The 144,179-nt window shown below is 32.1% G+C and overlaps 10 protein-coding genes across 17 annotated transcripts; 5 read left to right on the top strand and 5 right to left on the bottom strand.

The window, feature by feature from the left end:
• Nucleotides 1-2,782: 2,782 nt before the first annotated feature.
• On the bottom strand, nucleotides 2,783-12,356 carry LOC105779903 (DExH-box ATP-dependent RNA helicase DExH6). Its single transcript, XM_012603899.2, has 14 exons — nucleotides 12,079-12,356; nucleotides 11,448-11,538; nucleotides 10,945-11,254; nucleotides 10,732-10,806; nucleotides 10,437-10,481; nucleotides 9,389-9,479; nucleotides 9,228-9,286; nucleotides 8,684-8,815; nucleotides 7,015-7,067; nucleotides 6,388-6,421; nucleotides 6,195-6,284; nucleotides 5,113-6,114; nucleotides 3,682-4,815; nucleotides 2,783-3,526 (listed from the first exon to the last, which is right to left on the bottom strand). The coding sequence occupies exons 1-14, from the start codon at nucleotides 12,161-12,163 to the stop codon at nucleotides 3,062-3,064; spliced, it is 3,666 nt and encodes a 1,221-aa protein (XP_012459353.1). The 5' UTR covers nucleotides 12,164-12,356; the 3' UTR covers nucleotides 2,783-3,061.
• Nucleotides 12,357-13,622: 1,266 nt separating this feature from the next.
• Nucleotides 13,623-15,102, bottom strand: LOC105780389 (oxygen-evolving enhancer protein 2, chloroplastic). 2 transcript variants are annotated; one of them, XM_052629722.1, is made up of 5 exons: nucleotides 14,761-15,102; nucleotides 14,397-14,629; nucleotides 14,263-14,313; nucleotides 13,814-14,105; nucleotides 13,623-13,707 (listed from the first exon to the last, which is right to left on the bottom strand). In XM_052629722.1, the coding sequence occupies exons 1-4, from the start codon at nucleotides 15,002-15,004 to the stop codon at nucleotides 13,845-13,847; spliced, it is 789 nt and encodes a 262-aa protein (XP_052485682.1). In that variant the 5' UTR covers nucleotides 15,005-15,102; the 3' UTR covers nucleotides 13,623-13,707; nucleotides 13,814-13,844. The 2 variants fall into 2 exon arrangements, with proteins under 2 accessions (XP_052485682.1, XP_012460137.1); XM_012604683.2 differs by lacking the exon at nucleotides 13,623-13,707 and having other exon boundaries at nucleotides 13,731-14,105; nucleotides 14,761-15,101.
• Nucleotides 15,103-31,007: 15,905 nt separating this feature from the next.
• On the top strand, nucleotides 31,008-35,277 carry LOC105780391 (uncharacterized oxidoreductase At1g06690, chloroplastic). The gene is given in 12 exon segments (XM_052629721.1): nucleotides 31,008-31,091; nucleotides 31,755-32,025; nucleotides 32,494-32,585; nucleotides 32,665-32,705; nucleotides 32,829-32,993; nucleotides 33,076-33,098; nucleotides 33,227-33,298; nucleotides 33,392-33,564; nucleotides 33,889-33,937; nucleotides 33,940-33,968; nucleotides 34,042-34,104; nucleotides 34,774-35,277. Coding segments are annotated over 12 exon segments (1,233 nt in total). The 5' UTR covers nucleotides 31,008-31,022; the 3' UTR covers nucleotides 34,960-35,277.
• A 2,919-nt stretch (nucleotides 35,278-38,196) lies between these two features.
• On the top strand, nucleotides 38,197-44,810 carry LOC105780263 (uncharacterized). Of its 2 annotated transcripts, XM_012604488.2 has the most exons (8): nucleotides 38,197-38,353; nucleotides 38,436-38,665; nucleotides 39,162-39,309; nucleotides 39,839-40,030; nucleotides 40,881-41,009; nucleotides 42,411-42,580; nucleotides 43,427-43,557; nucleotides 44,377-44,810. In XM_012604488.2, exons 2-8 carry the CDS (start codon nucleotides 38,455-38,457, stop codon nucleotides 44,455-44,457), a joined length of 1,062 nt encoding a protein of 353 aa, XP_012459942.1. In that variant the 5' UTR covers nucleotides 38,197-38,353; nucleotides 38,436-38,454; the 3' UTR covers nucleotides 44,458-44,810. The 2 variants fall into 2 exon arrangements, with proteins under 2 accessions (XP_012459942.1, XP_012459941.1); XM_012604487.2 differs by having other exon boundaries at nucleotides 38,232-38,665.
• Nucleotides 44,811-47,143: 2,333 nt separating this feature from the next.
• Nucleotides 47,144-53,512, bottom strand: LOC105780299 (pentatricopeptide repeat-containing protein At3g59040). The gene is made up of 7 exons (XM_012604541.2): nucleotides 53,065-53,512; nucleotides 52,650-52,938; nucleotides 51,561-51,851; nucleotides 51,099-51,347; nucleotides 49,123-49,247; nucleotides 48,138-48,236; nucleotides 47,144-47,830 (listed from the first exon to the last, which is right to left on the bottom strand). The coding sequence occupies exons 1-7, from the start codon at nucleotides 53,262-53,264 to the stop codon at nucleotides 47,323-47,325; spliced, it is 1,761 nt and encodes a 586-aa protein (XP_012459995.1). The 5' UTR covers nucleotides 53,265-53,512; the 3' UTR covers nucleotides 47,144-47,322.
• A 938-nt stretch (nucleotides 53,513-54,450) lies between these two features.
• Nucleotides 54,451-62,021, bottom strand: LOC105780651 (uncharacterized). Of its 6 annotated transcripts, none has more exons than XM_012605101.2 (12): nucleotides 61,840-62,021; nucleotides 61,496-61,607; nucleotides 61,281-61,363; nucleotides 60,181-60,256; nucleotides 60,004-60,071; nucleotides 59,745-59,829; nucleotides 58,467-58,585; nucleotides 58,236-58,319; nucleotides 56,799-56,945; nucleotides 55,622-55,730; nucleotides 55,417-55,536; nucleotides 54,451-55,055 (listed from the first exon to the last, which is right to left on the bottom strand). In XM_012605101.2, the coding sequence occupies exons 1-12, from the start codon at nucleotides 61,927-61,929 to the stop codon at nucleotides 55,006-55,008; spliced, it is 1,143 nt and encodes a 380-aa protein (XP_012460555.1). In that variant the 5' UTR covers nucleotides 61,930-62,021; the 3' UTR covers nucleotides 54,451-55,005. The 6 variants fall into 6 exon arrangements, with proteins under 6 accessions (XP_012460555.1, XP_012460554.1, XP_012460557.1 ...); XM_012605100.2 differs by having other exon boundaries at nucleotides 54,451-55,030; nucleotides 61,840-62,015; XM_012605103.2 differs by lacking the exon at nucleotides 61,840-62,021 and adding an exon at nucleotides 61,691-61,819 and having other exon boundaries at nucleotides 54,451-55,030.
• Nucleotides 62,022-64,318: 2,297 nt separating this feature from the next.
• On the bottom strand, nucleotides 64,319-70,455 carry LOC105780093 (DEAD-box ATP-dependent RNA helicase 53, mitochondrial). Its single transcript, XM_012604210.2, has 8 exons — nucleotides 69,965-70,455; nucleotides 69,742-69,869; nucleotides 68,937-69,348; nucleotides 68,597-68,695; nucleotides 68,218-68,442; nucleotides 67,287-67,448; nucleotides 65,710-66,253; nucleotides 64,319-64,656 (listed from the first exon to the last, which is right to left on the bottom strand). Exons 1-7 carry the CDS (start codon nucleotides 70,334-70,336, stop codon nucleotides 65,720-65,722), a joined length of 1,932 nt encoding a protein of 643 aa, XP_012459664.1. The 5' UTR covers nucleotides 70,337-70,455; the 3' UTR covers nucleotides 64,319-64,656; nucleotides 65,710-65,719.
• A 13,979-nt stretch (nucleotides 70,456-84,434) lies between these two features.
• On the top strand, nucleotides 84,435-108,585 carry LOC105780243 (callose synthase 7). The gene is made up of 42 exons (XM_012604454.2): nucleotides 84,435-85,075; nucleotides 85,274-85,374; nucleotides 86,208-86,320; nucleotides 86,399-86,486; nucleotides 86,582-86,692; nucleotides 86,802-86,939; nucleotides 87,848-87,940; nucleotides 88,056-88,147; nucleotides 88,243-88,366; nucleotides 89,507-89,641; nucleotides 89,731-89,807; nucleotides 89,880-89,967; nucleotides 92,170-92,292; nucleotides 92,379-92,493; nucleotides 92,718-93,049; nucleotides 93,183-93,235; nucleotides 93,473-93,533; nucleotides 94,435-94,516; nucleotides 94,651-94,703; nucleotides 94,819-94,905; nucleotides 95,082-95,186; nucleotides 95,380-95,474; nucleotides 95,576-95,657; nucleotides 95,739-95,902; nucleotides 96,049-96,172; nucleotides 96,271-96,374; nucleotides 96,462-96,567; nucleotides 96,670-96,821; nucleotides 101,456-101,565; nucleotides 101,649-101,774; nucleotides 101,861-101,929; nucleotides 102,046-102,223; nucleotides 102,308-102,419; nucleotides 103,501-103,623; nucleotides 103,813-103,931; nucleotides 104,080-104,163; nucleotides 105,631-105,743; nucleotides 105,814-106,043; nucleotides 106,398-107,195; nucleotides 107,329-107,379; nucleotides 107,579-107,764; nucleotides 108,080-108,585. Exons 1-42 carry the CDS (start codon nucleotides 84,880-84,882, stop codon nucleotides 108,332-108,334), a joined length of 5,748 nt encoding a protein of 1,915 aa, XP_012459908.1. The 5' UTR covers nucleotides 84,435-84,879; the 3' UTR covers nucleotides 108,335-108,585.
• Nucleotides 108,586-109,800: 1,215 nt separating this feature from the next.
• LOC105780324 (uncharacterized) lies at nucleotides 109,801-112,621 on the top strand. Its single transcript, XM_012604583.2, has 4 exons — nucleotides 109,801-110,002; nucleotides 110,092-110,159; nucleotides 110,457-110,551; nucleotides 111,859-112,621. Exons 1-4 carry the CDS (start codon nucleotides 109,888-109,890, stop codon nucleotides 112,397-112,399), a joined length of 819 nt encoding a protein of 272 aa, XP_012460037.1. The 5' UTR covers nucleotides 109,801-109,887; the 3' UTR covers nucleotides 112,400-112,621.
• Nucleotides 112,622-125,907: 13,286 nt separating this feature from the next.
• Nucleotides 125,908-130,523, top strand: LOC105780061 (probable receptor-like protein kinase At2g42960). Its single transcript, XM_012604169.2, has 8 exons — nucleotides 125,908-126,414; nucleotides 126,986-127,730; nucleotides 127,823-127,927; nucleotides 128,111-128,233; nucleotides 128,329-128,499; nucleotides 128,599-128,728; nucleotides 128,856-129,065; nucleotides 129,890-130,523. The coding sequence occupies exons 2-8, from the start codon at nucleotides 127,066-127,068 to the stop codon at nucleotides 130,010-130,012; spliced, it is 1,527 nt and encodes a 508-aa protein (XP_012459623.1). The 5' UTR covers nucleotides 125,908-126,414; nucleotides 126,986-127,065; the 3' UTR covers nucleotides 130,013-130,523.
• The last annotated feature ends 13,656 nt before the right edge of the window (nucleotides 130,524-144,179 follow it).

Raw genomic sequence — 144,179 nt, 5'->3', positions numbered from 1 at the left:
TTTCTTAAGAAACACATTTAAAGTCCTTTTTTTGGTGAGTCTTTAAAGGTTCATTTAGTATATGTAGTCAATGAAGCTTTGAAAAAATTTAGTATACGTTTTCTCCATTTTCTGCTCGTAATAAATTTCATTTAATTTCTTTCACTCTATTATCTTGTTTCACTCAGTTCTACTTTTTTTTTTTTTTTGGGGGGTCTGCCCTTTATATTTCTCTCCTCCCATAAGATTTTGGCCAAGTTTGTTCTATTAATTGCAAAAATTAATTTTATTTCAAATTTTTTTTAGAACCATTCTAACATTCTTCTCAATTTTTATTTATGAATTGAGGTTTGGATGGACGATTGGGTGTGGTGCGATGCATTTAGCTTACTTTTTGTCTCACGCTATAATATCGTTACAGTATTTAATCTCACCGCCACCGCTGTTTTTACACTAACAGCAAGTAAACGCACCGCCCATCTAAACTACCCTAAATAGTGTTGTATGTGACTGAAAATAACTAAATATAATTTCTTTTACTCGATATCAATTGAAGACTTATGTATAATTTTTTTACCACTTCATCTACAGTTTAATTAACTTGAAACATAATTTAAATAAAAATAATTATTATTTCCTGAGAAACCTTATTCGTAAATAGACTTAATCATAGGTCGGGTCAGACCAATGCAGAATTTTAGGTTCCCTTTCTAATTGCTCAAGCCTGACCCATATTAAAAATGCTTAACTCGAGTCTGACCGTAATAAAAAATTTTAGATTTTTTTATACAAAAATAAATTTAAAAAATATAATACATCAATATAATAAAAATATTAAAATAAATTATTAAACTAAGTTTTATTTGATAAATTATTTTAATATAACAAATTAGAAAATGTTTTTGAATAAAAATAGTTTTTGTATTGATACTTGTAATTAAGTATCGAAACCTATCAAAAAATTATCGATACTTTTAATCAAGCATCATAAATCTCTCCAGATATTGATGTGAAAAAGGGTCAACGATCACTAAATTAAACATTAAATGCTTTAAGTATTGATACTCATCAAAAGGTATCGATACATGTTGTTGTAGGTGACATTAATGTCAAATAAGTTATTACGCCTTATTTATTTAGTTGGGTGAGGCATTGGGGGAAAGAAGAGAAGGGATTGGTTTTGGTCCTTTTACTATATTTAGATATGAAATTTAGTCTCTATAATTTAATTTGACGTAATCTTCTCATCTACTTTTATAATATCAAATTGTGATTTTGGTCCTTTTATTATACTCGAATTTGAGATTTAGTCGTTACAATTTAATATGAAATAATTTTGTATCTACTTTTATAATACAATTAGTTAGTCTAACTAATTGACATGGTAATAATTTTAGTTGAAAAGTTGAAGTGAATTTTTCTTTAAATATGCTTATTCTATATATATATATATATATATATATATATTAGTATCATTAATTAGATTAATAGACTTGATAAATTCAATTAAAATGTTGAGGTGGACTTTTTACTTTTAACATATTCATTCTAAAAAGAAAAATATGTTTTGGTATGATTAGTTAGAAGGTGATTAAGTCGTGAATTAGTTAGAAGGAATGAATTTAAGAAAAAAACACTCATAGTTAAAATTGTTAACTTTTGGAATAATTAATGACATTATAAAAGTAAATTGACCAAATTATGTCAAAAATAAAGTATAAGGTTTGAATCTTAAATTTGGGTATAATAAAGGGACTAGCACCAAGTAATTATAATTTATTAAAACTTATATTAAATTAATTAAATAAAATTATCAAAATAAAACCTCCTGTGTAGCAAGGTTACAATTCTAATTTCGATTAAAAATCTCTGTCTATTTTAAGTTATATAAAAGTACGGAGACTAAATTCTTAATTTATGAAGACAAATTTATATTCGAACAATAAAGAATGCGATGCAATGTATCAAAATCTTGTTTATAAAGATCTATATTGCCATCAATGAATTTTTCTGGAGAGAACTCTTCAACATTATTGGACCAAGCATTAGGATCTCTCCTGATTGCCCAAATGTCCACTAAAACCTTTAAATTTATCGGTATGTAATAGCAATTAATAACTATGTCCTCAATTGACTCGCGAGAAAAAATATGATGATTAGGAGATCACAACAAATTTCTCGACTTGAAGATTATTAAAGTAGTTCAATTAGCATGATGCTAAAAAAAAACCTAACTTCGGTAACCTAAAACCTGAATTATCTCAACACTAGATAGGGAAGAAAAGAAAAGAAAATTGATTAAACAAAATTTTATTGCTCAAATAAAAAACCCAACTCTTTTAATATTTTTCTCTTCACCAGATAGTTGCCGCAGACGTCGGATTCCAGAGGAATACCATTTTTCCATCCGGGCGAGATGCTTGTCGCACAACCCTTTGATGATGGTAAACTCAACTAAGGAATCAATTTTACCCACCGTAAATACGAAAAGATGCCGTGCATATTAAAGCCTCCATTCAAAGTGCAGTAAAAAAAATTTTAAAAAATTCGAGAATTAAAAATATATATATATTTAAACCATGCTTGTGGAATTAAAATACTCCACTTGCAATGTAGCAAATACAAAAAATAAAAAAATAACATTAACTGTTAATGATGAAACTCAAACTTAATCCAAAAGTTTCATATTATATCTGTTAAAAGAATCTAACAAATCTAAATTTTGAATATTAACATCTGCAATTTTTCCTCATCTCTCAAACTACAACCTCTTTAAAAATAGTAACAACAACAACAACAACAATAATAATAAAGATCTTTTCCATTAATTTAGCAGAGGAAAATATTAATTATGCAAAAAAAAGGTCACATAAAACAGCTAAGTGGCTGCCATAGGTTAGTAGTATAATATTCCCTAGTTCATGTAAGTATCGACTCTTATATGTCAGCCTGTAGCATAGATAATGATTCTCAACCCTCTAGGTTACTTCAATGGAAATGCAAAACCTTCAAAACTATGAGCATAATCCACCATCCACTTCCTCTTCTAGTTGATAAAATATGTTTTATACTACCTTCACGGTCAAGATATAGACCTCTTCCCGCGTTGTCGCTTGCAAGAATCGTCTCCAGAACCCTGTGATTTAGACGCACCTGAACCGGAAGCAACTGACGTAGGGTCCTGCAACGCAGCTTGATCTAAGCTCATTCCAGCTGACATTACAGGTGCCTGTTGGTTGTAACTCATGGACTCAACTCCATTTGTTACAGCCCCTACTGCAGGGCCCTTAACACCTTTCTGGAAACTTGAACAGCTGAATGGGCTTCGGTTCAAAAGTGACAAAAGGAACCTACTTGGATTGGGACTTGTATCTTTCATCACTGGCATAGATTTGTTGATATCAGTAGAACGCACCCTCGAAGTCAGTGAATCTACAGATTCTGCTGGCGTTGGGATGCCTGATAACCCATCATAAGATAGAATCCAAGCTATTGCATATACAGACGCCCCGAGAACAGGAGGAAGAACTTCGTGTGGATGCATTACCTGGAAAAGTCGAGAAGAATATAACAAGAAAATGAGCACGTTTTATGGCTGAACAAGTTAAAATGATACTATTGATCAAAGAAAACAGGGACGGGGAAGGTGGGCAATGTGTATTTTAGCTCTTATGTATGTACGCAGTCAATGGAAATGCCTACCTTGAATAAGATTGCTGCCAATAATCGTTCTCTCAAGCAGTAAATTTGAGCAACATCAAGGGCTGTTGATCTGAATGATAGCCAGCGATCAACAACCACCATAACAGAATTATCGGGAGAGGACATGACCTTATCTTCTTTTCCACCTGACTTACTAACAGCCAACTTTTCATCTCCATCAGTGTTGCATGCATCACCATCACCATCATCACTTCCATCATCATCATCATCATCACCATCACCATCAGCCCCATCATCATCTTCATCTTCATCATAAACAATGCCTTTTATAGGAGCCACTGCAATCTCTGTTGCAAGAAATAACAATGGAAATGGCCCAACAACAGTACAGTTCCTTATGAACATACCCCCATCCCCACGTGTTATTTCATCATACATAATCAAGGGGCAATCTTCGGGTTTCTTGGGTACTAACTTTGAATTAACAGAGCGAGTGTGTAACCGAACTTTACTGCCATTGGCAGCCTCTATAATTAATCGTTTACCCTGTTTTACAGGGAGTATCCTCCCCACCATTGGATACAAACCAGCCACAAGGACTGCATGGAGTATTCCAGGGTGATTTGCATTTAGACTACAACTTGAGACATCATCTGGAATAAACCCATGCCGTATTAGTTCACCCTGGAGCTGCTTACGCATGCCAAACAGCAAGTTCATGGTGCTTGATGAGACAAAGTATTGTGAACAAAAACGTCGCTCTAGACCCTTTCTTTTAGCATTCTTCCAGCACTCAAACGCAGCTATGAGTGCCAGCTGATCACTTTGCCCACCATACAGAGACGCAAGCTCATGCCTGGCAGCGGCAGCCTTCTGCTTTTCATTTGGTCGCATGGGAAGGACAAATGGATCCTTGAAGTCTGATGCACATGCTAGTGTCAATGCCGGATCAAGGCAATTCATCAATATGGCAAAGAAAAGCATCCTGCATGTCAATGGATGAACAGGAAGATAACCAAGCTTCTCTCCAAGTTCTGTCAGTTCCTCATCTTGCGTGAAAGCCCCAATATCTTGAAGGACTCTAAGTGCATTATGTACAGTTTCAGAAACAGGAGGGTCCAATGTCTTTCGCAAGAAATCCTCTACTTTGCAAGCTGGGTCAAGCAATTTCACCTGCCAGTGCAAATAGAATCATGCACAAACTGTTACATTTCAATTCTTTTTCAAAGAAAGTAACACCTCTTCCCCCATCCCTGCAAAGCCCTTTTTGTAAAATAAGCAAAACCACACTTGGGAGAGAAAAAAGAGGCACAGCCTACTACATTGACGGTATCACAATATTAGTAAATAAATGTAAAAGAAAGGAGATGAACATGGTTTATGACAGGAAAACTTCTGTAGCAGATATCCCCCCATCTTCAGTGAGAGAGACAGAGAGACCTAACAAGCACAAAGCAGAACATACATTACCTGTAAACAGAGCTCTTCAATTGGCATTCTCTTAATTTCTGGAACTTGAAAGTCAAGCATAGAAGCTGCTCGAAGTTTTGAATAAAGATGATAACAAATTCCAGGTTGACATCGACCAGCTCGCCCCTCTCTCTGCTTAGCATTTGCTTTGGAGACCCATGAAGACTGAAGGGTTGATACATTATTATATGGATCATAGTTTTTCTCTTTCATTCTACCACTATCTATAACATAGACAACATCATCGATTGTAACGGAACTTTCGGCAACATTGGTTGAAAGAACGATTTTGCGGCAGCCCAAAGGTGGACGATTAAAGACCTTCTTTTGATCAGCAGATGGAACCATTGAATGCAAAGGTATTATAATAAATCTGGAAGAATCTTTAAAAAAGGGGTTGGCGAGCAATTTCTCTTTCATTCTATTTATATCCTCCCACCCAGGAAGGAAAACAAGGATGGCTCCTTCATTTGAACCAATACATATCTTTCTTAGTAATTGTTCAATAAGAACAACATCAATGATTTCTGGATTACCTGATGCTATATACTTTTCGAGTAAGTGCTGTCCCCCAATATTTTTTTGGGAACTTTCAATATGATTTTTAATTATTTCAGCAGCTTCCTGCTGGTTTTCCTGCTCAGCCCAATCCAAAGCACTCTTCCCGTCCTTGGAGATTAGACTGCAGTCTACACCAAACGAGAGGAGCATGCAAACTTCCTCCACTCTACCCTTTCCAGCAAACACCATTAGTGGCGTTAGTCCAGTCAAAGAATGCTGGTAATTATGAACCTTTGACCCTCCTTCAACAGAAATCAAATCTAAAAGTGGATCAAAGTCATCACTTGACCAAGCCAAATTAATAGCTTCATCTAATGCGATCTTATCTTCTTCAGTTAATTCTGGGTCTTCATCCTGGTCACTTGCATTAGCTGCAATAAGATGATTATCGTCTGTGGATTTCAGGATAGAAAGCACATCCTCCAAATAGAAACTTCTTACCTGAATTAAGAATATCAAGAAAATTATGATGTGATCCAAACAAAAATATAAATGACAAAAAATCAGTGATAGAATTTTACAGGATATGTAAACCCAGGAACACGGATAATTGGGCAACCACCAAAATATTGTGAAAACCGTTCAGAATCAAGAGTAGCACTCATCAGTACCTATTATATCATACAACAAAAGAGGAAATACTAACTAATTTTCCATCAAGATTTTAAAATAAAATTGGAGCAATATTATGAACGCATGAGGTGAAGAACTAACCACCCGTAGATGAGGGTACGAAGGAAGTATATCCCTGCAAATTGACAAAGAGAAAATTAAAATGTCAAACATTCTATTCAACTATTATCTTCCATAGCTCCATCTTCAAAGACAACATGCCCCTAGGGAAGAAAATAATTAACACGAGGGTATAAATTGAATTTGACTCGACCAATAACTTTAGCTGCTGGAGCTCGATATTGGCTCAATAATGACCGAACCAAATTTGGAGTTTTTTTCAAACCTAACTCGAGTAGGTTGCGAGTATAATTGTCTCACTTTCTCTTTACCATATTAGATATTCTCAAGAATTTATGGAGTCTATACGACCATCCCTTGGGATATATTGCCAAGGGGATAACCTACGATTTTCAGGGTTGTTCTGACTCAAAACAGGCAGCTATGTGACTAGTGGTGAGGCCCAGAGAGTATGGATATGACTGCCACACCATATACAATATACCAAATTGCTTAAAGAAACATTGCAAAAATGGTAAACCCTAAACCATTTTAAGCCTTAAATTTAGACTCATATGATATAAAACTTGATGTTAGTAAAAGCAAGCAAACAAGGTTGGCCAAAAATGCAAACAAAGAAGGTGAAATTTTGAATCACAGTACATGTACCTGATAATTGCCAACATGAAATCACAGAAGCAGTCCCTTTCATGAATTTCATCCTACAAATTTCAGAAATTATCAACTACAACTGTAGGCCATAATAAACATAAACAAATGTGCATGCACAAATGAGAAAAATAATATATATGTATATACAGCTTTGAGAAGAAAATAAATATGGATTTAGATTTATCTGAAAAACAAGAGTTCCCCAAGAAAATTACAAGCACAAGAACCCCATCACCCATCTAAACCAAATAAAAATATTCCAAGGTTTTCGGACTGAACCAGTCCAAGGAACTAATTGCCAAATAAATCTTTCTTGCCTGAAAGGGCCAGTATATGCCCAGCATCCACCTTATTATTAAATTCTCCTGGTATTGCTGGCTTAGTAATCAATTTTCAAACTGGTCATCCTAGCTAGTCAGATGCAGAAATAGAGAACCTTTTCCAGTTCTCAAACTCAAACACTAATCTGTCCTTTTTCTGCGGAACACTCCTGGGAGAAGAAAATCTTAGGTTGGGAGTCAAGAACCAAAGGGAAAATAGCAACAACAAGCCAACCAACATGGTGCCTATCATGATCCATAAAATTCCTAGGAGTAGATAAAAGGAGGGTAGGATACAATTTTTAAACAAGTACATATGGCAAGCAAAGACCCAAAAGCCTTTATATCTTAATTAACATCACGGAGAGAACAAAAGGAGAAAACAATGGCACAGTTCTTCACTGACATTGGACTAAAGCCAAAAGCTGAGAGGAGCTAGTGCAGCCTCTAAAAATTTCAAGAGGAAAGAACAGTAATCCATAGAGGGGTTCAGAACTTCGGATCAGTGGAGGTAAATAGACTTGTTAGAAAATGTTTTAGTTTCAGTTTTATAGAACAACAAATACTTCTTGTGGTATCACCATAAGAAAATTGTTTTCATATAGAAACACCTATACTTGGAACTGCCTTTCCTCTCTCTTTTCTTCTCTTTCTTCAGATTTCCATGCAAATGTAATTGAACCACACTTAAAATGGAAAAACCACTAACAGCCCATTCCATTCATTTTCAGTCTTTTACCCAATAACCACTTAGCTTTTTCTAGATAAACCCTTCTACAAGTAAATACTGAAGGAGGGCAACAATTATATTTCATTAGCATATAGAGTGAGAAATAGAAGTCAGATTTTTGTGGAAACAGTAAGCATTTTATAGATAAACCCAAGAAGTTTCCAGGATTTTAGCAGGGGCAATTGGTCCTACTACTCTACATCCCTATTCTAGTATAAGTCCATTCCTAGCCAAGGATGCAAGCAATATAAGTGGGGAAGTTAGTCTCAGTATCCTATATCCCTATCCCAACATGCATCATCCCTATCAAATGATGTTGGCAATACAACTTTAAAACAGTCAGTCCTAATATGAAATGTGGAATGAAACAATGTCAATGTAGAATCTGGTAAGCACCTCGGCCACATTAATATGAACAGCTATTAAATCTAAGCATGTTAATAAATAGGTTCAAGAAAAATCCTGAGTTTATGTTGAAGTATATAATCTCCCCAGGCCATATTAACATATTCCCCCTAATTTTTTCTGAATTTTACCAAAGAAAGAAAGCTGTTTTTAATCATCTGAATATGAAATTTAAGAAAATTTACAAGCAAAACAAGAGTAAATTAAATACCATAATAATGTGAGTCATGTCAGAGATGTCTTCTCTCTTTGATCTACTGTTTGCAACCAGCACTCTCAATAATACCCCATTCGTGCAGAAGACGATTGATGAGTGTCGACCGCCTTTACTTTCCAAGCGAATCTTCATAAAAGATCATAACCTTTAGCAAGGTGGTATAAACTTAAAGCTTTTCCATTAAAAAGCCAAGAAAAATCAAACACTCATTAGCATGTTAGCTAAATGCAGCATTTCCACCTAACCGAGAAAACAATAAACTGCTGGATAAATGGCAAGGAGCCACACTGAAAAATATACATAGTAGCAAGAACTGCAGATACTTTTTAATTCCTTCAGTAGTTAAAGAACTGTGAAAGTTCGAACAAATGGTTCTAGTTCTATGCCTTTGGTAAGACTACCTCTAATACATTACCCATCCTCATGTGGTTAAAATGCAGTGAGAAGAAAGCAGTAATTTCTCTTAAAATGCCATTTATTTTAACAAGTAAGATTCGCATCACACTTGCATATTTAAAAAAAAGTTTAGTAACAGTACCTTGTATCCAACATTTTCTCCAACACTTTCCCCTCTTTCATTAGCAATTCTCTCAGCCACTAGTAAATAAAGAAAAGAGCAACCATATGAAGTTTTGCAAACCATAAAAGCAGGGGAAAAAAAAGTAGAACAAGGAATACACAGGCCTAACTTATCCACACCTGATGTAGCTGATATACGCCGAGGCTGAGTACACAGTATTTTACAGGCCTCACCTTTCCCCCACATATAGTCCAAAAGAAATTGTGGAACCTGGCCCAGATGCACTGGCAATATAAGTCACAAACCCGAAAACAAAAGAATCCTTACATCATGAACTTCAAGGAACAGTGAACTAAGTTCCTCAGCCTTGGGTATAATTTGAATCGTACACTAATAATTCTGATAAATTTTGAGGTAGCAGTACTTCTATAAAAGCAACTGGTTCTTGATATTATTCTTTTAAGAAAATAATTGTCATACCTGACTTCTGGCTTGATTTAATTATATATGTTTAATCATTTATAATATAAATTCATTTTTTTAAATATTGTATATGCTCTCTCTTAGACACAATTATAATATAAATTCAGTTCATCAGCTTTAAGCAGAACTTCACTTATCTTGGTATTCATGAACTCTACTTTCAATTGATTGTATCCATAGAGAGAAAGCCAGAATTAGATTCTGATTCTTAAAAGAAGGTATTATTTGAAGTACTAACATAAGATCAGAAGAAGACAACTAAAGAAAAGCCTTCACAGATCCCAGCTACCAACTTTCTACTAAGAATCCTATAAGTAACATAACACAAAATGCAGTAAATTAGCATCCATTCCCGACTTAGAGTTTGAGAAGCTGCACATAGATGAGAATTTAAGAGTCATTTCGGAAACAAGATAAAGAGCCTCTGAGTTAGACAACCAAAAACTTGCAGATTCAGTTTGCAGCAATAGCAACCCTTTATTGTTGCATAAAGGATTAGAATATTTCAAGGACAGTTTCAGCTGCATCAAAAGCCTTAAAACCTGCTCATTTTAATTTCATAGGATTAAATAGGATTTCATTAGAATTATCAATTATAGCCCATCAAGCATCATGTGATATACATTTCTTCTCTGTCCGTGTAGACTAATCAAGAAGGGAAAATGATGGGCAGGGGCACTTCGAAAACAGATAGTTCAAAAAGTTCTATTAAATATACCCAAAAAAGAAAAGATAAAAGAATACCTGTGTTGTCTTGCCACACCCAGTCTCGCCAGAAATGAGGATAATCTACATTGGAATTTGGAAGAAAAAATAAGTATAACAATATGAAATAATCCCAACCATCCAACTGTAACTCAAAGAGAACAGGAAAATATGGACTTCTCATTGGGAAATAACAACCCATTGAATTGAGACAAAGCAGAAATAATTGAGAATACCAATATAAATAACTCTGTATTACTACTATATTCTGAATCTGTGCACCAGGCACAGACACACATCTTAAAAAAAAAATACGTAGAAGACAAAAGGCAACCTGGTGACATTCTACTGCAGATGTAATGGCATCCCTAAACCCAGAAATTGGAAGCTTTGACCTCTCTTCATCAATCTGCATTCATGATGTCAGAAAACCTTCTCTCATAAACTAATTTAGAGAAACTACAAAATCCCCCCTTATGCATAAGAATTGAGTGAAAAAATAAGTAGCATCCAGCCAAAGTTTCTAAGCCAGCTTGTAAGGAAGAACCTGTCTCATGTTTGGATGCTTCTCTCTCTTAGATGCAAGTGTTTTAACCTTCTTTGCAATCTCCGCAGCATTCATCAATGGCTTCGAGAAAATATCATCTTTCTTTCTTCGTATTTTAGCAGATTTTCCGCTATATTTTCCAATTACCTTCTCTTCAAGCTCTCCATCATCTGGTGGATAATATGCAAATAAGTCCTGCAAAACCAATTTTGTCCCCTCCGAAAATGACACGTTAGTTGGATTCTTCTCTGTCATACTGCTGGCTTTCTCTTTGATTTTATAGACAGAGACACATCTCTGGCTCCCACGCCTGAAAACAAAATTCAGGCTCTTAAGAAACCAAACTGGAAAACTCAATTGCTAAACCACATAAAAGAAAATAAAGCAGTGAGTATCTATTCCACAATTAAGAAGGAATACATCAAAATAGTAACATTATTTAACATTTTCTAACTTAATATTATTAATATCAGTGAAGCATGAAACCAGCAATTAACACTTACCCTTTACTTTTGGATTTCATACCCATTTTCCGGCATGCCTTGTGCACCACTGCGCGTTCTTTGTTAGTAAGGTTGGATTCAAAGGTATACACTACATACAGCATCGAAAATTCAATAAGCTAATATAAAAACTTAACCACAAGAAAAATACTAAAATGAATGTTTAATGCATAAGAAGCAAATAGCATTCTTCAATATCATTCTAGCCATTGTAATCCAATTAATCACCAAAACATCATTTTTTTTTTTTAAAAAACGAGAATTGTCGGATTCAGTAAATATATCAACACAAACATGCAAACAAGGCAGAACTTTCTCCAATTCTCAACATTGAGACAAAATTCGGTTTGCTAGCATTAAATTACAGCATTCCCAAAAACAAGTAAATTTTATTGCAGTAGCAACAAACCACGTCTTGCAATTTTGAAGAACACATTTTCAAAGAGATGAACAACCTATCACATTAGCTTGAAAAACAACCAACCTCCCCCCCCCCTCCCACGCACACACACTCAATAACTATAGTATTAAGAAGCCCTAAATAAAACTATGATAAAAAAATCCAGTATTCCCAATGCATTTAATCTTCAAAATAGAAAATTTAAACGAGATTTTAATAATAATAAAAAACCTTCATCTTCTGATTCACGAAATTTCTCAAGTATGTTGTTTAATCGGATAACGGCGATTTCAGCTAAGGGGTTCTTCTTTCCCATTGATTGGGGTTTGTATTTGGTTTTCCAAATGCAGAGTAAAAGAAAAGCAGGGTAAAACAAAAACCAGAAAAGAAGGAAAGCAGGAAAAGAAAGAGACGTAGGGGAAGAGGCGCCTATCCTGTCTCTTAATTGCTGCTTTCGGGTTTAGGTTTCACTCCTTTAACTTCAAACCTTCTATTACATTACCACCGCTTTACTCCCTCCCAATTATTATTTTAATATTTTTATATCTTCCTTGATAATTAAATCGAGTCTTAGCTCTATTATTATGGGTATTTCTATTAAGGTAAGAAGACGTGTATTTGAATGCGGTAAAAATTTATGAGTTAAAGAAGAAATTATAAATATTTGTAAGTATTATCTTAAAATAACACAAAAAATATAAATAAGTAAATATTAAATGTACTCCAATTAGTTTTCGATGTAGATATTGTTTTATAGTAAGTTTAAATGTGACGTTTCATTAAACATGTTAATAAGACATTATTTTGGCAAAAGAAAATTTCAATTATCAATCAAGCTGGTGTATTTAAGATGTTTAAGGTTTTAGGTTCAATCTCATCATATACATGTTTTATTTCTATTTAAATTTTTATAAAGATAAGTTAGTTTCATTACACATCATCAAATTATGACCGTCATTTTAAATTAGCCTCCAAACTTTAAAATGTTCTAATTACATCCTAAATTATTAATATTCTATCAATTAGGTCATCTCATTCTTAAAATTGATAAAATGATACATGAAATCTTATATAGCTAAATTTAAAATGAATAAATAGAACATTATCGTGTAACTTTTAAAAATAAAACTAAAAATAAAGTAAAACTGAAAAAATAGTGAACGATAAAACTTATGTAAAAGTTTCAAAATCTTAAAATTACGATTTTTAAAATATCTATTTTACAATATTCATTTTCTTAAACTTTTCATTTTAAATTATGTCACATAAGCTCTAACGTGCCATTTAACAATTAAATTAATAATTTTAATAACAAAATAACCTAACGATATAGCATCGATAGTTTAAGGATGTAATTAGAATGTTTTGAAGTTTAGGGACCAATTTGGAACGAGGGTCATAAATTAGGGATGTTTGATGCAATTAACTCTATATATGAAAATAAAAAATACCCTTAATAATATTTCTTAATTGCATAAAGTTGGATTTTTTTGGTATTTTCACCGATAGAATTTGATATTGAATTAGTTATAATATTTTTTAATTATATCTTATAAAATAATTTATAAATAACGCTTATAATTATTCATAGCCTCTTTTCAACCCATAAATAAGAGGATAATATGCTTCAGTGCACTCAAATCCACATACTCCCATTAACAACAATGTCTATACCAATCAAATTAAAATCGCAACCATATATTTTTAAACCGAAGTTGCCTTCAATCAATTTATGTAATTACTTTTTTTCTAGTAAACAAAAAAAAACCTTAATATTAATAATTAAAATCAAAACATGAGGCATTATTTTGAGAATGATTGGTCCGACCAGAAGTTAATATTCAACATCCACAAGTTTCCCTGTTAAAGACAAAAAGAAGAAATAAAGACGAGAAGGTTTGGACGATAAAATAGCCAGCAAATTCAAATCCAACAAAATCATAACTCGTAAATTAATAAGATTTACATAAAATCCCTCTTCCATGTTTAAGCTTTGTTTAAGCAACACTGAAGGAACTAGCAGCACTCTCCACAAACTTTCTAGCTCCCTTGAACCACCTCTTGTCCCCAGCTTGTGCCTTGCAAATGTAAAGCTTGCCGTTGTTGACGGTGGCTGTTATTAGCTGGTGCTTCCCACCTTCGTCTCCGTCGGCGGTTCTTGTCAACACTGACAAGAAGTAGTACGGCTTCCCGCCGACTGTTGAACTTGAACTCTCCAATATGTTTGCGGTCGCCACCGCACCGGAGTCAAAACCACCCTGCATATGCGCGCGCGCACACACATGTATGTACTCAAACCACGTATGTAAATGGTTGCTTTAAATTCGAAAAACAAGGGAATGGGAGGTACCAAAAATGAAGTCTATGATAGCTATTACATATGTTATATATTATATGCATCTGTTAGTGAATCACCTCAGAATCGGTTTTACCAAAGTAAGCTTGTTTTCCAAGAAGATAATCCACCTGCAAAGATTCAATGAGAAGCAAATGGATGAGCAAAGATTAAATATTGATAAAATATTTAAGCTGGTGGGAAAATGGAATACCGAAGAGAGGAACTCCTCAGGGGAACCGTAGTCGGTGATGGACTTCTTGTCGGTGGGAGTGATCATGACGCTCAAATTGCTGGTGGTGTCGAAGTTGTCCTCATACCTCAGCACTTGACCTGGGAACTCCACCTCTTTGCTTGGGTTCCATTTCGATGGTATCGACAGCTTGAATCCATCCCCATTGTATGGCATGAATTCTGTGTCTGTTTTTGGCTTTCCAAATACATTTGCTGCATCCAAATCAACCCATTCATTTTCATTCACTTAATTAATATCATTATCTCTTCATGCTAGCTAGGGTTCATGAGGCCTAAACGTACGGCTGATAAAGAACAAGAAAAAGAAAAAGGAAGATAATTACCAGCTTCACCATAGGCAGCATCAGCAGGAGAAACCTTAGAGCCAACAGCGGCAGCACCAATGAGTACAGTGAGAGCCAACCTACGGGACACAAGGCTTCCATCATCTTCCTGCTTCTGAGCCTTGCACACCACCTGCTGGTTAGGCTTCATGTTTGAAACCTGGCGCAGCGACGGCGATAATGATGATGATCTGCCATTGGTGGTGAGTGCGTGGTGGTGCAAGAAACATGCGGCGGAAGCCATGGTTGCGACTAGTGCTAGTGCTAATGCTAATGCTCTCTAGGCTGGTTGGAAAAAATAAAATGAGTGTGAGAGGATTTGGATGTTTTAGATATGTGAAGGGAATTGGGGGTAGTGTGTGTCTGGATATTGGATGAGGAAGGAGGATTGGATCATGGATGTCGGGATAAGGCTGTTGAGGCTCTTATTCGTGCCACGTCACCTTTCTAACTCTTCCCTATGTCCACGTCAGATTTCATTTTGAATGGTTATGAACCAACACATACGACTATAATAATTTATATATATGTTTTATTTTTTTATTTAATAAAATATTTTTATTTCATGTTAACGCAAGTAATTACTACCTAAATTAGTCTTATATGTCGGGGAAAAGTGGTTAAATAGTTTGGATTTTTAAATATTTAGGGAAATATGTTATTTTTAGAAAGTGTCCTGAAACTTCGTCTAATTGGGTGAGCTTTTTGTTGACATGTCAGAGGAAGCGCGTCCATTGAACTCATTTTCTTTGGAATTTTCAAAAAACATTTCCAGTTAGGTGTACTTTCCTTGACATGTCAGCAAAAGCTAGACGCGCTTTCACATACTTTCTCCAAAAACAACTAATTTCTCAAAATTTTCAAAAAAATCAACCTATATGGCCAATTAACAAACTTTACTAACACTTTTAGCTAATTTAACCATAATTACTATTAAAAATAACTAAAATATACTAAATACTAAATATTAAGAAGAGTTGCGCTTAGTAGTAGACGCATTACATTTTCAATAAAAGACGTAGGTTTGAAAAAGACTGCTTCAAACATGAAATATCTGAAAAACAAAAACTAGAAAAAATATATCGTAAATTAAACTTTTCACTATTAATTTTTATTTTTAATAGTCAATAAATTTATCTTAATACTTATTATTTATAATCAAGTAATTTTAGACGAAACATCTTAGTAAAATTAAATTTTTATTTAAAATGTAATAACAACTATTTAAAATGGCAAATTCAATAATATACTGAATAAAAAAGTTTATATTGGTTAGTTCAAAAGTTTCTTCAAACTCATGTTTTATATATACTAATTTTAATGTCACTTGCATTTCACATAATTTTATATATTTAGTTTTTAATTAAAGATTTTATAATAATAATATTTTTATTAAATAAATAATAATATTTTAAATCATAATTAAAGCATTTAAACTCCCTACTCCATGGTTGCACCGTTAAATATTGCTTGTAAACTATCCAAGGTCTTTGGCATAGCACCTTCTCAAAATCTTTAGGGTTTTGAAATTTTGTTAGGTAATAGTCGTTTTCGATATCCATTAATCGAAACGTCTGAGATGGTCTCCATAACAAATAAATTTTGTTTTGGAGTGCGGAGTATCCGATGTTTCTTCCTAGAAGTTTAATTACTACTGTATACTCTATGTCCTTAATGAGTATTTGATTTACCTGTTCAGAAAAATCGATTGACGGGATGCCGTGATGTAATACCCCGAAAATTTTTACAGTAAGATATTATATTTGATATAGTAAGGAAATAAAGTGACAAAAAGGAGAATTTTGAGTTATGAAAACATTGGGAAGTATATTATGACATATTAATTAAAGAAAGGATTAAATTGCAAAAGTGAGAAAATTTTGTTATCCAAGAGTAAATACTCAAAATTGAGGGGTTAAAGTGTAAATATGAAAAGTTGAAGGACCAATAGTGTAAATATTTTAAGGATGGAATTTTAAATGATCTAAAGGGTAAAATAGTCAATTAGAAGAAAGAGAAATCTAGAAAATAATGATGATGTTGGAGATATTTTATATCAAATAAATAAATAAATATTAGTTTATTAATATTTTAATTTGATTTTTAAATGACATTTTATCATTTTATTATTTTATTTAGTATATATATATGTGGAAAAAAGATGAAGAATCATCTTCCTTTCCCATGCATTTCACGTTAGAAGAGAAGAGAAGAAAGAAAGTTTTACTTTCTTTACAATTTGGTCCTTCCACCAAAAATTTATTATTTTCACCTAGAAATCAAAAGAATTTTCATAGCTACCAAGAGATAAAAATGTTAAGGAGACTATGGAGAGCTAGAATATCAAGTTAGATTCGAGAAATAGAAGCTGGAGGAGAGAGAAAATCAAGTTAAACATTGAAATCAATAGAGCAAGGTAAGAACATCAAGATTTTAATATATTTTTGAGTTTGATATTATTGAAAAAGTAGGGAATTGATGTTAATGTAGGGATTTATTATATAAGGTTCTATGTTCTTGATATGTTAGTGAAGGGAAACAAGAGGAATTGATAGAAAATATTGTAGAGAAAGGAAAGGAGGGTGTTATAAATTTGATTATCAACATCTTGCACTAAAACAGTTTTGGACAGCAACAGTAGGTTAACTTTGAAAAATACCATAAATCGTGGAAATCTAATTAGAGGATGAAAAAAATATAGAATTAAATCTTATTGAGTCTAGTTTCTCATAGAAGAAACGGTGTAAGTAATGGAATTGTAAATCATGAGATATAATGAATTTTGTTAGATAAGGTCAGAATGAATTTGGGTTCCCCTGTTCTGACTGGGAAAAATCATTAAAAATTGTATAAAAATAATTATGGGTTATAGTTTATATATTTAAAATCCTTAATGAGTCTATTTTCAATAGAAACAAACAAGGACATCATCCGAATTCTATACAAAGAGATAATTAATTTTTAGTGAAGAGGGGTCAAAACTGTCGAACAGTGAAACAGGGGAAACTTTAAAGAATAAACTGTACTTATTGGCTAAACCAAAAATTCTGAAATTTTTATGGTAAGAATATATGTGAGTCTAGTTTTAGGGAAAATTAACGATATTAATTTGGAGCTCTCTAGCTCAAGATATAAATAAATTAGTGACTCTGACTCAGATAGATAGCTTGAATTTACATACAGGAAAATAGTGATAGTATGAATAATGTTGTTTAAATGTGTTGTACACATTAAGGATGTGGAATGGAGAGGAGGAGGAGGAAAATTGGGAAATACATGAATGATTTGTGTATAATTGGTCATATGATTGATTATAATTGATAAACGATGAAATAGAAATGATGCTTATATTTTTGCATTATTGGTCATGGTTTAAGCTCATGTGTGAAAATAAGGTTTCATAGTATGTGTATATGGTATATTCGGTATATGATTTGGCATGAAATAATGTCATGAATGGTTTATGAATTAACACATGTTGGTAAGCGTGATACATGAATAAATGTTGTGCTCATCCATGCTTATAATGCTTATGCTATATGTGTATTTGGCTAACATGTTTGGTGTACATGCTTAGGCTTTGGCCAAGTAGTGGTTGGATTATGCCACGTTAATTTATAAGTTATGCATTGAAATGGTAAGTGCCTAATTGGAAATATGCTTGTGATCATGAAAAGGGTGGTAAGGTTTAAATTATGTAATCTTTAGTGAAATAGTTTATCATGTGGTTAGTTTCAAAAAGAGTTATGTTTAAATACACTAGCTTGCGACTATGGTTGAATGATATGTTTATATCTTGTGTGATGTGCATAGGAAACGAGTGTGGAAAGATAATGAAATAGTAAGTTCATATGGCTGAAATTTAATGATTAAATGTTAATTTTATGAATTATATAATGTATGATAAGATATATTTGTTGATGATTTGAGAATAAAATAACAATGCGAAAACCGAATAAATGATCAAATTGAGTGAAACGTCAGATTTGAGTACTTCTAATCAGTGACAAGTGATAAGTGGTAGCTTTAGCTACACTTATTTGATCAGTGACAAGTGATAAGTGAGAGCTTTAGCTACACTTATCTAATCAGTGACAAGTGACAAGTGATGAGTGGTAACTTTAGCTACACTTATCTGATCAGTGACAAGTGATGAGTGGTAGCTTTAGCTACACTTATCTGATCTGGGACAAGTGACAAGTGATAAATGTGATCCGTGTAAGACCATGGCAGAGCTATGGCTTCGGAAAGTGCTAAGTGATCATACGCAAGACCATATTTATACTATGGCAAAGTGGAAGTGAAGTACTCAATTTTCCATAACCATTCCCTAATTTGATTAAGGATGGTAAGTGACAAATAGGCCCAAAAGAATTATAGTAAATGGATAAGTGGTAGTGAATTTATACCAGGATGATGAGTTGAGTTGATATTGTTATTTAAGCTAAAGTGATATTTTCATTGCAAACTTGAGAATTTCATAAATGTGTTAATGAATGGTATAATCAGTAAACGTTGAGTTAAATGATAAATACGTATTAGTATTGAACTTAATGATTTGAATTGTGAACATAAGAAATTTGTGAATTGAATGAAATGGAAATGAAGCATTGAATTATTAAGACTTGTGAATTGCATGAATATGTATCGGGTCTCGTAGGTCCTATTTATTATGAATATAATATTTTGAGCATATATTATGAAGAATTATAAAATCATGTTAATAATGTGAAAGTTTTAATTTAGATGAAGTTTTATAACTCGGTTAAATACGTTTACAAGTGTATGCGTTCTGGTAATGCCTCGTACCCTATTTTGGTGTCGAATACGGGTAAGAGGTGTTACACATTAACCGAAGACCACACGTCGTCCACATCCAGTAACTCAAAATCTTCATCATCATCAAAACTGTCCATTGCCGCTGCTTTCCTTTCGACCCGAAGTCTCGTCCCCACCAGACATTCCTTCCAGGATCGAGGATTCGCTGAAGTCAAAATCACCTCCATGACGACATCCTTATCACCCTTTGTATCCTTGATTCTTACTTTCTTAGTCGATCGATTATCAACTCCTATTCCTTCGCTATTCTCTTGCTCCGTAGACTCCATACCATACGTAATTTTAGATGAAACATTTTAGTAAATTAAAATTCTTATTTAAAAATGTAATAACAACTATTTAAAATGGTGAATTCAATAATATACTGAACAAAAAATAATTATATTGGTCAGTTCAAAAGTTTCTCCAAACTCATTGTTTATATATACTAATTTTTAATGTCACTTGAATTGATTTTTAACTTTTATTCAATTTGTTGAATATAATCAAAATATATAAATTTATTTATTAAATAAATAATAATATTTTAAATTATAAGTAAAGTATTTATACCTTATTCAATATAGAATATAATTTAGTCACCCTTATTAGATAAGTTGTCAATTTTAGTCACCTCGTTAGATAAGTTGTCCAATTTAGTCACTCTACTGTTAAATGCCTTTGGTCACTAAACAAAATTCTGACGTGGCAATCTTTTGATTGGTATAATAACAAATTTAGCCTTCAACACTTTGCACATTCTATCAAATTTGTTCTAGTTCTAAAAATTCAATAAATTTAACCTTCAATATTTGCACATTTTTATTAATTTAGTCAAAATTTTAAAATTAAAAGAATATAAATTTAAAAACTTGAAAATATAAACTATCAACAAATAACCATTTTTATTAACCATTTCATCCATGAAAACATTTAACAAATAACCAAAGCAACCATCAAGCTATCAACAAAGTGACCATTGCCATTATGCTATACTTATTTACATAACCTACAAAACCAACAAGATCCAAAATACCATCAACTGCAAAATCAACATTTCAAACATAAGACTTCCTAGGTACATGCCAAAACCAAAATAAGAGCATCACCAACACTTGAGTTCAGGATTGTTGCTAGATGTTGAACCGACATACAAAATGAATAGTACCTAACCTGCGCACGGACAAACGAAAACATATGCTTAGTATAACTCAATGGTATTTCTATAATCCGAACGATAAGTATAATATGAAACATAAAATAGCATAAACTTAAAATGAAATATCATGCAAATCATCAAGCCAAATATGCTATTTCACATAATCATGTACTCAAAACCATCTTATTTCTCTTATATAAACTTAAGCCTATCTCATTTTGCAAGTTAATAACCATATAATTCATGTAAGATACATTTCATCTCAAAATCCAACTTCATGATTTCATGGAACATAACATATTAATGATCCCAATTCAATCCACAATCCACAATCCACAATTCACATTTCATTTTCCATTTCTAATTTTATTTCTTATTATTTTTGCCATATCAAAATAATATAAACCATTTTGTTCTTTTATATCCCTATTAACACGATTCGGACTCGAACTGATACACGGATCCAACCAATATACCAGTTTGGCACCTAGTGCCTCATCGGATAAATTCGAAGCAAATAGTTGCTCTCAACGCTATCAAATATATTGACACTCAATGTCCCATCGATTAAACATAAGCAAATTGGCACCCAATGCCTTATCAACTCGTAGTCAAAGAAATCCTTAAACTCTTCTTATCATATGGCATGCCAACTATATTTGACTCTACCTGTAATACCCTAAAATTTTTTATCGTAAGATATTATTTTTGATATAATAAAATAAGGAAATAAAGCGACAAAAAGGGGAAATTTTGGAGTTATGTCAATATTGGGAAGTATATTATGACATATTAGTTCAAGAAAGGATTAAATCGCAAAAGTGAGAAAAGTTTTGTTGCCCAAGAGTAAATACTCAAAATTTGAAGGGTTAAAGTGTAAATAAGAAAAATTTAAAGGACCAATGGTGTAAATATTTTAAGGGTGGAATGATCTAGAAACTAAGAAAAATGGATGAATTAGGACCAAATTGAAAAAGGTGAAGAATTTTGAGGGACTAAATCGTAATTTTACCAAATTAAGTGATGACTCAAGGATGAAATTTTAAAAGACCATAAAGGGAAAAATGGTCAATTAGAAGAGAGAGAACTCTAGAAGATAATGATGATGTTGGAGATATTTTAGATTAATTAAATAAATATTAGTTTATTAATATTTTAATTTAATTTTAAATAATATTTTATTATTTTATTATTATTTTATTTAGTATATATATAAGAAAAGGAAGATGAAGAATCATCCAACCCACTATTTTTCACATGCACCAATGTAAGAAAAATAGAGAAAGAAAGAAAGTTTTGCTTTCTTTACAATTTGGTCCTTCCACAAAAAATTCACCATTTCATCTAGAAATCAAAAGAATTTCCATATTCATCAAGAGAGAAAGATAACAAGGAGACTATGGGATGCTAGAATATCAAGTTAGATTCAAGAAATAGAAGATGGAGGAGAGAGAAAATCAAGTTAAAGATTGAAATCAATATGGCAAGGTAAGAACATCAAGATTTTAATATATTTTAAGTTTGATATTATTGAAAAGTATGGAAATGATGCTAATGTAAAGTTTTCAGATATATGGAACTATGTTCTTGATATGTTAGTGAAAAGAAAATAAGAGAAAGTGATGAGAAATAGTGTAGAGAAAGAAAATAAGGGTGTTATAAACATGGTAATAAACATCTTGCACTAAAACAGTTTTGGACAAAGAACAATAGGATAACTTTGAAAAATCACCATAAATTATGGAAATTTAATTAGAGGATGAAAAATATTTAATTAAATCTTATTAAGTCTAGTTTCTCATAGAAGAAACGTGTAAGTAATGAAATTGTAAATAATGAGATATAATAAATTTTGTGAGACAAGGTCGAATGAATTTGGGTTACCCTATTCGATTTTGGAAAATCATAAAAATTTAATAAAAATAATTAGAGGTTTAAATTTTATTTTAAAATCCTGAATGAGTCTATTTTCAATAAAAACAAACGGGAACATCATCCGAATTCTGTACAAAGAGATAATTAATTTTTAGTGAAGAGGGTTTGAAACTATCAAACAGTGAAATAGGGAAAACTTTAAAGAATAAACTATACATATTGGCTAAACTAAAAATTCTGAAAATTTTATGGTAAGAAGATCTGTGAGTCTAGTTTCAGAGAAAACTTGCGGATCTCAATTCGGAGTTCTGTAGCTTAAGATATAATTAATTTAGTGACTATGACTCAAGTGAACAGCTTGTTATGAGTAAACAAGTAAATAGTGGTATTATGTATATATCAAGGATGCGGTATGGAGTGGAGGAGGAGGAAAAATATATGTGAATATTCAGCTAATATGAGTTTATTTTAAAATAGCTAATTTATATGTTTTAGATTCAAGGACTAAATTAAATAAAAGTAAAATTTAATGGTAATTTTATAAAATGTCAAAAATAACCGAATTGCATGAAATGAATTGTTTTATTATTTAAATTAATAAATTGAATGAAATATTAATTTAGATCAAGATTGGATAAAATTCGAGGAAAATGAAAAATTACTAAAATGTCCCAGAATTTTGGTATTTCTGCAATTTAGCTCGGTAAGTTCGTGTAACTTGAATTATATTCTTAAATGCTTGAAATGTATGTTATTGATGTGAATATGATTTGAATGTTCATTGTATGAAAATTGATGAAACATTGATATATTTGATTAAAAAAGGGGAAGAAATCCCGGTTGAATGGAAGGAAAATTTGATGGATCTCTGAAAAGGAATTGACGGTAAAAAGGATCTAGCCCAGACAGGTGATCCTATCCTGATATAGCCCTCCCGAAGAATATGTGAAAAACGGATTTAGCCCGGATGGGTAATCCGAATTAGGGTCTGAATTTAGCCTGGACTGGTAATTTAGATCCAAGCTCATTAAAGTAATTGTCATTGCAGGGGATTTAGCCTGGACTAGTAATCCCGACAATACTCTATGAGTTTATATTACAGGGAATTTAGCCTGGACTGGCAATCCCGCTGTAAGGATGAGGTTCGCGGGAGTGTGCTCCCTGAAATGGAAATGTGCGCACATGAATATGAATTGACAGACCCGGATTTGTACACTAAAAGTGTACCTTTAAAAATCCATCGAAATTTTCGAGAAATTCAACGGGATAAATATGGAAAATAATAAGGGTAATAGAAAACATGGAATTGAATTATTATTGGAAATATATTATTGAATTTAATACCCAGTTTGGATTGAACGCGGGATTGAGTACAATCGTTCTGTGCCAAAGGATGAATTGACGGCAAATTTCCCAAGTAAACTGAGGTTCAGCATTTGTTGCGGACTTTCGTGTTTACTATCTGTTTAGCTCTCATGAGCTTAAGTTCAGCCTTTGAGCTTCTGAAAACGATGTACTCATATCCGTAAGTTGTTCTTCGAAAGGTAAAATATCGGGAGTTGTCTTGAATGGTAATATAATTATTTATATGATGCATTGAATTGGTAAGTATTTAAGTGAAAATATGCTACTGCTCATGAAAAAGTATTAAGGTTTAAATTAAGCAATTTTCTTATGAAATGACTTATCATGTGATCAGTTCGGGAAAGGCTTTGGGTAAATGCACTAGCTTGTGACCATGGTTGAATGATATGTTTATGACTTGTGTGACATGCATATGGAACAAGCGTGGAAAGTAAAGAAATGCAAATGAAAATAAAGAAATTATCAAGAGTTAAAGTTATATAAAATCCTACTAAGCTTGGGATAATATGTTTAAGTGATACTGTGGATTTATTCACCTTGTAAGTTGATGAATATAGCTTCATGGGTATTGTGGTATCAATATTGGGTTATCCTTGATATGTATAGATTTCATATTTTAAAAGAACTAATATGATTAAAGACTACACGAGCTTACTAAGCATTCATTGCTTACGTATTTGTTTTTTTTATTTACCCTACAGATTATCGAAAGCTCGATTGGGTTGGAAACTTGTCGGAGATATATCACACTATCCATTGGTTTTATCGGTAATTTTGGATGATTTGATTCTAGTTATAATGGCATGTATAAGTTAATTTAGCCAACGTTGGCTCATTAATATTTTGATTTTGGTTGGTTTCAAATATGAATTCTAGATGAAATGAAATGTCTGAAAATTAACTTGTAAATTTCGGTAATGCTCTGTAACCCTGTTTCGGCTACGAATTCGGTTTAGGGGTGTTACACTACCTAAACAATTAATAGGGGTTTTCATTTCATAACCAACCAATGTCTCAATTCCACAGTTATTTTAATCAAGAAAACATTTATTCAACATATATAGTAGCCATAATTATCTTAATTCATGCTCAATTTTCATAGTTAATAAAAATACACACATTTATCAAACATATTCATTTCAATCCTCATAATCGTTATTCGATTCAAATCATCCAAGTGAGCAAGAATTCTCACCTCATATCTTACCATGCATGAACAAATCAATATACATCAATTTATAATTAGTTCAGATTATAGAAACACAAATCGTAAACTCCAAGCTATTTGTCGACGACTTTATCTTTTCCTTTCTTTTTTGAGGAATATGGGTCGATGTTAGCTATGGGATAAAACAAACAACACAATTCATCAATACACAAAAAATTTCACATTCAATTGCTAATATATGAAACTTTTGCATTTTATTCAATTTAGTCCATAAACTGGGACTAACATAACTTCCACATTTAACCTCAAATTTTTATAAAAATTTCACTCTAAGCCAAATTTAACTCCCTATTTCTCATTTATACCTTAAAAATTTTAAAATTTTTCAATATGGTCCCTATTGCACAAAATCAACAATTGACTTTACAATTTAATCCTTTTTCACTTCTAACCTAAAAATCTATCAAATTGGTCCCTAAAACTTTAACTATTGAACAATAGTAGCACCTTCAATCTTTAATAGTATTGAAAAATAGGACATGGGTCAGCTAGCTTATAGTATCGGGATTCCGAAAATATAAAAATTATGAGAAAATGACTAAATTGCACTAACTAATTTAAGCTTAGAAAAATTAAGCCCTAAGATTCAATTCAATTCTCTTCTAATTATAATTTATTAAATATTTACAAGTCCAATTTACAGCATTGGGGTTCAGGAACTATATTTTTCGACATTACAGACTTTCGGGTCGTTACACTTCTCTTGACTCCCACACAACTTTCACGCCGACAACACTACAACTTTCACTGCCTTCCCCCATTACACTAACCACACAAACCTCTAAGCACCACTCCATTCCCATAACCACCACTGTAGTTCCCCAACCTATTATCTGACTCTATCTTCAAGCTCCAATATTGGCAAAGCCTCACCTAAAACCAATACTAAGAACACAATCAAAATTCAACCAATAAATTCAGTAACAACAACCAATCTTCAAAAAGAAAGAGGGGGGACTCCAAATCTAGTGATTTTAGACTTGCAAAATTGGGAAGAAAAAATTAAAAAGAAAAAAGAAAAGAAAGAAAGAGAAATAAAAAAATAAATGGAGAAGTTTTATCCTTATAAGGCGAGACTTGAGTGTTATGATTTGTATAAAAAACTTAGTACTTGTTATATAATATGTTTGATTTTTTATAAGTTGGTGCGAAAGATTGGAAAAGTGAAATCTATAACCCTTGGCCACATTGAAGGTGTTGAAGTGAAATCATATCACTCAACTTTACAAATGCAAAAAAAAAAAAAACTTTGTATCCCTCTAGGTATTGTGTTTGCGTTTAGTCAACAATGGAGCATGGATGGATGGAGTTAAGGTTTCCACCACCATATTAGTAAAAAGAGGGAGAAGAAAATTTGTATTTATAGTTTTTAATATTTTTTTACCGAAAAAAAAGGAAAGGGAAAACTTTTTTCAAGTCCTTTGCTGATTATTTAACTTTTTTCGTTCTTTTAATGGGTTACGTGTTCTCCAATGTTAGAAATTAGTACCATTTGATTAGAGTACCATAATGATAGACAAAAAAAAAGTACAAGTACTACATTGAAAGATTTGATAAAGTATAAAGGTAATTTATGCCATCATCCCTTCTAAAACAATTTTAAAGTTCGGATTTTTATTCGATATTTAAAAGAAAATAAGAAAAAATTTATTTTGAAAAAATAGTACTTGAGTTTTGAATCAAGAATTACACAAAATCAAAATCAAGTTTTAAAAATGTAAAAATGGCCTGTCAAAATTTAGGATTTGATGTCGAAATCTGAAAAATTATATACTTCCCAATGAAAATATGAAGTTCTCATCTGAAACAAAGGAACAATAGAGGCAAAATTTAATTATTTTGCTAAAGGTCATTTCTCCAATGGTAAAAATTCAAACGTGCCAACGATAAAATTTTGAAATAGCCCAACGATAACTTTAATTTCCTATAAATACCTAGGCCATTTTCCATTCTTTTCACTCAAATCCAACTTTCTCCATTCTTTCTAAACCCTCAATTCTTTCAAGATTTGTTCGAAATTTTCCAATAAATTTGTATAAAAATATTATAGTTTTATTTTATTATTTCGTAGATTATTAATTTCGATTAATTTTTCATGAATGGCAAGTTCTTTTATTCGTTTCAACAGTAAGCACATTTCCGTCGCTCAATCGATAATGGTAAGGAAAAAATTTAAATTTTATTATTTTCAATTAAGTTAATTTTAAAGTTTTTATTTTTTAAAAAAAATATTTTGTTGATATAAATAGGTAGATGATCATGTTTTGGGGAGGTTCATACACAATTTATCAAAAAGCGCACCAAATGAAATTCATGGTTATTTGCAAGATGTGAGATTCTTACATGCGTCTCGTATGCTCAGAGGCTGTAAATTGGACCCTATACTTATCAACGTGTTGGTGGAAAAATAAAGACTCGAGACACACACATTTCATCTTCCATGACGTAAGTGTACAATCACACTTGAGGACGTAACTTTACAACTCCGTTTACCTGTGGATGGGCTAGTCGTTACGAGGGCAGTGATCGTTCCCAGTAAATAGGACCTTTGTGAGGCATTTTAAGGGAAGGTGTCGAACAAGTTTTAAGGTAGTCGGATAGAGATGAGATGGTTTCCTCCTAACGTGATTGACGTTGTCAATGAACAATATACTTGAGAATTCATCTTGAGGTTAATTGAGGGCATTCTAATTCCCGATAAATCTCAAAATTTGGTACACATAAGGTGGATACTACACTTGGTTGACTACAAAGAATGCGGTCAACTGAGTTGTGGATCAGTCATGTTGGCCACGTTGTATAGGGAGTTGTGCCGGATGACAGAACTGGATAAGATGTCAATTGGTGGTTGTCTGCTCTTGGTGCAGTCATGGGCATGGTGGCGGTTACCATTTTTATGTCCTCGAGTGGATGCCCTTTATACATTCTCGTTGATGACAAGGTAAAATTCATTTGATAATAATATATAGTTACCATAGTAAACGTTATTTATTTATTATATGTTTGAATTAACATATTGTTTGAGTAGGTGGAACCATGAGTCGAATTATGTGGAACTACTGGAGCTACTGTTAGATCAATGCTCAGAAGCCAAGGTTAGTTATTAAAATTTTCAAACCTATAATAATTACGCAATGATTTGAAATTTAAAATTTTATAGATAACAAAATTTATAATCGTGCACTGAAAGTTTGAATGAAAAGTTTTCAAAAACAAAATTACTAAAATATAAAGTTCCAAATATAAAAATTAAAGTTAATATATATTTTGCTCATTGAATTTGTTCATTTATATTTAATTGATACATTCTTGGTAATTGAAATTGTATTCTGTCACCAATTTGATATCTTTGCACTAACATTGTTAATTTGTACTAACGTGACATTGATGGCCAATTCAACAATGGCATGTGGCAACCTCTTAGTATGTACTATGACAAACATAAATAGAAAAAAAAATTAATTATATATAAAATAATAATATTTTTTCACATTAAGTATGAACATGGACAAACTGGCATCTAGATAGATCTAAATTTAGACAATCATTTGTCTAGATTCATCCAGATGTGTTTTAATAATATTATATAATCATAAAATATCAATTTTAGGTTATTATTGTTTTAAAAATATATAAAAATATAAAACCTATCAGATTTTTAAAATATATAATTTATAAATTTATAAAGATATATAAAATTATTAAAAACACATTTAGAATGAATCTTAATAAATTATTATCTAGATGTATTTGAATCTAGACAACAATCTTTCTAGGCTCATTCTTGATGTGAAAACTTTTGTATACATTTTGATTGATTTATACATTTTAAATTTTAAAATTTTAAAATAATAATACAAATAATCTAATATTTTATTAAAAAATATATGTAATTACTAAAAACAAATCGAAATGAAATTAGACAATTGGTTGTTTAGATTTAAATGTATATGCACAACCATTTGCCCAGATTCATTCTTAATGTGAAAAAATATAATTTATATATTTTTCAAAAGTTTTAAAATTTGTATTTATGTTTTTCAAGTACCACACTAAGAGGCCGTCATGTGTCACCATTGAATTGACTATCAGTATCACGTGAGCATAAATTAACTATGTTAGTATGTAGATACCAAATTATGTAATGAAATACAAGTTCAAGAGACAAAATATACATTAACCTTAAAAATCCCAAACATACAAGTTTTTCGAAAATGAAAACTTTTGCCAAAATTAGAGTTTTCTAAAATGAAAGATTTTAAAAAATGACTAAATTTGTCCAACAAACATTTTTTTAACATTTGGTGCACCTTACTTCTAATAATTAATTATATTATATGATACACGAAAATAAAATAAAATAAAACTTAATTATTATTCAAATTATTTAAATAAATTTAATATACTAAATTATTTAACTCGAAATTTATTTTAATTTTAAATATTCTAGTCACATACTGGGTAAATTAGAAAAAAAAAGTTAATTAATGATTTAGGCTTTTTTTCATATTTAAAGAAATATGTCGATTTTGGCGAGAGAAACAAAAAATACGCTGCAAGAAGCGTTTTCTGTTGACATGTCTAAAAATACGTTTTCTTTAATAATTTAGGGCCAGTTCTTCATTGCTTTTGAAGAGTACTTTTGAAAAGTGTTGTGGAAAAGTGCTTTTGAGAAATTTGAGTGTTTGATATTACTGTCAAAAAGTGCTTTTGAAGAATAAAATGTCCATTTTAGACATGATATTATAAAGTAACAAATATGTATTTAAATAATGTTCAAATTAGTTAATATTATGATATTTTAGCAAAATATTAAAAAATATTTTATTATAACTTATTGCTAATATTTTAATATATAATATTAATTTTAAATATTTTTAGTAATTAATATTAATTATTTATTAAATTTAATTAGAATATATAAACTATATTTAAATATTTAAATATAATAATTAAAAATTTGTAATTAGATATTGACACAATTGTATCATTTTAAAAATTATTTTTTATTTTTAATTAATGCTTTTAACACATTTGCATTATTTTATTTTAAAAATTACATGCCATCTTCAAATGTAATCACCACCGTTTGATTGTTCATTTGTATGAACAAATCTTATCCCACGGTTAAAAAAATTCCTATGATGCCAATGTGCGTACAGTTACCAAAATAGTTCATATATTTTATTTCTTAATATAATTTTCATATCTTTCCTCTCACAAGCTCAACCAAAAACGCAAGGAAAAAAAGGGTATGTTTTCTTATTTTTTATTTTTATTTGATGATCCAAAATGAAGCCTTTCTTTCAGCGTTTTTCTTCTCAAAGGGTCTCTTCTTCACTATTAATCTCATTATCTCTCGCTCTTTTCACTCTCCTCATACATTTTGCCAAATTGAAATTTATTTAAGGAAAGTGAGAAAGGAACCAAAAAGTAATCTTCAAATCAGAATAAGAGGAAAAAAAATTTCCCCAGATCTTTTTTATTCTTTTGGTTGTTTAAACTGCGTTTGTCTTTCACTTGATAATCTTTCTCTTGTATCTTCCCCAACCTTTTTCTGCTAATGTTTTGGATTGTTTATTACTTAGCTTCAGGATGGAGAAGTTTTAGATTCAAAATTAATGAAATTGTTGTAGGCTGCGATTTGTAACTTTATGATCCGTTTGCTTGGAAATCGCAGAATAAGATAATTTAAATTTATAGCTATGATGAGATTGATCTCTGTTTTGAGTTTAATTGGAGCTATATTTATGAATTTGTAACCTAAGGGGAAGGAAACTGAGGAATGAAAGGGGAAGGAAATCGCAAAAATCGCAGATGAACAAAAAACCAGAGATGAGAGAAGAGATGAGAGCAAAGTACCAGTTTGTGTGTGTGGGTAAAAAAGTAAAACAGCAGCTTAGAAGCACTTTTTGGCTGAAAAGCTATAAATTTCTGCTTTTTCATCTGCCCAAAAGTGCTCCAAAGAAGTTGAAAATTTAACTAATGTTTTTAATTAATAAATATTTTTATTTTTAATTAATAATTCTTTTATTTATATAAAAAATTACTAAATATGTAATTATATAATAAAAGTATATCATTATGTTAAAAATATTTTTAATTAATAACTCATTTATTTATATATAATTTATTTTTGTTTTATAATATTAAAATTTACCATATTCTAAATAAAAAATAATGATATTTGAAATACTTGATTTTATAATATTAGAAATGATTATACCCACAATATAAATAAGTGGAAAACATAAATATTTAATATATAAAAATTATATATAAAAGTAAAATATATCGAACAAATTAGTTAACAATCAAATATATTTAACACAACTTATTCTTGAACTCGTTTAAAAGAATAATACAAATATCAATACTAACTGCGCTGAATTAAATATTAAACATTCTTGTGGATACTTGCTAAACTACGTACGTGTCTTGAAAATTTTCTGTGGATACTTTACTTTCCACTGGATACAAAAAATTTTCAGCAAAAATAAATAATTATATTTTGTTTTGAAAAATAAAACAAAATCTTATTTGTGTTAGGAATTGCTAGTACAGAATTTGCCCTTGAGTTCCAAAGGAATATCATCAATGGCCATGAATGTCAGCAGTGCCTGTTTCTCAGTTTTCAGTTGCAAGAAACCCAACCGAATAAGAGCGGTTGCTTCCGAGGATTTTGCCTCTACCGCTGCTCTCAAAACAGATACAGAAGACAAATTGAAGTTAGGAGGATCGGAGCTCAAAGTGACAAGGCTCGGAATCGGAGCTTGGTCTTGGGGTGACACCAGTTACTGGAACAACTTTCAATGGGATGGTAAACTTTTACATTTTTCAGCTCATTTTTCTTTGATTTTTTGCTTATTTTTATGGTTTTTTGTGTAAGTAATTTCATAAAATGAAAATAACAGAATAATGGGTTTTTTCTTCTTCTCTTCCCCTCCCCCCCCATATTTTAATGTAATTCAGCGTTTTCTTGCTTGTGTAACGTGTTTGTATGGTTCAAAAGTTAAAAGGTTGTTTGATATCTAGATTTTGGATTATTTTACTCTTTTTTTTCTCTCTAATTAAGTTTATATATTTGTATCCCTTGTATACTGGCAGGTTCTTGGATTAGAACTATTGATTTATTGTTTTCTTCCAATTACTAGGTTTAGTGTTAGATTTGATTTGTACAACTGCCACAAAGTGATGTGTTGAGAACGTTCTACGTGGAACTCTTGGTCTGCATTTGTTGCTTATGCTTTCTGCATATCTGATTGATTTGTACTTGCTGTGGACGCAGATCAGAAATTGAAGGCTGCTAAGGCTGCTTTCAATGGAAGTCTTGATTGCGGAATTACGTTTTTCGATACAGCTGAAGTTTATGGCTCTCCGGTAAAACACGAGATCATCTATAAATCAATTTATTTACTTTATTTATGGAAGAATACCGTTGATGATTCCTTTTTCACAGCTCGCCTTAGGTGCTGAAAATTCTGAAACTCTACTGGGAAGGTATGTGTCTTGAATTTCATTGAGGACAACGGTGTTACTTTAAAATCTCACCGAAGGTGGAATTAGCTTGCTCTAGTTATCTGCTGGCTTACTCTTCTAACAAAATACATTGTTTATTTAAAGATTTATAAAGGAAAGAGAAAATGATAATCCCGGTGAAGAGGTTGTTGTTGCAACGAAGTTTGCAGCTTTGCCTTGGAGGTTTGGTCGTCAAAGTGTCATCAGTGCACTCAAGGATTCCCTTAATCGGCTTGGCCTTTCATCAGTAGACCTTTATCAACTCCATTGGTCCGTAGTCATAATGCTTTATAGGATTTATTGATTGTATTTCTTAGTAATTCATCACAATTTTTCTTCTATTGCATTTCAGGCCTGGTATATGGGGAAATGAAGGTTGTTCGCAATGCAACACCCACTATTTCATTGAAGAATCAGACTTTATATAAGCTAGTACAATTGGATGTTTAAGCTGCCCAATCATGTTGAATAGAAGCTGAGTTCACTGAAAAATGATTTTTCAGGGTATATTGATGGTCTTGGCGATGCTGTTGAACAGGGCCTAGTGAAGGCGGTTGGTGTATCAAACTACAGTGGTAATATTTCTGTTGTGAATTACTGATTGCCACAGTTCGTATTCCACCTCATACGCATTGTAACTATCATAATGTAAAAACTCCTTGCTTCAGAGAAGCGACTTCGTGATGCTTATGAAAGGCTCAAGAAGAGAGGAATTCCTCTAGCTTCGAACCAAGTGAATTACAGTCTCATATACAGGTTACCTGAGCAGAATGGAGTAAAAGCTGCTTGTGATGAGCTTGGGGTCACGTTGATTGCTTATTCTCCTATTGCACAAGGTCATGTCCGTCTTTTTTCTTTTTTTAGTTGCTTGTTTATATTCATTTAAGTGCGAGTCTTTTGTTGTCTGCCATGATACTGATGTAAAGAATTAACAATAATAAATATAAAATCGAGCACGTTAGGGTATGTGGATTTGGAACTACTAGCATTCATTTTAAACAACACTTTTGCATGTGCAAGGTCGATTATCCACCAAAATGGGATGATGTAGTACACAAAGTCAAATAATCAGAGTTTGGAAACAAGAACTAATGTCAAATGCATAAACTGAGTCTGGCATATATATTCTTTTTAACACAAGTAGGGTGCCATATCTTTGTTTCAGGTGCCCTTACGGAAATATAAACCAGAAAATCCGCCATCTGGACCTAGAGGCGGATTTACACTCCGGAGTTTTTAACTAAGGTATGTCTCTTGAGTATTTCGTATCCCAATTTTAATTTCAGACTTGATTGCTAAGGTCTTTTTAAATATACAGCTCCAACCTCTCCTTATGAGAATTAATGAAATAGGAGGGAACTATGGGAAAACTCCAACACAGGTTTGTTCTTGTTCTTTTGCTTGTATATATATATATATATATATATATATATATATATATATATGCTTAAATCTGTTGATAGATCTGCTGCTTCAATATTATGGTCATATTAACAGCACTTAGCAAAAAGACAAGTGCATTAGAAACTCGATATTTCATGTGCTGCCCATTGGACACCCAACATCTTAGGCATTAGGCTTTGATGGCGTTTTCTTTTCATTGCACAATATGTGACTCAGCTTAATTACAACCATGGACACTAGTCCGTCTACAACAACCTCATAATCATGGCCTACACCAGCTGGGAAAATCTTGGCTCAAGTTGGTGAAATAATTGGTACAGAAGTTGTCTTCTTTAAAGTATATTTGATTTCCATGACCCATTCCTCGACCAAACAGCATATGCAGTCATGCACTATGATCACAATGAGATGAGAAAAAACCGCAAAGCTTCGCAAGTGCTTTAAGTCCTCTTTGATGGCATTATCCTAATTTGGTATCTATGTATCATCTCCCCTGTAACTTTTAGATACACGTCTGGAAGTTGTCACAAATAGGTGGGAACAGGCTGTTTTCTTCTCATACTTTTTCATCTCGAGTTGCAACTACTCGATAGGGTATTTTAAAATGTGCTGAGATCTTTTATGAAATGAGCTTTTTTTACTACAGGTGGTGCTCAACTGGTTAATAGCACAGGAGAATGTTGTGCCAATCCCAGGAGCCAAAAATGCTGCACAAGCTAAGGAATTTGTAGGTGCCCTTGGCTGGAGACTAAGCAACGAAGAAGTGGATGAGCTACGGTCACTGGCATCGGAGATAAGTCCTGTTACCGGTTTTCCTGTGGAGAAGCTGTAATTCTTTTTGCTCCGATTCAGGTTGACTTAATTCTTGAATGTTAAACATAGAATGAATAACTCATATTCTAGTATCGGTTCCTTTGAGCCTCATCGTTTGGGTGTTCATTCTGATGCCCAATTTATGGGATCAGATAATGGGAATTGTCTACTAGTGGTGTGTGGGGCAATGATTTCTACAAAAAAAAAAAAAAAAAAAAAAAAAGAGAGTAATGGTTCCTCTTTCTCTCCCCACCCTGTTTGTAATAGTACCATGTAATGTATGTATATCTTTGTGGCAGTCCATTCAAAGAAATTCAATCCTAGAAGCCTTACTATTTATTATAATGTATAACTTAAAAAATCAATTAAAGTTTAAGAAGGACACATTTGTCTCCAATTCTGAAGAGCAAAACCATGAGCTGTTTATGGCATGGTACAAATCTATAAGCTTTAGCATATAGAAGATTCATAAGCAGCCATGGAATAGCTTAAGCTAGCTAAACTCATTTCCCAAGTTTTTTTTTTAATTAAATAAAAATTGAATCCAACACTGAATATAATGTTTTAGGCAATGCATTTCTTTAAATCAAACAAATAATTTGATCTCTCAAACCCAAAAAAAGTCATCTTTGAATGCTTTTTAAGAAGTCAAAGTTATGTCAATCGATTTCCAATTTATTATTTCTAAAAGTTACAATAATAACAAATTATGATATGAATTTCAAAATTTTAAGAAATGATATATTTCTTGGTTTATAAATTTTAATTTTTAAAAAGCTGTCAAATTAGTAAACAAAATTTATTTTCCAAAATAAAAAATAAATAAATAAAATTCTTGTCTTCTGCTTCTGAGCCTTACAATGTATGTTTGCTTGGTCCAATTATCGTCACTAGTGATAATTAGACTGAAAGATTTTTATTTTTAATATGTTGTTGAATTTTTTAATAAAAGTGAATTAAAAAAAAATCTGGTTTGGCTGGGAAAGTTGTGGCTGACACAAGTATGAAAGTTGGTGACCCTGGGTGTATCAAAGGCATGGCCATTTGGAAACAAATCCACCAACTGCAGTAGAGAGAGAGAGAAAATCTGTCTTGGTTCTCATAGCTGAAAAGGACAACAAAAATAACATCCTGCTCCATTACGCTCAACGAGTGATGGGCGGAGGTTAGGCGAAGTTTGAAAAATTAATGCTATAAAAAATATATAATTTTATTATTTAATAGTTTATATTTTTATAATTTTTTAAGAATTAAATTAATTTTTTATTTTTATTGAAAATTAAAGTGTAATATTATTATTAATTTAAAATTTTATAAATTATAAAATAACTTAAATAGAAATTTCTTCATTTTAGGGGGTTTGTCAAGGATTAAAATAAATTGACCATGTTGTCATTTGTTAAAATAATTAAAATAAATTAAGTTCATTTGTTAATGATTTTCGTCATTGATCATGTTGACCGTTAAAATAAATTGACGAACTAATCAGATGATGATCTTTTTACTTGAAGCCCTAAACTGCATGTTTTACTTGGATATGAAGGCTTTTATGAGATAGTTATTAAAGATAATTAAAGATGTATTTTTAACTTTTAAATGAGATTAGTCATTTGGAGATGTATTTAGACACTCCTTGTTTAGGGATTTGTATGGAGAGATATTTGGGTAGAGTGATGTAACAATTTTAAATCAACTTTAGGGGGCTTTAGCCAATAGTTGTACCATATGAATTGTTGAATAAAATCATTCTCTAAGCAAGGCTCCGCAAATGTAGAATTGATGAATAACGATTATTGTGCGATGATTCTCTCTTTGCTTTTTTTTTTTACTCACATTTTAGATTTGTGTTTATTGCTCTTATTGCTTTGCTTTCTGTATTGATGTGTTTAAACTGTTCTGTCTAAACCTCTGTTCAAACATCTATTTGAAAATTTGTTTGAACATCAAATTAAATAGAGATCTAATTGAGGTTCTAACATAACCCAATTAAATAAAGCATTGTCCAAAGTTGATCTAAAACTAAAAAACTTGTCATCCCCAAATTAATAGAGCTTTTTGCTACTTCAATAAAACAATCATAACTTAAGTTTCAAAAGTCAAATTGACACATTTCAAATTGCGTTGAAAAGATAAGAAACAGCCCTACACATCCAAGTTATGAATCTACTTAGATATGCTTGGATCTCATCCAAAATTTCTTCACTAAATTTGCTAATTTTCCAAACTTTCAAAACACAATTATGCTAAGTGATTTGGGAATCCAAAATGGATGGAAAAGTTGACATACATGCATGGCATTCAAGTGGGTTGCCACTTGGATTCCAAATTAGTAAAATTAATAAAAATTTTGGGTGATTTGATAAATAATACAAATATAAGGACTAAAAAAAGATAAAAAAATTATAGTAAATTTTTTTATATAAAATTGAATATTTTATTTAATGCATTGGGTTTTATAAAGATAGTTTTGAAAGGGAGGGAGTGAATACTAAGAATTAAGGTAATGGAAGTGGATGGGTAGAATTATGGATCCAAAATTTTATATAAGAAAATGATGTGAGTGAAATACAGTAAAAATATGGGCGCATCATAGTTAATTACAATAAAAACACAGAATTCAACCCAATCTTTAAAATAATGCTAAACCCAAAATGATGATCCAAGGCTACCGTAATTTAGCGTTTGGCGCATTAGCCGTCCGAATCAAGTCCCTCATTTTCTATGCTTTTCGTATTTTCTTTTTTATAAATATCACTCCCATTATTATAATATGATTGAATTATTAGTGAGATATTTATTTTTTATTTGTTACGATAATAAAATGATAAATTCTAACGAAATTAGAGTTATTGGCAGGGGTTTGACCCCCTTTAAAATGAATTTTTTTATACGTCCTCTTAAAAATTTTAAACTAGTAAAAGTAAAATTATATTTTAACTTCTTTAAAAATATAAAATTTGATTTAATCTTTTAAAATTATAAAAATATAGTCTATTAGAATAGTGAAATTATATTTTTATCATAAAATTATCATTTAATTTCAATTTTTGTAAATTTTTTTCTGATTTTAACCCTAAATGTCTATAATTACTAATAGGTACTCCTCAACCCAAAAAAGCCCTTCAATCTTGCACTTAATTTTAGATATTTATTTTAATTATTTTATTTAAAATGCCATATAATTTAAAAACAATATTATATTAATATTTATTACCTTTCTAAAAAGAGACTTTTATGAAATTTCAGTAAATTTTTATCACCTCAATTAGAAATTTTTTGTTGAAGAAGAAAAAAAAAACAATATGATGTCTCAAAATGCCAAACCTCAGAACAACATAAAAATGCCGAATCTACCAAATCCATTTCGCCCAAGTAAAACGCTTTGAAAAAAAAAAGCTGAAGAAGAAATTGGTGTAAAAATTTTGTTTTTGTTTTTGTTTTTCTTTTGGTTTTGTTACTGCATTTCTGATTTCCCCTGTTTGAAATTTTTGGTAGTTAGAGTCATCAAAAAGGAATGAAGAGATATAGGAATGGGGAAATCTGGGACTTCGAGCACGAGGTGGCGGTGGCGACGAACCGGCCGGTTATTTTAGGATTGGATGGTGGAACCACTTCTACTGTCTGCATTTGTATGCCAATTATGCCTTTCTCCGACGCCCTTCCCGACCCTCTTCCCGTTCTCGCCCGTGCCGTCGCCGGCTGCTCCAATCATAACAGCGTTGGCGGTAATTTCACCCCCTCTTTCTGAATTTTTATTTATTTATTGTTGTTTTTAAGCTTTGGGTTCTCATTTTTATTTTTCTTAGTTGGAAGCCAAAGACAAGAAAGTTTTCATGCATTTAACAGCAAATAGTTGCATATTTGAATAATTAAAGCAATGAAGATTAACATTTTGTGAAGAAAAAAAACAAAGGCAGTATTTTGCTTTTATTTGCAGCACTTATGTTTGATTATGTGAAAACATTGAAGTTGTCTCTTCATTCTCAAAGAAATGCGTTGGAAACTTCTAAAGAACTAGTGAAAGGGAGGATTAGATAGTGCATGAAATGCGTTGTGATACTTGATTGTGGTTACACGAATTATCATTCATTTGCTGGATAAGATCAAAGCAGCACTTCACCATCTAGTTTTTGTTGTTTATTTCTTCTGTTTTTGGCTCTAAAATAGACGTACTGTTAGTTCATGCCATTGTTTTGGATGTCAATTTTCTGTATATTACAGAAACTGCGGCCAGGGAAACATTAGAGCAAGTTATGGCAGATGCACTTTCAAAATCTGGTTCTAATCGATCTGCAGTTCGAGCTGTTTGTTTAGCAGTATCTGGGGTTAACCATCCTACAGACCAACAAAGAATATTAACCTGGCTTAGGTTTGCTCTCTATTTGTAATCTTGCAGCTTGAGTATTGCAGAAGATTTGAGACTGGCATTTTGTTTATAGCTCAACATAATTGAAAAGATGCCAGAACTAATGTGAAAACTGTCATTAACTTGGAACATATAAATGAGAACTGTCTTTAGACTCCGAGGAGAAAACAACATGCATTTTAAATGAAATGGAGATTCTGATTAAATTAATAGAAATTTCAGGAAAACCCATGTGATTGCTTTAATGTACAATATCTTAGATGTTTGTTAAATGAGAACTGTCTTTAGATATTGATTCATTTTTTATGCCAGAATTATTGCAATATGACAATATGTACACTTAAATGAGTTATGGATAATTTACATGTAAAAGTTTGGCAAATGCTTCATCTGTATGATTCTCACCCAAAATATTCAACTTTTGATATGATAATCATATAACCCTTTTGCTTCTCTTTTTATCTGAAGTTTGTTCTACATATGAATATGCAACTAACATTGTCATGAATCTGCGATTTGATGACTTGTACAGAGACATATTCCCCACCCAAGTAAAGCTCTATGTGCGAAATGATGCTGTGGCAGCTTTAGCTAGTGGGACAATGGGTAAGCTACATGGTTGTGTACTAATTGCTGGTACTGGAACCATTGCCTATGGATTCACAGAAGATGGCAGAGAAGCTCGAGCAGCTGGCGCTGGACCTGTCCTAGGTGATTGGGGAAGGTACATTATTGTGACTTTTTTTTAGAAAAAAGAAGAAAAAGATAAGCCTCCTATTTTATTGTTTATTTTGCTGTAATATTCAATTCAAGACGTTTGGTTTCTACCATATGGGACCATTTTTTATATAAATTTTATTGATGTAAAGTGACACAAAGCTTAAGGTGTAAGGTCTTTTTTGGGAACTTAAATTTGGAGCTTAAAGTTTTGAGTCTAAAATTCATTGTTTTGGCTATATTCAGTATTGGAATACATAATTTTAAACTAGTTCAAGTACATTATTTATATCATTAAATGGCTAATGGCTTACAAATTGGATTTGAATTGAAGCTGACACATTAGATTTATTGAAATTGATATTACGATTCTAATTCCTTTAGCAAAGGAAACTCTATTCTATCAAAAATATTGCGCTTTCATTTCCTATAGAAATAAACTCAGCTTTACCAAAAACATTATTCAAGTATTGTTATTTCAAAAATAAATATTTCTTTTATTAACATGGAACCAAATGAAAACAGTCGGGTCTACTTCACTTTTCTTATTTGTGCAACAATGTTAATGCAATTATTTTCCTACACTTTTTTTTAAAACTAAATGAACAATGATAAAGGCAACAAAGATGCTTTCTTGAGTTTTGTGTTATTGGAGGGGAACACCGAGTTCAAGATAAATCTCTTGATAAGAAGAAAGAAGTTCAGCCTTTAAAGGAATCTAGTAGAAACTTTGTTCAATCTTGTTACTGGCGTTGTTGGACGATATGTTGCTAATTTTTTCTTTTTTTCTTTTTTGCCTTCTAGTATGACTTGTTGCTGGTGTACTTTTCCTTATGTGCTCATTTCTTTACATGCAGTGGATATGGAATAGCTGCGCTGGCACTAACTGCTGTAATTAGAGCTCATGACGGTCGTGGACCACATACGATGCTTACATCTACCATTCTGCAGACACTTGGTCTCTCTTCCGCTGATGAACTAATTGGGTATTTTTTCTAATTGATGTAAACGGTTACTTATTTTGAGAAATTATTTCCCTTCATTATGTATGGCTTAATGCTTGAAGATATGGCTAATAATTGCCTCCTAGAATGTCTTTGCTGTTTGGGATGAAAATTAAAGGATTCAAATAAATCTGAAAACTGGTTCACAAGGATCTTATTATTTTGGGAAATTGCACTATTCAGTTGTCTCCTTTTGGTTTATATTTCATCCATAACCTTTTAAATTTAACATTATACTTCACGACCTTTCTTATGTGTGTCAATATCATCCTTTCATTAGTTAAAAGTAAGAAGTCAACAAAAAGACCTAGATGAGTCATGCTGTATAGCAAATTTTTGTCAGGAAAAAAATTATGTAAATAGCACTTATCAGTCCGTGATCTTCCACAGAATTTCATTTTCATTATTATTATTATTTTTTCATCATATTCATTTTTCTGCTATCTTTCTCCATGCTCCATCACTTTTACTTAAATCTCCAAGATTCCTTCCAGGACTTTAAAACGCATATTTTTGTTATGATAAACTTCTTTTTTTTTTGAACAGTTGTTATGATAAAGGGATGCATGTTAATAATCTAGATTTGTCTTTTCTCTGGCCATTTTTTTTTGGGTCACTTGCCACGAATGTTATCATAAGCGTTTTTTCCCAAGGGAAACTTCCTTACAATTTCTAATGCAGTCAGTCAGGTGAGTTGCATTGAACCGTGCATACCTGCAATTGGAAACTGTTGAAATGGAACTGAAAAAGAGTCATTAATAACTAGTGTAATTTACCCCAATATTTTTTAAATTGGAAAATGATTGATGAAATGAAACTGCAAAAAGAGTCACGGTTGAAGGTTATGCTTGGGGCAATGGTCTAGTATTTACTTGTTATCTGCTTGGTCACGGGTCAAACCTTGAAAACAACCTCTCAGTACAAACAAGACTGCAAACATCAGGACCTTCCCCAAACCCTACTTATAGTGTAAGCCTCGTGCATTGGCTACACCCTTTTTTCTTTCACACGGTTGCATATAGGGCCATTTTTGTCAACTTTCTAATGGCTAATAATAGAAGGATGATATTATTATAGAAGGTTATTGGGTGCTATTTCACCTAAAAGGTCATGGATGAAATGGAACTAGTTTTAAAAGTTCATAAATGATGGATTCAGTTGTCCTATTTAATTCTTGTATAAGACCTTTCAATATTCTCTCAGCACTAGATTATCATGTGGCAAACTTATTTTCCCTTCTCACAAGTTCTGAAACTTGAGAAATAGTTAGTGTCACAAACTTGTTACATCAACTAAAGACTGGGATAGATTGATATAATTAAGTTTCATGGTCTTGTTATCAATAAATGTTGAATTTCATTTGTTATTCTGTTATTGTTTTAGGTGGACCTATGCAGATCCATCCTGGGCTCGCATCGCCGCACTTGTCCCAGTTGTTGTCTCTTGTGCAGAGGCTGGTGATGAAGTTGCAAATAAGATTTTGAAAGAGGCAGTTCAAGAGTTAGCTTTAAGTGTGAAAGCTGTTGTTCAGAGACTTGGCCTGTGCGGTGCAGGTTGGCATATCAAGCAAAATCCAAAATAGAGACCTTTTTTTGGACTATTCTTATATTTAGAAGCAAAGAATTCTTTGTAGTGTCAGATAGTGCAGTATTGCTTAAATTTAGCGCAAAGATATTTTACTCTTGCAGAAAATCTAAATATATGGAGAACATAGGATTATTTGCTATACCTTTTAGACATAGTCAAATTAGATTAAACTTTTTAGGCCTCAATGAGATATCATGCAGTTATTATGTAACACAAAATAAAGGATCTATTCTATCCCCTTGACAAAAATGATTGGTCTTTGAATAGAATATTTGATTAGTTTATTTTCCAAGGGCCATCATCCAATGCTCATCTTGTGCTTAAAAGTGTTCAACTGCAACTTGAAGCTCTAGTATCTGCTTTCTTTTGATTATAACCTTGTAATGACCACACTTTTAGATCACAATCTTTTACAAGATCATTTTGACACTGCGAAGCATCTTCTTAAATTTTATGGGCCATTTATATAGTTGTTGAATGTTAATCTACTTTGCTCACTTCATGTGATTCCAAGTCATAACATCAAAAAGTAATATTCTTTTTCTTTTTATTTAATTCCTTTTATTTCTATGGCATAAATTGTTTTGCTTGTTTGAATAAGCATTTAAACAAATATGTGGTCCATTCTTATGCTTACTACTTGCTAGTATCAGGATCGTTAGAGCTAATTTGTTCTTGCAAACAGCAGATTATGGACTTTACTTTTTGAGCAATAATGTATAACTTAGATATCTGTTCCTTGATAGCTTTGCCACAGATTGATTAGATTATGGCTGCTGAATTTCCGTATTTCTATGCATCTACCCTTGCAGATAGAAAAAATTCCTTCCCTCTTGTTATGGTTGGTGGTGTTCTTGAAGCAAACCAGAGGTGGGACATAGGAAGAGAAGTCATGGACTTTATCTCCAAAGACTATCCTGGGGCCCATCCTATTAGGCCTAAGGTAAGAATAATTTAATATAGTCCAAGTGCTTGGTACAATTGCCTGCCACATTCTTATATTTGAACCACTGTTATTTTCTTTTTGGTCACTTCATTGACAAAAATAATCACATGTTCTTGCTACTAAACTTAGCAGAGTGGAAATCAAAAGGAGATGCAAAATGCGAAAACTGATGTTTAGGAATAAATATCAGAGTTATGATTGGAACATGACATCAAAACATACGAGAAGATAAGATAAATGAATGGAAAAATGCTCCTGCATGAGTGGGTCTATTGGCTGGCCTACACCTTCAGACTACTACTTTTGTCTGATAACTAATTGTCCATGGCAAGTACAGTCTTATTTGTTATGCCCTGACATGGTTTTGGGATGGGGCAGGTTTAGGCTGGTCTGCCTGCATATAACTTTTCATCCTACACAGATCGATTATATGCTGATCCCAAGACAATCCGTCTCCCTTTGAGTCATTGCTCTATTCATATTAATCCTTTCGACCTATCCTATAGTCTAATGCTATTTTGCTTCGACTTTTCAGTTTGCTTGAAGTACCTTTGTCTGACACCCTTGATTCAACATTCACACCTGAGACCAAGTAACGTAGGTCTATTGTCTTTAGAAGAGTGTCCCTAAATATCGTAGATGACAGGCTGGCAAATGGTAGTTCTTTAATGCAAGGAATGGGTAGGATGGAGGTCCTCCTGGTTTAATGCTGAGTGGTTATCGTCACTAGCATTCTTTACGCAAATGCTAAATAAATACATCGTTTTACAAATACCACAACCTACCTTTTAACTGTTTTTCTTGTATGCATTTCAGGTGGAGCCTGCAGTTGGAGCAGCTTTGCTAGCGTTGAATGAATTCATGAAAGAATGTGTTCAAGAAGCATACAGAAGATGATCATTCATAATTCAGAATTCAACTGTACAGCAAGAAGAATAAACTGAAAGGGACACTAGAGACTATAAGTGATTAAGGGCATTAAGCATATACGTATTTTCCTGGTGTAGTAGCATTAGGCATTGTACGAGTATGCTGGCATACGGTAGATTTCGTTGTTGATTTCAGGAATCTGATAGCTACTCTGTATAACAGCTGCTATTCCATGTGAGGTGTAAAACTATATAAATATAAAATTATAGAGGAGCAGTGGATTCATGCGCTGCAATGGCTAAAGATGAAGCCAATGATTTGTTTCTATGGGAATTTCAATTGTTTGAAATGCAATGGCTATTTGTGAGTCTCATATAAAACCCTCTTATCTCAAAATTTAAACATTGCAAGATTTTTTGTTGCAGTCAACTAGCCACTGGTATAGTGATAAACTGACTTGCAATGTTTAAATTCTTGTTAATGCCAAGTCTTAGGATTTAAACTTGGGCAATCTTAAAAAAATAGGTTAAATTATGTTATTCGTATTTTTATTATGCATTTGTTTTTATACTATAATTTGGTCTTTTTAGTTTTTGTGCTTTTGAATTTTAGAATTTCAGTATTTATCTAAACAATAATAGATAAAATTGTTAGGTGAAGCTATGTTATTAGTATTGTACTATGCCAAAAGTTGTTGATTTAGTTTACATTTTTAATTTGATCATTTTAGTTCATATACTTTTCGATTCAAATGGTACCAAATAAATCCATTAAGTAAAATGACGGTTTTTTAGCATTATGTGGAAATAGTAAATTGACATATTATTATTCACATGATAATATTGCCACATAAGATTTTGGAAATAACAAATTTTAACTTAACTAACGTATTTAACGCTATTATTTGATTAGAATTTGAAATTTTAAAATTCAAAAATATAAGAATTAAAAATATCAAAATAGAGTACAAGGACTAAATTTGTACCTTAAGACACGTTACAGGAATTAGTAACAAAATTTTATATATATAATGATATGAAAATTAAAATATCAAATTTAGAGTAGAAATCACAATGACTAAATTTGTAATTTAAACATAATACAAGAATTATTAATAGCAATTTCTTTTTAAAAATAATGATAATAATAACGAGAACTCATCTCACCCAATTTGTGGGTTAAAACAATTTTTAAAATAATAACATTTATTAAAAATAAAAGGATAAATTAAGATTTTAAAAAGTTAAAAGTGGTTAATTATTTTAGTGGTAATTAAATTTTTTATAAAAAATGGTAATTTAATTATAGTAAATAAGCTTATTGAATTTTAATTTGTCTGATCATTAAATAAAGTCACATCAAACTTATATGTGAGTGTGCAAATAAGATTGAATGTAGGCAATGGAATTGTGGGTTATTTCCTTCTGATAGTGGATATGAGTTTGTTAACTCTATTTTTTTCTCTAAGGCCAAGTTAAGTAGGGTTTCATTAATATTAGTTGCTTTAAGTCATGTCAATCATTTAACAATTAAAAAGAATTCATCGCGGCCGCGGCCACCACCACCATCAATAGCACCAACCATTGTTAGATGTATGGCTTGAGAAGTTGTGACAATGGAATTTGCATCATATAATACCAAAAGTTGGGAACCAAATTTGGTGCGATAGCATGTTGGTGTAGCCTGTCCTATGCTACTATTATGAATTGTTAGAATTGTGTTGAAACCTTAACCTTTATTTTTTGGGGTAGCCAGAGAAATATATGCCTTTGCATATTGCATTGGCATGGCTAGCTTGATATTAAGCTGAAGCATGGGTATCATAATACCAGCCTAAATTATAACATCAAACATCTGCAACTTACATTACAATACCACGTACATGAAACAACAAAGGCTTTATTAGGGAGGGATTGTTCAGCAATTTTCTTCTTCTTCTTCTTCTTCTTCTTCTTTTTTTCATCTTGTCATCTGATATTTTTGTATTCATGTTATGTTCATATATATATATATATATATATATATATATATATTCATATATAACAGGTTTTTTATTTATTAACTTTTGATTCAGTTATATAGATTTAATATTTTGTTGGATCCCATTTTTCATTTAAAATTTGAATTTTTTATTTATTTTTAAATCTGGTAAAGTCCAAAAATCAAATGAAGAATTTACTATAAGTTAAACACTCTCTTTGGCCATGAGGAGCAACCTTTGGTAAACATGGCAATGGGTTAAGATTGAAGGATTAAAAGTAATCATAGTATCGGTTTAGTTTAATAGGAATTTTTGGAACTGTTCATCATAATTTAGTTCAAATCAGGTCTCGATTTTTATATTATTTTTTATTTTGGGTTTTAAATTTATTTTAATAAAATTAATTTTACTTTATAATTTTGGAATATTATTTAGCAACGTAATTATAAACTAAATAAAAATAAATTTTAATTCGGTTTCAAATAATCACGATATTTGAATTAACATTCTATAAACCGTCCAATCACTTCAATTTGAGTCTATTTTCCACTTTTTTTTACTGGATCTTTGATTAAAAGGGACCAAGAAAACCAATTTTAGGCTCCAGTTTTTTTCTTTTATCTTGAAGGGCAGGAGATTGAAGCATCTGCCAAATATAAATAATTCCAGCTGGAATTGGAAAACGAAAACCCTGATGAAATTGAAGTCAAGAAAAATAGAGATACAATCATATAATTATAACTTGCTACGTATAACAACCCTGATATTCGGCCAAAAATTCTACATTAACTGTGATATATATTTTCATAGCTGAGTATACTACCAGTAGACAAAATTCCAGGACATATCAAAGAGTATCCCAGTATGTATAAATTGCTTGCTTTTCTTGATAACAATCACTAATTAAGAAACTATAATCGACCCATTTTTTCATACAATATGGCCTCCTCTATATCATCATTGTAATCTTCTTCATCAAGAAGCCTCGAAAATCCATTCACCTTAGTCTCCATGCACCCTACAAGTTGTTTTGCCTCCTTTTGTTCATCTGCAGTTGTTGCCAAAGACAAAAGGATGTTTTTCGCTTTCTGATCGGGTGGAACACCATAAGATCCCATTTCTTTGTACCAAACAACAGCACTACCAAAATCCCTATTCTTTCCGTATGCATCCATGAGAGTTGTGAAGATGGTTTGATTCGCTTTGATACTGCTTAATCGCATTTCTTCATATGTCTCCATCATCTTCTCGAGACTATTTACCTTAGCATACCCTTTCATCAGTGTCCCGTATGTGACAATATTGGGTTTAAGTCCATCTCGTTTCAGTCTTGTGAAGAATTTTTCAGCACCCTCCATATCAGATGCATTGACATAAGCTGATAGCATAGTTGTATAAGAACAAATGTCAGGGGTATATCTGCAAAGAAAAAGTTAATGTCGATGTTTCAGCACTGAATCAATTGTAAATGTTACTGCTTTGAAAGGATAAAAGCCACGAGTAAACCATCTTAAACTCGGTAATCCTAGTAAACTATGTCAATTAGAAAGATAATCTAAAATCTCATTCCTAAAGCTAGGGTCTAAAGTAACTTTCTTTCCTTTTTGCATGAAACAAATAGAGCTTCAACGGAATGAACTGAAATAAGATACGTAGACACTAACCAGAGACCATTCATTAGGAAAAGTCATAGTAGTTGCTTGATTTTCAAATTATAACACTTTACCTGTCTCTTCTCATGCTTTTGAAAACAGTCCGAGCTTGCTCCACCATTCCCGAGATTGCAAATGCATCAAGCAAAATATTATAGGACTTACGGGTAGGCCTGAAAGGGGACAATAGGATAGCACTAAGATATCCGCGATAACAATTAGCATCAACTTTGGCAGAATGAATATACAGCTTCCAAATAGCTAGCCACAAACTCCACAGTCAATTAATGAAGGAAAACCCAGAAAACTGATATATCTAAATTAAACCACAAAAAATGATTAATTATTTTCCATTACAAGTCAGCATTATGCACCACCTACATCAGCTTTATTCCATTCACTCGCCTACCCATATTCAGGAGGATGTCCACTGAATCCATCAAATATATGAAGCTAGCATGAAGCCCGAGCAATATAAACTATAAAAATTGATGACAAAACTATCCTATCAGGGGTAAAGCTGGGATAAGCAAGAATAGATGATCACCTAGGCCATTGGTAAAATGTTGCCCTAGATTTAAGTCACAAAACAAGAAGTTTGGTTTGTGTCACATCTAATTACTAATTCAACCATCCAGGTAGAATCTAACAGCCCAATGAACTACCCGGAACACTTAATAACCAGATGAAAGCAACTACTTTGTGTCAACTGTTTTAAGGGGTCAAAATGTATTTTGGTGCAAGTGGACATGGCTAAGATGTAGGGGTGAGTTGGATTTAGACCTTAAATCCTCCCATGGTAGGTTAACAACCAAATAAGTCATGTTCATCTATTAATTGGCCAAAATGTTTGGACATGACATAATTTTAGATATCAGATGTCAAAAAAGAAAATTAATCTGCGTCTTTGCTGAATTTACTTTCCGTTCTATTTTTCAGGTGACCATAGCTGATGAGAAACATTAACTCTACAATGGAGAGGGCAAGAAAGCTTAACTAACTGCATTAATTTCTAACCACTGTGGCTTCAAATTGAATATACAAGTTGAACTTACACACCTGATTCCAGCATCCAACATTTCCTCAAAAACAGCCAATGCTTCCTCTTCCCTCCTGGCTTTGCCATAAGCATTAATGAGCAAGGCATAACTCACCACGTCAGGGTGAAGACCAGCTCTTTGCATCTAAAATAAAGTTACTACAAACTGTTACATAATTATTATCATCAAAATATTCAGAGAGAGACAGCAAGAAGCTAAAAAATCAAACACTGGTTTGACTGTATGACAACATGAAACAGTTTGGTGTCTGTTAGCACGCATGCTTCTTGTGAATGCTTACTGAAGAATAAGTTGTTGTTTTTTTCACATAAAGATGTATGGGACTTCTACAGAATGCATTCGAAATAGATGTGACGCAAACCAAACATGTCTTATCTTTCATATGTAGTATAGAAATGTGATTGCCAGCACAGGCACTTAGAAAGGGCTATAAATTTTTTATACATCAACACACAAATATATGAATGCAAAATCAACAAAAAAAAAATAAAGGAACATGTGCCACTTCTAAAAACAAATATTTTCTGTTGCATGTAAACACAAGTTATAAGATGTACAAAATGCTAAGATTAGCTGTTGACAGCATTTTAAGAGAGAACAAAGCAAAATTTACCTACTTCACTAGAGGGAATAAACAACTAATCTTTCAGGTATTAATTTGCAGTATATTGAACATAAAAAAAATCAATAACTAATTGAAATGATTTTTAATTTGAATAACTAGTGTAATTACTAATTGCACAACCAGGTCTAATTATTCCACTAATACCTCTTAAAGTTAATGTAACAAACTAACATCCGTTTCTACCCCTAGCAAGCTACACACTCAAACCCCAATATATTTGCTCCGATAAATATTACATCTTCCAATGCTTTCTCAAAAATATTCAACCTTGACAGCCACCCTAGACACCTTATTCCACAATTCAAACCCTAAAATGTGTACTCTTTACAGGATAATCCATTGGAAAGAATTCATGTAAGCTCCAAGTGAATCTATCTTATTCCAAGACAAAAGTATGGTGACAAGAACTTTACCAACTAAAGGAAATTGTAGGTTATAACAACCTCAAAATTTAGTAACCTAACATAGACCTAATAAGATCAGATGCACATAGGAGCTTTCCTACCTCAAATAAATAGAACCACCAAAAAAAATCAGACAATCCTTTTAAGAGATGCACATAGGTCTTGGTTAGGGACTTTAGACTGAATAGAGAGAAATGAAAAATGATTCCAACATAGACTCTGCTTTAAATAATGCTTTATTGCAAAAATTCTAAACATTTGTAATGGCCTTCATTTGTTTACGTGCAATTCAGTTTTTAGTTTCTACATTTAGACTACAAATTTAGTTAAAGTACAATGTTAAGCATCCAACACCTAAACCAATTGGCAATAAATGGAGGGTCCAACTTTAACATAAGACCATGGGAAACCCAATACTTAATAGATGTGGGATAACACCACTTAACACTCCCTTTGCAGTTCATAGGACTTAATATATGGGCAACCTCATTAGCGATCGTCAACTACACTTGAGGTTAGACATGAAGACCAACATAGCAGAACCTGGATTTTGATACCATGATAAGCAATAAATGAAGGGGCCAACTTAACATAAGACCACATGAAATCCAATACTTAACAGATGTGGGATAAAACCACTTTCGTGCAAGGAAATGTTACCATGGGACTGATGATTAAACGCAAGTATCAGTCAAGATGATCAAAACAAGATCTATATACTACCCTCAATTGAGACCACACTGAAAAACTCTTCCACGTACTCAATGATATGGTGAACAAAGCAGAATGATATGGAAAATAAAACTAGAGTTACTTTATGATATTAGAATCAGTGCAACTTATGTGTTCCTATAAAAGATTTCTTTCCAAAACAGTATGACCACAATCACCTGCTACAATGCATAAACATGAAAAGTATAGGTCAGACAATGCCTAAAATTGTACCTGATCATATATCTTTGACACTTCCTTGTAATTAGTTTCAAATGACATAAGACTATTGTAAGTGACTGTGGATTGCTTAACTCCTCGTTCAGCCATCAGCGCAAATAGTTTACGGGCCTTCTCATAACTCCCAGCCTTCTTATACATATAAATCATCATGTGAAACATTTTTTGGTCAGGCTTCAAAGGAGATTTTTCCTCATCCAAAAGTGTCTCAAAAACTTCTTCGGCTTCCTTAAATTTGTTCCCCTAATAAGATATTGAAAGATCAATACTCAGATAAAAGCCAAGAAAATTTTATAATTTAATGAAAACAAGGACAAAGCCAACCTCTACCAGAAATAAAAAAAGTCTCTCTACCAATAGCATCAAGTGGATGATCATTTAATGATCTCTATATTAATGTTGTTAAGAAAGAAAATTTTATAAAAGATAGAACAAGGTTTTGAGGAATCAGACTACCTCAACTAGTATTTTAAGGATTATTTGATATGTCACAGCAGAAGGTTCAGGGCCTGAAGACTGCATCCTTCTAAAAATGGCTTCAGCATTATTGTATCGACCTCCTTTCCCATAAGCCTCCATAAGAGCAGTATGTGATACAACACTTGGTACAAAACACTTTTTATTCATAAAGCTCAAAATTTTCTCAGCCTTGTTAAAGTCCCCTTGCTTTCCGTATGCTGTTATAAGCATCAGGAAGTCCATTTCACTGAAGTCCCACCAGCTCTGATCTCGAAGCCACTCAAGAATCTATAGGATCAAAATGGTTAGCATATCATGTAATTAGCAATTATAACATAAAAATAACACAGAATTCCCATATTTACACAAGTTATAATTCAAAAGATCTAGTCTACTTTTAAACAAAAACCTTTTTAAAAAATATTATTTTCTCTTTGTTACAAACTAAGAACATAAAACAGTCTGCAAAAATCCCAAGGTTCAGTTAGTTTTCAAAAGTTTGTGGTTGCCTTTCTGTATGATACAAGTTTCTGGTATATTATCCTTGTTCTTTACCCTCTTCATCCCTGTGTGTTTGTTGCTACTTTGATCAGAAGAACAGCAATAAAAAAATAATAATTTGGACCAAGTGCAACTTGGGAAAATTTTCTAAAAGGACAAACGACCATAACAGTTCTAGATCTAGTTAACAAATGTCACATTGTTGAACCAAACCTATTCATGAATGCATTTATTGATGCCTTAAATTTTGGCTATAGTTTTTACATGTTCACCTCTTCATCAGATAAAATGTGTGCATTTTTGTACTAAAATGACAAGACTATCATACTGGGACTACTTAAAATTTACTAGCTATCAACAAAATAATCCATGAGGGCTGGTAAAACAAAATTCAATGGTTTTTCCTTTGTTTTCCATTTGAGCCATATCAGGTGAGAAGCATATGTTAAGTAGATAGCCAGAACTACCCCAAAACCTAGAGCCTATTTATTGGAAAAAGGAACATGATAATTAGCTAATGTTAAAGCTAAAGCAGATAAGGCTCATAACATCCATACATGCATACACATAACTAATGAAAGATACCTCACTAACATAGTGCCATTTTTTCATCTGCTTAAATCTAACCAAAGTGCCTAAAACCAAGTCTTTAGAAAGAGATTGGTCATTAGTCCGTTGGCGTCTAAGTACTGTAGAAGCAGAACCTGTGTCCTCAATTTCCTGCATTAGTCTCCTCCAGCTCTTCTGTTTAGCTTCATCAGCTGCATCTTTGAAATGTTCCACTTTCTTCCTCTTCTTAAAAAACTTTCTTGGAGCCAACATTCCCATTGAGATTACTCCAACTAAAGGATTATTACCATCTATTTTGAGCAACCTGTTAAAAAAATACCCCCACAGAAGAGTTCAACCCAAATGAAAAACAAGGCACTACAACAAATGGAATGGCAAGTAAAGTAAAAGAAAAGAAATGGGTAGTGATTAAAATGAGAAAAAAAAGGACCTTGGGGATTGTCCAACTCTAAGAATTGCATGTTTAGTAGAGAAATAAAGCTTCGGTGGAAGAGGGTTTGCCACAAGAGTTGTGGGAAATGAAAGTCGGGAATTCAGGGGCATGGCGGAAACCAGTGGCGAGCGTCTGAACAAGTTTTGGTGAAGCCCGGAGCCATATATAGAAGAAGAAGAAGAATGGGATGCCTCCATTACTGCTCGTCGACTAAAGAGGTGGAACAAAGATAGAAGTACAAACGTTCAAATCTCTACATAAAAATGGTTAGATATTTTGAGGGAAACATGAAATTTGGGATATATCCATCTCTACTTTAATATAAATAGATAAACCAAAAAGAAAAAAGAAAATTTATATTACAAGATATCCAACTTGTATTAATTTGTTTCAACTTTATAATTTCTTCAAATTTATCTCGGAAGTTAATAAAAGGAGAATTATCCATACAAAGATTTTCAATTAGGACTCTCTATCCAATTCACCATCTCTTCCTATATTATTTTTGCCTTCATTTTTTATTTAAAATATGTTCTATTTTCTCTAAAAATCGTATTAGCTTCTTTTCTTTTCTTTTTTTTGGTTAGTTTTTGTCTTGACTTGACTTTTCGATTGTAAATGCTAAAATTACCAATGTAGTGTGCGTAGCTAGGCTGGTTAGAAATCATTATTGGAGGATTTTGTCAAAATTGAGCAATAGAATATTGAGAGTGAAGTTTGGGTATGTGAGAGATGAGAAAGAAGATAGACTATTTATTGTGTCCAATTAATTAATCAAAATATATCATCATAACAATTTGACGATAATAGGCTATTTATTGTGTCCAATTAATTAATCAAAATATATCATCATAACAATTTGACGATAATAGGCTAATATGCATTATTAACAATTGATTAAGATGATTTATATTTAGCTTATTTCCAAAACTTTTAGTGAATGTCGATTGGGGTACTCTTAAAGATAGTAGCATTTGTGCAACTATTTGTGGTGATTTTGGTTGGAATTTAAAGTTAAAAGTGTTTTTTACTAAAAAATGAAAATTGGTGAAAATAATAAAAGTTTTAAAATATAAAACTTATTAAGAAGCAATTTTTTTTGTAAAATTGAATAATATGCCTTTTTAAAAAAATGAATATGTCTAAAAATAAATAGAAAATACAAATTGTGTTAACACCATACAATAACTAATAGCTAACTTCACTTACACACACACACGAAGGGTATTTAATAGTTGCAATGGGACTTCACACAAAAAAGAAAAGAGAGAGTAAAATATGGATTTAATTATAAGAATTAGTTTGAATTGCTTGCTCCCTCTTGCCCTGGAGTTTATGAGACTGACTTGAGATCAATAGACATTTTGTGCATACGATCATGCATGAAAAAGCACTCCCAAATCTTTTTCTTTATAAACTCGAAAAGTCATGAGAGCTGCAAATCTTGTCTCTTGGAATATGATTTCCTCCTACTCATGTCTGAATATATGCAAGACATAGAGCACTTCAAGAGTATCGTTTAACAATCGAAATTCTGTCCAAAAACCAACCCCCATGGATCAGTAATAAATAGCATTACAAAAATAGGAAGCCCTAAGTTGCCCATTGCTTGAATAAAAATAGCATTTCAAAAATGAGAAAACCACCTAGGGCATCTAAATCTTGAGTGCAAGGGGAAACAACACACAAGGCTGCATGGAATAAATTATGAAGTCACAGACATATATATATGTGCGTGTGTGTCTGTGTTTATATATTCTTCCATCCTCAAATCTTTGCATACTAAGGTCAGGCTATGTTCAGAAGGCAGTGTTTCCACAAAATTGGGGATTCCTCTGAGGAGGTGCACATGTGAGTTTATGTTGTTCTCTTGCACTCCAAATTCCAATCTACCGATATGCACCCCTAGCGCTTGGTGTAGTCAGTGCTTTGATAAGTCTATACATCCAACGATCTAGCATTCCTGATCCAAAACCATCCTTTGTTAACTGAAATAAGATCGAGGATATAAGCATATACAAATGGTATAAGTTTTCTAACCGGTAAATGTGTGAACCAGAGCATTGTTTCCACATGAAATTCTAAAGCATTCAAATAAATGAACCCAAAAATGTGGAGAAATCATAAGATTTATGATAAGGTCTTAACCTGAAGTGAACGGTACCCAAAGGTCTAAGTCACAACCAAAACCATAATTTTTAACTTTGTATAAAGAACTAAGGTAACTGCTAAAAACCATGCTAAAATTCACATTTAGCACCTAGATTCTGCAATTGTGCCTAATTTGTAAAGTTTAAGGAGTTTATCAGTAACTTTGGATGATTTACAGAATGAGAAGAGGTAGCAAACCTGTTAATGCAAATGTACCACCCAGAACTGCAGAGAGTCGAGTGATGAAATGGAGAAAGCTCCGGCACTCTTCTTTTATTGTTACAGTGATTGGTGACAGATCATACAAAAAGTAAACAGCTGGAAAAAAAAGGGTGAAGCAGTTAGTAATCAGCAACCAAAAGTAGATAGTTCTGATGTTTACAAAATCACACTTCCAACCAACCTGGCCATGTCCTATCAAACTCATTCATCGGTGAAAAATATTCCGAGACAGAGAATTGATTTGTTGGCAAAACTTCCTTCGAGATATATCTGTACTCAGTAGGAACTATCTGCAAGCACCCTAACAGAACATTTGGATGAATAGAGATGACAAAACTTAACAGCTTGTTATTATTTTATGGATCTGGGAGCTATTCTAAAGCTAACGCCATATCTATAGGGAAGGAGAGCAACTGGAAGAATATGCTATTGAAACTATAGCTTTATAAGGGTTGAGAGCGTGGAGCCTAGAGGTAGAGAAGTGGCATGTACCAGAGGAAGACCTGGCAATGTTTACAGAATGCCGCAAAAGAAGAGTGAAGATAGGTATGAGAACATGAAGTGCGGTATCCTTGTGTGAAGGATAAAAACAATCACCAATATAATAGATACTCCAACTGCTTTAGATAAAGTGAACCAACCTATGTTTGAGTGGAGTCTCCTTAAAAGCTTTATGCTGGCTCTCTTCCCAACCAATCATACAATGACACAATAAAAAATGATACGCAACTCAGACAGTTACATGCTAGATGACCATTACTATTTTGGCTAAAGCACTAAATGGAAGAGTGAGAGAGAATACTAAGAAGGTTTTAACTCTATTTACAAACACTAGATTATATCACACCCATGATGTGGGTAAAGAAAACATTTTATGTAAAAAAAATATTTTCTTTTAAAATTTATTCAACAATAGTTATAGGTGGAGTGGTAAAGAACTTGTATATAAATCTTATTAAACATGCGTTCAATCATTGGATATGTGGTTTTTAATTTTTCTATTTAAAGATTATATAAAAGTATGAAAAGATAAAAGCACATTCATAATAATATTAGTTATTGCTTAAAAGAAATGGGTTAACCTGTGACACAAACTAAATCAGGGTTTTATAATAAGTACAGACACTCAGGAATAGCTACAATGCAGATTGGGCCACTAACTAGATCCCCAAGTACATCGCAAAAAGCAAAAGATCAATTTAATACAGAAAACATGGATCATCAATTTGTACACTATTTATAGAAGTTTTGCAGTGCATGGTTCTATGAGATATTTGCCATAGCATATGCAAGTTACTTGAAAAGGCTGAGGTTGCCATAAATATTTGATCAATCAAGAGAATAATCAAAACTCAAACCTTTATATAATACTTGAATGTTCCACTTGTGTCATGCAAAATCCGCACTGTATCATCAAGTGGGTTGTGAAGTCCTGGATATTTTGGCCCAAATGATAAATCATGAATCATATGACTCACATTGACATGTTTTGCTCCTCCAAAGATCTGTCAGCAAAGAAACGAGGATTTCTACTTAATTTGCTGATGACAAAAGAAAAAGCAATGCAGAAAAGGAACAAAATATGATAGTGTTCTAGAATCCTCATGATTCTAGTGTCAAGAAACTAAGAGAGAAAACATAGTATGCAAGCCTAGTACATTCTTTCAAACTATATAAAGACGTTTAAATTCCTTACTCTAATTAAAATTTCAAACCTTAGGAGAAAATTATCTTCGAGGCCAAGAACTTACTCTCAAGCTTGACAGGTCTTAAGATCAGAATGAGGTACTTACATTTGACCAAATATAACTAAGACCTCTAATTAAAGTCATTCAATGCCCTTTTTCTCTGAATTAATGGAAAATATTCGACCTAAAACTAAGCAGAGCCCAACACATGAGCATAGCTGGAGATCAGATGGATAGTGCACCAACTCTAGGGATAGTTCCCTATAAATTTATGGAAAAAAGATCTTCCGAAGACCAAAAGTACTTCTATCAGCTTAATAACACTGAATACAATAGATTTAAAAAGTCAACACATCATATTTTAGCCTGAGGCGAAATAAATTCCAAACCACATCCAAGAGTCTGGAAATTCGTATAATAAATTCAGAATTGAAATATGACCATTAACATATCAAGTACACAATGCCCAACAAGGTCAGGCTTTCAACAGGTTTAGGGCATTGATATCTACATCTCCATAGGGCTAAAGTGGACAACGTTTCACATGGAAAAAGTTTTAAATCTACCAAGTCAGTCTAATGTAACTAATACTTATTTTGACCTGAGTTTGTTTCCTTCTGACGTTCAATCCCCCCTTGAACTGCAATAAGTTGATCTATGATTCTGACTTAAAAAGCTTATTCTTTTTCACAATTAATAATTGGCACCACATAATTTACCAACTACATTTTAAAAGAGCTGGTTGAGTTAAATTCGATTCATATGTCAAATAAATCTTAACTGCATAAAAAAATAAGAGAACCTTAGACTACAAAAGAAAAAGAAAAAGGAAACCAATCAAATGAAAGTAATGATAGTGATTTTATTTCACCTCTTCATAATTTGAGTTTTGATGGTTTTTTATCAGTGGATATACAGTAATTTACAGTCTTATGTGATAAAAGATATTCATATATTTTCTTCGTTAAAAGAGAAAAATAGAGTATTAGTCTTATAATAGTTCAAAAAAGATCAATCAAGACCGAACATGTAAAACAACCAGTCTTGCATAACTTAGGAGTTAGGATGTGAGACGAAGTTACAATGCTGAGAGAAAAAATTATTAACCATTTGAGCAACATAAATGTTTAACGCATGAACTGAAATGTGAAAGTTTCCTGCCACCCTCTGGACATCTAATACCCCATAAACCTGTAGCAAAAGTTACATTAATTGATTAGTTTTCCTTTATATGGTTTTGTTTGACACTCTGATGGCCCCAAAAATAAAAAGTTAAACACTAATCGATTAATTAAAGAGCTGATAAATTTAATTAAGAAAACTCCAAGGGATAAATACCCGGCATCCTTCTCCATTTTCTAATGCTTTCTTCACCTTATTGATCATATTTTCTGCATCTTTATCAAAACTGAATTTGTGAGGCTTCTTAGCAGAACCATCATGATGCTCCTTATCATCTGGTTACATTCATTCCAAGAAATTTATTATTTGAATTACTGACTTATGCCTTGGAGAAACATAACATGAGTACTATCTCTATTTTTCTTTATACATATAAAACATTAACTGAAAATAAACAAAACAAAGTAATGACAATTCTATATCCATAAATTTAAACTTTAATGTAGCCTAACAGAAAGCAAGGAAACCCAATATGTATCCTAAACAAAAGCTGCTGAGCAATCAGGTAATTCCCGAAAAGAGAAACAATAAAAAATCTAAAACTTGAAAAGAGGCTTAAGCACAAGTCACAAATATTTAACTTAATAAATCACAGAACATGCCTATTCTTCATTTTCAAAGTGACTCATATCTTTTGTTGAAGGAGCCAAGCATGATCCCTTTAGCATCCCATGCCATCTATACATATAGCTTATAAAATCAAATTTTCCACCTTTGACCAGAAGACCTTCTCAAAAACAGCAATAAGAACATCTGGGTGAGGATGAAAACAGCAACGGAGGAAAAGTTTGATCTTTTGCATCACTCAAATTCAGTTAATTAATAAGCCAAGTGACCTCTAGATTGAACCCAACCCAATTTACCTATAAGAAAGGACCCTCTGTAAATGTCTATCGAAAACTAACACTCGCCCAGCTATAGTTGACAGCCTAAGTACATGACTCATTCCAAGGAGACTTTAAAAGATGTCTGATAATAGTAGATGGCAACCCTTGACAGAGACTTGGTGAACAAAAGCCTTTTACATCTAGTTAATTAAGAAAAAGAATTCAAGAGGAGAGTTCCCAGTACATTAGTTTGGAGGTGAAAGCCCAACTACTAAGGTAGCTCTTTTTGCATTAAAGCATCTTGAGGAAGAAACCTGACTGTTTCCATTTTTCGAAACAAAGGTGAGTTTATAAGAATCCGATCCTTTGGTTGTGTTTTATCTCCCCACTTATTCCGCCCCACCCAATCAGCTCAATTCAACCCCAAATAAAAGGAAAAGAGAAAAAGGCAGAGTATTGATTACCAACAACAAGGAGCAAATATTGATGTTTACTTGACAAAAATAACAACTCCAGATAGCATAACCAGGTATTTTGAACAAGGATGCAGCTCTCAAAAAAATAAACTAAATTAAAACCATGAGGTGGATAACACAAAGGACAATACCATGATTGCGAGTGGTATGCTTGTTTTCCACAAGGTCAGACAAATATTTAGTGCCAATGATATGACCATGACTGTTCAGGCGAAGCTGCAGGAAGTTTAACACAGTTAGCCAGATATCAAACAAGGAAATCCAACCACAAATCCAATGCTCATCTCTAAAGGGGGAAGAGCGGGGTTCTTTTAAGAATAATATTGCATTCAGTAGTACACAACTATCATGAAGCTAATAAAGAATGCTCAAAAGAAGCAATTGTCTTACTTTCCATATGTTAGTATCAAGATCCACTTCGTGCTTTCCTGACAAGTCAATGGCATCTATACTTGCAACTGCAAGATTAATATGATAGAGCAACAACCAACAGTCAATATTCCAAATATGAGATAAAAACAGAATCTACAAATAAAAGGAAGATTTTCACAAAAGGCATGTACAAACCATCACAAGGCAATGAAGGAAATGTCATGTTAATGTGAATTGGAAGCGTTTCTCCACGTTTCAAGTCTACAGACATCTGCTGAATATTTGTTCAGTTAGATCATCTCAACCGACAGTCTAAAACTACAAATGGCATCACATCATTGGCAACAGAATTCACTCACATAGTTAACTCAGAAAGGTAGGAGAGGAAATCAACTTGTTTAAGAACTTAAGGTGCTTGGGTGCTCTTATTAATACAGAAGAGTTTATAGAAAGCTGCCTTCATGGCACTGGAGGTGAGTCAGGCTTGGAAGTAATGGGATTCTGGTAATGAAAGCTGTAGAACAGCAGACGGGTTCGAGGTTTATATTTCAAAAAGGTGGCGGTTCATTTAAAACAGTTATCAGATAATAACTGTATCCAAAAGATGTGGAAACATTGTAAACAGACTTTAGCGTGACTAATATTAGACAAATCAGTAAGTTTAAGTAGTTTAGGGAAAGATATAGATTTGATTTGCAAAGATATCAGAAGACAGCAATAAAAGCATTTAAAAAAAATTTAAATGAAAAAAGAAAGCACAAGATGAAAGAATTCATTATCTTGAAGAAGACTTCCTACACAAAAGATTATCCAACAAACTAGCAAACGACTTGGATGCCACTAAGCAGACCAAGATAAAACAGAAACAGAGATCGCCAGAGAGAAAATAAACATAACTCTATTCATAAACATAATGCACGCACAACCCAAATATAAACGAACCATCACATCACTAGAGCTACAACTACACAAGAACAATACGTAATCTGTGGCCACATAATTTACATCCCCCAGATTTTTGCCTATCATTCTTCCAGGCTAGTATATGAGCACATTTCACCATAAGACAAGTTTCACTTTTGTCCTTGGAACATTAAGCCTCTATGACACACTTCGGCAAGAAACAGAAGATTAGGACCCAGAAGGTCTAATTCTAAACATGTTAATTTGAGTTGTTGCTTCTACAAAAATATTAAGAAATTCAACAAAATAACAATGCCATCATTCCATCCCAACAATTAATCTACAAAAACAGGTAGCAAAACTGATGAAAATTAGAAAAAAAAAATGCAAACCTCGTGAACGGTGTATGTTGTTAGGTAATACGTAAGCTCGTGAATAAACAGCGTGGCCATTATCACTAAACCAACAACCGAGACTATAATACAGAATTTTACCCCCCCCCCAAAGAGAGAGAGAGATGAAATTAGCAATGCTTTTAATGAATAAGAAGCATTATTTTTGGATTAAATTGAAATAAATAAATAAATAAAAAGAAAGGATAACTCACCAAGTGCTCCCGATTGCGTCTTCTGCAACAAATGTTCCTCCGTACGAGGAAACGCATCCAGGCTTCTTATAGTTTGCTTAAGGCCCATCTTCCTCCTTTTTATCAATTTCCTCTGCAAATATTTATATAAGAACTAAATTGAAATCTAAAATATTGAAAAAAAAATGGATTTAAACAAAATGTCGCTATTCAAACCTATAAGAGATTAAAACGAAAGGAAGAATTAGACTTCGAATCGAAACATAAAATGAATTGAGGAAGGAGGACAACTGAAATTATTGTTAGAGATCGGAGAAGAAAGAGGAAACAATAAATCAAAATAGCTGTAAAAAGAAAACATATACCAAATCAGGAAGATAGGAGCTCTTTTTGCTGTAACTGTATCTGGATTTCCGTTGGCAGTAAACTCCAACGGCAATATACCTTTTCCTCATTTAACGCTTTGGTAAAAATCAGTCGTTTTTCTCTCCTTTTTTCCATTTTTCCCTCTTTCTTTTTTAGTTTAAATGTGCCAAACATCCTGTACTCTTTTTAAATTTAATTTTCCTATACTTTAATTTTAAAACATTGAGGCACTATTTATCTATCATTAAAGTTAATGGTTTCAAAGGTAAAATAATTTTTAACCCTCAATTTTATAATTTTTGTCAATTTAGTCGTTACCTTTAAAAGAACATAATTTAAAAAAATTATATTATTTAAAAATAAAAATTAAGAAAAATTAAAAACTCTTTAAAATTCAAAATAAAAAATATTGATTTTCAAAATATAAAAAATCAAAATTTAATTTTATCTATACCAAACAATATCGACCACTAAGACCAAAAACGGATAAGGTATCAATCCAATGATGTAAAAACCTATTAACTTATATGGACTGATTGAACCAAGTTAAAAATCAATTTTATAATAATAAAAAGCATTATAACTGAATAAACTAGTTTTTAAGATTTTAAAGAGTAAAGATAAAATTGACAAAAAATGTAATTGTTAAAAGTTAAATATAATGATTAAATTTTAAATTTTAAAAACTACAGACACCTTCAACAAATTTAAACCTAGTTAATATTACAAAAATTTTAAAATTAAATTAGAGATATATTAAATATAATTATTAATTAGATTTTGAAACTTGTTATAAAAATTAAATTATATAAAAATAAATAGAATTTTGGTTGAAATGATAAAATTTAAGTTCCAATTGATTTTAAGAAAGAAATATAATTTTATTTTAGTTTTCATTTAATGAAACAGAAAATCAATAAAGAATTTGATTTGAATTTTTAAAAATGATTTTTAAAAAATAAAAATATGAGAAAAAATAGAAAATTAAAAAGATGTTTTATTGTTTTTACTAATAGAAAAGTTGAAAACTTTGATGAATTGATACATGTTGTTATTGAGTTGGGTTCTCTCTAATCAATCAAACTTTGGGCCTGTTTTTCATTGCTTAAAAAAAATACTTCTGACTCCAAAAGAACTTTGGGGAGAAAAGCTGTGCAGAACAAGCTGCTTTTGGCTAAAACTTTTAGTTTTTCAAAAGTGCTTTTCAAAAGTAAGAGAAATTAAAAATTTTAGTTTTTCTCTCCCAAAAACACTTTTGGTGCTATTTGGAGCAATTTTTTGGAATCCTTAGCAAAGAAGAAATAAGCTGATTCTTTTTTATGAAAATTTTAGAGATATCGGAGGAGTGTTGGAACGGAGTACAAGGCTGAGGGGTAAAGCTGTTTGGGTTAGCAGGGGCAATGGAATGAATGGTCTCCAGAATCGGCGAAGACCTAAAAGATTACTTGTGGCATAGCAGTGCCAACCAGTGGGATGGTGCAAGGTTAACATTGATGGAGTTGTTCGCCTCGTCGACAATGTGGCAGTGGCCAGCGGACTAACACGAGACAGTGAAGGATTCTCAAAAAGTGTGGTATTTGCTCGGTATTTGAGGCGGAGTTTCGGGACGCATATGACGAACTTGTTCAAATTTGATATCTGAGCTTGTTAGTGCTGAAGCACTCTACTTGCAATGTAGCACAGGTAAATACGATTGCAGCATAACGCACTGTTTCGGGCTGGCTTTCCCGTTGTTACTGAATCAGAATTTCTAAATGTTTATTATGTATGATGTTCCGAGATCATATCTATTATATAAAAATAAAGATAAAAACACTCATAAATATATATAAGAATATTTTAATAATTTCATAATTAAATTAATGCCCTGCAGATTAATTATTACACCAATTCAGTAAAAAACAGTGTCATGCATTAAATAAAAATATTTATTTTAATTTCTTCTCATTATATTTTGTATATTAAAAATCGAACAAACTTTTTATAATAAGCCATGTGATTCTGCTAGTAGCCTAAACAATGGATTATGGAGCAAAACATAATGGTTTCACATTTTAGGGGTCAAATATGATTTTCAATTAATTTTCTGATAAGTCCATAACTCGAGTTTCTAGTCGTGATAAACTTTGTTTATATCAGATATGATTTCTGGATCCAAAAAACCCTCGAGCTTCTACAGTTGTGTATACTAAGAAGAATAGATGATATTTAGCATCTTTGGTTACTGTTAGTGAGCGACCTTATGGAAAATAAAAGCATGCTTGGCTTTGGCTACACTATACTATCATAACGTTTCAAATATAAATTTTACATGCTAGAAATAAAATACGATATGTATATGTATAGAAAGGATGAAGCCAAGAATTTTATGTTCAGGGAACTTTCGGGGTTTTGGGGGAACAGGTTTTTTCTATCATTTTCCGAGAGGAGCTAGGCCATTGCAAGCCCTCTCTTGCCTCTGTTTCTGACCACTAAAGAAGTCACCAAAGATCAGGCCACTTTCCCATAATGAAATATACCATGACAACTTAATTCGTAATACATGATCCTACTGGATGTTTTTTTTATTATATTTTCTCTTCACATAGAATCAATTTCAATATTAATAGTCAGCATCTTAAAACATTCCCATCTGAGTAACTAGTATATATATTAGTTAACTTAAGCACTAACCGGCGAGGGGAGAGGAAAGCGATTAGGGTTATATATCCTTTCTTTCTTCCCAACAAAACTTATCACGTACCAAAACAAAAAATCCTTGTTTCTCAATATCTGTTTCCCACTGAAAGCTGTCATCGAGATTGCTGCCTTCTTCCCTGCCATTATAAAATAAATGCAAATGAGAACAAATGTATTCGTAGGCCACAGCCCATAAACAACTAGTCAATCAAATCCTAGCAAATGGGCAGAGGATGGAGTAAGCACTTGTTTGCAGCCAAATAAAAGAATCAGATTTATGCGGTGAATGCCCTTTTTGTCATCAACATCATGTGATAGAGCAAAAAATGAAGATAAGATCGTAAAAAGCAAACATAAGATCAGCCAAGAATTTGTCTGCTCCATTCATGAGAAATCATTTTGTGCATTTTCCAAATCTTTGGCTTTTGGAAGGCACGGAAAAAGATCAATGGAAAATAATGGAGGTAAACAACTTTTAGTCATCACTCTTTGAAGAAAAAAAAAACCATTTCTTCTGCATCACCAACTCGGTAACCTGTCACTAAAGAGATCCTCCAGTTGCACCTGTGCTGACCATCTCTTCCTCTGACCACCATACTCACAAAGAGAACACATTACCCAGTACCAAATTATAACCAAAACCCCAAATCAAAAAATAACTAAAATCTAGATGGTATATTTGTATTTGCTTTTGTGATTATCATTGAAAACAATTGATTTTTGAGAGAGCTGGTGACAGCCAAATAAAGACTTGTTTATTTCAATATAATCAGCCAAGCATATTCAGTTAACACATATTGTGAGCTTGTCCACAAGCTACAAGTTTGCATAAGAATTGTAGCATGCACCCTACCATCACCTTTACATTGTATAATACAGCGTCAAGTTTCCACTTCTACAAGGAATAAACCAAGAACAGAATAAAGAAAAATGGTATCTCTATTATATTTGCATTAAATCCAATCCACTACAATTTTGAAGGCTTTACCAGAGAAAACTAATTCCACACAAACCCAAGGGAAGACAATAAGCATTAAGAATGCATAGAGAACTAGGTAGCACCAGGCAATCTTGCAAAAATGAAAATGAATCAAGATTTGCAAAAGAAATGTTTATTTCAAATTGGTAGCAAAAGGTAACAAGAAAAAGAGAGGGAGAGCTCCTAGTGGTGTTTGCCATATCGTGCTTACCTCAAAGAATTTAGAAGGGTGTTCCTCCAGTGCTCTGATCGGTATCAACATCGGAGACCCCAAAGCGGCTAAATCGACTAGATCGAGAATCACCATTGCTCGCACTACTTTGGCGTGAATGCTTGTCACCAAATCCACCAGAACCAAAGCCGCCAAAGCCACCAGCAGTTTGACCAGAACGATTGTCATTAAATCCACCTGGATTACCTGAACCGAAGTCCCCAAATCCACTGGTACGTCTAGAACCAAAACTACCAAAGCCACTAGAACGACTGGATGCAGAACCACCAAAATTTCCAGACCGGTTATTAGAACCAAAACGACCTCCATAACCACCCATCTCATCAGAAAACTGACTGCCACTACGACCAAATCCAGTACCCCTATTGCCTCCAGAACGGCCAAATCCATATTCCGCTTGCCGACCAGAACGACCAAAACCCATATCACCATATCCACGATCTCGTGGACCTCCAAATCGACCACCAGCACCAATATCATTAAACATGCCAGTGCTCCCACCATCAACTTCAATCCTAGGAAGCTACAACAAGTTAAAGAGTAATCAGTCTATAAGTTCTATCCATGAGAACATACAATAACATAGCAATCAATGTAAAACTTCATGTATATCTTTCAAGTACAATTATTCATTTATGCATAACTTTGGTTTAATGATTTGAATTAGATATTTTTGTGTGTTATAATAGTAGTTCTTGTCTTTTCCCCCCATCTTTCCGTACCTCATGTTATAAAATCTTACATGCAAAATCGAAATGACACCATTCTTAATATTCCTGGACTGTATGATACTATTTTATAATTCTTTAAATTTGTTTTTCAAATGGAGAATAGTGGGTCTCATTGGTGTAAAGAAACAAGGGTCTGGTTAATGGGATCTTATAGTTGCATGTTAAATTTAGTTAAATTTCTAGCTTAGGAAATGATTTTTAAATCTCACAAAGTTCAAGAAGAGACAATAAATCACCTGAACCAATAATAGGCACTCATTACATTTCCATAGGAACAAAGGCTGACAATCTCACACCACACACTTTAATTACATTGGAATTTTCAGATCTGAATAGAAAAATGACATGTAGAAACATTATTTGAAGCTTAACTACTAAAGAGTTAGGACTTAGGGTTAGAAATTTAGCATGAAATTGTCAAGAAGTGCTTTACAAATCAAAACAGGCCAGTTTGACCTACAACCAGTTAGGTCTTTGGCTCAAAGAATATTATTAACGACCAGTAATGGCTGATAATCAAACCAGATGAAAACAGGGCTAAAAAATTAGTTTTGATTTCATAAGATAAAAGGCTGAAATAGCTTTAATGTTTTTGCCAGCTCCAGCTCCAAAAGGCTAAAAGAGCATCAATGTCAAAACTTTAGACTTTTGCTAGCCCCATTTCAAAATCCTTCACTTTAGCTTTTAAAATTTTCTTTGACATCCCTATTATTAATGCTCAAAATCCTCAATATAGTAGTATCAAAGTTGTTAAAGATCCCTGAAAAAGAAAGGGAAAAGGAAAGGAAAAACAAGCATGAACATCAAAGGGATACAGGATATTACCTCAGAAAATCTACAGCCTACTTCTCGCTCGATAACCTTAACAGCCCTACTCTGGTCCTGAGTATAGATAAGAATTGCACTTCCTTTCCTTCCAGCACGACCAGTTCGGCCAGTTCGATGGACAAAAGTTTCAGACGTATTTGGAAGCTCATAATGTATTACCTATTTAAGAATACAAGATCAATCACAGAACATACAAAACTAGAGTAAGGAGAACAAGTTACTGGCTTTGGAAAGAGCTCAGAACAATCACCATATTAACTACTGAACATCAAGGATTTGAATTCTATAAGCCTATGAGAAAATGTAGGCTTAGATACTGAACAGAAGAATTGAAGAGGGAACAAAAGTATCAATTTGCCGCAATTTTTTAATTCACGATATCAACTCATGCAGAAACTTTCTTCAAAACAATGCTACCATATACAAACACATGCACTATAAAATAATGACAGGTTCCCAAATGCCTGAGAAAATTCATCAGTAGCAATTAGGAGTTCAGCAAAAATTTACAGTACGATTTTTTTCTTCCATAAATTCCTATTTCAACATGCAGAATTTTCTAACGATGCCTGCACAGTTTCTATTGTTTTAACAATTAGAAACTATGCCCACTACTCCAAAAGTGGCCTAAGTAATAGGCAACCAATTAATTGGAAATAGAAAAAGCAGAATATTGAAACCTACAAAAATGAACCGTAAGATAAACTTTTGCACCAGTGTTAGGAAATTCACACACAAGTCATACAGATTCTTCTAGGACGTCACATTGAACAGACCTATAAGAAGTAGGTTTTCCTTAAAGTGGTAACATGACTAATAAAATATCTAACAAGACAAGTCTGGCATCACAAGTCGAAAATAAAAAATAAACATCCATAAGAAAACATTAATTTCCAACAAAACCCAGAGAATAATATGCAAACCTTACCAGGTCAACACTAGGTATATCAAGGCCACGAGCAGCAACATCAGTAGCAACTAAAATATTAAAATGCCCATCTCGGAATCCTGAGAGAGTTCTTTCCCTCTGGCTTTGAGATATATCACCATGCAAAGCCTCACATTTAAAGTTTCTTGCCATGGCATATGCCAACCGATCTGCATCACGCTTTGTTTGAGTGAAAACAATACACTTTCCTCCTTTCGCATGCTCCTAAAAAAGAATTTGACAATGAAAGCAATAATTATTGAGAAAAAAAAAATGTAAGACATTTGAAATGTGTACAGAACTGAAATTAAAATGAAAAGAACAAAAAATAAAAATGCCAAGCAGGAAAACAAACAAACCATAAGGGCATGACCCTTACTGTTATTAGTGGACCAAGAATTCCTGCTTTCCCACGCATATCTGCTGCAATCGAATACAAGGAAATTCCTTCTGCCAACTTTTGATCATTTTCTCCAACCTAAAGGTGCACATAAGCCACAAGAAATAAGTGGTGTTCACAGGAATATGGATTATGACGGTAAAACTTTCATCATACTAAGCATTCATTTTTAGTTCTGTGAAATCTTTTCCATATGTAACCAGCATCAATGCAACATTAAATAATTTGCAGAAAACAAAAACAAGGATGAACCAATAACTGTAAGCCAGAAATCATAACATAACATAGCAGATTGGAAAAAGAAGATAGGCAGGCTAACCAGATCAATCGTTAATGGGTTTTTTAAGTGCTTTTGGGTAAGGCTTCTAATCCAATTAGGCATGGTTGCTGAAAACATCATACTTTGACGATTTGCAGGCAGCCTCTCCAGTATGGTTTCAACATCTTCAGCAAATCCAACTTGAAGCATCTGATCAGCTTCATCAAGAACAAGAAATTGAACCTCTGATAAGTTAAGAGCACCTCTCTTAAGCAGATCAATAATGCGACCTGGTGTACCAACAGCTACATCAACACCATAATCAAGCTGCCTCATTTGACGAGAAATTGGAGTACCACCATAAACACATATTGTATCCAAGTTGGGAGCAGACTCATGAAATTCCTTCTCAACTTGTTTAGCAAGTTCCCTTGTTGGTGCCAAAACCAAGCACATAGGGTTTCTACCACGGCTACATATTCACACAAACATGTCTTCTTGATTAAAAATGATGACAAAGATTACCCATACAACAGTTTATCTTTCACATGCACAAAAAAGAATCAAAATATAAACCAATATGGTCTCTTTGGTTGTTCACTTGTTATATTAGTTGTTAAAAGTTTCTAAAAGTAAACGTTAAAAAAGCAAAATTAAAGTAGCATCATTATCATTTTATTATAATTTAGTTAAAAATGAAAAAAATAGATAAGACATAAAACAAATTGAGATAGCTTAATTATTCATAATAAACCCAAAAACATGCATTTTTTTTTTTACCTTTCCATTTAGGAATTGAAATAAAGCAAGTAGCAAAAGCATCGGTAAACTTAAGTAAGATAAAAGGGAAAAAAATTCAACAAACCCATGTTTAGCATTGTATCGAATGATTTTGTCCATGATAGGGATCCCGAAGGCAAGCGTTTTGCCTGTCCCTGTCTTTGCCCTTCCAATCATGTCCCTTCCTTGCATTGCTGGTTCCAACACCGCCCTCTACAGTCAAAAATAAAGGGAAATTTTACATCTTATTTTCCAATATATATCATTAAAAGCAAAGAGCCTAACAATATATATATACACGTATATACCTGGATTGGAAATAATTTGGTGATGCCCCTATTCTTCAAAGCAGAAACAATTTCGGGAGCAATCCCCAGATTAGAGATCTCAAGTGCTTCACTTCCCTTCTCTTCGACATAATCCTCGACGGCATACTCTGCCTGTAAGCTCGTCGATGCCCTGAAATACAACGGCCCTGATTTGGCGTGAAATCCCTTCGCTGCAGACGCTGGAAAGCCAGGGAAGGGTTTGAATCTGTTAATAAAGCAAGTCTCAGCATCTCTGGCGGCTGCTGCAACTGTTGCAGTAGAGTGGAAGTGATGAAGGAGAGTTTGAGCAGAGGCGGCGAGGATCCGCCTGGAGGCTAAGGAAGTTGTGCGTTTGAAGACGGTGTTCATCATATTTTCGTTTTTGAAAATATGTTGTTTCTAACAGTAAAGGGTTTGGAGAAAGGGAAAAGAAATGGGGTTCAGTTAGGGTTTTAGAATTGCACAGAAACGGAGTAAGGGCTTATGCTCTATATTCTTTTCATAATTTAATTTACTTCGATCTTTTATTTTTTATTTTTAGTATTTGTTTGATAAAATGGGGATAAACCAACATTTAATCCTCAAATTTGTCAACCTTTCCAATTTAGTTTTTGAATTATTTCTTGGTCCACATTAGTCCTGAATTTAAGTATTTTTCTAAATTTAATCCCGATGAGTGATTTGGTCACCTGAAAAGTTAAAAAATTATATAAAATATAAAAGAATACAATATATATATATATTACAATTTATTAACAATTATAAAAATTTAAATAGGTAAAGATGTAGCACAATTTCATAGTACCATATCATCATAAATTGCCAACTTCCAAGATTGATATAAACTAAAAAAGTTCAAGGACCAATGTGAAAAAGTTAAAATTTAGGGACTAAATGTTATTTTATCCTGATTGAATATTATTTGATAAAAGAAATATACATTATTCACAAATTGATCCCTAAATTATACTTTAATTATTAGTTTGGTCCTTAAAAGTTTTTTAGAGTATACCTAAACTATAAATTTTATTAAAAATATCAACCAATAAGAATTGACATGTGACGAGTTTTTATTGAACATCTATACTTTTTGGGTAAAATGAGATAAAATTGATAGTTTAAGTATCACTTTCATCGAAAAAAAACTTCAAGGACCATAATGGGGATTGAGATATAGTTGAGAGACCAATTTTCTAATAAAGCAAAAGATATATACTTAAATCTATATCATCTATAGTATAATATATATAATATATATATCATGTACCAAAAAACTGAATTGATATTTTTTTAAAGAAAACTAAGTTGATGTTTGTTAACCAGTTTAGGGCCAAATTACAAAAATAAGTAAATTAAAACCATGACAATATAATAAGTGAGTATGTACATATCTTTATATTTAGGAATTATTGGTAAATTGGCCCGTAAACTATACCCCAATTTCATATTGGTTCTTAAGTTTTTGGGCTCAAAAGTAGTCCTAAACTATTATTTTGTCTCTTTTACCTAAAAACAGTACAACATCCAACAAGAATGTAGCACTTGCCTTATTCTTATTGGTTAATATCATTTTCAAAGTTAATTGAGATAAAATTAATAGTTTGAGGACTACTTTTGATAAAAACAAACTTTAAAGATCAATATAAAAATTAGAATATAACTTAAAGGGTCAATTTAGTAATAAAAGCCTTATACACTTCATTATACTTAAGTATAGGGTTGTGCAAATTTTAGATAAAACCGATTTAACTAACTGAACCGAATTAATTCGGTTAATCGGTCAATTAACTGAAAAAGTTCGGTTCGGTAAATTTAAAAAAAAAAATCGATTCAATTAATGGTTAAAATTTTTAAAAGTTCGGTTAACTGATGAACACGCCTAGTTAAGTATAGTTATTTAAATTCCCGCTCTTCCTCTCTTCTTAACTTTTTTTTATATCAAATTTTAATGTAAAAAAAAAACAAAAACAAAAACCTTCATATGTGTCCCAAAATCTAATTTGGTACTACGAGTCAACTCTGACAATAATTCAAATAGAGAAATTACTTAAAATTGTAACTAAACTTATGATAATCGACTGAAAAGTACCGATATTTTCTTGGGTAATAAAATTGATACTTTTTGAAATATATCGATATTTTCTTGGGTTTTGATTTTAGACGAGAAACATAATGCTAATTTGGTATTGATTTTCTAGGTGGTATCGGTACCATCTAGGAGAATTATCGATATCTTTGATTCAGTATTGGTACCTACGTGATTTCTTCAAAATTTTTGCTCAACGGTTTAAAAACACAGTTAATTCTTGTTATAAGTTCGTCTTATGTATGTTTAGCATGCTGATATGATTATTAGGATATACTTGACTTAAAATTCTAATAAATGGTAGAATAAATGTCGTTTGCTTGCTAATGAGACAATTTATAATGTAAGTGATATGTGACGGTGGTTTAGTGTCCTATTACTCGAGCTCGGCGACCAGGCCAGGTATAGGGTGTTACAATTACCTAGTGATGTAATGGACAACATGTTGTCAACATGTTGACTGCTTATGTTAGGATTTTGTATTTAAATTAATAAGTGCATTATTTAGTGGTAATTTTGTATTAATATGGTCAGTTTATGTTAATTAATTGTGTTCAATTAATGTTGTCTCAAGTGTAACACCCCTTACCCGTGTTCTTTGCCGAAACAGAGTATGAGGTATTACTAGAACTCAAACACTTATAATTTTTTTATAAAATTTCAAAGATTTCGCTTATTTTTCCATAAAACCCCTGCAAATTTTCAAAGACAATTTCAAACAACTTCAATATTTCCAACCAATTACAGTTATATGTTCAGACATAATTTATCCATTAATAAACACCAACATATTAAACCGAACAATACTGAATATATACATATTTATACCACATTACATAAAGTCATCTATACATTCCATGTTTCCAAAATATTAATTGCAAAATACCCAAAAAGTTAATGATAGTGTGGATGATTATCTGACGTCGTCCAAGTTCCGAGCTGATGTCACTATAATCAAGGGAAAATAAAAATGAGTAAGCATATAGCTTAGTAAGTAAACATATGACAAATAAATAAATTTCCCACATGATTTCATAGCAACATAATTTTAATCACACATAAATTTCAAAGTTACAGGACTCCAAATTAAGTTCCGTAAATTTTTCCCAAAACTAGACTCATGTACCTTTCCACCATAAAATTTTCAGAATTTTTGGTTTAGCCAATTAGTACAGTTTATTCTTTAAACTTTCCCCTGTTTCACTGCCCGACGGTTCTAACCTCCCTTTACTAAAATTTACTTAACTCTCTGTACAAAATTCAAAAAATGGTCTCATTTGTTTCTATTAAAAATAGACTCAATAAGTAATCCAGGCATATAAATTTCAGGCCATAATTATTTTTTTACAATTTTTGGTGATTTTCCAAAGTTGGAACAGGGGATTTCGAAATCAATCCAGCCTTGTCTCAAATAAATTCAAATATCCCAAAATATACAACTCTTTTGTTTGCTCTGTTTCTTTCATATGAAAATAGACTCACTCAGATTTAATTTCATATATTATTCAACCTCCAATTCATTTTTCACCATTTATGGTGATTTTTCAAAGTTGCCCAACTGTTGTTGTTCAAAACAGTTTTATATTTAATTTGCTCTTTTGTAGTTTTTGATACTTCCTCCCATCTTATACATGGGTTGATTAAGTATCAAACCCACTATTCCTCCCATAAACTTTTCCACCATATATAAATATTCACCTTTCCAATTTCCTCGTTGAACACTCGGAATATCAACCGTTATCGGTGGATTCAGCACTTAGCAACCACCAGTGATTCGGGAATCGACTTAGCAACCCCTTTCACATTCAAAGATATGGTGGAATCAGCACTTAGCAACCACCAATGATTCGGGGAATCAGCACTTAGCAACCCCTTGGGGGAATCAGCACTTAGCAACCCCCTTCACATTTAAAATACGGTGGAATCAGCACTTAGCAACCACCAATGATTCGGGGAATCAGCACTTAGCAACCCCTTGGGGGAATCAGCACTTAACAACCCCCTTCACATTTAAAATACGGTGGAATCAACACTTAGCAACCACCAATGATTCGGGGAATCAGCACTTAGCAACCACCAATGATTCGGGGAATCAGCACTTAGCAACCCCTTGGGGGAATCAGCACTTAGCAACCCCCTTTATATTCAATGTACTCCGGCTTATTCCGAGTGTTCAACCAGAACCCATATTTTCAACACTTTACCACCTTTCCCAACTTAACCACATTTTTAGAATTTTTATCAAATATTTATTCTATGTTCAAATAAATCTCAACATATATCAAATAATGTCAAAATAATGCATTAAATCACATGTTTACTTACCTCGGTGCAAAATATCGAAATTTTGCAATTTACTTCACTATCTTCTCTTTTCCCCGTTTGAGGCAGTCTTCTCATTTTTCTTGATCTATAATGGCAAATTTAACTCATTTAATGTTCACATTTATTAAAATAATCCACCAACCAACTTTTTGAAAAATTACAATTTTGCCCCCAAACTTTTGCATAATTACACTTTTGTCCCTAAGCTCGGAAATTAAACTTCATCACTTATTCTTATGTTTTATGACATGCTGAACATTTTTCCCTTCTATAACAACATCAAATTCTCACTCTAACACACACTTTTGAACATTAGGTATTTTTACCGATTATGTCAATTTACCCGTTTTCGTTTAAAATCGCTTAGCAAAAGTTGTTTAACATAATTTCTAGCTTCATATTCCACATAAAACAGCAAAATAAACACTTTTCACATATGGGTATTTTTTCTAAATATGAACCCTAACATGAATTATTGATAAAATAACCTAAACCGAGCTACGAGGATTTCAAAAATGCGAAGAACATTAAAAACGGGGCTAGGATGCACTTACTATGAGCTTGAGAAAGCAAAGAAACCCTAGCTATGGTGTCTTCCAAAATTTGGCAGCAACTATGGAGAAGATGACACCATTTTCCATCTTTTTCCCATTTTATTTCTTTTTATTACTAAATGACTAAAATGTCCTTACTAAAAAAATCTATTTCACTAATTCTATGCCCATTTTTGTCCATCAATTAAATAATGGTCTAATTACAACATAAGAACCTCCAATTTAGAATTTCATAATAATTTGACACTTCTAACATGTAGAACTCAACTTTTGTACTTTTTACAATTTAGTCCTTTTGATTAAATTGAGTGCCCAAACGTCGAAATTTTTGAACGAAATTTTTACGAAATTTTTCCTCAAAATTGTAGACCATAAAAATATAATAATAATCATATTTTCCCTTGTCGGATTTGTGGTCCCGAAACTACTGTTCTGACTAGGCCCAGAATCGGGCTGTTACATCAAGTTTGTCCAAACCCAACACATACAACTTTTCTAATATTTTGCCAAAATAGGCTGTTCAAAAGTCGAGAAAAAAATCGTAAAAAATATGGGACCTGAGCCAACTATGTAAGGTATTGGCACAGACAAGGTCTATCCCAACATTTTTAAGGTTGGCATAGAATGGTCTATCCCAACTATTTAAAAGTCGACATATGAATGCTTTATTTCAACCTTTTTTGGGTTGTTTATTTCCTCCTATCGCAACATTTTTTAAATGTCAACCTTGACTAGGACTTTAACAACCCTTCAATAAAAGTCGGCCTATGTTGAATTATGTCAACGCATTTTCAAAAACGTCCCTACACCTATGCTAACGACACTAAGAACAACATTTTTGGAAGCGTCGAGAGAATTGTCGGGGGGCTTATGCCAACCTTTTTTGTGTCGACCTATGTAAATAAAAGTGTCACAATATGCCTATTTTATTGTAGTGAATGTTAGTTTGTTCTTTATATATAAAAACTTAAACTAACCATCTTTTTCTCCTAAAGTTTTATTTGATTTATTTTATATAACAAAAAGGGGAGAAAGTAAAAGTAAATTGATTGATATTGTGCTAAATATTAACTTTATGCAAATTATGTGATCATTCTTTTCAAAGTAAAAATGAATGTCAATTATTCTTATTTTATATCAATTTCTTTAGGCCTTAAATTGAAAATGACTTTCATTAAGGGTAGTAATTTATTCAAAAATGAATTTACCGAATGTTTTATTATATCAAAAGGGAGATTGTTAAACTAAGCTTTATTTGATAATATATTTTGATATAACAAATTAAAGTGTTTTTGAATAAAAGTTAAAGTTAAACAAAATAATTTCTCAAATGAAGTCTAAGAGATAAAATTTTGAATTTTTACTTTGAACTCTTAGAAAAATTTTGAATCAACTTTAAAATAAAGTTAAAATGATTTTAATCAAGTAATAATTATTTCAACTAGTCAAACTGCTTTTTAAAACAAGTCAAGATAGCTCCGTGCCAAAAGTATTGAAATCAAGTTAAAATGATTTTAATCAAGTAATAATTCTTTCAACTAGTCAAACTGTTTTTAAAACAAGTCAGTATAGCTCCAGGCCAAAAAGTATTGAAATCAAGTTAAAATGATTTTAATCAAGTAATAATTCTTTCAACTAGTCAAACTGTTTTTAAAACAAGTCAGTATAGCTCCAAGCCAAAAAGTATCGATAGTTTTCAAAATATTGATACACCTTTTAAAAATGATACCAAATTGACATTTTGTCTTTCACAAATTAGCTAAGTATCAATATTGTATCGATACTTTTCATATGGAATCGATAAATTTTATCTGGTATTGGCAGGTGGATTAAATGCACTAGTTTTCACATCGCCAACGACTCTATTCATATCTCCAACAACCATAATGGTTGCAAATCAATTAGGGGGTATCAATACTAGCTTCCAAAGATCATACAACAACAAGAGATATAATTCAAGCCTAAAAGATCAATCAATCAACCTTTGTGCTCAATCTTCATACTTTTCTATTAAAATGAGACTAATAAAACTTTAAAATCTTATTGCCATGGCCGATCATGAAAGATTTTACATGCATCTAATGATTGTTGTTACAATTTTTATAAGAATCGCTATATATTGAAGTTTCTATTAAAATCCTTGAAAAATTTAGAACGCTAGAAGCATATATAAGTTGTTGGAAAATTGCTCGATTTGTTTGAATAAATATTATATAAATCAAATTAATTTGAACGTAGAATTAACTCATGAATAATAGTTGAAAGAATATTTTAAAATGACCAACATGTGCATGTAGAGAAGGATTATGATCGAGTATGTAATGATTATTGTTGTAATTTTGAAGAGATCAAAATATCTTTATCCAAAATTATTACTTATTCATGATTTCTAGAAGAATGATGATATAAACGTTTAACAAATCCGTTCAAGTGATTATTGAAAAGCTAGTATTCCAGATTGAATATGTTTAATATGAGATTTTGTGTGACGTTGTCATGAGGGGAATAAATTTGCGTTGTGTTCCTTTTCTGTTTTTTTTGTAAAATTTTTAATGAGGCAACATGTTTTCAGATTATAGATATATGTACTCTTTTTCCCCATTAAGAGTTTTTCCATAAAATTTTATCTTAATAAGATTTTAATGAGGTATATTATTTATCGATGGACGTTGAGAGTATTATAAATATTCTATTATTATAAAAGTTTATGTCCATTAAAATACAAGTTTTGTATCATTTATCTTTCTTTATGTCTATAAATACAATTTCTTTTTGGTGACAAAAAAAAAGAGCTAAACTAATTACATAGTGACACTCTCAACAAAAATATCACTCTTAGACTTATCCATATCAATAAAGGTGCGAACCATTGTAGGGGGGAGAGATCAAACATTTGTAAATTGTCTTTTTCGATCAAGACTTGTTTAGTTAAGTAATTTGCAGTTTGATTTTGCTCCATCGGGATATTCCGCAAAAACCACTTATTTTCTTGAAATTAAGTAATCGTTTTCATTATTTAATTTTAATTACTATCATTATTTTTAATTTTACCAAAATTAAACTCACCGTCCATATTAAGAGATGTTGGTAATTTTATCACCATCATTAGGGTTTTTTACCCAAATATATTTTTAAAAAATTTTAAATACCTAAATAGGTTGTCAGCTAGATTAATTACCGAAATGGTATATTTTCTTTAATCACGCCTATCTGACAAGCGCGAATCAATTTTTTATATTAAAATCTTTTTCGTTTAATAAAATATTATTAATTTTTTTCTCAGATCAGTATATAACCAGGTATAAATACGAAATACAGGTTGCGGCTATTTGATAGACGCGATTAGTTGAGCCTATCTCAGAGGCGTGACTAGTTGAGCCTATCTGACAGGCGCAACTAATTGTGCCTAACTCAGAGGCGTGAATGGTGGGGCCCACTGCTGCTTATTTTTCCCCTATATATACCCCCGAAAATCAAATGAGCACGGACATAAAATTTAGCAGATGAACAGACACAAAATTTAGCAGAACGGAAATAAGAAGATAGGAAGAAGAAAAAAAAAAATAAGAAGAATGATAATGTATTTTGGTTTATTTCTTTTTAAATAGAATGTAGAGTCTTGTTAGTAATTTTATTATTTGAAAGTTATTTTGTTAGATTATTAATTTTTTTAGCTTCTGAATGAAAAATTTTGCATTAAAAATTTTATGTAATTTTTTTGCATTTCGAAACTGTTTTAAGAATTTCGAAAATTTTTTAACAGATATAGTATTGAAGATGGAGAATCAGTTTTTTGTATGCGTTTATTTCGATGGAGAAATTTTGACAACAACCGTGGGATGTATATTTGAATGTCGCAAACAAGTAGTAATGATATTTAATAGAAATATCTCGTTTGATGATATGAAGCAAAAAATTAGTGAAAAAATTTATAAACGTTGTGGGAGAAGGATATCAAAACTTTTCTACAAGTTTCCAGTTTCGACGAATCCAATAAAATTTACCGAAATGGAACTTGTAGACGATGAAGACGTGGAGACAATGGTCGCTCTTTATTGTGGGACTCGGAGCAACCAAAATGCACCGATTCAGTTATTTGCTGAGTTAGCTGGTGTGGAGGCAACTGAAGATCCTACTACATTAGATGAAGAAGTGGAGTTCAAGAGCCATGTATGGTGGTTCCGATATCGTATGTTGATAGTCAATCAACTATACACGGGATCGATATTGATCTTAATGCTGCACCATAGACTGATGTGGTTGGTGATGATGTATACTGTAGTAATGATCCTGCTGATCACAAAGTCAATAGTAAGAGTGATCCCGACGTGGACGAGGTCCCGGATGATATTAACGAAGAAGGCATGAATGAGGATGGAAACGTTAACGTATCTTCAGTTGGAAACCAGATTCGTCATATTGTGATACACAATAATCTTGGGGCGCAAATGTCTCGGATAGACCCCGATGCGGGGCGGGCAGCCGAGTTTCTGGAGTACCCTGAAGTACTACCTGCTCACCGGATGGTCGTATATTCTGATCCTGAGGAGTTGTTTGTGAGCCAGAGATTCGAAAGTAAGGAAGAATGCGTATTTGCCATTAAGCGGTATAGCATGAATATATCAATAGACTACAAAGTCATCTTGTCTAAACCAACATTATATATTGGAGAGTGTTGGAAGTCAGCAGAAGGCTGCAATTAGCGGATACAAGCTGCATTTATTCAGTAGTTGCAGATGTGGGAGATACGAAAATTTGTTGGACCTCACATATGCACTTCAACACGTATGACAGAAGATCATCGAAAACTTGACTCCAAAACTATCTGAACATGCATCATGGGAATGGTGAAAGACATGTCGACCATTAAAAGTTCCAGTACTGATTGCCAAAATGCAGGCACGATTTCAATATCGAGTATCATACCAGAAGGCATGGATAGCTAAAAAGATGGCAATTGAGCCATTCTACGGGGATTTCGACGCATCGTACAATGAGTTACAGGGATGGATAGTCGCTATGAGGGAACACGTGTCGGGGACTGTCATTGAGTTGCAGACACGACCTCATTACAGGCCGGATGATCAACTACAATCGAGAAAAAGAATTTTCTATCGGATGTTCTGGACGTTTGATCCATGTGCGCGCGCATTTCCCCACTACAAACCGTTTGTGCAAGTAGATGGAACCTGGCTATATGGAAAATACACACAAATCCTACTTCTTGCGGTTGCTCAAGACGGCAATAGGAACGTGCTCCCGGTAGCATTTGCCACCGTTGATAAGGAGAACATGAAATCATGAGAAATCTTCTTTACCAACCTGCGGAGGTATGCTATTAGCAACAATAGTATTTGCATCATCTCCGATAGAGGGAAATGATTAATTACAGCCATTAGGCGTTCCGGTGTACCATGGAGATCCGTTTACTGCATCCGGCACATTTTGGCTAACTTCTAGTGAGATTATAAGAATGTAGACTGGAAGAGACAAGTTGTGAGAATGGGTAAAGAATTACCTTATTTTTTCAATATAAGTTTTAATGTTTTAGAGCAATACTGTAACTTATATTTTCTGAATATATATGCAGCGCACGAGCTAGAGCCATACATTTTTCACCAAAGAATGGCTTGACTTGAGAATGACAATGAGGGTCAAACGAACACATCTTTTCGATTGTGGTTGGGTACCATAGAGCCGTGGCAATGGGCTCAAAGTTTTGACGAGAGCTTTCGTTATGGTTAAATGACCACAAACTTGGTAGGGGAATCAACGCTGTGTTGTTAAAAACACGACATCTTCCGATTTCATCTATCTTCTCGGCTACGTTCTACAGGTTGGCTACCTTGATGCCAAGAATGGGTCAGCAACAAGTCAACCAGATGGAGGCGGGACAGTGTTTGTCGAAGATGTTAGGGATGCAATGGTTGCAAACTGTCGGATAGCGAAGTCGATAACAATAGAAGTATATTCACGACGTAATAAAATGTTTCGAGTTACAGAGACCATCGGTCATCGACTCAGTATACCACCTAGGTCCTACGTAGTTGATCTCCGAAACAGATGGTGCGACAAGAGGTTTCAAACACTTCATTATCTATGTCCACATGCCGTGGCAGCTTATGCTAAAGTCTCGCTCAATGTAGAACAATTTATCGATGAAGTGTACACCGTCGAACGCACGTTGCGTGTATGGAAGAATGAGTTCCCCGTGCTTTCTAACCTATCTACTTGGGAGGTACCTCCGACGACCTTCGAGCTTGTCCCAGACAAAGGGTTGCATAGGAACCCGAAAGGTCGTCCGCAATCATCTAGAATCCATAATGAAATGGACATTAGGGAGAAATCCGACGGGAAGCTGTGTGGCGTATATAGATTAGCCAGTCATAATCGGAGTAAATGCCTGCTCCGAAATTACCATGTTGGACAATCGTCTCAATCGAGTAGAAATTGAGATGTAGTTCATTACATGTTGAGAGGATTGAATCACAAATTTACCTACAATTTGTTGCAGTTAATCTAATTTGACTTACATAGTTAGTATAAAGTTTATTTATTAAAGTTGTAAAATAAAAAAAACCATAAAATTGATAAATAAGATGGCAAAAAAATCAGTATATAAATACAAAGTTGACTATTTAAATTGCAAAAAAAATTGATAAATAAAATGCCAAAAAATTCATTACATAAATATGAAGTTATTTATATTACAAAACCCCCTAAAATTGATGGTTTGATGGTATGATTCTAGGGGTATATTTTTGTGGAGCTCGACGTTCACGTTGCAAGAGATTACGGAGATCAACGTTCTCGTCATTCGTATGTAGGAGTGTGCAAAACATAGATGAAAAATCATATGTCCCAAATTAAGTTTATATTGAAAAAATTTACCCCTTCTCCAGCATGATTCTCAATCATCAGACGGTATATCGGAACCGTGTATGACCTCCCGATACTCGGATTAGTACTCCATCTATGAAAACAAATTGTTAGAACAATATAATCTGAAAAAAGTCAACTAATTTTTATAACAAGTAAAAATTCATTACCTATTAACGAGTGGAAATATATATGATTGGTGACTAATGGATGCCAAGAATTGCATTCGGTAAAGTGCCCACGCCTGCAGCAGTATGAGGCATCCACCTCTGTCCATTGCAGAAAGATCTGTCGTCTAACAAAGTTCGCAATACAGCATGGCTAAAACTGCGGACCCCCAACTGGATAATAAGGGTAAGTACATTAAGTGGACCGTACTGCCGTTTGCATCCGGCATGAGTACACCCTCTATAAGGTGCATAAGATAAGCTCGAACGGCCTGCATCACCTCTCATTCATTGGCAGTTCTCGACAAATGCTCAAAATTGGCATTTAGCTATGAAAATCTCAAACTGGTAAATTTCCCCTCACTTGGCGAGCGTCCAAGTAATTCATAGCAAAGGGTAGCCGGCCTAAAGATTGAACTTACGCCCGTGACCGCATTCCCGTCGATGGGAAGCCTGAGCTGTAGTGCAACATCCTCTAGAGTGACGGTACACTCCCCGTACGGTAAATGAAATGTGTGGGTCTCCGGATGCCATCGCTCGACTAAAGCAGAAATCAAGTCGTATCGCAGATCAAAAGTCTGGATCAATGCCGCTGATCTGAACCCGATTAACTCTAAGTATGGTATTAGGCGTTCATCTGGCAGAAACCCTACACTATTAACACAGCCCCTCAATACGCGGTACGAAACCTGACATTATTAAATTAGCAAAATAGTTAATACAATATAATTTAATTCAACAAATAACATGAATATCAAATAAAAATTTTATTGCCATCTCATTAATAGTACTTGATATGTGATTATTATTATTAATCAAAGAACTCATTTGCTGCAAATTTGTAATTAAAAAATGAATTTATTTAATTTGTTTAAAAATACAATAAATTATTTCAAATTTCGAAATAAAACACGGTAAATATCTAATAATTTCTCATAATTTACCTACAATAAAAAAATTTATGTTAGATTACAATAATAATATAATTAAAATTACTATAAACTATCTAAACATAAAAAATACGAATTAAAAAATAAAAATAAAAATAGATACATACTAGGTAGTTTATTTCAAACAACTTATAAAATTATATAACAACAAATTTAATCAACATTTTAATAAATCAATAAAATTGTTAAATAAATAAAAATCAAATAAAATTACATTAAAAAATCACAAAACACTAAACTAAACACGAACAATTTATATAACCTAATCATAAATTACTAACAAAATAACTATAAAATTATTTTTAAAAATACATTACTAAAAATCACAAAACACATAACTAATATAGATTGAAAAATGTTTACACAATTTGTCAAGGTTGATAACATATTTTTCTCCTTAAATTACTTATGCCAATAATATGTTCATGTATAAAATAAATTCATGTACATGCATTTAACTTTGAACATTGATATTTGTGGGTGTTATGATTAAACTTGGACAAATTGATATCCAAGTTGATATAAAAATTAAATGAGTTAATAGCAACTATTAACATACCAATACTTAATAGTAACTTTAAAAAATTAAATGAGCTTAAACATCATTTGTCCAAATTCATTTTCAAAATGAAATGATTTTTAATTTTTTATAAACTTATATGTTAAACTCACCAAATACTAAACTAAACACAATAATTTATAACTTAATCCTAAATTACTAATAAATTAATTTTAAAATAATTACAAACACAAAATTTATAACATAATCCTAAATTACTAACAAATTAATTTTAAAATAATTATAAAAAGCAAAAAAATTACATTCATTCAAAATTATAAACTCTTTAAATTATAAACAAAATTATTTACTAAAATAATACATTAATTTTTTTTTCTTTCTTCTTCTTCTCCTTTCTCTCTTCCGGATGGGGTTTGGGAGACTATGCTTATAAGGTCCCTCATTTGTAACTTTTTCCCACTGAAGGGACAGTAGCAACAGCAACAGCTGCTAGCAGATGGAACAGGGGAGGGGGTAGCAACAGCACCATTCATGCCTACTTGTCAGGCGCGATTAGTAGCACCTATCTGGCAGGCTCAATTAGTCGCGCCTATTTGACAGGCTCGACCCGTTTTTTACTTGTATTTTGACCCGTTGACCGTATTTTTATATGTATATATATTTAAATATTTTTAATAAAAATAAAAAATTAATATTTTATTTAAAAATTAATATAAAAAATTGATTCACACCTGTCACATAGGTGCGATTAAAAAAAATATACCATTTCGGTAATTAATTTAGCCGACAACCTATTTAGCTATTTAAAATTTTTTAAAAATATATTTGGTAACTATTAGCTTTCACAGACTTAATGACGAAGAAAAAGGGGGGAAAAGGTAAGGTATACATGTGCAAAGCTGTAATTGGTGGAAAAAGAACATGTAATTGTTTCATTTGGGTTGAATGGCAGAAAGTAAAGTTCCCGCCTCCAATTCCAACGGTTGCTCAGATACTGCTGTTTTCTTCATCTTCTTTCTTTCTCGACAAAAAGCTTACCCTTGATTTGTTTATACCAAAAGCAAAACAAAAGGAACAAAGCCAATCATCCAAACCCATTTCCCCATAAAGCAAAAGCACCCACATTTCTCAATTTTATTTCTCATCGACACATCATTCTTTTCTTCTCCTCAGAGCAACTTCTCTGCCTTTGCCCCACCCTGCACTCAAAGCATCCCTTTTTCATCCCCACAGATAAAAGGGAAAAAATATTTAAGCAAAGAAGAAATTATGAGAGCAAATTTGGTTTGCTTTGCTTTGTTACTGATGCTACAGCCATTACCCAAAGGAAAAAAAAACCCAGAAAAAGAAAAACAAAACAGTAACTTTGTTTAGTGAAGAAGAAGAAGAAGAAGAAGAAGAAGAAGAAGAAGAAGAAGTTATTGGTTGGGGTTCATGGCGAGCTCCAGCGGGCTGGCTCGGACGCCTTCAAAGAGGATGTCTCGAGCTCAAACTATGATGGTGGAAATTCCCAACGAGGATAACTCCACTGCTGATAGTGAGCTGGTCCCTTCCAGCTTGGCTTCCATTGCCCCTATTCTTCGTGTTGCCAATGAAATAGAAAAGGATAACCCCAGAGTCGCTTATCTCTGTAATTCTTTCTCTTTCCCCACTTCCCCTTTTTCTTTGCTTTTTTAAAAAAAATATTTCTAATTGATGCACTGTCAGTCACTTTGAAGAATACAATTTCGGTTGGTTCAGAATAAGGTTAATGGAGCTGTCCATAGTGATCATATTGGTCGTTACATGTTCTATGCTGTGACCCTCGTTTACGATTTTATTTGATTAGGCCGTTTCCATGCGTTCGAGAAGGCTCACCAAATGGATCCAACGTCAAGTGGACGTGGTGTTCGCCAGTTTAAGACTTATCTGTTGCATAGACTTGAGAGGGTAGGCTTTAACGCTTATTATTGCTTTTACAGTTTACCGATTTCCTTGGATACTTGTTAAGACAATGAATTCTGTAAGCTCCTTTCACAATAGCAAGACTAACATGTTTACCCCAGTGAAAAAGAAGATTTATCATCATGGCACATATTTATCTAAATGCTGTAGCAATTAAGGAACAAAATTAATTGAATTCTGTGACTCAAGTTGAGGATATATCTTCCTGGCAATACATATTCCTGCTAAACTTAGATGTATGTCCTGAAATTCTAAGATACAAAAACTGAATACTTCTTGCACTTTCTATTTTTTCTCTGCATCACCAATGAGGGTACAAAATATATTTAAAGTATGACTTGTTTCATAATGAAGAAAGAAAATGATATGGGGTTGTTTTCCATTCATAAGATTTTCATCACTTTATTGGGGAACTTTTACATGGATGGCTTATGAGCCTATATCAATTTTCAACTTTGACTGTTTCTCCAAATAACGTGAAATATAAATTTAGGGATAATCTTTACATCATAGGTTTCCAGTGATAAGGTTACTATGACATTATTTTACTGCTACTAGATATTGTTTTGCTTTCTAAGTGAAGTTCATGAATTTATTCACTAGATTTTCTGATATTTTCTTTAGATACTTCTCTGTTGGTGTACATGTAAATCATTGGGTTAGACAACGTCAGATAGCCCTCTTTTAGTCCACCAATTCCAAGATCGAGCCTTAATCTCTAACCATTGGGGTGTCCCCTCAAGGACATACCCTTTAGAATTTACATTCTATTTTAGAAATTTCAAAATTAAGAGCAAATAATTTTTTCTTTCTTTCAGGAGGAAGAAGAGACAAAACCTATGCTTGCGAGAAACGATCCAAGAGAAATTCAGATGTATTATCAGCAGTTTTATTTGAAAAACATTGCAGATGGACAATATACAAAGAAACCGTGAGATCTTTAGTTTCACTTCAGCTAGGCTTGTTATTCATTTTGATTTAGCCTTTTGATTTTTGCTTGCTCTTGAAGGGAGGAGATGGCGAAAATTTATCAAATTGCTTCAGTCTTGTTTGATGTGCTGAGAACAGTTGTGCCTGTTGGAAGAGTTGATGATCAGGTTTGATCTGTATATTATTTGTGTTCCAATACAAAATTATGAAGGACATGTTTCATGTGAAGTATATTTACTTTTAAGTTATTTTGTTATTCCAGACTCAGAGATTTGCTGATGAGGTTGAGAAGAAAAAGGAGCAATTTGAACACTATAACATTCTTCCATTGTATGCTGTTGGAGTTAAACCAGCTATTATGGAACTTCCTGAGGTTGTATACATAATATATAGTATTAATACATAATATTAGTTAACTTGCGTGTAGAATAATCTTTTTAGTCAATTTTCACCATGGTCATGGTCTCTGAAAAATTCTACAGATTCAAGCAGCACTTCGTGCTATACAAAATGTGGAAGGTCTCCCTGTGGCCAGACACACTTCTGATGATACTCGTCAAGAGAGGGGTAAACCAGTAAATGATGTACTCGATTGGCTTTCTTTCCACTTTGGATTTCAGGTAATAACCTGAATTACTAATATATTGCACTTATTTTGCACAGCACTGTACTATTGGTTCTGGCCAGTTGTGAAGCTGGCTGTGTTTGTTAAACCCACAAAACTTTAATGTCTAAAAGGAGCAAGACTTTGATTTGGATCTCCAAAGGGCATTTTGCTATTTCCACCAGGCCATCACATCCCTCAAATTTGATTTTTAATTTATTTAGAACCTTTTAAGGTCAGGATGAAAGTATGGAGCTTTATGAAAGTGATTGAAAATAGTTATAATCATGAGATTGGGGAAATGAAAGCTATAACCTCCAACAGTCAATGGTCCAACTGTCCTGAAAAATTTACTCATAGGTTTGATTTTTTTTTTCCCTTTTTATAAACCTTAATCTGTAAAAGAAAATAGTTTTTGTTTCTTTTAATTTTTTTTAAAGCAATGTCATCTTCTATAAATTCTTTCACAATGGAGTCTAAGAAAACTAATAAGGCCTTGAACCTTTTTGTTTTAGAGTTTGGCTCAAATTTGTGTGCTTAACCAAAAAGCTTGTTTAGATCTAAGCGACTTTTCTGTATAAGTTAAGTTATCAATAGAATATATTGGCAGGCTATATATCCTAGTATTTTTACAGCCATAATCTTTCTAAAGCCTCATCTGATCAATTACAAAAATCTCTAGCCAACTTCTAATGACCATTTTTAGCAATGTTCTGAAATACTATAGTTCAATCTGTTTTATGCATCCAACTTCAGGTATCTAGTTGGCTCCATAAGTTCACAGATATTTTAGGGGGGAATATTTCTTTCATGTTGTTTAGCCATACTCTTTTATATATCACATGTTATTCTTATTTCTTCATGGAAAATCTGTTAAACTGACTGATATCATTTATATACATGTATGCACTTCTAAATTTGAAGAAAGGAAATGTAGCAAATCAAAGAGAGCATTTGATATTGTTACTAGCCAACATGGATGTTAGGAAAAAGGAGAATCTTGAAGGTTACACCACGGTAAATATTTATTCCCCTGAGCTTCTTTATACTTCTTTGATTCTTCTACGTTAGTAGCAGACCTAAGTTTCATTTATGTCATATTTGCTCAAGCCTGACTTGAAGTTTACTACAGTTAAATGCTGACACTATACGGAAGTTGGTTGATAAAGTTTTCAAGAATTATCGTTCATGGTGCAATTATTTGCGTTGCAAGTCACATTTGAGGTTAGTCTATTAGTTATTGCTGATCAGTAACTACGTAACTGTAGTTGAACACCAAGATTTTACATAAGGGGCATGTATTATTTTTTACTTTGCAGGTTTCAACAAGGTTGTAATAGACAACAGCTGGAGCTTATCTACATTTCACTTTATCTTCTTATCTGGGGTGAAGCTTCAAATATCCGATTCATGCCTGAATGCCTTTGCTACATATTCCATAATGTATGTTGTTTTCTTTACATTTTGAGGAAGCATTGTCCATGATTGGAATTTTATTATTTGTGGATGGTGCTAGTTTTTCATTTATTCCTTTAACATTTTCTCTCTTATATTCAGTGAACTAAAACTGGATTTCATGTTTTTCTCCTTGATCTTATCAATTTAACATCATTAAAAATCATTGTATTCTTATAGTTTCTCATCTTTAAGTTCTTCCCTGGTTGATTTTATTTTATGTCATTTTCATTTATCTGTCTGACTAGTTAAGTTGATGATGACGAGTGCATCATTGCAAAATTCAGATAAAGTTTAGGAACTAATAGGAAGGATGAGTAACTGTGTTGGTTTGTTAAGAAGTAACCATTAAGTGGAAAGAGAAAAATCTAACTGATTAGCGTATGAGTAATGTCTATCAATCCCCTCCAAACTAGGTATAATCTTTTGAATACTGATTCACACATTCTAGTGAAAACTTTGAGCTTATATCATGTTACTCAGCTGATTAAATTAATTATGGAAGACAAAAAGTGATTCACATAGTGCATAATAATGCAGACCTGGAATTTCCTCTGATCAGACAAATGCTATTTCCAGAAACCCCAATTTGACGTTCAAGTTAGGTCTTTGTACTTATAGCTGAATGGTTCTAGGTTGAATGGCTTGTGATTTGCTATTTGTTGTTTCTCACCCCAGATTGTTGTCAATGCCAAGCCTGTTTGTTTCAGTTGTTAGTCTCTAGCCCACTTGAGGGGAAGTGTTTAATGGTTTCACCCTCATGTTGTTTAAGTTTGGGGTTTGTTGTGGCTATATATTCAGGTAGGGACTTGGACCTCTCCATCTATTGCTCATTAGTGTGAGGTTGGATACCATTAATGACCTAAGCAACTATTATTTACTGATTATATAACTGTTAAGCAAAATATCTTCCACTTCCTTTGTTTTCGTGTTATTTCTCATTGTTAGAACAATCCTGGTTTAGTTTAATTAGTGAAGCAGCAATTAAATCTGGCAATCAAATTAGACATTGTGAATGCTAACAAAAACACTGTATCATACTGATATGACTGTGATGAGTTGTCCTCCTACTTGATATTGGTCAGCTACTGCATATTTTTAATCTATCTTTTTCTCTCATTCTATAAGATGGCAAATGAGGTCTATGGAATTCTATTTAGCAATGCACGTCCTGTGAGTGGGGACACATACGAGAATGCTCCACCTGACGATGAAGCATTTTTAAGGAATGTTATAACCCCTATTTATAAAGTTCTCCAACGGGTAATTATTATTTGGTTGCACCTCCATACTTTTCTTTGTTATTTATTCATAGCTTTCTAGCTCAAAATTGATTTTATTTTAATTAAAAGGAAGTCAAGAGAAACAAAGGAGGCAAGGCAAGCCACTCAAAATGGAGAAACTATGATGACCTAAATGAGTACTTTTGGTGAGTTTCTTAGGTGGTAAAGGAGGTTTTCTAAATAAAGTTGGACAAATAGATAAAATCTCATTTTTCCAGGTCAGGGAAGTGTTTTCAGTTGAAGTGGCCTATGAACGTAAAAGCAGATTTTTTTGCGCACTCGGATGATCCACCACTTGCAAATGAGGTATGTATTTGCTGCTTATTTTTTTGGCAATTTTTGTTGAAGTATTTGGTTAGAGCATCAATATTCTTTTTCCTTTGAAATATTATTTGTTTATCTTTATTTTTTTCCCTTAATAAAATAAAGGCTAGCGTGTTTGATAAGCATCTAATAATTGAAATGGACATATGTAGTTCATTCAAATTAGAAAGAATGAACAAGAACAAGACCTCAAGGAAGTAAATGAAGAGAACATATGATAAAGAGAAAGGTAAGAGGAAAAAAACAAAAATAAAAAAGAATGAAACAGACAAATTAACTCCTTCGCTTATAATCTTGCTTCTTTACAGCCCTGACATTGAGCACTCAACATTTAGGGCCTTTTGCTTATGAATTTTCCTTCCTTTTCAGCTTCAGCAAGTGTGCTACAATTTTCTTTTTTCTTTTTACTGCAGCTGTAGTGTGCTATAGAGTTTTAGGATGTGTCTTTTTAGATTAAATTCTAGATGTTAGGTGAAAATAGTATAGTGAAACAAAGAGATTTGTTGCTAAAATGTTTTGGTTAGATCAACTGTTGCAGGGGTCTAGTGTTTCAAGGTGGCTAGAGTTAAAAACAAACATAAAATGTATGAATAATAATTATGGAGTTTGTTATGGATTTACAAGAGAATAAAGCCACCCCAAGTCAGGATAATGCATAGAATTATATAAAGATGAAAGTGCTGCTGGGTCAAAACTAGAATGGTTTTGATTCAAGGGGAACGAATAGAAGGAAACCTCCCATTTTATGGCTTTACCCATGAGGTTCCTTGAAGACTAGAAAAAGCACGAAACTTGAAGGCATTAAGATTCTTTGCTTATAGTTTTGCATCTCTGCTTGATATCGAGTTGCATATTATTGTTTACAAATTGCTCCTCGATTATGAGTATATTTGGCTTCTCACTCTGTCAGGATTTATGTATAGAAGGGATGCTTTTACAAACATGATTACAAAGTATTCATTATTGTGTTTTAGCGGTAGAACTGTTTTGCAAGAAGTTGCTCTCAGCATCAATGATTTCTATTCTGTTAGTTTTGTAGTAATTATGCAACACCTCCAGGGTTTGATATTATGTTAAAAGAAGGTGAGCGGAACACCTTTCTTCAATTCTCATAATTATTTAGTGCTAGGCAAACACAACTTGAATTCCATTATTCTTGGCTAACAGATGCAATGTTTCTTTTTGACCAACTTTTAACAGTCATGACTTGGTAAAAAATTTCAACAGTACTTGACTTGGTAAAATTTTTTACTGTCATGTACTGTTAACTGTCTCTTAGATATTGAGAATGCTTTGTATAATTTTCATTCAGTCTCCTATTCTGCATTGTCTTTGGGAAATGTGAAAATTTTATAAACAGCACATGTAATTCTTAGCATTATTTTCTTTTTCTCTTTCTTTCCACTTCCCACCCTCTCAGCTGTCTTTTAGAAGGTACTTCAGCCACCTTTGCTGATATAGGAAAACAAAATTGTATGTGCCCATTATCGGAAACTCTTGTTGCTTCTCTGGTGAAGAAATGTAGTGGATTAGGTTTGGAAACTCTTTGGATCACTTTCTAAGGGTTAGGATTTATTTGTTTTTCTTTATTTATTTTCCATATGGAGGAAAAAAACATTATTGTATTAGTTTCTTGGCATATGCATAACAAATCTGCCTATAAAGCTTGAAGTTGGCTTAGAGTTTACAAAAGTAAGAGATTTAGGGTTATTATTTATGAGTTTTGATGTCAAGTCTGGAAGTCAAAAGATTAATTACTGAGATTCTAAGACAGCAATCAAAAGTAGAGACATTGGGTTTGAGGTGGATTTATTCAAAATTTTTATTGTGAAGATGCTGGACAATGCCCCAAATTTTTTTTTCTTGTGTGTGTGTGAGAGAGAGCATACAACTTATGATACTATCCGTTACAAGACTACCAAATTATGCAAAGTAAATGTAAACAACTAGAAAACTAGAGTTGATCAGGTAACAAAAACACTATGCCTAATTTACTTAAAACTATAGAAGTCAGAGAAAGACCTTCATTTCATGATTGTGTCTCCTTTTTATTTGGGTTAAATCTCATCACATTCTTTTGTTGTCTATTTCAGGTTTTCACATTCTACTGTTGCCGGCTACTGTTGAATTTGGTTCTTTCATCTTTATAAAGATCTAAGTTGATGTTTTTTTGTTTGCTTATAGACAAATAATCAAATCACTGTTGGAAAGAGAAAGCCCAAAACGAATTTTGTTGAAGCCCGAACATTTTGGCATCTTTACAGAAGTTTTGATCGAATGTGGATATTCTTTATAATGGCTTTTCAGGTGAATTAATGTCTGAACATGCAGTTTTTGTTCCTTTCTATTCGCCTGAAAGAATTTACTCCATCACATGATCTTGTGGTTTTCAGGCTATGCTAATTGTTGCATGGAACTCTGGGTCTCTTCTTGGCTTTTTTGACGAAGATGTGTTCAGAAAGGTGTTGACTATTTTCATTACTGCTGCTTTTCTCAATTTCCTGCAAGGTACTAGGTTGTTCTTGGCTAGTTGAATTTCTTTTTATTAATATTTGGTTACATAGAAGCAAATGCAGTTAATCATCCTCAAAACGATGTATAATCAAGTGGTTGCTTTGCTTCAGAAATTTGTTAATTAATAACTCATTGCTATTATAGTTTGAAGTTTCAGATGTTTCCTATTTTAGTAACAGATTTAAGATTTTTGTGATTCAATATCACTTTTCATGCAGCTACTCTGGATATAATTCTTAGTTTCAATGCCTGGAGAAGCTTAAACTTTTCCCAAATACTCCGGTACCTTGCAAAATTTGCTATAGCGGCTTTCTGGGCAGTGGTTTTACCACTTGCTTATTCTAGCTCTGTACAAAATCCAACGGGTCTTGTAAGGTTCTTCAGCAGTTGGATTAATGATTGGCAGAATGAGTCATTGTATAATTATTGTCTTGCAATATATTTGATACCCAATATACTGGCTGCTATAATATTTCTACTTCCACCTTTACGGAGAAGGATGGAGCGCTCAAACTGGCGAATAGTCACTCTTTTTATGTGGTGGGCTCAGGCAAGTATAACTTATATATTTAGTTTTCAGTGAATTTCTTTCTCTAGTTGACATCAGTATGCCTCTTTTCCTGTACCTAGTTACTTGGTTTTTAGAAGGTTCAGCTCCTTATCTAATTCGTGTCACAATGCAGCCAAAGTTGTATGTTGGTAGAGGCATGCATGAGGATTTCTTCTCACTTCTGAAGTAAGATAATGAGTTTACTTTTCCCTCCTTTTTCAGTGTTGAAAATACTTTCTAACAGGTGGTTTGGAAGGGGGAGGGGGGGGGGGGAGGTTTTGAGATAATTTCTTTCTATTTACTAGTCATTGTATTTGTAATCATGTTTGTATTTCTCTTCCAAAATTCAAGATCGATACATTTGTGCTATGACATGCACAAGCCTTTTCTCCAATGAATGGATTGCATTTTTCATATTTTCAGGTATACAATGTTTTGGATTCTGCTACTAATCAGCAAACTAGCATTCAGCTACTATGTGGAGGTGATTTCTCCTGTTTCACTTTATGCGTAATTTGCCTTAAAGTGGAAAGCTAATAATCAAGCACTTGTTTTAACACACGTGTTTTAAAGAATGCAAATTTCAGTTTGAACTGATCTTCCCAAACCTGAGAAAACTTTTGGTGTATGTGTTTGCTTAGACATATTTATGTATGTATATTGACTCCTAAACTAGGTACAATAGAGTTTCAGTGACTTAAAACTCTCTAATTGTTTAGCAAAAATATACATTTGATAGGCTTATGAAAATTCATTAGTTCTATCCCATGAAAAATATCATCACCCACTCGTAGCTGTCAGATTTCATTAAAGATCACAAGTTGTCATGACGTCCCTTATGATTCAGTTGTTATTTACATTTTAGCTAAATGCATGAGTTCAAAGTTTCTTAATTCCTTTTCCTTCATTGCAAAATTTGAGAGGGAACGCAGTAGGAAGAGCAACAACCAAAGGGAGCCTCAATGTTTTCATGTTTGAAATGTTCTTACTATCTTTGCCTGTGGTTTTTTCCCATATATTTGGAGTTAGATGTGCATATGCATTTTCTGCATTTGTATCGGTCATTATTTAAAAAAAAAGTATTTTATGCATGTGCTGACAGCCCTGTGCAAGACTGAACGTTTAAAGATGCTAGTTACCATATTTCTAGAAGAATTTAAAAAAGTTTAAAATCTTCTCAACTACCTTAAAGTACAGGAATCTGAGTGTGGAGGTCTGCAGCAACAATAGCAAGAACATATTGGATTTTTTGAATTTGAGTTAATTGTTAACATAATATTGTACTTGTTAACACATTTAAAGAAGTTGCTTTTTGCCTTTTACTTTCTTTCCCTAAAGGATATGTGAAATTTTTTGAGGGTGTTTTTTACGTTATGTGCTGATAGATACTGCCACTAGTTCAACCGACCAAGATAATCATGGAATTGCATGTGGATAATTATCAGTGGCATGAATTCTTTTCTGAGGGTATGACCTTCAACAACACCTTGAACCACCCATTCCCTCTTTCTGCATCTACTATTCTTTACTTTGTTTTTGTTTTATTTATTTATTCTTTATGTGGCTATGGCCCATACTAAGTCATGTTTAATCTTCTGCAGTAAAAACTCACAACATTGGAGTCGTTATTGCTATTTGGTCTCCAATTGTCCTGGTAAGTTAGCATGTAGAAACTTTTGGGAATGACAAAAATTATGCTGTTGTGAGGTACTTAAAATTATTAAACAGGTTCTTTGTAAATTAACTACTATCGTTTTATTTTCCTATAGGTATATTTTATGGATGCCCAAATATGGTATGCTATATTTTCCACTCTTTTTGGTGGGATTCGTGGTGCTTTCAGCCATTTGGGTGAGGTTAGTGGCCAACTTATTCTTGTACCTTCAAGGCATGTCCGAATAAAAAATTTTAGTTGCCTTATGTGATCTATATTTGATTTTGGTGAAAAGAAATGAATTGATTTCTGTATTTCTGGTGGGTAGACAATACTGATTATCATTTACTGTTGTTTTCCTTCATTTGTCATTTCCAGATACGGACATTGGGAATGTTGCGGTCTAGATTTGAATCTGTTCCTAGAGCCTTCTGTCGTCGTCTTGTTCCATCACCAAATCAGCATAACAGAAAAAGGCATCTGGTAGTGCTCAAGTGATACAGTACTGTTTATGTGATTACTCATGATTGTCTCAATTATCAGCAAAGTCAAAATGTTGTTCTTTTGAGCATAAGGAAGCCAATATCTGGTGTTTTTTGTGCATAATGTATACATTATGGAGCCTGTACTTCATTTTGTTGGTTCTTTGCTAAAAATGATCATTTCCACATGCCAGGATGAGGCAACTGAAAGAAAGAATATTGCGAGTTTTTCTCTTGTTTGGAATAAGTTTATACATTCTATGCGGATGCAGGACCTGATCAGCGATAGGTTGGGCAATTCCTCGCTAAATTGTCTGTCAATGAAGCTTATTAAATCTTAAATGCATTAGATAGGGAATTCTGATATATTCTTTTGCCGTTGTTGTCCAGGGATAGAGATTTGCTACTTGTGCCATCTTCATCAAGTGATGTCTCTGTTGTTCAGTGGCCCCCTTTCTTGCTCGCTAGCAAGGTTGGTAGATGTAGTTTTTTATATTAATTTTGATCTCGATGCAGGATCCTGTATCTTATTTTCTGGTTTATAACACGACAGATTCCTATTGCATTGGACATGGCAAAAGATTTTAAAAAGAAGGATGATGCAGGGTTGTTTAAGAAGATAGAGACAGATGATTATATGCATTCAGCGGTGATAGAATGTTATGAGACTCTCAGAGATATACTATATAACCTCCTGGATGATGACGCAGATAGGCTGTAAGGCTGAAGCAGCATATCATGAACTTGAACTACTTTTAAAACATGATCTTAAATAGCATCATGGCTTGTTTAGCAATGAAAATATCCCCTTTTTCTCTATAAAAAAAGTCTAATAAATTCTTTTCTCTTCTCTTTACTTTTAGGATTGTTAAAGAGATTTGTTATGAAGTGGACATGAGCATACATCAGCGGAGATTTTTGACCGACTTTCGGATGAGTGGGCTGCCTGCACTCAGTAATAGGTTGGAGAAGTTTCTAGGGATCTTGGTAAGATTCTTTCTTCACATTTCTTAACTTCTCTATGGTATTATAAAACTTATTAATAATATGGTCTTTTCCCATGCTAAAATCTCTGTGTGTGGCAGCTTTCTAATGTAGAAGATGTTGATACATTCAGATCTCAGATAATCAATGTCCTACAGGATATCATGGAAATTATTACACAGGATGTTATGGTCAATGGAAGTGGGTAAGTGCTGTAAAATAAAAACTTCGTTGTAGTTGATGTTGTGTCAATTTTATTGGGAGAAACTAACCTATAAGTTTTCCTTTGTAGAATCATTGCAAGAGCTCACCGTCATCATGAAGGCGATCAAAAGAAAGAGCAGAGATTCGAAAAGATAAATATTGATCTTATACAAATGAAGACGTGGAGGGAGAAGGTCAATTTTAGATGAACTCATATTGGTTTTTTATCATGTAACAATTTTCACACCAATGTTTTGTTCCTAGTCTACTTATATATATATATGTCTCTTTTGCAGATCATTAGGCTATATTTGCTTTTGACTGTTAAAGAATCTGCTATAAATGTGCCTCCAAATTTGGAGGCTCGGCGACGCATCACATTTTTTGCGAATTCCTTATTTATGAATATGCCTAGCGCTCCAAAAGTTCGGGACATGCTTTCCTTTAGGTCAGTCGTTGAAAACACCAAATTACTGAAATATCACTGCTTGCTTATTGTTGTAAAGATTGAAATTTTGTCTTGTTTTGTTTTGTTCCCTTAGTAACACAATCTGTTTTGTAGACTAGAAGTACAGGAGATAAAAGAAGGAAATAAACTCTACCTAAAAATAAGTGTTGTAATCCTTAAGCTTTAGGAACAAGATATATACAAGAAATAGAAAGATAATATAATACACGGTATTTTTCATACTCCCCCTCAAGCTGGTGAGTAGGTATCTTCCATTCCTAGCTTGGTGATAAGTCAATGGAAAGTGTCATTGTCAAGCCCTTTTGTAGAGACATTTGCTAGTTGCCCCTTCGAAGGGATATATGGAATACAAATAAACCCATTTTCTAGCTTCTCTTGGATAAAATGTCTATCTTCCTCAATATTCTTAATCCAATCATGTTGCACCGGGTTATGTGCAATTCTAATGGTTGATTTATTATCACAATATAACCTTATTGGTCCATCTTCAAATCTTCCAATATAATCTTCAGCCATAACAACTCACAAATGCCTTCTGCCATTGCTCTAAACTCATCTTTTGCACTTGATCTAGCCACAATGTTCTGTTTCTTACTCCGCCATGTCACTAAGTTGCTTCCAAGAAGTATACAAAGACCTAAGGCAGACCTTCGATCTATAGGAGACCTAGCATAATCTACATCGGTGTAGGCTTCTAGGATAAGTTTAGAATTTCTCTTGGATAATGTTCCTTTTCCAGGATTAGCTTTTCGGTAATGTAGCACAAGATAGACATCTTGAAGATGAATTCTCTCGGAAATATGCATGAATTGACTTATAACACTTACAGTGTAGGCTATGTCTAGTTGAGTGTGAGTAATATAGATGACTTTTCCAATCAACATTTGATACATTTCCTTGCCTATGGTTTGGTCTTCAATAGCCTCTTCAAGTTTATGATTAGGCTCGATTCGTGTTGAAACAGAGTTGCTCTCAAGTATTCTTGTTTCCTTAAGAAGATCTGTGACATACTTTTGCTATGAAATAACGATCCCTTGTTTAGAATGAATCGCCTCAATCCCAAGGAAATATTTTAATCTTCCTAAGTCCTTGATCTCAAATTTTATGGTCTGACATTGTTGTAGGATTTTCTTCTCTTTTTCATTATTCCCTGTCCCAATACTGTCATTTACATAGACTATCAAAGTCGTGACTCCCCCTGAAGTCAAGTGTTTGATGAACAGGGTTGGCTCTCCTTGGTTTTGTCTATATCCCATAACTAGCATCACCTTGGTAAACCTTCCAAACTAAGTAAGAGGTGATTGTTTAAAGCCATATAAGGCTTTCTTTAATTTGCATCCCTTGTTCCTTTTGACTCCTCCAAACCTAGGTGGAATGCTCATATATATTTCTTTCTCAAAGTCTATGAAGAAACCGTTCTTTACATCATACCGGTGACAACAAGATTCTCACTATATTCAATGTTCATTTTAGCAACAAGTCTTGCTTTGTAACGTTCCAACGACCCATCAGTTTTAATCTCAAAGAAAACACCCATTTACGCCCAATTGTTCTCTTTTCATTTGGTAGATAAACTACTTCCCATGTCTCATTCTTTTCTAAGGCATCCATTTCAACTCTCATGGCTTCCTTCCATTCTTTCTTAGACAATGATTTTAATAAAGTGTTTGGAATAGCAATTTCGTTTAGACTTGTAAGCAAGTTCCTATGGGATGGTGAGAATCTCTGAAAGGATACACAGTGGGATAATGGGTATAAAGGTCCTTTTGTACATTCTTGGATTCTTTTTCTCATAGCTATAGGTAAATCATGATTATTAGGTTGAGTTTTAGGAAGTTGTTCAACAATTAAAGGTGGAATAGGTTCAGGTTTGGTGGTGTTATCTCAATCTCAAAAGTCAGGTTAGAGGATTGAGTCTATGCCAGATCAAAGTGTGAGCCTTTTTCCTTGAGTACTCCTCATATTTGTTATCCTATATTGGATATATAGTTGGGAAAGATATCGGGTTGTCAACTAGAGGTTCAACAATCGAAGTTTCAGGTACTAACATTAGGTTGATAATAAGAGATTAGACTGAGCGATAGATTGATCAAGTGGTGATTGAGATTGAGACTGACTAGGTGGTGACTATGACACAAATTGATTGAAAATTTCAGGTAGAAAGAAATCCTTATCTTCCATAATAGACAACCCCCTTGAAGTTAAGGCTACGTATGGTTTGTCTTCTACAAATGTGACAACAGCAGAAACATACAGTTTTCTAGTTAGTGGAAGAAAATACTTGTAGCCCTTTGAGTAGAAAGTAACCAAGAAACACACATTTAATGGCTTTAGGGTCTAATTTTCCTCGATTATGGATATGAATAAAGGAAGTGCAACCAAATATCCTAGGAGTAAGATCATTAGAGGGACAAATGTTGGGAAAAAAAGGTAGAAAGTAAGTCCATTGGACTTACCCTAGACTCTTTGAAGGAAGTCTATTTATAATATAAGTAGAAGTAAGAACTGTCTCTCCCTAATATTATTTTGGTACGTTATGATGAAATAAGACGGGCCCAGTGGAGTTTAAGAGATGATAATTTTTTCGCTCAACAACACCATTTTGATGGAGTGTGTTAACACAGGAATACTCATGAATAGTTTCCTCTTTTTAGAAGAAGGGAGATAGAACTTGATTAAAAGTAGACATTGGCATTGTCAGATCTAAACCGCTTTATTTGGGTACCAAATTGATTTTGAATCATCGTATGAAAGGTGGGAAAGGCATGATTAACATTGGATTTGTTTTTTACAAGAAAATCCAAGAGACTCGAGTACAATCGCTAATAAACAGAACATACCAGCTAGAAGCAAAAATGTCTTGAATAGGCGATGGTCCCCAGATATCATCGTGAATTTAAAAAAAGATCTTTTAATGTCTTGAAAATGAGACACAAGTGTGTTTGACATACTCACAAATATCAAGTGGAAATTAGTAATATCGAACCCCTTAAACAAATATGGAAACATAGTTTCTAAAATGGAAAAAGAAGGGTGTTGTAGACGAGAATGATGCAATCAAATGGCATCCTTATTTGTAGAAGAAAGGAAAGATGAAGATAAAGCAGGCTAGGTGACATTGGGGTTGGTGGATGTCTTAAGGAAATAAAATCCATCCTTTGCCCTAGCACATCCAATTCTCCTAGGATCCTGGTCTGAAATTCACAGGAAGAGGGGTAAAACGAAACATGACAGTGTAAGTCTTGTAATTTGTGAATAGAAACAAGATTAGTAGCTAATGTAGGAACATGGGGAACATTTTGAAGGACAAGAGTGGATGTGATAGAAATATTTCCTATGCCAGCTACGATGGTTTCAATACCATCGGCAACAATAACTTTTTTTATTACTAGGATAGGGTGTGTAAGTGGTAAGCAAGTTTGAGGTATGGGTCATATGATCAGTTGCTCCAGAGTGTAAAATCCATGAATTCACAAACAAATTATATGTAGAATCAGAACAAGTGATTGCTGAGATTCGCATGGTGGCAAGGCCCTAATTTTCAGGATTTTTTATGTCCCTATTTGTAATCCTATCCCTCTTTACTAACTCGAATAAAAGAATTAGTAGACCCATTCCACCCAAAATGGGAATGGGCTGGGGTTAGAAACGTGAAAGCCAAAGAGGTGTGTACCTAAGTAAGCCAATGAACATGTACTTGGAGAAGGTTGCTCAAGATAATTTCAACTATTGAGTCGATGGGCTGCTAGTATATTTTGGAGCTTAGTAGTAGGGCGAGAAAGCTGTTCTTGTATAGTCTGTGTTTGCGTAGGAGAGGCAGAAGTAGTTTCCAACATAATGGTAGAAAATGAAGGACCCCAAAAAACTGTATGGAAAGGATTGATTTACTGTTGAAAAAGAGATTAGGGTTGCGGTAAAAAAGATGGTTGTCAAAAAAAATAGTGTTGTGGCAATGAAGGAAGGCCTTGGAAAAAATGTTACTAGCACAAGGAAAAAACTGATGGAGAAGAAGAAAAAAAGAGCAGCAATAAAGGCCACAAGGAGGTTGTTATAGCAGTGAATTTAGAAGGAAGGAGAAAAAATTTCCAGGAAGATCGATTAGTTTGATACCATGTTGTAAAAATTCTGTCTTGTTTTATTCCCTTAGTTTGACATCTATTTTATAGACTAGAAGTTTAAGAGATAAAAGAGATAAAAGGAGGAAAATAAACTCTACCTAGAACTAAGTGATCTAATCCCTAAACTTTAGGAACAGGATATTTACAAGTTATATACAAGAAATGGAAAGATAATACATGGTATTTTCACACTTATTTGAAACAAGGGCTGGGAAAGGGGCAAGTTTTCTTTTAATGATCTATGACGGTAGTGTGCTAAAAAACAGTTTTGCAACCGGCAGCGGGAGCTTATTGCTTTAATTGGATCATAACTGAGGTTTTTAACTTGTTTAAACTACATTATTTTTTTTCTTTTCCTTCTAAGTATTGTCATGATCAGCTACTGTGATTTCAATTTTTTTTTAATATGAACATGGGCACTGTGGTTGTCTCTTTTAGAAGATGTATTATTTAGATGGATGCTCTACTGTCACTTATACTGCTGCTCTGATTCAGTGTTTTGACTCCATACTACAAAGAGGATGTTCTTTATTCAGACGAGGAACTCACGAAGGAAAATGAGGATGGAATATCAATTTTGTTTTACTTGCAGAGAATATATCCAGGTAATTTGTGATGTCTTTCTATTTTATGCCTTTTGCTGTATTAAAAACATATGACCAAAAGGACATTTGCAACTGTAAACTAGACGAGTGGAACAACTTTCTAGAGCGAGTGCAACCTTCTGAAAACAAAGATGAGAGTGAGGAAGCTCGTCTGAAAGAGGAAGTCCGAAAGTGGGTATCTTATAGAGGACAGACACTCTCCAAAACAGGTCTCGAAATGTCAAAAATATCATTTTATTTTCACTAGCTTTAACTACATAGATTCTTACTTGAGCTATGCCATTCTTTCTGCCAGTGAGAGGGATGATGTACTACAGGCAGGCTCTAGAACTCCAATACTGTTTAGAGTTTTCAGATGACTCTGGTTCGTTTTTCCCCTTTGATAATTGCAATTTCAAATAATTATCTTTTGCACGTCTAATTTCTTTTAAAAGATGACATGATGAAACTATCTCGAAGTATTCATTTGTTCCCTTGTAGAAATTTTGGGAGGCTTCCAGGCCTTTGAGGATGATCCAAGATACATAGAGCAAGCACAAGCGCTGGCCAATATGAAGTTCACCTATGTTGTTTCCTGTCAAGTCTATGGGGCTCAGAAAAAATCTTCTGATCAGCGAGACCGCAGTTGTTACCTTAACATTCTAAATCTCATGTTAAAGTAAGTGCTCACTATTTCAGTCTCGTAGTTCTCCATGTAGAATAGAAATCTGATTTCATCTTTACATATTTGGAAACTACAAAGGTATCCATCCCTGCGTGTTGCTTATATCGATGAAAGAGAGGAGACAGTTGACGGAATATCTCAGAAGGTTTATTATTCTGTTCTTGTCAAGGGAGGTGAAAAGTTGGACGAGGTAGGAAACGGCACTTGTCTAATATGGATTTAGCTTACAATATAAGTGTGTGTTTTATCACATCCTATTATACAAATAACTTTGTGAACTGTGCTTAAGGATGAGAATTCAAGCTGTCTTAACCTAATCATGTTTCAAGTTCTGCATATTGCAAAAAGAATAGTTGGTACAGCATCTCGCATTAATTAACAATGTCCCGGAATACCATAGACAATAACCTGTTTCATTGGACGAAATGTATTAATGTTTAGGTAAATATATTAAAATATAACAAACAGTAAATACATTAATTTTAAATGCTTATTATTTTTTGAAAGAGTATAAATGTGTTAGATGAACTGAATTTGTGTTAAAAAGGTAGCCTATTAATACAATCAATAGGAGTCAATGTATGTCACTTTTGCCTTATGTTGGCCAACTTACATTAGATGGAGGATCGTGATGTCATTACCAAGGTGTTACAAGCATGTGAATTCAAACGCGTGAAATTACCTGGGTTGTGTCCATTGTATTATTGGGTTGTCTAACAGATAGTCAGCCCTAGACCTTTACCTTTAACAACCTATTCTATGCAAATTTTATTTGGTTGGATGTTTCTAATTGTCACGCTAATGTAGCATGTCAGTGAAGGTTTGATTATGTAATTTGCTTATATTAGATGGGTGATATGTCCCGTTTATGCATGTCATCTTGCAATATGCATGCGTTGATCTTCTTCTCCTTTATCTTATTAAATCCATAGCTTAAGGTACGGAGTACATTTTAAAGCGAATAGGACTGCTTTTTCTAGTTTTATACACTAGTAGTAGTACTTCAAGTCTAATATAAGACAGAAATGTTGTTAAATAAGGTACTAGAGATGTTGAACAGTGGCCATTTTAATATTGATAATTATCAAAAAGGAAAGAGCACTAGAAATGGTGAAGATTTTAGTCTGAATTAGTCCTCTATTTGTGTAAAAAGTTCAAATAACTCCTGAATTCATCTTTGTGAATCAGTGAATACTTTCAAACTTTTACGTAATTAGCTTCATTTGTTATCATGTTATTAATAAATAAATGGGAAATGATAATATTCCTAGGAAATATATCGCATCAGACTGCCAGGTCCCCCGACAGAAATTGGTGAAGGAAAGCCTGAAAATCAAAATCATGCAATTATTTTTACTCGTGGAGAAGCCCTTCAGACGATAGACATGAATCAGGTAGCTTTTTGTTTTACCTATTTTAAGATGCATTCAGAAGTTTTCATTTTTTTCAATGTTTGCAGAGGGTTTATTACTTTGATGATAACTACAAAAATGAGAAATAATTTCTAGGAATTTAACCTCATTTACCAATTTCAAAGATGTCTTAGCAAAATTACACACTGTTTTTCCATGCTTTGTTCTCAGGACAATTATTTTGAAGAGGCTTATAAAATGAGAAATGTTTTGGAGGAATTTCTAAAAGCTCGCCACAAGGAGAGAAAGCCATCAATATTGGGTTTAAGGGAGCATATATTCACTGGAAGGTGAGTTTACTAATACCTTTACCTTGTTGAACGAGCTTGATATGTTTGGGAATAATAACTGCGATTAAGCTGGTGAAAATGTGACAAGATGTTACACATAACTGTTTGATGGTATTAATATATGTATTTGCTTTTATTTATTTGACAGTGTTTCTTCTCTAGCTTGGTTCATGTCCAATCAAGAGACTAGTTTTGTTACAATTGGGCAACGCATTCTAGCAAATCCTTTGAGGTAGGCCTAAACTTTCTTCCTTAAATCCTTGAAGTTATGTGATATTACATGTAATGATTGACAGTCATATTTAATCCGTATCATTTATAAAATAAAGGAGCCAAATGAGACAGAAGAATTCATGAAAAAATTCAATTACATGGCTAGTTAGGGGTTCTAGTGGGGTCAGGTTGGATGGGTGAGGTCAGTTTCAGACTTGACTTTGTAATATTGATTCTAATATAATATGGGAAATTTGAAGAGGCCCACTCATCTCAACTTTGGCACACCTCTGTAAATAGAACTGTGGTCACCAGCTTTCAGTTAGAACTGTGGAGGCTCAAGGTGGTTTTGGGCTTATTCAAACCAGATTTAAACCACTTTCATAGAGTCATTTAAGTAATAGAAGAACGGATATAGGATGATAATTAAGTAAAGGTTAATTGATTGGGTTTGATGGCAAAAGGTTGGGTTGAATCAAAGAACAAGTTGTCAACTTTTCTGCTGATGACCATAATCAATATGATTTAGAGTTAATTTAGTGAAGATCTTCACCGATCAAAGGGTGGTTAAGCTGAAAGAATTTGGGTTTATGTTTTGGAAAGGAATGAATCAAATGATTTTGCCATTAGTAAATTGTGCGAAGGGGCAAACGTTATCAGGAGAAGAAGAGCAATTGGGGCTGTAGATGGTTCCTTTTGATGGGATGGGGAAACATTAAAAACCAGTAAAACAGGTTGTGGTAGGGTGATAACAAAGAGGAAGATTGGAGACTGTTTTAAATATACATGGTTTTTTGGTAGAGGAAGAAACATTGCAAACAAGTGAAACAGGATCTATGGAGAGACAGTAGAAAAACTGGAGTAGACCTTGAATGCTGAGCATAGCAGTAGGTGTAAGAAGTGGAGAGATGGTGAAATAAGGTTGAATAGTAGAATAAGTCCTCCATTTATGGATGACGGAGAATAGGGCTGAGGAGAGAATTGCTGAAATAACTGTATTTAGTTTGTCAAATGCCAAGTCCCCCAAAATGAGTTGTGGGCACTCGTATTTATAGGTTTCAAGAGAGAGGAATTACATATCATAGGTATTAAATAGGAATAATAACAATAGAATTTGTTGGTTACTGAGGAACAATAATACGAATAAAACTTGAGAGCTGCTTGGGTTTATATTGTGCTTTTTTTGGAAGATGTAGAAAAATGTAGAAATGAAGGCAGCCGGGAATATCCGTCTGTTGCAATATATTCATTGGAAAGAAATCACTGAGAATTTTTCTTGAGATATTATATGTTCGGTATGGTATTTAGTACTTATTTTTTGATGATTGTCTTTTATATATGATATCAGTTAAGCCATTAAATATGGCACGATTGCACAAAGTCCAAATTTTATGGCCTTGCAAGGTTTTGGTTGAGCTTGAGCTGCCTTATTTGTGTTGCTTTATCAGAAGAGTTTCTTTTAACTGTTTATATCTTATCATTCCAGGGTGAGATTCCATTATGGTCATCCAGATATATTTGACAGAATCTTCCATTTAACAAGAGGTGGCATAAGCAAAGCTTCAAAAATTATTAACTTGAGCGAGGATATATTTGCTGGTAATCTTCAGTCAGCCAAAAACCTAACTTAAAGCTATAGTGTGCTTGTTAATTATTTTATCTTGTTCAGGATTCAATTCTACTTTGCGCGGGGGTTATGTAACGCATCATGAATATATCCAAGTTGGCAAAGGGCGTGATGTTGGTATGAATCAGATATCTGCTTTTGAGGCTAAGGTTGCCAATGGAAATGGAGAGCAGACACTTAGCCGGGATGTTTATCGGCTTGGGCGTCGGTTTGATTTCTATAGAATGCTATCGTTCTACTTTACAACCGTGGGCTTCTATTTCAGTAGCATGGTATGTTACCTAGAGTAAACTGGAGTTCTCCAAATATTTTGGTGACAAGTTACTTTGCTAAGAATTTTATGTAGCCTAATAAGTTTTCAAGATGAACCTCTGTTTCTTAAATGCTTTAACATTCTTTGTGTAGTATTTGAAGTCTGATCACTTTGTTGTTGAATAGTTATATATCTCTTAAATGCATGGGATGGATGCTCATGTCAACGTAAATTTACTTGGGCAATTAAGTAGCAGTCACTGGAAGTATATTAAATTTAGTCTTTAATTGTGAAAGAAAACACCCACCCAGCTGTCCTTTATGTAGGTATGCAGATAAATACTGACAGCATTTTGGGAATTACAATGTTTCAGGTTACAGTGCTTATCGTATATGTATTCTTATATGGACGTTTGTACATGGTTATGAGTGGATTGGAACAAGAAATTATTGAGAATGCAACCATACATCAAAGCAAGGCCCTTGAAGAAGCTTTGGCAACACAGTCTGTCTTCCAGCTGGGCTTGTTGCTTGTGCTTCCCATGGTTATGGAGATTGGCCTGGAAAAAGGGTTCCGTACTGCTCTGGGTGACTTTATCATCATGCAGCTACAGCTTGCCTCTGTATTCTTTACTTTCCAGCTTGGTACAAAAGCACATTATTATGGAAGAACTATCTTGCATGGAGGTTCTAAATATCGAGCTACTGGTCGTGGCTTTGTGGTTTTTCATGCAAGGTTCGCAGATAACTACAGACTGTACTCCAGAAGTCATTTTGTAAAAGGGTTGGAGCTTCTCATTCTCTTGGTCCTCTATGAAGTTTATGGGCAATCCTATCGCAGTTCAAGCCTTTATATGTTCATAACGGTCTCCATGTGGTTCCTTGTTGGATCCTGGTTGTTTGCCCCTTTTGTGTTCAATCCATCTGGTTTTGACTGGCAAAAAACAGTGGATGACTGGACAGATTGGAAGAGGTGGATGGGAAATCGCGGTGGTATCGGTATCAACCCTAATAAAAGTTGGGAATCATGGTGGGAAGAAGAACAAGAACACCTCAAATTCACAAATATTAGGGGAAGGCTGCTTGAGATTATCCTTGTATTTCGCTTCTTTATTTACCAATATGGGATTGTCTACCACCTTGATATAGCTCATCATAGCAAGAAGATTTTGGTATAATTTTCATACTTCATTTTCCTACACTTTGCTTTTGCCTATGAATAGTTGTTTATCATCGTGGGAATTTTTCTTTGTTCTGGCAGTTCATACCTCCATCTCCTTATCTTCTAACTTTTTATTGTTGTAGGTTTACGGACTTTCTTGGCTAGTTATGCTAACGGGGCTGCTGGTGTTAAAGGTATGCAATGAATCTGTAAGCAAATTCGTTCAAACACAAATGAGAAACATGGTTATGAGTAGCATCATGTTTAAAGAACTGGATATATGCTCCACTGGGCACTGGCTACTCATCTCATATTTTTCTAATGTTTTTCAAGTATCATGTATATTAGTATTTAACCTTTTCTCTTCCTGCTTATTTATTCTCGTGTTTATAGATGGTATCCATGGGTAGGCGAAGATTTGGTACCGACTTTCAGCTCATGTTCAGGATTCTTAAGGCACTTCTATTCCTTGGGTTTTTGTCAGTCATGACTGTGCTATTTGTAGTATGTGGCCTCACAATATCGGATTTGTTTGCTGCTATCCTTGCCTTCTTGCCGACTGGATGGGCAATTCTTCTCGTAAGTTTAAAACTTGAGATATTACGTTGCCACTTTTATTTGCCATGGCGTACAGTAGCAGCTGCTCAGTTTACATGTTGCACATTTAATATTATTTTAATTAACATGCTCAATATATGACACCAACACTAAAAAGCTTTTGGAATCTCTCATGAAGAACAAGTATGACTAATGCTTTAATTAATATGCGTCAAACATAATTTTCGTAAATAAATGAAGAGTACAAGCAACATAGTATGCCACTGATTAATTGCATTATTCTCATGAAAGTCCAATGTTGTTTTTCTTGTTTGTTTTCCATTGTGGCATCCCTAGATTGGACAAGCAATGAGGCCAGTGTTGAAAAGCTTAAAGTTCTGGGACTCAATAAAGGAGCTAGCAAGGGGATATGAGTATATCATGGGTCTGGTATTGTTCATGCCCACGGCTATCTTGTCATGGTTCCCGTTCGTATCCGAGTTTCAAACTCGATTGCTCTTCAACCAAGCATTTAGCAGAGGACTCCAGATTTCCATGATCCTTGCTGGCAGAAAAGAGAAAGACATTACTTCCCCAGTTAAGTATGCTTGAAAATTCTTTTGCTGTTAACAACCTTAATCAGCAGCCATTTTTATCCTTTTTGTAAGCTCTCCATTGAGCCCCTTTTTAGCATTTCCTATGACAGACTTAGTATTTATTAGATCTTTGTTTTTTAAATCTTTAGGTTCGCCATAAATTAATCAAAAAGAACCTTTCGTGTAATCTGTAAAATGCATACATGTGTAGAGATTCCAAGTTCTGGAGTATTTTTACCTACAATTTCATTCCTTTTTTCACTACAACCTATTTTTTTGAATTAATGAATGGGAAACTAGTTCAATTTTCAAATGCAAGGTTAACAATTGTAGCATATTAAATGTGAAAATGAGGGGTAGTTGGGAATTACAATTAGAAAAGGAAAGGTTGGAAAGTATTGAATGAGACATGGTGATCTGACATTATTATTCCAACAAATATTAGGAGATAATGTGCAGCATCCATAGAAGGGTAACATCTTCATGCCATATAATTATGAGATATGGGCATGGCAATAGTGTTGCATGCAGGTACCTTCTGAATACGATGGTTTTGAATGAATGGAAGGATGAACCAGAAACTTAATTCTAAACAGACTGCATTTACTGCCTACTAACCAATGAAAATGGTGGATATATGTGCCTAGTATTGTAACACACACAATGGTGGATATATGAAATTGAGAAGTAGACTTTTTTTTTATTATTGTTTTTACATTAGAGAATATTATTATAGTGAATGTAGATTTTTGTAATTTTTTTTTGTTAAAATATGTAATAAGTTATGTACTTTTCATAAATTTAAAATTTAATTTTATACTTTTATTTTCAAGAATTTAGCTGTTACTTTTCAAATTTTAAAATTTAAGTTAATGCCTAATATTATTAAATTTTTTTGTTAAATCTGTTGGTTTGACCTTTTGAAATAAAAAATAAATTCATATATTCCATAAGTTCCTATACTTTACAAAAATTTAGAATTAGTTTTTGTGTTTTTATTTTTAAGAATTTAGTCCCTCTACTTTTTAGATTTCAAGATTCAAGTCTAATTGTTAACACTAGTTTTTTTGTTAAATGCAAGTTAATTACTTCGTCATTTTTTAATTACATGGCTACTAAGTGTGTATTTTTCTATTTCAAAATATTATACAAATAAATTTAACAAAACAAATCAATAATGTTAACACTTAGAACTGAATTTTGAAATTTGAAAAATAAAATACTAAATTCTTGAAGAAGAAAAAGATAGGGATTAAATTCCATATTTTGAAAAGTACAAAACTTATAATATATTATAACATAAAACAAAATGCTCCATTGATAATTGTATAACTAAAAAAAATTATGTTATAATAAATTTTAATTTAATAAAATAATTTTAACAGAATAATGTGAATTTTGAAATACGGAAAGTAGAATAAATATTTTAAAAACACAGGGAATTACGGCATATATATATATATATTATTAGGGAGGGGGTGGTTTTAAAAACGAACTGCAATCCAAATCTTCACAAAGAAACTCTGAAAGCCAAAGGGAGGGCGAGAGTAGTGGAAATAGAAAGGAAAAATGAGCTTAAAACATCACCATAACTCCAACTCCGCAGCAGCTGCTCAATCTCTCTCTTTTGATGACATTGCCGACTTCTTCTCTCTTCCCCTTGACGACGCCGCTTCCACTCTTGGTATTTTATTTCTAAGCATTTTATTCGACAATTCAGTTACTTTGGTGTTTTCTAATTTATGATTTCTATATTCAATCTTCATCCCTCAGGCGTTTGCACCTCTGTTCTCAAGAAAATCTGCCGTGAAAATGGTCTCGACAGATGGCCTCACCGCAAGGTAACCTTCCTACCCCTTTCTTCGCTCCATCCTTTTGCGTCCCTTGTCTTTCATCCCATGTCTCAAATTCCCATCGAATCGTTAGATATTGTCATCTTCTTTGATGGGTGGTTTAGATTTTTAGTATGCAACAAGAAATTTCGATTCTTTATACCTGCTTTACACTCTCTACAGTTAAAAAGGCATGGTTTTTTTCTTCATTCTATTTTCCCCTTTTGTTTGGGAAATCTTTTAATTTTGTATTTTTGAAATTGATATTCTGTTTCAATTTGTGTGATTTTTAAATTTGAGGTTTAGTTTTTAGCTGGAAAGAGCGTCGAAGAAATCAAGAGGCATGCAGCTAGAGAAAGAAGAAGGGAAATCGCTGAGCTTTCAAAGGCTCATCGGCAGAGGTATAACCCCAAAAGAGTTGTTCGATTTGATTGTCTTTGTGATAACTTGGACGTATTTATGTTAGTTGGGGTTCAAGTTGGTGTTTTTTGTGTGAGATAGTAACCTGTGTGTTTTGTGCTTTTTATGAATTTTGTAAACAAATAATTCACCATAAGTAGTGCTAGCATGCTTTAGAGTTTTTGTTTTTATCAATCAATTATGTAGAAGGGAGAATTCTTTAGTTAAATACTAACAAAAACTATTGAAAACAATGCTAAATAAACCTGTCGATGCCTTCTGTATATCTTGTCATAGGAAAAAAAGTATATCATGATTATGTTCCTTGGACTAGGGTGAGGGTCTGATGTATGTTTATAACACGGTCATGTTCAATTTTTTTAAGTTTTTTTATGTATTGAAGGGTTCTTGGAGGGTCATATTCTTGTACCTATGCTTGGATATGTGTCGGCTACTAGTGTTAGACATGAGTATTTCAAGAAAAATCAAGAGTGGGAGCAACATGGCCATAGCCAGCTAGGAGTAGAAAAACATGGAGCCTAGAAAATTTTAAGTTTGAGCTTTTTCTTCTTTTTATAGTTTTCCTTTAAGAAAACAAATCGATGAAAATTATCCAGTGTAAACGAGGATAGACCTGTTATTTTTGCAAATGGAATTTTTGGCCATACTGCTTGAGTAGGCTCCATCTTAGTGCTTTTTTGGAAGTTGAGCTCTAAAAGAAGATTTCGTGCATATTGTTTTTGTTTGTAATATGTTGGGTTCCTTGTGATTTCACGCCTGTTTTCCCTTCAAAAAGATCTCGATAGGATTCCCTAAATGTTGTAGATTAAATGTTCAAACAGATGATGAAATGAGATAATACAAGTATCTTACCAGATCATCTCTGTTAAGACTCAGGAATCTCACTTTGTGTGTGTTAAAGATGGTGCTATTTGAGTCATTCACCTCTTTATTTTACCCAAATCAAAAAGACCTTTTAGAGTATTGATCGAATGGCCGCTCATCCGCAGACCTTCTCCCAGCTTCAAGATGGAAGATTAAAAGTTTAAAGGCTATTCATTGTTGCAAAAACAAAAAAAATCACTTTGCTTGGTTGATTCTTCACCCTTGATTACTGCTCTTCAAACCTTCGGTTGGTTACTGCTTTGCAGTCATTAAGATCGTGTAAAGATTTTCTTTCATGAGAAACCTATGCTTTTCATGCTTCTTTGCAAATGATTACTGTTGTTGAACCACAATTTTACTCTTCTATTGTTGAGCGTTTGAGACTTATTGTATAACTGGTATTTCATGGATCTGCATGCTGCAGCTCTCAACCTCAACCACAAAACAATGAACAACCCAAATTACAAGGTGGCTCAGCATTACCGAACTTACAGCAGCAAGGGATAAGAAACATACAAACAGCGCAGGCCCTGAATTTTAGCCATCAAAGCTTGATGACGGGAGCGGCAATGTCAGATGAATTTAAGTTTGGATTCCCATCCGATGGCTTATCGTTCACTACAAACAAATGGTGGGGCAGTAGCAAGTCTGACTGTAATGAAGTCGGTGATGCTGATGGAGCTGAAACTGAGGGAGAAGACAAGCATCAAACTATTGAAGAGCCTGATTACATGGCTAATGACAAACCCGACCAAAATGGAAAAATAGAGGATGGCATTAGCCCTCAAGGGTCATCTCTGCTAGCAGCTATTAGAAAAAGGTCAATGGAAGAAGGACGAGAAGCACTTGAACTTGGTGTCTACAAGGGCCGTGGAATGAAAAGGCTAGGTAGCAGAAAGGCATCTCTGCTGCTTCGAATATTCAAATCTTCATTACCTGATGTTTGGATCCATGACCCTTCCTAATTTTATCAAGACCAAGAAGATCCAGATATAAACAACTACAGTGAAAGGTAAGACTGAAAAGCCGGATACCAACTTAATCAGCTTTTATTTATGTCCTTTTAAAATTACTGGCTAACATCATCTGCTTTTCTTTTTGGTTGAACAATGGTGCATTAACTGTTAGAGGTTTTATTTTAGACACAAACTAAGCAAGTGATGGGTTCAATGCTTTAGGTTTACCTAGTCATGGTGCCAAGATATTATTAGTTTTGGTCCATTGGATCTCACGGTGTCTTAGGTTGAAGATGGTATATGCATGCATAGCCAAGTGATCTTAATTGGTATGTGTGAGAATTTAATGAATGAGTTAGGTCCATATTGGTTGATGTATAATGTTAGATAATAAATATTTATAATTTAATACAACTCTACAGATAGTAGTAGTTTTAAATCTGATGAAGAAAAAACTTCATCAGACCAGAAAGAAGACATAAATGTTACTAGTAATCAATCTGATGAAGAAAAAACTTCAACAGATCAGGATGAAGACATAAAAGTCACTAGTTATAATTCTGATGAAGAAAACACTTCATCTGAAGATGAAAATATAGATATTCTAGAACCTGTGGATACTGAACCAACAGATCTTTATGGAAAAAGACAAATAGAAACAGATATTCAAAAAGATGATTATCTGAGATTTTTTAATAAAGATTTTGATGAAGTTCAAAATACAACCAAGATTTTGACTAGTAAAATAGAAAACTTAATTATTGATAATATAAACCTTGAAAATACAAGAAAATCAATTAGTAAAGATCTATTAGGATATAAAACAACACGTCCTAATACTCATCATAGGCATAAAAAGAAAAAATATTATAAATTAGTCAAAAGAAAATTCGAAATAACAAGTTTTACGATAATAGCAAGTCTTTTAGACGAAAAACTTCTAGAAAAATTAAAGGTATTTTAAGTGTTAAGAAAGGTCATATAGTCAAAAACTTTTCTAACAAAAGAAAAAAAGTTAGAAAAGGATAAAAGTCTTGAAGAATAAGATTTAGATATATGTTTTAAAAAGAAAATAAATCTCAAGAAATATTATATGAGTTAGTATTAGAAATGCAGACTCGATAATAACGAAGAATATATATTTATGTTTAACATAAGAAGTAGTTCTAATAATCAATTAGAAGAAATTTCTAATTGTTTAATTGGAGAAGAAAAAGACTTTTCGATGAAATAATAAAAAATTAATAGAAACCATATTTCTAAAGAAGAAATATATAAAATATCTGAGTTCAAAATACTGTGGAGGATTAATAGAAATTCCTCTATTTACTAAAGATAAAATTAAGAGGATAAAAAGAAATATTCTCGAGTTAGATATATACATTTAGGTGTAATTATGATTACTATTAGAGCTTTATTTAGGAGATGTCATGATATTCCTACAATAGTTCTTTTAGATAAAAGATTTGAAAATTCAATAAAAGCATTTATTGGAGGAATTCAATCTAATCTACAAACATGTGTAATTGGATTTAAAGTTAAACCAAATTAGTTTATTTCCATTACAGACCCTCTAATAGAAAATTGTTTATGCCTTAGAGTTCGGACAAAAATTTCAAATAAATGATTTAGCGAAGATCTAGCAATCAGTTGGACTTCTATTAATAAATATACTGAATACGATAGAAGTAGAAATAAAAGAGATTAATAACAAAATTATTGAAATCTTTGAACCAAATAGGTTTACTCTTGAAATATAGCCGAAATTATTAGATTTAAGGGATTTATCAATTCCAAAAGACTGGATGATAGAAAAATTAGTAAAGATAGTACTTATAAACCAAGTAAGTACTTTAGAATATATGTCGTCTGGTAATAGATTGTATTTTAAAAACAATTGTATAACAAATACAAATGAAAATCTAGTTTTGCCCTCTAGTTCTCAGCCAGAAGATGAAGAGGATATTATTAGTACAAATAGTAACCCAATAGGAATGAAAACTGTTCAAATTTCTATATTCCCTATTGAACCCGGTAGTAATTCTAGAAAAACTATAATGGAAGAAATTCAAACTTCAACAATTGATAAAAATCAAAAGTTGGAATAAATATTAAAGTTACATTCCAATTTAGAAAATATAAAATTCTCTAAATGCCATGATGAACCTTTGGAGCTACAATTAGTAGTTGTAGAAGAAATGCAGTTCAGAGAAAAATGAGAATTAATGAAAAACCCATAAAAATAATGGGAATAGATGGTAATAAAATTGCTATAAATTCTAAAGTTAGAAATATACCAATCTACATAAATAATGTTAGATTTGTTATTTCTAAAATAGTATGTTTTCTAATAAGCAAGGAGATATATTATTAGGAAATAATTTTATATATAGATATTTACCTTTTATTATTGATAAAAATTCTATAAGTTATCGAGAGAAAAGATTTTTGGAAATACCACTTGAAGATAATAATAAAATTGTCTGTAATAAAAATTTTACACTAATTAAATTGTTAGATAATAAATATTTATAATTTATTATTAATGATTGCTGATTATTTGATCAGACCTCATGGATAGAGGTAAACAACCTCTAAAAGAAATAGTTGGTGAATGAATTACCGTTCACAAAAAGCCCAACAAAGGGATTGGAACAACAAACTCCAAAAAAGGATTTGTACCTGCAAATATATCATTTTATCCTAATCAGAGTATTATGAACCATATCCAATGGTAAACCAACCAGTTGGAACTACTTTTTCATTAACCCCAAACATGGTGTGTCAATCACCAATGTCCCAAGATCTGTATTTAGCATCACAAACCAGTTATGCTGAAGCAATCAAAAGATCCGAAAATTTGTTGAAAAAACAACAAATTGAAGAAGAAAAAGAAATTTCAAAAAGAAATTTTTTATAATCCTAGTATACCACAAGAATTTTATTGTTTTATCAACAAAATATGAAAAACTCATATTTTAAATCAAAAAACCAACTTTAGAAGAGCTCTTACACAATTTTCATTATTTTTAGTTGAAAAATAACTAAAGAAAATGAAGTGAAGATTTATTACTAAAATCTATTTTATATAAAGAATGGGATGAGTTCAAATGGAATTCATGGATATTAAAGAGATAAACTATCTTCTTGATACTTTTCAATATTTTATTAAGTAAATAAAAAATATTCCTATTATGAATAAGGTAGTTAGAATATGTTTATATAATAAATCTAGAAGATTTTATCGGTAGAAATATTCAACAAAATAAATGGAATTATCGTAACCAATAGACTCAATTCTAAAAGCTTTTTCGAATATTTTCTCCAATCTTATATTTTACCAATTTTATTGGAAATAGTATTCCAACTATAAATTTTAGATTGGATCATGAACCGTTTGATACAACAAGTATTGAATGGGGATTTGTTAGAGAAATAGTAGTACAAAATTTCTCTTTTCATCTTTTAAAAGATTTTCCAACAGTAGTAAAATTTTTATTACAAACCATCATAAACAATGATGATTTTTTCTATTTTTTTTATATCCAAATTAGTACTCTTATTGGTATTTCTACAAAAAAAAGATTTTTTCAGCCATATCAAATATGGGATATTCACACGATGCTCGGAAGTCCTCAATTATTTGCCCTAAATGAAGGTAAAGAATGCTTGACAAAAATAATTGACAAGTGTCAGAATAATTCAAGCTGGAATTGATTTAATGGCTAAAGTCAAATATATTCTCCAACAAAAAGATCATCAATTCAGAACTGATGATAGAAAGATATTGGCATACCATTCTTATCTTATTAAAGAAAAAGATGATGAAGGTATTCAATTGCTAAAAAAGATAGCAGAAATGGACATTGAAGATTTCCCATTCAACATTCTGCAACAAATCAGAAGCACGTGGGAAAATTGTCATCAAAATTTATCTACCATTCATCACTATGGTTGAAGTAAAAAAAGATGGCAACCTGAAAGAAACGAAAACTACATACCAACAACAAAGTTTGGCAACGTAGAGATCATCATGATGCAAACATGGAAATAATCATAAAGTAAGTAGTGATGTAATAATCCAGATGCAACCAGCAAAGATTGCAATATGGATTGATGATGATGCAAGCAGTGATGGAAGCAACCATTAATGTTAGATAAAAATATCCAGATGCAGACAACAAAGATTTGCAACATGGATCAACCATCAAATCAATGATGGAACAAGACTATGAAACGTGGAAGCAACCATAATCACAGAAGCAAAAAGACGTATGAAATGTGGAAGCAACCACATCTATGAAGAAGTGAATCCTTATTAGAACTACTGTTCGAGATTCAAAATACAATTGTATAGAATTTGTAAACTCCTATTTAAATAGAGATGAAAGATCAATTGTACAGACATCTTAGAATTACCAAATAATATCATCTTGTATATTACCAAAGAATCTTCTCTTTTATAGTTTTCCTTTACTAGAAAAACTCATCGAAGACGAAAATATAGAAATCCCAGATTCTATGGATCTTTGAAAAATAGATCCTTATGAAAAAGGAAAATAGAGTTTAAATTCAAACAAATAATTATCTAATTAAAGATTTAGATAAAGATCAAACTGGTTGTACTATATTGACTAGTAAAATAGAACTCAACCATCCTTTATAAGACTAGTATAGGAAAAGTATAAAAGAGAAGATTCTTTGATAATGTACAAGATGATATTATTTGATAATTCTAAGATGTTTGTACAATTGATATTTCCTTTCTATTTAAAGAGGAGTTTACAGATTCTATACAATTGTATTTTGAATCCCGAACAGTAGTTCTGATAAGGATTCACTTCTTATTGGGTGTGGTTTCTTCTACATTTCATGTGTCTTTTTGCTTCTGTGATTATGGTTGCTTCTACGTTTCACAGTTTTGTTCCATCATTGATTTGATGGTTGATCCATGTTGTAAATCTTTGTTGTCTGCATTTGGATGTCTTTATCTAGCATTAATGGTTGTTTCCATCACTGCTTGCATCATCATCAATCAACATTGCAATATTTGTTGGTTGCATCTGGATTATTACATCACTACTTACTTTATGGTTATTTCCATGTTTGCATCATGATGATCTCTACGTTGCCAAACTTTGTTGTTGGTATATGATTTTCCTTTCTTTCAGGTTGCCATCTTTTTTGACTTAAACCATAGTGATGAATGGTAGATAAATTTTGATGACAATTTTCCCACGTGCTTCTGATTTGTTGCAGAATGTTGAATGGGAAATCTTCAATGTCCATTTCTGCTATCTTTTTTAGCAATTGAATACCTTCATCATCTTTTTCTTTAATAAGATAAGAATGGTATGCCAATATCTTTCTACCATCAGTTCTGAATTGATTATCTTTTTGTTGGAGAATATGTTTGGCTTTAACCATTAAATCAATTCCAGCTTGAATTATTCTGACACTTGTCAATTATTTTTGTCAAGCATTCTTTATCTTCATTTAGGGCAGATAATTGAGGACTTCCGAGCATCGTGTGAATATCCCATATTTGATATGGCTGAAAAAATCTTTCTTTTTCAGAAATATCAATAAGAGTACTAATTCAAATATAAAAATAATAGAAAAAATCATTATTGTTTATGATAGTTTGTAATAAAGATTTTACTATTGTGCAAAACTTTTAAAAGATTAAAAGAAAATTTTTGTACAATTATTTCTCTTACAAAACCCCATTCAATATTGGTTATATTGAACGGTTCATGATCCAATCTATATTTTATAGTTGGAATACTTTCACCTATGAAATTTATAAAACATTAAATTGTAGAAAATATTTAGAAAAGTTTTTTGGAATTGAGTCATTGGTTATAGATAATTCCATTTATTTTGTTGAATATTTCTACCGTAAAATCCGCCTAGATTTATTATGTAAATGATTCTAAATACCTTATCCATAATAGGAGTATTTTTCCTTTACTTAATAAAATATTGAAAAGTATCAATAAGATTGTTTATCTCCTTAATATCCATAAATTCCATTTGGAACTCATCCAATTCTTTATAAAAATAGATTTTAGTAATAAATCTTCAATTTTATTTTCTTTAGTTGTTTTTTCAACTAAAATAATGAAAACTGTAAGAGCTCTTCTAAAGTTGGTTTTTTGATTTGAAATACGGGTTTTTCATATCTCGTTAATAAAACAAAAAAATTCAGGTGGTATACTAAGATTATAAAAAATTTTTATTTTTGAAATTTCTTTTTCTTCTTCAATTTGTTGTTTTTTCAACAACTTTTCGAATCTTTTGATTGCTTCAGCATAACTGGTTTGTGATGCTAAATACAGATCTTGGGACATTGGTGATTGACACACCATGTTTGGGGTTAATAAAAAAGTAGTTCTAATTGGTTGGTTTACCATTGGATGATTTAAAACATTTGTTCTAATCGGTTGGTTTACCATTGGATATAGTTCATAATATCCTTGATTAGGATAAAATGATATATTTGCAGGTGCAAATCTTTTTTTGGAGTTTGTTGCTGCAATCCCTTTGTTGGGCTTTTTGTGAACGGTAGTTCATTCACCGACTATTTCTTTTAAATGTTGTTTACTTCTATCCATGAGGCCTGCTCAAATAACCAGCAAGAAAATTCTCAGTACTTTTTATATATATAATTTCAAAATCAAAAGTAGATAATTCATTATACCATCTATTTCTTCTTGGTACAATTTTCAAATTATCGTTAGTAAAGAATTGTTTAATTGCATGATTATCAGTTTTTATGATAAATTTTTCAGGTGCTAAATATATAAGGAAAGTTTTATTCCTTTTTAATAGCTAGAAGTTCTTTTTCATAAATGATATAATTAATCTCATTTGGTTTAAATTTTCTCAACTATAACCACATATTAATTCTTCATTATTATTAGTTTTAGCTTTTAAAATACATCCATAATGGTTTTGTGATGCATCTGTTTCTAAAAGTAGTTTATCACATGTTTTAGGTAAATAAACTTTTGGATTATAAGTTATTTTTGTTTTAGATTTTTATAATTTCTAAATATTTTTAGACCAAGAAAAGGATTATCCTTTTTAATTTATCATATAACACACCTATTTTTTAGATAATTTAGGAAAAGGATCTTCCATAATTAATAATTCCTAAAATTTGTTGAAGATGTTTTTATCTTCTATTTTTTAGGAAATTTTTTATTTTTACAATGATATGATTTTGTAGTTTAAGACCATCGTTGATAATGTTAATCCTAAAATTCTATCTCGCTTTTTCAAGCTCTATCTTTTAGGGCTTAATATAATTTCATGTTTTAGGAATTTAGAAATAATATTTAGATGTTTTCTATGAGTTTCTAATGTATTGGAGAATATTAAAATATCATCAATATAAACAACACAAAATTTTTTATACTTATTAAAAATAGAATCCATCCATTTTTGAAAAATTTGTAGAGCATTACATAATCCGAATGGCATTACTTTCCATTGATAATGTCCATTCGGAGCATTAAATGCTGTTAATGGTTTGGATTCGTCAGTTAGCATAATTTGCCAAAAATCTGATTTACAATTAAACTTACTAAAATATTTGGCATGTTTAGCCTGATTAATCAAAACTTCTTTTCTAGGAATAAAATATCCATAAAAAATACTGTTTTGATTTAATCTTTTATAATTAATTACCATACTAGCTTTTCCTCTTTTTATTTCAGCATGATTTCTTACCAAAAAGGCTGGACTAGAATGTGGAGTATTAGTTTTTCTATTAATCCTTTTCCTAATAATTCTTTAATCAGTATATCAAATTCATTTATATCTTGTTTAGTATAGATCATAGGTTTAACCCTAATGGTTTTATTAGGATTTACTAATTTTATTTCACAATATCTAGGACTATTTTTCCATAATTTTAATGGTTCTTCACTAAAATTATCTTCAAGGATTTTAAACAACGAATGATTTGTTTCTAGTTGTTTAAATTGTTTCTTTCTTGGTGGTGTAAAATTTTTATCACACACAAACTTATGATTTTCTACCAGTGGAATTTCCACGAAGATTTTTCTATAGATAAAATAACTAAATTTTATCAATAGAAAATGGTAGATGTTGATATATAAAATTATTTCTTAATAATATATCTCCATGCATAACAAGAAAACATAATATTTTAGGGATTGTAAATCTAACATTATTTATGTAGATTGATATATTTCTAGCCTTATATTGGATTATAGTTTCTTTACCATCTATTCCAATAGCATTTATAGGATTTCTCATTAATTCTCATTTTCTATAGGAATAACATTTTTCTACAACTACTAGTTGTAGTTCCAGTGTCAAGTAAAGCATGTAAAGAATATTTTTATATTCTTTAAATTGAAAAGTAATTTCAATATATGTATAATATTTCTGGGTTGGAAATTTGAAAATGTAATAATATCATTTTTCCAATTTTTATTTGTTGAATAATTGTTTTAACTTTCCAGTTCTAGTGTTTCTAGAATTTTCTATCGAAATATATTTTCATCAATATTAGTCTTAGATTCGATATTAATTCATATGATATTTCATTAGGATTTGTTTCCTTTTAAAACATATTTCTAAATCTTGTTCTTCAAGACTTTTTTTATCATTTTCTAGCATCTTTTCTTTTGTTACAAAAGTTTTTGACTATATGACCTTTCTTAGCACTTAAAAGACCTTTAATTTTTTAGAAGTTTTTCTTCTAAAAGATCGACGTTAATATAACCAAAATTTTTTTATTACTTAATTTCTTTTTAACTAATTTATAGTATTTTTTTCTTTTTATGCCTATGATGAGTATTAGGACGTATTGTTTTATATCCAAATAAATCTTTATTAATTGATTTTCCTGTATTTTCAAGATTTATATTATCAATAATTAAGTTTTGAATTTTACTAGTCAAAACAGTACAACCAGTATTTTGATCTTTATTTAAAGAACTAAGATATATGGGTTTTAACTTTGTTATTATTGCAGTGAATAGTATTTAAGGAGAGATTAACTTGTAAAACGATATATATAATATTGGTCCCCAAACTTTTAAACATTTTAATTATTTCCTTTTTTACTAAAATTGTTTAACTTAACTGTTAAATGAGACGTATGTAAAAATCTGGGTTTAATGTTTTATAGAAACTATTGCAAACTATGGTATTTTACATTTTTAAAAATACTTGTAGTACATAAAATAGAGCCTGAATAGATTATGTAATTGAAAATGTTTTGGTGCAATCTATCTCTTTAATAAATTTTATTAAAGGGAATGAAAAGGTTATTAAAGTAAACTCATGGATTTTAGTTATTTCAAAATTCAGTTGCATTTACAAAGTATGGGGTCTTTTTACGTATAAAAAAATACTGAAAAAGGGAGTGAAATTCAGCTGCACTGCACGTGACTCGTGAGGTTTCTGATGCACAAAAACACATGAAACCCATATGATGTGAGTAATTCTAGACTTTTGATTTGTCCACACATGATTTATAATTATCACATTCATCCTTTACTTTGCCTATTTTCACCTTTTTTTAATTTCCTAATTACAAATGCTCCATTAATTGTGTTTGTTTTCTTATTTTCATATCATCTTTATTCATATTTCGTGTGTTTTTCCTTTTAAAATACATTTATTCTGGTTTATAAAAAATATATATATAAACTCAAGGACTAGTAATTAAAATATGGATTAATTGTTATATATAATGGCTGATAAACAAGCAAGCGAAGAAGATCGTATTCAAGTTGTTCGATTTGAGAAATAAAGATTCAGATCGACTGAATTAAGAAAACAAATAAAAAATTTAAGAATAAAGAATAAATGTTCAAATAATATCTAAATAAAGAAAATATAGAATAAAAAGTGAAAGATGGATCTAATCAACCCAACAAATTCAATTAATGGCTCTAATCAACTCTTTAAATAAAATTGAGAAATAACTTGTTTCTAAAAATCACAAGAAAACAATCTTGCACAAAAAATAACTTTAATATGTAAAAAAATCCAAAATTGAATAAATAAATAGCAAAACCTAATAAATACAATATGGGCTCATATATAATAAAAATTAAACTTAAAAATCAAAGCCAATATTATTTAAACTTGAATTAAAAAATCGAAACTTGTAATTTTCATAATAATCTCGTTCAGAAATTTTTCTCGCCCATTCTTTAATAAAACGATCATAATTTAAGCTCCCAAACTTGAAATTGAGTGGTTCAAAGTGTGTTTCAAAACTAAGAGATAGATCTTCGAATGCTATGAAAACATCTCAACCTAGAAATGCTTGGATCCCATCCAAAAAGTCGTTACAAGTTGATTGATTGATTTTTCAAACTTGAAAATTGACAGCTTCGGTGATTGGAATTAATAAATTTCAGCACACCCGCGCATGTATCAATGATAGATTGAAAACATGAGAGTCAATATCAACAAATGGTTGGAAGGAGTGAAAGCAGATTTCTTCTCCAAAATTTTGAACCAAGTTTGTAGTCTTAGACTATAAAACGAATGAAAACGTTGTGATTACATTAAAAACAAAACAAAAAAGGTAGTCAATTTTGTTCCCGTACCGACTTGAATGATCTTTTTGGTAGTAAATTGAAACAATAAACTCTAGGTTTTTCTCTGATGCAAATTCCAATTGGTATCAACTGTACTAGTGCTTACTAGTTGATTTTGCCCATAAAAAATGAATTTTAAAATATAATATATTTTTTATTATTTATTTTAAATTTATTGAATAATGGATTGTCATATACATAATATGAGATGATCTTATTATTTAATTCATGAAATAATTGTAAATATTTATTATATATATATCAATTTTTTTTAAAAAATAATGATAAATTTGAAGCAGTACATCAAAATAAATTGATAGAAAAATGTCCATTGGCAAAGTATTTACTCCTTTAATTAAGACAACCTAATTATATATTTTAAGCATAATTAAAATCTAAAATTAAATAAATTAAACACTTGTATTCTTTGTAATTGTGTTTATGAAAATTTTATTTTTAATATAAATTTAATAACATTTTGAGCTTTCGAATACTTTTTATAGAGTTTATTTTTTTTTCAACAAATTTATCACAGGTTTTGATGTAATACTTACCATTACCCATAGTCTCTCCACAACCCATAAATAGGAGGATAATACGCTTTAATACATTCGAATTATGTCTTTCTGCATTGACAACAATGCACATGTCAACCGAGCTAAGGCTCAATCGATGCTTTTTAACTCAATTTACGAGATAAAATAATTATTTAAAAAATATTATCGAATTATTAGAAAATTAAAGAAAAGGTTGAGACTCATGAAAACTTGATAGTTCCGTTTTCAAACATTAGAACAAAAGACAGAATTATATGAAACTAGAAAAGAAGAAGAAGAAGACTGCTTTCGTTAATCTTAACCTAGAAGACAAATGCAACTCATTATTATTATTATTATTACATTTCCCCCTTTTTATTATTATTATTTATTTTTGTAATAATTCAATAATGTAAATCTGATAGAAGAAAAAGAGGAGATTTGGGGGAAAAAGAAAAGAGATTAGATTTAATTGAGACAAACTTTATGGGAAAAGTTATGCTTCAGATCAAAGTCTGTATTAACTTCCCCCATTAGGGGCTTTATTTTTCCCCTAAACCCATAATTATATCCCCAATAGACTTAGGAAAACTAATAAAATATCAACACAAGATTTGGTATTCATGTTTGGTCCAATTTTGATTGACATTATTACCCCCATGAATCATTGCAAAAATAAATAAATAAAAGTACCGTGGAGGTCCTTGTCCTAGGAGTTAGATTGTTTTTTGTCCCTCTCTGCTAAAAAAATGGACAAATTAATTTCAATATGTTAAATCGAAGAGAAAATTAGTCATTTTTTTTGTTAAAATATTAATCTATTTGTATTGTTTAAAACATGTACGATTGATAGAATAACCAAATAGTAACACTTGGAATGCTACGTGTACCTCATGCAGAGATACAATGACCAATTTATAATAGTAGAAATTGATGAGATTTTTAACAAGATGACTAGTTTACTATTTGATTTAACATATAAGGACTAATTTACCCATTTTCTTAACTGAGGAGGCAAAATGCAATCTGGCCCTGATATTTCATGGTACTTTTATCAATTAATTTTCAAAACTCTTTTTTGGGTCGATAATTTTTACTTAATAGTTGAATTAGTTAAAATTTAAAAATATTTAAATATGAATAATATATAATAAAAATGAAATTGCATGAAGCATAAATTTTTGGAAATTGGTTGGTTTTGTTTTAAAAAGGAAGGTGAGTAATGTGATCTGTTTCTGTTCAATCATAGGTTAATTGGGTGCTTACCAAATCTTAGTAAGATGTCTTAGTTGAATGGTTGAAGATAGTCACCCTTCCTTTAATTTAATCAACCATTTATAAAACATGAAATCAATAAGAATTAAATATGTAAATACATACCCATCCATTTACTATTATTAAATGAATTAGTTACGGTAAAATTGGAATAGCGTTATCGCTTATTATTTAGCAGACTTAATATTTTCAAAGTTTTTATCATCTTATAGTATGGAATTGAATTGTAATTGAAAAAGAAAAATTCAAGACATTTTTTTATACAATACGTGTTATTTCTCTGGACTTATTTAATTCTTTTTAATAATACAGGATTAAATTAATATTTTAACCAATATATTAATATCCATTATTATTCTTTTATGAGCGGAGGTTATGTGTCAGGTCAAATCGTGATTCTAATTTTTTAAAAATTCAAATTGGTCTCAACTCAATTCACTCGAACGATCTATTTTATTATAAAATATTAAAAATATAGATTTATATTTATATTTATATAAATAAAATTTATTTTAAAGTACAGTGGAGTTGTCTATGGATGAGAGGGTTGAATCATATCTTCAAAGCCATTTCCATGAGAGATTAAGACATGCTAACTCCTTGAAAATGAAATTTAAGAATTAGTTCTTTCAAATGAAAAATAATTTTAGACAACTTAAATAAGTAAACATCAAGGCAACCATAGATTTTAGGTGCTGGATTTGGGTTTGACTTTCTTTTTAAATCCTCAATTTCATGTGTTTATTTGAATATTGCTTAAATATCATTTAACTATTTAATTTTATTTTTTCTATGATAACATAAAAATAGAAATAATTAAAAATCGAAAATGACCATTATAACTTTTCGTAAATTAAGGAATTTTACTAATAATTAGATGACTCTTAAAATTAAAATGAATTAGGATTCTTATAAAATAAAATAAATATTTTATATTTAAATTAAAAAATTGAAAAGAAAAGAAAAGAAAAGAAAAGAGCAAAATCTATGGAGTGAAATTAAATTGTTCATTAAATTAAATTCAAATTGTGATGATATAAATTATCCATTGACACAGGATTGGATTGAATTTTTTATTATCCCAAAATATAAGTGCCCACTTCCATGAGTTCACCTCAATTTTGCTTTTCCTTCACTGTTTCCTTTTCTTTTTCCTCTCTCTCTCTCTCTCTCTCTGGTTTCCTCCATTGCAAACTAAGCTTCCTTTCCAGCTTTCTTTGAGGTCCCTCTCTTCCCCTCAAACACCCAAGACCCACCAACCATTTTACCCACCCCTTCTCCTTTTCTTTTCCCCCTTTTTTTTTCTTTTCATTATATATTTAGCCTTTTCCCCTCTTTATATATGTAATATATATGCATTTTTGGTTGAAGCTGAATTCTTTCTTTTTGCCCACTTGGAAGGCAAACAACAACTACAACAACAAAAGAAAGGGTCTCTACTTGTGAACTACTCTTTCCCTTTGCCACTGCAGCTTTACCCTTTTTCAGGCATTTGGGGGGGTTTTGTTTTGTTTTGTTTTGCATTGCCTTGACTTATCTTTTTTGCTCATTCGGATGCTAAAGTTTAAGGGTTTTGTTTTTTCTTTGCTTCTTTGAATGCTCAAGGAAGAAGATCGAGGTAAATGCTCTCTCTCTCTTTCTTTCTCTTTTTATTTTACTTTATCTGTCTCTTACTTGGATCATAAGTGATTCTTTTGTTTTTATTTTACAAGTTTATTCATTTTCAAGAGAAATGGAGTTCGTTTGGGTGTCTTTAATCACGGAATATAAGTTTATTGTAAAATTTTAATTGGTCTGACTTGTTTATTGAATGATTTTTCTTGATTGTTTAAGTCCATAGAAAATGTGGGGTTTTTTTCTTCTTTTCTTTTTTCTTTTTCACTCATGAACTTCATTAAATGTGGTATCAGATTCTCCTGTTATTATTATTTTTTACTTTTCCTTTTCATCTTTTTCTGTTCTTTTCGGCGGGTGAAGATTAAGCCAAGAATCTTATGGGATTTATTTACTTTTTTGGGTCTTTAGATTTGAATGCAAGGATGGGTTTTATGAGAATGGATGAAATGTCAATCACATCTAGCTTGTTCTCCATAGCATTTCTCCAAAAATGAGTCTATGGATCTTTAAAAGGATTAAACATGTCACATTTTGATATTTCTGGTGTTATATGACATGTTTCTGGTATGCAGGTAGGAATATCTTAAGATTCTGATATTGTATACAAGAGGCTGAATATAATTTTTGACTCTTCAAATCCAGAAGATCAGAGATGTCATCTCAGGGTGCCTTAAATGCTGAGTTATCAAAGAAGACATCATTTTTGGGTCTAAAACTTTGGGTTTTGATTGGTATATCTGTTGGGGCATTTATAGTGTTGATTCTTGGTATTTTGTCTGTTTGGGTTACATTTCGGAGAAGATCCAGACGATCGGTAGACAAGTTCTCGCTTTCTCAGATACCAAATGTCTCAAAGGAAATCAAGGTTGACAAGGTTGGAGTTCAGAGATTCAATGATCAACCAGAAAGCTTATTCCTTTCTGTTAATGATAAATCGAATGATAAGAATTCTGAGAGAATGTTAGCTCATCTGGGGATGAGCAAATCGAGTGATCCTGATAATGCAAGTCAATGCAGCTCAATTTACCATCACGAGAGAGGTTTTAGTTCTCATTCAGGAGAAGAAGGGAGCTCTGGAACGGTTCGAAAACAGTCTTCATTGTCATATGGAGGACTAGTGACGGCCTCTCCCTTAGTTGGTCTGCCAGAAATTTCACATCTTGGGTGGGGTCACTGGTTTACTCTTAGGGATCTCGATCTCGCCACAAGTCACTTCGCAGCAGAGAATGTGCTTGGAGAGGGTGGATATGGGGTGGTTTACAAGGGTAGACTGATCAATGGAACTGAAGTAGCAGTTAAGAAAATTCTTAATAATCTGTAAGGATATATTTGAGACACTTTTTATTTTCTTTTATTACTTGGTTCTTAAAAAGGATGTTTTGTACTAAATTGCGCATTTGGATGTCTAGGGGACAGGCTGAAAAAGAATTTAGGGTGGAAGTGGAGGCCATTGGTCATGTTCGTCATAAGAATCTTGTGCGGCTTTTGGGTTATTGCATAGAAGGAGTTCACAGGTTAACTCAAATATGTTTCATCGGTTTATTTGTCAATTTCTTGCAGATTCACTTTTAACCGTAATTGTTTATTAATATGTTAATGCAGGCTAGACTTTTGTCATCCTATCTGTCTTCATAGTTATTTGAGTATGATTAGCTGCAAATGAGATTATAACTGTAATTATTGGTTGATTATCATAGGATGCTGGTATACGAATATGTGAATAATGGTAACTTGGAACAATGGCTACACGGGGCAATGCGCCAGCATGGTACCCTTACTTGGGAGGCTCGCATGAAGGTTATTATTGGTACTGCCAAGGCGTAAGTCACCATTCAAACTTGAAGCTTCTTGTTGTGTTTACTTTTTGTTAGTTAAAAATTGAAGTGTGACAAAAAGCTGGTGTTTTTGGTTGCAGGCTTGCTTATTTGCATGAAGCAATAGAACCCAAAGTTGTTCACCGGGACATAAAATCAAGTAACATCTTGATTGATGATGATTTCAATGCCAAGGTTTCTGATTTTGGACTGGCCAAGCTCTTGGGTTCAGGAGAGAGTCATATCACAACTAGAGTTATGGGGACATTTGGGTAACTCTTTTTTAAGTTCTTGCTCTCTCCAGCAATTATTTATTATTGTATTTGAATTCCAAGTATCTGCGGATTGAAAATTTTGTATGTGACTTGCAGTTATGTGGCACCAGAATATGCTAACACTGGCTTGTTAAATGAGAAGAGTGATATTTACAGCTTCGGTGTTCTTCTGCTTGAAGCTGTCACTGGAAGAGACCCTGTTGACTATGGCAGACCAGCAAATGAGGTGATAATTAATACATGCTAACACTTTTTCCATCAAATTCTCCTCTCTTGGCCCCCTCACTGTGTTTGATTGTATATCGCTAAGTTCTTCAAGAATTTCTCATAAGCAAACCATATGCCTACTGCAGGTTAACCTTGTTGAGTGGCTTAAGATGATGGTTGGAACGAGAAGAGCAGAGGAAGTTGTGGATCCAAATCTTGAAACTAGACCTGCCACACGTGCTCTTAAACGTGCCCTTTTGGTGGCACTTAGGTGTGTTGATCCTGATGCAAATAAGCGACCCAAAATGACTCAGGTTGTGCGAATGCTTGAAGCTGATGAATATCCATTTCGTGAGGTATAAGTTCCCTGTTTTTTGGAATTTAATGTTATTTTCATGTATATGCTGTATGGGTTTTTTTTTTCATGAATTATTAATGTACTAGGTGTAGTGCATTTCTTTTGAATTACGGTTTGCAAATTTCAGCATATTTGGTAGTGAGCCGGATACTCGGTATCTTTGGTAGAGTATTTCTCCGTTGCATCTCCTGCTATTCCTTCACTCTAAACGATTCACTGAGAAAAAGAAAAGAACAGTGGGGAATCCTACTAGGCAGAAAACCTATCCCAATGAATGTCTCAATGCTAGTTAATTTGTTTTAATTACTACGATATAAAGGCTTATCACGAATTATGAAGTCTCTGAAGTATTTTTGATGTTATTATTTGAATTTCTGATGCTCAAGTTTGTTGTCATGCTCTTACATGACATTCATTATGACCTAGTGCTTACCGCGCATCTATCTCGCGATACATAAAATACTATTCTTTTGGCTTGTAAAACCCGTGTCCATCTATAAACCAGACAGCTAGTACTGTAAAGTGCTTTCAATGTCTTAGCATTCTACTTCCTACCACTTGATTGTTGATGGTCGTTTACCGGAGGTTTTTCTTGAATTCTATTAGCCCTACAACAACGGTATTTTGTAGTTTCTGAATCTCATTCTAGTTTGTTTTGCTTCTTGTAGCTCCTTATACCATTCTCAACTTGGCCTTAAACTTATTTTCATTCATATATGGTTATGTTGTCCTACACCTGTGCTTGTTTTTGCATGATCATTGTACCCTACAAGCTCCGTTGACAAAACCCTGATATCAGTCTTATTCAATCTTATCATTCAGGACCGGAGGAACAGAAAGAGCCGAACAGCCAGCATGGAAATCGAATCATTGAAGGAACCAACGGACGCGGAGAGCAAGGCCGGGGAATCACAGAGCAGCGTAACCAAGACGACGCATGAGTAATAGGACTACTGACAAAAAGGCAATGACATGGTGAATAATTGGTGTAGTATTTAAAGCTTTTCGGCTACCCATTGATACATGTACATCTCAAAGTTTGTTTGTATGTTGGAGAAATTTGGTGCATTGGAAGAGATGAATCTCTCTCAGCATGAAGAAAAAAAAGCACGTTAGGGGTTTTGAATTACAGGCATGAGCATCATCAGCTGTTTTCTTGGGCAAATCAGAGGGATGAAAGGCAGCTTTCAAGCAGATGAAAGGCTAACATCCAAAAAAGAAAAAAAAGAGAGATAAAATGGTTCTTGTTGTACAGGTGTGTCTCTGGGATTGGTGGGCTGTCTTTTATTATGCTACTATATGATATGATTATTATTTATTTTATTTATATTTTTCTTTGTTTTCCCCCTCTTGGGGATTCAATTAATGTTCTTTGGATGATAATGATCATTTTGATTTGCACTTTGTAATGATTGCATGTGTGGGTATTCAATCTTTCTTTTTCAGTTTTGATTCATGATTTAGTGTCGCCTCAGAGCTCACAGTAATCAGTTTCCTGTTTCAGATTTCATCATATGACCTTCCCAAATCACAATCTCTACATGCATGCTACTAGTGTAAAGTTGCACATACAAGAGTAATCATAGTTATACATAAAAGAAGTAAGAATTAAGGTTTGAAAAGTAGAAATGGAATGTTTGGTTGGTTGGTTACAGGTAAAATGTCATCTAAGTGTATATTTTACGTTTTAGATTAGTTGTCTGAATTGCCTATCGTCAAGTGTAATAATAATGTTTGACTTGTAATGCGGGCCTTGTAACACTTTTTCAGTTGAGTGGTCTACCCGCCGTTCGCAGTTTCTAGAGGTTTAGGGGTATTTTATTAATATATAAAGAAAATTCATAAATAGATTTTGATGCTATGTATTTTTTATTTTATTTTTAATAAGGATATATATAATCATAATTTACACTACTTTTACCTTCTCTATTTCACTGATCTTAACTAAACTAAGAGTTTACTTAAAAAATGGATAAATTAATCACTATATGTTAAATTAAAAAGTAAATTTGTTCTTTTGGTTAAATATTTCATCTATTTCTATTATTAAAAGCTGGTGCAGTTGGTAGAATAGCTAGACAGTTATATATGATGTGTCACGTGTACTTCATACCTGATAAAAATTGACCAATTTTTAATAATAGAAATGTATGAATTTTTTAACAGAAAAGCTAGTTTGCTTATTTTATCTAATCTACATGGATTAATTTGCCCATTATTTTTACTAGAGGAGGCAAAATGTAATCTGACTTCTAATATAAATGCCTCCGTCGTACTCTTACCAATTAAACTCATATGGTAAAACAATTTTTTTATAATTTCGATAAACATTTGTCCAACTAAACACAGAAAATTTAATGAAACGTTAAAAAAAAAGGGATAATGCTCAATTTGGGCTCAACATTTTAGAGTTTGCTCACATAAACATTAAACTTTTTAAAGTGATCATATAAGGATCTAACTACTACAAAAAGTACTTAAATAAAAGTCAAATATTTAAAAATGGTCAAACAAAGGCCAAATCTTTTCGAAAGTGCTCAAATAAGGGCTTATCATATGTCGTATATCTTGTTTCAAATTATGTTTTTTTTATTCTTTTCTTTTTAAGCAATATCCGATTTAATTGTTATGTGTTTCATTTCAAACTTGTCTGCATTCACATAATTTTTACTATAAAGTGGGCTGAAGTGCATGAAAAACACTTATTCGAGAACTTTTGTAAAGATTATGTCTTATATGACCATTTTAAAAGGTTTGAAAGGTTGTAGCCCAGTGCCATCTTTTAGTTTGTACTAGTCTTACTCTTTTATTGAACGGTAAATTACATTAGTAGTCACCTAATTATGATTTTTTTTCTTTTTTAGTCACCAACTACGAAAAAGTATAAAATGGTCAAATAACTATTAGTAAGTTTTTTTGTCACCTAACTATGAAAAGTTACAAAATGGTCACTCAACTATTTAATTATCTTTTTGATCACCCATCTATCTTGGATTTTAGGTATATAAAAAATACTAATAGTTGGATGATCATTTTCTAACGTTCATAGTTAGGTGATCATAAAAGAAAAAATTCACAGTTGGGTGACCTCTATCGTAATTTTAAAACTACACATGAATTTAGAGTTAACATGAAATGTAATACTGAACTTTGGTTTTAGATAGTTATATACATGAATATTCAATTTTATACAATTTTGTAAATCAATAACATTTTTATGATCATCGTAATGTTTTTAAATATACATATTACATGCACAAATAATTATATTTATTTAACATAAAAATAAATTGTTATATTTATTTTTAAAATATATATGATTGAATTAAAATCAAAGTTTCATGTGGATAATCACACCAAATCAAAATTTATATGTATCACATCACACATCGAATTAAATTTATGTATAAATTTAAAATTTATTTCTTTTTTATTTAATGTGTTAAAATATTTTTTCTCTTTTTAACTCAATTTATCTTGTAATAATTTTTAAAATCTATTTCTGAATTTCATTCTTTTAATTTACGAAAATTGAAAAATTAATTCGTGTAATTCTCTTACTTTAATTAATATCATAACTTAATCGAATTAAATAATTAATGTAAAAATCAACATATACTTTTATTTCAAAATAAATCAACATAAAATGAAATAAATAAATAAATAAATAAATAAAGAATTAGATTAGTTTTCAATTTTCACAAAATGTAAAGATTAGTTTATACCAATTATACAATTTTAGTAAAAAAAAAAGTATATGCTTTACCTTAGAACACATAAACATTGATTAATTATTTTTTAAGGTTAGATATTATTTGAAAAACTTTCAAGGGGTTTGCTTCTTTTTCAATGGTGGTGTTAGTCTTTGTTTTTTTTCCTCCCACTAATTTTCTATTTTTTTCTTCATTCACTTTTTGTGCATTCTCCCTTTTCAGTTTGTAAATATATTTTATGACTCAACTCACTTCATGTGCCTTCTCTCTTTTCAGTTTGCAGGTCTATTTTGTGAACATCCTTGTTGTCTTCCTAAATTATGATGGACAAATGATGGTGTCGTTGCTGAACCTTCACCGGCCAACAATAGTTTTTCTTCGAAAATGGGTTGACCGTAGATACTCAAATAGTGACTATTTGTTGACTTCTTAATCTATTTCTGTTTTGAAATAATAAATGATTTCATGGACCGATTTGGATCCCTTTTTTTTTAAGTTTTATATGTTGTCTTATTTAATAAGTCTTTACTTTTGAAAGTTTTTGTCTTGTTTTTATAAGTTTTTTAGTCTTGCTTATGCATGTAGTTTTGCTTTTGCAAGTGATTTTAAGAGTTTTCTCACAATCTTTTCCAGTTTGGTGAACGCTTGATTCCTTTACCGATTTTGTATCCAGGGTTAATTTTCTTATTATGATAATTGCTTCTAATCACTCCAAATATATCATGGTTGAATTGTAACAAAATTAGTTATCAATATCCCGTAATGTTCTATCTATTGATACTAAAACTGAAATTTTTATCGTGTTGATAGAACTTGTTTTTCATTATCAACAAGAGAAATTTTTTTTTTCGAATTGTATATTTGAATTAATGTAATGAATTTTCACTAATGGCAATCGTGAAACCAACAATTGCAAGACAACTGGTTGTGCATTAAATGCATGGAAAAGGTTTGGAAGGTGTTTTTACTTAAATTGGGAATTTGCATATAAAAATGGCTAATCATTAAGTTGGCATTAAATCAGATCCCTCATTTGACGCAAACAAACAAGTCGCCATTGAAATAAGAGAAAAAATTAATAATATACATAAAATTCATTTACAATAAATTAGATTTAAATTAATTTTAATGCATTTTTATAGCTTTTTTTTAATAATTAAATTGCCATAACTATGTTGAATGATTCATTAAAATAAAAAAAAGTCTTAACTATTTATTTGACTGAAAAATTAATTTCAACAGTTATGATATAATTATCAGATTAATTTGAATTTTTATTTAAAAATGTAATTAATGTACTATTTAATTCCTTTTATATTTGAATTAATGTATTGGATTTTGTTGGTACCCTTTATTTCCTTATTAGTGCTGTAACCAAGTAAGAAAAAATTGAATACCATTGAGATTTTACAGAGAACTAAAAAATGGATATCAAAGGCACCACTTTCACCATTGTTACTCAGATTTTCTTACTTGTTTTTCTTCTGTCAGCCTCTGAACCAGTCAAGGCAGATGATAAGACGTTTGTCCGAAAACTATGCGACCAAACCCTAGAACCAGATGTATGTCTCAACTGCATATTATCCGACACTGGTCGAGAATCTAGTAATGTTTCCAACATGACATATTCAATCCTCTTTTGCATGTATTCTCAGACAACGTACGCACATCAATGTGCGGATCATCTGTACCAAAACACAGCGGCGGTCCGTCTGAAAACAACGTACGGAGTGTGTAGAGACACAATGTTGTCGGCTTCCAACACGCTCTGGGATGGATTGACGAAGATGGAAGTTTCGGATTATAAGAACGCTCATGTTTCGGCCAGGATGGCGCATTTGGACCTGCTTCGATGCGTTTTTGCGTTTAGGAAGTATGCCGATGTTCCGGTTCCGGCGGAGCTGCTGAGCTATATGGTTCAAACTAAACGTTTGTTTGATGCTGCTCAGTTCATGTTTCTTCTCTTGGATTAGTAACGGATTCAATAATGATATTTTGGGTTTAATTTCAATCTTAGTTGGAGTTGGATGGATGTTATGATGGTTGTTTTAGTATTTCTGCTTTTTTTCCGTCGTCGATATTGAATTCGGGAAGATGTGTTGTCGTCACTGATGTCTTTATGTAGTGTTTTTGGCGTTTATAATGACAATGCATAGCATAGGTAAAAGTACCGTAAAACTCCTCTTCTCTATTTTATCTTCTTTATTCAAAATATAATAAATTATTTTTTATAAATTAGATTAAAGAGTAAATTGATTATTTTTAGCAAAAAAATTATCAATTTTTATTCTTAAAAACTGGTGTTACTAACCGACTAACTAGATAATTACATGTGACGTATCATGTGTACCTCAATTTGACGTATATGAAGTAACTTTTAACAGAAACATAAATTTACTCTTTGATCTAATGTATAAGAACTAATTTACCTATTTTTGAGTGAAGAAGACAAAATGCTATACGATTCGTAATGAAAAACTTTTATGATACTTTTTATCTTATGTATTATTTTCTGGACTTTTTTCAAGAGGCAGTTAAATTGAGTATTTTTAGCAACGGTTTCATGAAATAAACACTAAAAGCATATTTTCCTGTAATAAATGTAATTCATATCCTAATAAAATCCGTTATATATGTAATTAAGATATGATTAATATATATATTGAACAATTTTATTATAGGTTCTGATCATGTATATTTTTTTGACACAATGCCTCAAACTAACCATAGCCTCTCCCCAACCCGTATAAATAGGAGGATAATGCGTTTCAGCGCACTCGAACTCACGTCCTCCTACATTGACAATAATACCATATCAATCGAGTTAAGACTCAATCAACATGATTAATATTTTAAAATGATACATGATTAATCACTTAAAAATATAATTAATTGAACGTAATCATATATAGACCTGGTCATGAGCCGGGCTAAGTGGAAGGGTTTGGAAAAAAATATATTCCCCGAAAAATAAGTTTGAATAAAAAATGAGATTTGTTTTCTAAATGGGCCGGGCCTCGAGTAGGATTTTTTGGCCCTAGCTTGGCTCGACTCGAATCAGCTATTTTGTTATTGTTTCATTGTTGTTTAGCTATAATTTCATTATTATATTGCTACTATTTTATTGTTATTGTTTGGATATTACATAACTCTTGTTTTATAGTTAATTTTGCTATTATTTTAAAGTCATTTGCTTGCTAAGTTGCAATCATCTTAGTGTTATCTAAGTATAACGATTTTTTTAATGTATTTTCAATTTGTTGAGATTCATTTATTTTAATATTTTTAGTGTAATTGATGTATTATATTTTTAAAATTTATTTTTATATAAAAAATAATCTAAAAAAATTAATACGGGTGAACTGGGTTGGGTTCAGGTTTAGCATTATTAATCTAAGCTTGGCTTGGGTAGAATTTATGCCAAATTTTCAAGCCAGACCAAACCCAAGCCTAAAAAACGATCCTAAAATTTTGCATCAACCTAACCCAAGCCGAATTTGACCCGACCCGTGATCAAATTTAATCATATATATTATTTACATTTAGGTTTTTAAATATTTTAGGAAATATGTATTTGGATACTATATGTCAGATTTTTTTAATCATTTAACTACTTTCTAAATTATAGTAATGGAATTATATTTGGTGAACTGTTTCCAATTGATTTCCAACTCTTATTTTACATAAAACATACCATATTTAATGTTGTAAGAAACAATTAAAACATTATAAAAGATATAAAATGACATAATCAACTTTTATTCAAAATAAAGAAGACCTAACAATCTCATGTGATGGTCTAATGGTTTAGGTGTTTATCGCCTTAAATGTTGTTTGAGTTCGAGTTGCGCTAGTCGCGTTTGTTGTTAAAGGTATCCACCGCCAACTATATTTGACCCTATCTGAACAATCAATATAGTAACAATTTATCAAATTTCCGAATGTAGTTTATTGTACAACATCATTTCAATTCAACAACCAATCATCATTCATATATATATTTAATTGAAAATCAATATTTTTCATCCATTTCAATTTAGTCCTCTACATCTCTAACCAAATCAAAATCGTATCAGTTCAACTCAATTTACCAAATTCAACTCACCTCATAGTTTTACCATGCAAAACAATATAAAAATGTAACTATCGAAGTAGTTTAAAATATAGAAACACAAACTGAGAACTCCGAGCTATTCATCGACGACTTTAGCTTTTCCTTTTTCTTTCGAGAATTCCAGGTTGATGTTAGCTATGGATTGACATAAACATACAATATAATCAATAATCAATAAAAAATCAGATTCAATTGTCAATTTACACAAATTTCACATTTTATTCAATTTAGTTCATAAATCCGAGACTTACATGACTTTAAATCTAGAACTCATATTGTAACAGCCCGATTCTGGGCCTAGTCGGAATAGTGGTTTCGGGACCACAAATCCGACGAGGGAAAATATGGTTATTATTATATTTTTATGGTATATAATTTCACGGAAAATTTTCGTAAAAATTTCGTTCGAAAATTTCGACGTTTGGGCACTCAATTTAGTCAAAAGGACTAAATTGTAAATAGTGCAAAAGTTGAGTTCTACATCTTAGAGGTGTCTAATTGTTATGAAATTTTAAATTGGAGGTCTTTATGTGGTAATTAGACCATTAGTTAGTTGATGGACAAAAATAGACATAAGAAATGGGTGAAATAGATTTTTTTAAATGGGGCATTTTAGTCATTTGGTTATTAAATAGAATTAAATGGGAAAAAGATGGCAAAATATGCTCATCTTCTTCATGGTGAACGAAATCAGCAAGGGGAAGCCATATTTAGGGTTTTAAGCTTTCAAGCTCCATAGTAAGTGATTCTAAGCCCGTTTTAATGTTCTTCGTATTTTTGGAGTCCATTAACTTGGTTTAGCTTATTCTACCATTAATTCGTGTTAGGGTTCATATTTGGAAAAATACCCATAGGTGAAATGTGTTTATTTTGCTGTTTTATGGTGGAATATGAAGCTAGAGATTATGTTAAACAACTTTTGCTAAGCAATTTTAAGCAAAAAACGGGTAAATAGACATAATCGGTAAAATAATTAATATTCAAAAGTATGTGTTGGAGTGGGAATTTGATGTTGCCATAGAAGGGAAAAATGTTCAGCATGTTATAAAACTTAAGAATAAGTGATGAAGTTTAATTTCCGAGCTTGGGGACAAAAGTGTAATTATGCAAAAGTTTGGGGGTAAAATTGTAATTTTCAAAAAGTTGGGTGGTGGATTATTTTAATAAATGTGAATATTAAACGAGTTAAATTTGCTATTATAGATTAAGAAAGACGTGAAGAGTATATCAAACGGGGAAAATTTACGAAACTCAATTTGGAGCCCTGTAGCTCCAGATAAAAATAAATTAGCGACTATGACGCAGAAAAACAGCTTGCTGGAAATTGCCTAAACAATAAAGTTATTCATGAATAAGTTTATATTTTGGTGTAGTTATGGGAGTAATTACTTATTTATCATGTGTTTACTTACTAAGCTATATGCTTACTCGATTTTATTTTTCTCTTGGTTATAGTGACTTCCAACAACTCGGAAATTGGAACGAAGTCAGACAATCATCTACACTATCCTTCACATTTGGGGTATTTTACTACTAGTGTTCTGAATTTTTATGGCATGTATAGACAATTTATGTAATGTGGGATCATCATGTAAATATATGTTATGGTTCCCTTTTAAATGTAGTGTTTATTAATAGTTAGACTGTATGTGTGTTTACACAAATGAAATTGGTTGGTATATTGGAATGTGTTCTAAATTGCATGAGGTTTAAGCAAAAATAAGTAGGAATGCTGTCGAAATTTTTAAAAATTTAGTAATACCTCATACTCTGTTCCGGTAAGGAATACGGGTAAGGGGTGTTACACATATTTTCAATCTGTTTTCACTATAGTCTATTTAGTATCTCTAATTTCTCAATTCTGCGACAAATTTTAAAATTTGTGCATTTTAGTCCCTATAGTACAAAATTATAAATTAACTTCACAATTTAATCCCTTTTTACTCCTAAGCTTGAAACCTATCAATTTAATACCTAAAACATCAAGAATTTATCAATGACATCAATCTAAAACTTTAATAGTTTCAAAAAGTAACTCACGAGTCAACTAAATTAAGCTCCCGAAATTTCAGAAACATAAAAATTACAAAAGAACAAAAAAATAAAGTTGCACTAACAAATTGAAGCTCCAAAATTAAAGACCCAAGGCCAAACCTCTTCTCCCCAGCAATGGAGTTTTCGTGCATGAAGAGGAAGATGAGAAAATAATTTCTCTTTCTTTCCACTAAACTAACATATATTTTAAACTTTTACTTATTAAAAATTTAATTAATAAAACTTTATAATTTAAAACATTAACCCCTGTTCATCACCGTCCACTATAAAAATTATAATAGTTTAATTACCACATAAGTCCCTTGACAAACTCTAATTAAAGATTCACTATTAATTAAAATTTTACCACTTTTACAATTTGTCCCTAATCCTTAATTAATCACTAATTTGATAAAATTACCAATCTAAAATTTAATTCACCTATAATATAACTCTGTAAATATTTAAGGGTTCGATTTATGTGAACAGGGTCCCGAAATTATATTTTTCAACACCACTGACTTTCGAGTCGTTACAAATCGTGGTGGCTGGTTGCATGTGCAACAACAGTATGATCACTCTAGTTAGCCAAAAGTAAAAAAAAAATAAAATTCAGAAGAGTTGTTTTTGGTAAAATTAGAATCTGTCTACTAGTTGAAGGCGTCAAAAGAAGGCGAGATGATAGTGGCGAATCAACCCCCTAAAATGAAAAATTTTCATTTAGACCCTTTTATAGTTTATAAAATTTTAAATTAATAATGATAAAATTATATTTTTGCCCTCTAAAAATAATAAAAAAATAATTTAGTCTTTTAAAAATAATAAAGATATATGTTATTAAAATGATAATTTTATATGCTTACGATAGTAAAAATATACAATTTAATTTCGGCCCAAAATATTTTCTGGGTTGGCCCTTAAATTTAGGAAGCTATTTGGTGGGAATACGCCATTAATTGTATTCCAACGGACTGACAGAGGTTTCAAAATCTTCAAGATTGCAATAAGCTTGGTGCCCCCCTCCCGCGGGCTCGTTAAAATTTAATATCGATGGAGCTGTCAAAATTGCAGTCGAGCTTGGTGGATGTGGAGGTGTTCTCAGGAATGACAAGGATTCTATTATCGCATCATTTTCTTATCCGCTTCAGGTTATTTGCTCTAATTTGGCCGAATTATTAGCAATCAAAACAGCCTTGGAGGTATTCACCAAAACCGATTGGTTTGACAAAGTTAATTTGATTATCAAATCCGACTCTGCCAATGCTGTTCAATGGGTGAATGATCCAAGCTCTAAACCCTGGGTGTATTGGGATGTTCGTGAATTTATTGATAGGCTCATCATGGAGATCGGGGAAGTTAGATTTACTTTCGCGTACAGAGAAATTAATTGTTTGGCAGATGCAATGGCAAAAGCAGGAATCGATCGGCACTGCCTTTTCTTTGCTTGCTGGTAATTTGATGCAATTTCGCTTGTTCTGTATAATTTCTTCATTTTTGGATGTTCATTGCTAGTTTTCTTTCTTCCTTGCCTTGTTTGTTTTGTCCATTGTGCAACAATTGGTATTTGGCTGTATGCTAGAGATATCTCTGCAGCCTTTACTTTGTAATCTCCCTGTTTTTTACAAATGAATCTCTTGTTTTAGGGCCCAACCTAATTTGTTCTTTTTTTTTGTTATATTTAACATTTTTCGAGTTTTAAAAGAATCACTCAAGATGGATTTTTTAGCTCTATAAAAAATTAAGAAAATGAGGAATATCAACCCTTGACTTTGTTGGCATCATCGGATTTTCCCCTCTCGTTTTGGGTATGTGAAACCCTAATTGTTAACAAAAAGCAAAGAATTTTTTTTATACAAAAGGTGGTATACGATGATTCGAGAACCTTACACTACGACAATAAAAAGTGACGGATAAGTTTACTGTTTCAGGGTTACTTTTTAGCCATCCAACCCATTTGAGAAAACCTTTTTTAAAGAAAACTTATTTAGTGCCGACCGAGTATTAACATTGTTGTCAGAGTAAGAGGATATGGATAAATTATTTTATGAAACATTTTTACTACATCATCCATGATCCCGCCTAATTGAAAGAAGACACATCATCTTTGGTTTGAAAGTTTAGTCCGAATATACATATGATATGAAAAAAAAAAGATGATGTGTTTTTCTTTTAATTGGACGAGATAATGAATGATGTGGTGGAAATGATTCATAAAATAATTTCTCGAGAATGTGAGTTTGAATGTGCTAAAACACGTTTATCCTCCTATTTAAGGGTGGGAAGAGGTTATGTGTTGTTTTAGACCTTGTATAAAAAAAAAAAACCTTATTTGGTAATTTGATTTTATGTCTCTCTTTTAACCCTTTATTTTAACTTTAAGCGTTATATTTTTCATTTCAGTTCAATTCAATCCTTATTAATATTTTAATATACCATTTCAAAATAAAATTTCTATAATTCTATTTGCTATTATTTTTATATTAAAGTGTTAAAAAAACACTAATTATATTTGTTTATTTCATAACTTTTCATTTATGTATTTTATTATATCAAATGTGTAATTATTACCGATCAATTAAAACTAATTTAATTTTTTTTGTGGCAAAGAACAAAAATAAAAAGGACAAATTACATCACATGACCCAATTTCTCCAAATGGAGATAATTCAAATACTTGTAATCCTTGAGTATCCAAATGAGTCAATTTTACCAGTCTATCAGCTTCCTAGTTCACTTCTCTGGGGATATGACAGATGCTCCAATAATTAAACCGAGGAACCCGCTGAAGGATTTTCTTAACCAAAACAGAATTTGATCCTCCTGTTAGTCCCTCTTGTATGGCAGTAGCCACTTCAAGACTATCCGTTTAAACTAGCACGTTATCATAACCTTGGTCACTCAAGATGTCCAATCCATCTAAGATGCCTTACATATCAACTTCAAATACAAAACAACTCCCTATAAATCTATTAAAACCAAAGATCCATTTCCCGGCTTCATCACGCATTGCATGTATACAAATTAATTAACTTAAATACATGGTAGTTATAGACATGTATGATTAATTGTTAGACTCTCAAGGTCATACTTAACCTATATAGTTAATCAATTAATTTCATATAAATATAAATCAATGTCAACCATATATATTATGATGTTTAACTTAGGGCAATTTGGCAGTTTCTGGGTTTGGAATTTGCCACATCCACCAACAGGTTACAAAACAGGTCATACCTAAAAAAAAATGTTTTTTTTTTCTTTATTTTTTATGACAAAAAAAAGTTAAAATAAAATTGAAGTAGTCAAAAACAAGACCAAGCTAAAGTGTGAACAGTTTAAGAATTTTTGTTGTTTGGTTCATTAACTAAAAGTTGGTTTGGATTCTCATGCAATTAATTTAATCCAAACCTTAATTTTTGTTCTTAATACACATATATAATAGGGTGCATATGAAAGCTTTTTTTTTAATTAAAAAAAAATCTTATTTCTATATTTGTGTTAGGTGCCCTTTGACTTTAACAAATCTCTCATTACAGAATTTATAGAGACACATTTTATTATTTTATATAGGAATAATATTTTAGAAAACTAACCAAATAATTTAACAATATAATCACATATGAAAGCTCGTATTTTATCTTCATTATCCTTTTTTAATAATGAGAAATAGTTTGAAAGAAGTGAGTCGACCATTAAAACTACTGCTCTTAGATTCAGAAATAAATCGGCTTACCCTTCAATTGATTCAAAATGATCAAACGTAGACGGATGCTTTAGTTAAAAAATCTGATAACTAAAATTGTCGTGTCGTAAGAAAAAAATAAATAAAAGAATCGAATCCGGTTGGGGAAGAAAAAAAATCTTTTTTTTATTGAGCGTATTCGCTCGTCTTGTTTTGATGTCCTTATAGAATCCAAATTTTTTTTATCATATTAATTTTTACTCTACATTCCTTAGTTCATTCTCTAGGGAGCCCTATTCATTTAAAGCATTTCGTTGGATTCCTTCTGATCTCCTTATTTTTTAATCTCTCGTTGGAAATCATATAAAGACAATACCTATTTGAAATAGTTATTTGTGCGAGTATTTTACGATTCAGAAGCAACTGTTTCTTGTACAGATTGTGTATTAATCTACTATAACTATAGAATACGCCTACTCAGCGAATTACTACATTTATTCGAGTGATCCACAAACGACGATAATTAATTTTTTATATCGAACAAATAATTGATAATTTATTAAAAAATAGTATATTAAATCTACATGAATATAGAGGGAATTTAGGAAAATATTAGCAGTATATCAACCCTTTCACATATAAATAAATAAAAATAAGAGATAGTACTGCCAAAAGTCCACCACCCTCAATATAATAGACAAAAGTGTCATCTCTTTATGTATTGTCAAAGTAACAATATTTAAAATTCACAACATAATTAAAATATTAATATTTTGTGTGGAATTTCAAACTTTATTTTTGAAAATATGAATTTCATTATCATGTATATATGTTTATATATAATACACAATTTAACATATTTAAAATTGTTATAGCTAGGTTTATAAATGTAGCCTATAAAGACAATTGACATAAAAAGAATTAGGCCTGCTATACATAGATACATTCATTATTTAAGCATACTTATGCTAAGCCTTAGTTATCTTTAAAATGGAGTTATTAAGGTGAGCGTTTGATAGAATCGAGTGAAAGAATTTGGAGTTAATCGAGTTGACAAGTCCTATTTTATCATTCTAACTCGATTTGAAATTTTTTCAAATTGAGTCGAGTCAAATCGAGTGAAATTGTTCGAGTTAAGTTAAAAAAAATTAAATATGTCAAATTAAAATCTTATTATAATATAACTGTTTCCATGTTATAGCACATAAGTTTGAAACCATATATATTTGGAAACTTTTTTAAAGTAAAATAATAAAAAATAAGATATTTTAGTATGATAAACTTGAATCGTTAATTAATTATTTAGATTCCAAAATTATTATTTTAGAAAATTTTAAAATTTTAACTTTCTTTATATATTATTTAGAATTTTTTTTAAAAATATAAATTTTGGAATTTCAAAAATTATTTTAAATTTTTGAAAATTATTTTGAATTATTTTTTATTTTTTATTTGTTGAGAGAGAGACCAATGTGGTCATTTTCAAAATTGACAGAGACCAAAAGAGTGTTTACACCAATCTATTATTCGAGTTATTTGAATTATAAATTCAACTCGACTCGAACTTGA

This window comes from Gossypium raimondii, chromosome 4 (genome assembly GCF_025698545.1).
Source record: "Gossypium raimondii isolate GPD5lz chromosome 4, ASM2569854v1, whole genome shotgun sequence".
Taxonomy (NCBI): domain Eukaryota; kingdom Viridiplantae; phylum Streptophyta; class Magnoliopsida; order Malvales; family Malvaceae; genus Gossypium; species Gossypium raimondii.
The sequence above is the reverse complement of the archived record's forward strand: the minus strand, read 5'-3'. Positions and strand labels throughout refer to the sequence as shown.

Coding starts and splice junctions, on each gene's coding strand:
- LOC105779903 (XM_012603899.2), bottom strand. CDS start 12,163: ATGGGAAAGAAGAACCCCTTAGCTGAAATCGCCGTTATCCGATTAAAC. Junction 9,287..9,388: donor GCGTATATCAGCTACATCAG/GTGTGGATAAGT, acceptor TTTATTTACTAG/TGGCTGAGAGAATTGCTAAT. Junction 7,068..8,683: donor ACATGACTCACATTATTATG/GTATTTAATTTA, acceptor TGAAATTTGTAG/GATGAAATTCATGAAAGGGA.
- LOC105780389 (XM_052629722.1), bottom strand. CDS start 15,004: ATGGCTTCCGCCGCATGTTTCTTGCACCACCACGCACTCACCACCAAT. Junction 14,630..14,760: donor TGCTGCCTATGGTGAAGCTG/GTAATTATCTTC, acceptor ATTTGGATGCAG/CAAATGTATTTGGAAAGCCA. Junction 14,106..14,262: donor TTGGTAAAACCGATTCTGAG/GTGATTCACTAA, acceptor GCGCATATGCAG/GGTGGTTTTGACTCCGGTGC.
- LOC105780263 (XM_012604488.2), top strand. CDS start 38,455: ATGAAGAGATATAGGAATGGGGAAATCTGGGACTTCGAGCACGAGGTG. Junction 38,666..39,161: donor CAATCATAACAGCGTTGGCG/GTAATTTCACCC, acceptor TGTATATTACAG/AAACTGCGGCCAGGGAAACA. Junction 41,010..42,410: donor TCCGCTGATGAACTAATTGG/GTATTTTTTCTA, acceptor TTATTGTTTTAG/GTGGACCTATGCAGATCCAT.
- LOC105780299 (XM_012604541.2), bottom strand. CDS start 53,264: ATGGAGGCATCCCATTCTTCTTCTTCTTCTATATATGGCTCCGGGCTT. Junction 52,939..53,064: donor AGAGTTGGACAATCCCCAAG/GTCCTTTTTTTT, acceptor TTTTTTTAACAG/GTTGCTCAAAATAGATGGTA. Junction 51,852..52,649: donor AATGGCACTATGTTAGTGAG/GTATCTTTCATT, acceptor TTGATCCTATAG/ATTCTTGAGTGGCTTCGAGA.
- LOC105780651 (XM_012605100.2), bottom strand. CDS start 61,929: ATGAGGAAAAGGTATATTGCCGTTGGAGTTTACTGCCAACGGAAATCC. Junction 55,537..55,621: donor GTTTGATAGGACATGGCCAG/GTTGGTTGGAAG, acceptor TTTTTTTTCCAG/CTGTTTACTTTTTGTATGAT. Junction 55,031..55,416: donor TGGTACATTTGCATTAACAG/GTTTGCTACCTC, acceptor GTTTTGGATCAG/GAATGCTAGATCGTTGGATG.
- LOC105780093 (XM_012604210.2), bottom strand. CDS start 70,336: ATGATGAACACCGTCTTCAAACGCACAACTTCCTTAGCCTCCAGGCGG. Junction 68,696..68,936: donor ACCCATTAACGATTGATCTG/GTTAGCCTGCCT, acceptor GTGCACCTTTAG/GTTGGAGAAAATGATCAAAA. Junction 67,449..68,217: donor ATATACCTAGTGTTGACCTG/GTAAGGTTTGCA, acceptor ATTCTTAAATAG/GTAATACATTATGAGCTTCC.
- LOC105780243 (XM_012604454.2), top strand. CDS start 84,880: ATGGCGAGCTCCAGCGGGCTGGCTCGGACGCCTTCAAAGAGGATGTCT. Junction 85,375..86,207: donor TGTTGCATAGACTTGAGAGG/GTAGGCTTTAAC, acceptor TCTTTCTTTCAG/GAGGAAGAAGAGACAAAACC. Junction 86,940..87,847: donor CTTTCCACTTTGGATTTCAG/GTAATAACCTGA, acceptor CTAAATTTGAAG/AAAGGAAATGTAGCAAATCA.
- LOC105780324 (XM_012604583.2), top strand. CDS start 109,888: ATGAGCTTAAAACATCACCATAACTCCAACTCCGCAGCAGCTGCTCAA. Junction 110,003..110,091: donor CGACGCCGCTTCCACTCTTG/GTATTTTATTTC, acceptor TTCATCCCTCAG/GCGTTTGCACCTCTGTTCTC. Junction 110,552..111,858: donor TCAAAGGCTCATCGGCAGAG/GTATAACCCCAA, acceptor TGCATGCTGCAG/CTCTCAACCTCAACCACAAA.
- LOC105780061 (XM_012604169.2), top strand. CDS start 127,066: ATGTCATCTCAGGGTGCCTTAAATGCTGAGTTATCAAAGAAGACATCA. Junction 127,928..128,110: donor TGCATAGAAGGAGTTCACAG/GTTAACTCAAAT, acceptor TGATTATCATAG/GATGCTGGTATACGAATATG. Junction 128,729..128,855: donor ATGGCAGACCAGCAAATGAG/GTGATAATTAAT, acceptor TGCCTACTGCAG/GTTAACCTTGTTGAGTGGCT.